General features: G+C 42.9%; 5 protein-coding genes across 16 annotated transcripts; 4 read left to right on the top strand and 1 right to left on the bottom strand.

The window, feature by feature from the left end:
* Positions 1 to 19668: 19668 nt before the first annotated feature.
* USP29 (ubiquitin specific peptidase 29) lies at positions 19669 to 22500 on the top strand. The gene has a single exon (XM_004439229.2). It carries the CDS (start codon positions 19669 to 19671, stop codon positions 22456 to 22458), a length of 2790 nt encoding a protein of 929 aa, XP_004439286.1. The 3' UTR covers positions 22459 to 22500.
* A 20539-nt stretch (positions 22501 to 43039) lies between these two features.
* DUXA (double homeobox A) lies at positions 43040 to 56078 on the bottom strand. The gene is made up of 5 exons (XM_004439230.1): positions 56054 to 56078; positions 47822 to 47976; positions 47223 to 47331; positions 46654 to 46799; positions 43040 to 43138 (listed from the first exon to the last, which is right to left on the bottom strand). Exons 1-5 carry the CDS (start codon positions 56076 to 56078, stop codon positions 43040 to 43042), a joined length of 534 nt encoding a protein of 177 aa, XP_004439287.1.
* Positions 56079 to 76268: 20190 nt separating this feature from the next.
* LOC101398897 (uncharacterized) lies at positions 76269 to 98171 on the top strand. Of its 6 annotated transcripts, XM_087421034.1 has the most exons (5): positions 76269 to 76672; positions 76770 to 76971; positions 78351 to 78477; positions 90035 to 90130; positions 94756 to 98171. In XM_087421034.1, the coding sequence occupies exons 2-5, from the start codon at positions 76873 to 76875 to the stop codon at positions 96390 to 96392; spliced, it is 1959 nt and encodes a 652-aa protein (XP_087277160.1). In that variant the 5' UTR covers positions 76269 to 76672; positions 76770 to 76872; the 3' UTR covers positions 96393 to 98171. The 6 variants fall into 6 exon arrangements, with proteins under 6 accessions (XP_087277160.1, XP_087277162.1, XP_004439163.2 ...); XM_087421036.1 differs by lacking the exon at positions 76770 to 76971 and having other exon boundaries at positions 78351 to 78440; XM_004439106.3 differs by lacking the exon at positions 76770 to 76971.
* A 10175-nt stretch (positions 98172 to 108346) lies between these two features.
* AURKC (aurora kinase C) lies at positions 108347 to 112574 on the top strand. 4 transcript variants are annotated; one of them, XM_087421064.1, is made up of 8 exons: positions 108347 to 108488; positions 109001 to 109124; positions 109424 to 109463; positions 109711 to 109902; positions 110260 to 110398; positions 111163 to 111311; positions 111908 to 112082; positions 112268 to 112574. In XM_087421064.1, exons 2-8 carry the CDS (start codon positions 109067 to 109069, stop codon positions 112436 to 112438), a joined length of 924 nt encoding a protein of 307 aa, XP_087277190.1. In that variant the 5' UTR covers positions 108347 to 108488; positions 109001 to 109066; the 3' UTR covers positions 112439 to 112574. The 4 variants fall into 4 exon arrangements, with proteins under 4 accessions (XP_087277190.1, XP_087277191.1, XP_087277189.1 ...); XM_087421065.1 differs by lacking the exon at positions 108347 to 108488 and adding an exon at positions 108689 to 108891; XM_087421063.1 differs by lacking the exon at positions 108347 to 108488 and having other exon boundaries at positions 108910 to 109124.
* Positions 112575 to 116541: 3967 nt separating this feature from the next.
* Positions 116542 to 142436, top strand: ZNF805 (zinc finger protein 805). 4 transcript variants are annotated; one of them, XM_004439105.3, is made up of 4 exons: positions 116544 to 116814; positions 118396 to 118522; positions 123568 to 123663; positions 132883 to 142378. In XM_004439105.3, exons 1-4 carry the CDS (start codon positions 116785 to 116787, stop codon positions 134511 to 134513), a joined length of 1884 nt encoding a protein of 627 aa, XP_004439162.1. In that variant the 5' UTR covers positions 116544 to 116784; the 3' UTR covers positions 134514 to 142378. The 4 variants fall into 4 exon arrangements, with proteins under 4 accessions (XP_087277173.1, XP_004439162.1, XP_087277174.1 ...); XM_087421048.1 differs by lacking the exon at positions 116544 to 116814 and adding an exon at positions 116931 to 117597 and having other exon boundaries at positions 132883 to 142436; XM_087421047.1 differs by lacking the exon at positions 123568 to 123663 and having other exon boundaries at positions 116542 to 116814; positions 132883 to 142434.
* Positions 142437 to 143744: the final 1308 nt, after the last annotated feature.

Raw genomic sequence — 143744 nt, 5'->3', positions numbered from 1 at the left:
ACGCTTCGCTGCTGGGGGCCCAGGTTCGGATCCCGGGCGCGCACGGACGCACCGCTTCTCCCACCATGCTGAGGCCGTGTCCCACATACAGCAACTAGAAGGATGTGCAACTATGACATACAACTATCTACTGGGGCTTTGGGGGAAAAAATAAGTAAATAAATAAAATTATTAAAAAAAAATAATAAGACAATGTATTCAACTATAGGTGTCTTCCTGGCGGTGTTTGGCTTGGGGCATTGACACTCCTTAGCATCCAACACTAACATCCTACAGATTTTCCCTATTTATCATATTTGTTGCCTGTCTCCCCATCAGAACGTAAACTCCTTGAGAAATTCTGCCTGGCACAGTGACTGGCAGAGTAATGGCTCAAGGAATACTTTTTGCACAAAATTATCAATGGAGGAATTGAAGCTCAGAGGCGGAAGTGCCCTTGGGCAAGGTCACACAGTCGTGGCCTGGTGAAGCGCTTGCTCCTGAGCCCTGCGCTGCACTGTGCTGGCGCCGTGCCCCACGGGCAGCGAGTGGAGTGTGCCTCCCTGACGCCTCCTTCTCTAAGTCCATGTGTCTCCCCTCTGGGAGGTATTTCCCTCTTTGAAAAAAAAAAAATGGATGGAAATGAATCTGGAGCCATGGCACTCTTCATTTTCAAGATCAGCAGGACTCTCTTTTCCCCGACTCAGGGAGTTTCAGACAATATCCTAGCAGCGCCATCTTTTGACAACTGACCTCAATCACTGGTGAACGTTTTGCGTCAATGTACAACGCCTTCATCGGAAGCGACTGAACCAAGGGGCGCGGACGGGGGAGTTAAGTTCTGGGGCTGCCCTTTCCCTCGGAAGTAGCTGAGAACATGTGAGCTCATCCTGCAGCTGAGCGGCACCTCCAACTACCCTTCTTCCCAACTCTCAGTCTTCTGGTTGGTTCAGGTTTGGATGGAGGTTTCTTGTCTCACCTGAGTGCTCCATCCCAGCCGGGACCTCCTCACTCCTTGCTCGTCTGTAGTTCTCTGGCCATCTCAGTCCCTCTCCTTCCTCGCCCTGGGCAGGGACTCTTCCCCATGAATTTAGCATCCCGTAGATCTGCCCTCTTTCCAAGTAAGTTTTTGGCACTTCCATCCTTTCAACAGGAATACATCGAAGATTTGCTCTGCTGCAAGACCCACTCTAGGTCGGGGAGACCCTGGGGAACAAGACAGGCTGTATCACTGCCCAGATGGAGCTCACACGATAGGGCAGGAAGACAGAGCATTGGCAGATGAACCAATTTTTTAAAATCATTTCAGATATGAACATGTGCTCTGAAGAAAATGAAGCAGGGTGATATTTTAAAGAGTGAATATGAAGACAAAAGATTTTGCTTCCTTAGTTTTAGGGGCCCAGGATTCTTTAGGGGCCCAGGTGAGGAAGATTGGCCCTGAGCTAACATCTGTGTTAATCATCCTCTACTTTGTATATGGGACACTGCCACAGCATGGCTGGATGAGTCCCTGGTTGAGCACCACTGCTCTGAATCAGTGACTCCAACTGGAGCGTGCCTCAGAAAGCCACTGCTTTCTGGGGGGGGGGGGGGGGGACAGAGTGCTGGGCCCCACTCTAGGGTTTCTGGTTTAGGAGGTCCAGAGAAGACCCTGCTCTAAATAATCATGTGGTGATGGATTGTAATTAGTATTTGGGTGGTGAACATGTTGTAATCTATGCAGAAGTAGAAGTATAACGGTGTATGCCTGAAATTTATACAATGTTATAAACCAATGTTACCGCAATAAAAGAAAAAAAAGATTTCTCTTTTCCTTCTTCTTTTTTTTTAAAATAAAGATTTGTTTTGGGTCGGCCCCATGGCTTAGCGGTTAAGTGCGCGCGCTCCGCTACTGGCGACTCGGGTTCAGATCCCGGGCTCGCACCGACGCACCGCTTCTCCGGCCATGCTGAGGCCACATCCCACATACAGCAACTAGAAGGATGTGCAGCTATGACACACAACTATCTACTGGGGCTTTGGGGGAAAAAAATAAATAAATAAAAATGAAAAAAAAATAAATAAATAAAATAAAAATTTCTTTTATTGTGCAGGGAAGTATTAAAGTCATCAACATATGGGGGTGAGTTAAGAGCCCATTGGGACGTTTGCATTTGTTAAGCCTTTAATGTATGTGCATTTGCGAGAGAACAATAACCTGCATTCCTGAAGACACAAATGCCTCCTTTGGTTACGTCATTATCTGGCCTTTACATGTGTGAGCCTGTGAATTTCCGTGGCAGTTGCTACGTGTCGCCACTAGGTGGTGGTGGAAGCCAAATAATAAAGTGGATTTTTCCATCCATCTCGCATAGAAATCAGACTCGGGTTTGGGCTTGCTTTTCCAACCCCGGTTCCTCTTCGGTGAAATCAAGAATTCCCACAAGTTAAATGTTCCAGTCCCACCATCACAAAATTTTCCATATTTTCCAACTCTGCCTAACAGCTTTTCTTTAAGTAGATTCATTTTACAAACAAATGCATCTTAAAAAGAAGTGGTACATCAATTTCAATGGAAAACTGGCAGCACCTGTGATAAATACAAGATAACAGGGAGAGAATGGAAGTAGGGAGCGGGAGAGAGTGGGGGAGCCCTCTGGTGTCTCTCTCTCTCTCTCTTTTTTTTTTTTTGCTGAGGAAGATTGGCCCTGGGCTAACATCCATGCCCATCTTCCTCTACTTTATATGGGAGGCCGGCACAGCATGGCTTGACAAGCGGTGTGTCAGTGTGCGCCCGGGATCCGAACCATCGAACTCTAGGCTGCCACAGCAGAGCTCTTCACGGCTTGAGCCACCCAGCCAGCTCCCTGTGGTGTCTCTTCTTATGAGGACACTAATCCTATCAGATCAGAGGCCTACCCTTATGACCTCATCTAACCTTAATCACTTCCATAAAGGCCCTATCTCCAAATACAGTCACTTTGGGGAGTGGGGTGTCAACATATGAATTTGGGGGGACCCAATTCAGTCCATAGCAAATACCAACATATTTGACTATTGATTTTTATTGTTACTTCTTAAAGAGTCCTCATTTTAAATATCCTTAAGAACTCTAGGGATTGACTATGGCTGTAAACAGTTCAAAAAAGTATGTGTGGGGGTGTAAGTGAACATAAGTGACGCCATCCTGTTACACTAAATGGCCGCAGCCCCTCCTCTGTGTGATAACTCACTGCTCTGCATGTACTCTAAAAAAATTCACATGCTCTCCTGATTTATGGCCTCCACTTACATAGGTACTCTCCTGTAGCTTGATAAATTAAAACTTCGTTCCATAAGTTTCTCTCCAGGAACAGGCTGACCACAGGTGGGAAACACATATATAAGGTATCCATCACAGCTGACAGAAGAATGGGACAATAAAAGACCCTGGATCCATCATGACTGAAGGAAACCCCCTCCTTACTGCCTATTTTCCCTATATAGCTACCTCAAGATTCTGTACTTTTTGAAGATTTTTTTTTTTTTTGGTGAGGTAAATTGTCCCTGAGCTAACATCTGTGCCCATCTTCCTCTGTTTTGTATGTGGGATGCCACCACAGCATGGCTTGATGAGCAGTGTGTAGGTCCGAGCCCGAGATCTGAGCCCGAGAACCCTGGGCCGCCCAAGCATAGCGTGAGATCTTAACCACTACACCCCCTGGCTGGCCCCAGAAGATGGTTTTTTGAGACATTAGTCTGCCATCTTCCCAATTATGCCGGCTAATTGATTTAAAACTTCCTTTCTTGATCCCTAACTTGTGATTAATTGGCTCCAATTGCGATGAGTAGAGCAAACCCATTGCTCAGTATCAGGGGGGTGGATAAACATTAGAAAGTTTGCATTCACTAGTAGTAAAAAAACTGAAACAAAATGTTTACTAGGTCATAACCCTCCCTTCCCAGCACACACAGCTTTTCACCATGAAGAGGAACACGAAGGATGAAGGACGACCTTTCAGGGCCCACCCAAGGGCAGGGAACTGTCCACACGAAAACACGGGTGGTGGGATGTGAAGCGTTATCTTTTTATGAGGGCAACTGCCAATATCTACAGAGAGTCTTCAAGTAAAGCATACTTTTACCTATCAAGTTACACTTCTAGGAATTTATACTTTAGAGAGTATGCAAAATGAACATACACAAATACTTATCATAGTACTATTTCTAAAGGTTAAAAAATCAGAAACAGTTTAACTATCCATTGTTAAGAAATTGGCTTAATAAATTATGCACAAAGTACAAGGGAATAATGTCTAATGATTACCAAGGATAAGGGAGAGAAGTATTTGTTGCTAGTTTCCCAATATACTAAAGGGAGCAAATCCTGTGTGCTCAAAATCATTTTAGTAAAAAAAAGAAAGAAATATTTATCTATCTCTGCAACTATCTATCTGTCTGTCTATCTATCTACCTACCTACCTACCTATAAAAAGATAGAGTTAAGAAAGGAAAGGAATGGATAAACTCATTAAGGGAGAGCCTGCGGAGAGGAAATCAGAGTTCTGGAAAGGTGGAGCCCCGGGGACTAACAGTGCTTACAGGGAGAAAAGACATGCATGAAGGAGATCAAGATGGAAAATCCAGAAAGGTCTGAGGATCAGATGAATAGGAAGAACTAGACAGGAGCAGTTTAAGGGAGAAGCAGTGGTCAGCACTATAAAATGTAGCAGAAATCCAATAAACTAAGGACTGAAAAGTGCCCTTCGATTTGGAAAAAGGGAGGAACGCTGCTGAGGTTTTGGGAACAGTTTCAGTGGAGAGATATTGGCAGGGGTCAATTGCAGTGGATTGTGGGAGGTGAGAAGGTAGAGACAGAATGAAAACAAGTCTTGTTTGGGAAGGAAAGAGAGCAAACTGGCAGAATGAGATGGGGCAGCCAGGTCTCAGGAAGTGGAGGAATAGAGAGACTTTTTGTTGTTGTTTGTTGTTGTAGATTCTTAAGCACAATTCCAGGCTGAGAGGGGAGAGGAGGCAGGAAAACAGTCAAAAGGAAGAGGAGATAATCAATGGAGGAAAGTTGTGGAGGCAGAGAGGATGACGGGTTGAAGACGGGAGTGAAGAGAAAATGGAGGAAGAAAGGGATGTGTGATTGGACAGAAAGAGGAACCTTCTGTCCTGTGAGACTGAAGTGAAGACAGAGTGGAAACCTGTACTCCATGTTTCCTCCAGAAATTGTCATCCTGAACTCTCTGTGACTGAATGTATGTCGAACATGTTGATTAGATAAACATTTACGGAGGGTAATGGAAAGGCTACACGGGGCCTCTCTCTGGTTTTGTCCCTTAATAAAACCCAATCATCCAAAGCTGGGTTTCCAAACTGCATAGTGTTGAAAACGTGCAATCACAGAACAGAGCTTTGACAATCTGCTCTCTGCCCCTAGGAAACGGCCACGCCAAGTGTGGCTCTGCTGAATTTTTTGGATGGCTTTTTTAGAAGACATTGTGCACAATATAGTTTATAAGAGGCTTGATTGAAGAAATTTCTTTCAGATCCAAGAAGCAAGGAAAACTTCACTGCTCCTCTGCTGCAAGTTTGTTCTTCTGTACAGGAAATGCAAAACAGAGCTGATGGTGTTTCCTCATTTGCTCAGCCACTAGGATAGGAGCCAAATTCAAAATCCACTATCACTAACTGTGTAGATCACTGCGGTCCATTCCTTTTCCCAGCTCTTCCTCTGGTCTCGATCTGTTGATCCATCTCCAGTTTCCTTTCTGCTGAGTTTGATGTAATTACACTTTCCCATTTCATTTGTGGACTCTTGAGCTCTCATCTGCACCAGCAAGTCTCAAGCCTTGGTCTTTCTTCTCAGAGACTTCTGTTAGGGGGGAAAAAAGCAAAACAGCAAAGACAGGAGATAATTTTGTGAAGGATTATCAACTCTATAAAATTCGGTAGAAAGATAGGCTACATTGATAGCTCTCCATGGGGGAGCACCACCCCCTAACGGTGTTTTGGAATGTGGCGTGTGCTTTTGTTGTTTGGGGGCCATGGTTGCTAGATTGCCTGCAATGAGCAACACAGTTCAATACAATGGAGAATTCTCATGTGGCCCGTACAAACTTTGACTGTCCTAGTGGACATTCATGTAGGTGAACACTATGGGTGAAAATCCTGTTGGTAATTAGCTGAGCCTGAACCCTAATTTTATGTATAAACACCAACCATTTTTTGCATGTTTTAATTTATGCTGAAACTTCTAAGAGATGTGATGACCAAGATATAAGGGGACTTTGTTGTAGCTGAGATTTTGCCCCGTGTGGAACATCATTTCAAAAACCATAACACCTCTGGCAACGCCACTCAGGTTATCTGAGTTGCCAGTACATACACTGCACCTGTGGCTGTGTCACCGTGAATCTACACATAGGCGCAGGTAACTTGGCTACTGATGTTTGTCTTCAAGCAAAGTCACGCCGGGACACTTACACATTGAATGACACATTATTTTTATTATAAATCACTTTCCTTTTATTTTTCGATTATATTATAGTCAGAACGTTATGTTGATGTTTTAATATTATCCATGTAGTATTAACTCTGAATTTCATCTCTGCATAGTACATGGAAAGGTACAAAATATCTGTTATAAAAAGTGGGTCTGGGTTTGATAAGATCAAGAACAACTTAGCCAGGAGAAAGAAAATGGTGACTTTCAAGTTAACATTTTGGTAGATGAAGGGAGATATGGGACTGAAGTCAATGACTAAGGAGAGAAAAGGAACCAAGGCATGGAACGTTAATGAACTTACAAGATATTATGATTGATAAAAATCATAAGAATAATGAGAAGTTTTCACATATTGAGGTATATGAGGAAGCCATTCTGGATTAAATCTGATCAGCCTGAAACTTGTTTTTCCCAGAGCAGCCTGACTTACGGCCCACTGAACATGCATTGTACGTCTGCTTCAAACATTTTCCCAAAGCAAAGAGTGCACTCTTTATTTATTTATTTATTTATTGTGAGGAAGATTAGCCCTGAGCTAACATCTGATGCCAATCTTCCTCTTTTTTTGCAGAGGAAGGTTGGCCCTGAGCTAACATCCATGCCCATCTTCCTCTACTTTAATGGGACGCCGCCACAGCATGGCTTGATAAGCGGTATGTCGGTGAGCGCCCGGGATCCGAACGTGCGAACCCAGGGCCATCAAAGCAGAGCTCGAGCACTTAACCACTGCGCCACAGGGCCGGCCCCTGCACTCTTTAAAGATAGGGATGAATGTCTCTCTTTCTCTGACACCAATACCAGTACTTCTTTGAAGATAAGCTTTTCTTCCCAGAGAACCAAGGTCAAGTTGACCTGCCGTGTGTGTGCTCAACTGCAGCAAAACATCTCCTTGTGACTTTGGGGGAAAAATTGTATTCCTGTCATGCTTGATGTACGTTCTTTGTTCTGAAATGGTATGTAACCATGCTGTAAACCATGCTTCTCCAGAGTGCTTTCTTCCCCAGGGAGGCTGAGGACTAGCACTCCGGGCCTGTCCTCAGCATTAGCTCATTAAATATCTTTCTTATCTATAGATTGGGTTTTTGATTATTTGTGTTGACATGATGAAAGGAAGGAGGGGGAAAGGAAGTACCTAGGAGAGGAGTATTAAAGAATACATTGAAATAAGGCAGATCTACACATATTGAGGTGGAAAAGAAAAAGAACCTTTGACCCTCTTTGACCATGGCAGAAATATGTTATTAGAGACTGAGAATTCTAATAAAGATTGGAGAGAAAACAAGGAAGTCCTTATAACAGAAGTCCTCAGCACTATGGACATTTTGGACTGGATAATTTTTCACTGTGGGGGCTGTCCTGTGCATTGTGGAATATTTAGCAATATGCCAGCCTCTACCTACTAAATGCCGGTAGCACCTACTCCCAGTCGTGAGAACCAAAGATGTCTCCACACATTGCCGAACATCCCCTGGAGCAAAACCACCCCCAAGTGAGAACCACTGCCTTGCAAAGGTTAGCCCTTCAGCCTTATCCAGGGCCACATTCCCTCCATCAATCTACTGTAGCCTCACAGGCCTCCCTGTGTTCTCATCTGAAGGTCTTTCCCTTACTGTTCTCTCTGTCTCCAACACTCTCCCCCAGGATCTTTGCCTGGCTCACCTCCTCACCACATCCAGGATTTTGCTCAGTGATGCCTTTGTTGGTTATTTTCTTGTGTAGAAACTCCTTCCTGCCTGGGCACTTTCATCCCCTTTATAGATCTTATCACTGAACATGAAATCGTGTGAAATATTGAGTTCCTTGATTACTGGGCTATGATGTACCTCTCCCACAAAATGTGAGCTCCCTGAGGGAAAGGAATTTGCTGTCTCATTCACCGCAGTATCCCTGATGCCTAGAACAGTGCCTGGTACATGGTGGATACCCAATAGCTGTTTTTCAAATGGATGAATGAAAGTTTCTCTCTAAGATAGGCTGGGTGAGATCCAGAGTTCATAGAAAACCTACTTAGAGGACATAAAAATATAAGTTAAAACTGTAAAGTTGATGGAATTATATGCAATTTATTTACATACATGTATATTGATCTTAATTTTAAGTTCAATTTTTATAAATAACATTTATCATTTGTAGTTTTATTTATTTTTTTAAAAGATTTTTATTTATTTTTTTCCCCCAAAGCCCCAGTAGATAGTTGTATGTCATAGTTGCACATCCTTCTAGTTGCTGTATGTGGGACGCAGCCTCAGCATGGCCGGAGAAGCGGTGCGTTGATGCGCGCCTGGGATCTGAACCCGGGCCGCCAGCAGCGGAGCGTGCGCACTTAACTACTAAGCCACGGGGCCGACCCATTATCATTTGTAGTTTTAAACTTTTATCAAAGTGTAAGTGAGCATAAGTGAGGCCATCTTATTACACTAAATGGCCCCAGCCTCTCCTCAGTGTGACTACTCGCTGCTCTGCGTGTATTCTAAAAAAACCCACATGCTCTCCTGATTTATGGCCTCCACTTATGTATGTACTCCCCAATAGCTTGATAAATTAAAACTTTGTTCTATGAATTTCTCTCCAGGAACAGGCTGACCACAGGTGGGAAACACACCTACAAGGTAGCCATCACAGCTGACAGAAGAATGGAACAATAAAAGACTCTGGAGTCCATCATGCTGGAAGGAACCCCCCTCCTTACTGCCCATTTTCCCTATGTAACTACCTAAAGATTCTGTAATTTTTGAAGATGGTTTTTTTGAGACATTAGTCTGCCATCTTCCCAATTGTGCTGGCTAATTGAATTAAAACTTCCTTTCTCAATCCCTAACTCATTATGATTACTTGGCTCAGATCATGGCAAGCAGAGCAAGCCCATTGCTCAGTATCAAAAGCATTTAAACCAGACTTGCTATCCATTATCTTCTCTGACAGAATTCACATCTGTGAGGACAAAGTTATTTGAATAATGACACCAAGATGTTCTATGCCTTTTTTACTTTCATTCTTAATTGTACTTTTACTTTCATTGACTTAATTGTACAGTGAGATTTCCAGTGGCTACACAATGTGTGATATCACAACAGATTGAATGCAGAATCAGATATAAGATTTCAGCTGTCTCCTATCAACTCAGACATTAAATAGATTTGCAAAAATGTAAAACAATGCCACACTTCTCATTAAAATAATTTTTAGTTTTAGAAAACATAATTATTTTCCAAAAAGTAATGTTACTTATGTTAACATAGAATGGATTTGTGATTGTCATTTTTCAAAGAATCCACATCTATTTTTAAACTCTGTCAGAAAGTTTAATATGGTAAACACAGATAGATATAATCCACATAAGCAAAGACTTTGGGAGTCCTCAACACTTTTTAAGACTGTAAAGGAGTACTGAGAACAAAACGTTTGAGAACCGCTGATTTAATTAATCAACTTATTTCATGTGGAATTCCCCTTGTGCCCATGCCTGAGACATTTGAATTCGCCTACACTCACCCCAGGTGTCATCAATCCATCACTATAAATACTTCCTATTTGCTGACTCTCACATTTGTATCTCCAGCCCCAAACTGCCCCTTTAACTTCATACTCAAAAACTGAATTGTCTCCTTCTCACTTCCTCTTAGAAGTCTAAGTATCTCGGGGCCGGCCCCGTGGCTTAGTGGTTAAGTGCTCTCGCTCCGCTACTGGCGGCCCGGGTTCAGATCCCGGGCGTGCACCAACGCACATCTTCTCTGGCCATGCTGAGGCCATGTCACACATACAGCAACTAGAAGGATGTGCAACTATGACATACAACTGTCTAGTGGGGCTTTGGGGAAAAAAAGGAGGAGGATTGGCAATAGATGTTAGCTCAGAGCCAGTCTTCCTCAGCAAAAAGAGAAGGATTAGCACGGATGTTAGCTCAGGGCTGATCTTCCTCACAAAAAAAATAAAACATAAAAAAGTAAAAAAATAGACATCATCTACAAGCACCCCCAAACCACAAATTAAAAAAAAAAAGTCTAAGTATCTCAGATTTAACATATCCCAAATCAGACTATTCATTCCTCCTCAAATCTGCTCCTCCCCAAAATGTCCCTATCTCAGTGGATGACACAAGTTTAAGTTAAAATCCTTGGCCTCATCTTTGATACCTCTCTCTCACACCCACATCCAATCCTTCAGCAAATATTGACACCTCCTCACATTTATCCCCAATCCCACATTTATCCCAAATCTGATTACTTCTCTCCAATCCACTGCTCTCACTCTGGTCCCAGCCACCATCTCTGGCTAGGCAACCACAGTTGCCTCCTCACTAGTCCCTAGGCTTCCATTCTGGATGCCCTCCTCAATCTCATCACCCCACAGCAGCCAGTGATCCTTTTAAACACAAGTAGGAGCTGGCGCCGTGGTGTAGTGGTTAAGTTTGGCACACTCCACTTTGGAGGCCTGGGTTCGCAGGTTCGAATCCTGGGCATGGACCTACACCACTCGTCAGTCATGTTGTGGCAGTGACCCACATACAAAATAGAGGAAGTTTGGCACGGATGTTAGCTCAGGGTTAATCTTCCTCAAGCAAAAAAAAAAGAGGAAGATTGGCAATAGATGTTAGTTCAGGGTGAATCTTCCTCAGCAAAAAAATACAAATAAACACAAGTAAAGCTATCTCATACCTCTGCTTAAAACCTTCCAAGTGCTTCCCACCAGCCTATAATAAAATATAGAACGCTTACATGTAAAGGTTCTACCTGATCCACTTTTGCCTAACTCTATGACCTCATCCCCTGATCCCCTCCCCCTCACTCACTATGCTCCAGCCACCCTGGACCTTTTCCGTTACTTGATCACATCAAGTTCTTTCCTGCCCCCACGACTTTGTCCTTACCGGTCCCTCTGATTAGAACATCTCCCTCTCATTTCTTCACATAGACTAGCTCCTTTTCATCTCTTGGGCCTCAGCTTTAAAGCAATTGCTTCCAAGGGGACTTGCCTGCCCAACCCAGCCAAACCTGCCCACCCTCCAGAACCATCCAGTACCTAATCTCATTTCATTTGCTTATAGCACATATCACACACTGAAATTCTTGTCCCATTGCCTCCACATTAACTCTTTCCCATTGGATTTTGAGCTCCAAGAGCAGAGAACACATCTGGCCTGTTCATCCTGGTATCCTCAGCTCAGAATATGTATACAATAAATACTTGTTGAAAAACTGAATAATAGATAGAAAAAACAAAACAGCAATAAACAAAGTAAAAAATAAAGTAAAATGGTGTGCATTGGATTCCCAGTTCCTCCACCTGAACAACTTTGAGCAGATTTCTTTCCCTCTCCGAAAAAAAAGGAATGAAAATACCAACCCAGCAGGTCTGTAGTATGGATTTTATGAAAAGCCTCATGAAATGGGCCCGGACCAGTGATGCAATTAAAAGTATCTCAAACGCAAAGAAGCTGACAGCTGTAATGAAGGGTCCAGAATCTGGGGCCAGACCACTTGAGTTTGAATTCTGACTCTACTACTTCCTAGCTTTACGAGTTTGGGCAAGTTCCTTTAGCTCTCTGTGCCTCAGTTTGTCCGCCTGTAAACATTGGTACTTATCATACACAGTTACCATGGGGATTAGATGCATTAGCACATGTGCACGTCTTAGAAAAACGACTGGCAACGGTAAACGGTCTAAAAGTGTTTGTTAATAAATGTGCTTTGGTCTTCCTCAATGGGCCTTTTAACTGGAGGATGACTAGTTATTAATAATTCCTGGCATCGGTTTTGGTGCCAGCCCACCTGTCCCATGCTCCACCTCGCTTAATTGAGTAGATGAGTAGGGTGAATCCAGCCTTGGGATGGTTTTCTCTGAACTCAAACTCCTGAATTTCTTCCCAATCCTCTCTGGGCCACCAACTTCCGCGTTCCCAGCCCCCGCCTGCCCCACCTGCGCGCATGCGTCGTAATCACACAGCAGCCGGAAAGCTCGGTAGAGCTAACTTCTAGCTGGACTAGACAAAAGCCCGCGCGCAGCACTACGCAGGCGCGGTGTGTGGAGCCCAGAGAAACTACATTCCCGGGAGGCTCCGGGGCAGCGGCACCGGAAGGGGCGGGGTCTGGGCCGTATTTCCCAGGGTCTGTAGGAAGCGGAAGTCTGGCTTTGGGGCGTGCCTTTATTTGCCCTGTGTGTAGAAAGAGACTTTTATCTCCATCTTGAGGAGTCAGTTATAAAAACGTCAAAATAAAAAAATGAAGTGAGATTTATAAAGAATTATTATAAATTAATGGGGGACAGGTTAATTCACCAGCAGATGCATAAGTGAAAGCACGAATGAGCAGCCAAAGAGAAAACAAAGAGAAAACACATATGGTCCAAAAATAGGGAGAGATGTTCAAACTCACTTGTACTACAAATGAGATATATTTCTGTTAACCTACTAACAAAGATGAAAATTATTTTAACACACAGCGGACATGGAAATATACACCCAAATATTGTCAACGTAGTGTAAAGTTTTACACACTTTCAAACACAAATTTGGAAGTAACCATCAATTTTAGTTGTTCATCCACTTAACCCCAGAGATCCATGTATGAGGGTGTATCCCTCCATGATGATATGCACTAAGATGTTCATGAAGTGTTTTGTTAAGTGATATTATTTAAAAATCCTCCTACTGAGGGGAAGGTTTGATAAAGAATGGCATATTTACATAGTCTTAAAGTATCTCCTCACAAATTACATATTAATTATCAAAGTAAAAATAGTAATTGTACAGCGGAAATAACAATTTCTCAACCAAGTGATCACAAGGTCCCTAATAAGGGACCAAATAACATCATGTGTGTCTGGATATGATATACTCAGAGGCACACAGAATCACTTCTGGGATATTCCAGCCAAATGTGTCTAACCTAAATCTAACCACGAGGAAACATCAGACAAACGCAAATTGAGGGCAGTCTATCAAATAACTGGCCTATACCCTTCAAAAATATCAGTGTCATGAAAGGTAAAGAAAGGCTATGGAAATGTTTCAAGTGAAAGGGTAATACAGAGACATAACTGGGTGCATTATATAATGATGGACTGGATCTTTTACGTGAAAAAGTTTACTCTAAAGGATATTATTGGGACAGTTGGCAAAATTGGAATATGGAGAGTGGATGAAATAATATTATATTAATTCTAAATTTTCTGAATTTGATAACTCTATTGTGGTTATGTAAGAGAATATCTACATTCTTAGGAAATATACACTGAAGAATTAAAGGGTAAAGGAACAAGCTACACTCATGTTTAGATTCAGGATGTATGTAAATAGAGAGGGATAAAGTAGACAGATGTGGCAAAATGTGCACAGCTAGTGAATTTTGGTGTAGGGTTGTGAGAATTCTTTTTACCAATCTTGCAATTCTTACGTACATTTGCAAAGATTTCAAAATAAAAGTTTAAAATTATATTATAAATTGAAATAAAGCAAAATCAGTCTACTAGCTAGCCTGTTTAGACAAAAAATATTTTTAGCTCTCATTCTATGAGATAATTCAATCAAGGAAGGCACACCCTAGAAAGGATGAGGGAAGTGGGCGGAGCCACCTAGGGCTGATATATAAAGGTCACTCAGACTCCACCTTCAGAACGCTAATACAGTCTTGCTCTGGACAGTTGTCCAAACCGTGAGTTTCCTTCAGTCCTGTTTGAAGTTTGCTTGTTTGGGTGTTGGGATGTGTGCGTGAGGGGTGGTATTTGGCTATATTTAATGCTCTAAATCTATTGTCAGATGTTGTCGTGAAGGGAGTCTCATCGTCCAATCTTTATGGAAATGAATTGTAGATTAAGAAAACATGATTAAGGGTTTTGATTTGGGGGTGGTTTTCTGTTCTCTGTGACATTGGATATTGGCATTTTCAGAATGGAGCATGCCTTCAAAATCCAAATGATGAAGGCTACCTGCATTTGATCTCACCTCAGGGAACAACTGATGACCTCGAATCCTGATGACTCCTTCTTTCATTGAATTTAAGGCCCAGTGAAGGTAAAGATCCCCTAAAGAGGCACTAAAGTAATTTCTCAGCACCAAAGTGACCAACAGGATGAAATGGGGCCAGGGGAGGGGGGCAGTGGCACACTCCAATGCCCTCTTTTCACACTCTAGGTATTATCTTAGGATCTCTCAGGAAATTGAAGACACCTTCAATTGGATGGGCAAACAGCAATTTTTCTGTTGGTATTGAGACTTTGATGCTTTTTCTGAAATCGGATTGTCAGAAGGGAGCAAGCATTCCTGACTGCCTGGAGAGAAATGGGCAAATGAGTAAGGAGAGGGAGTAAAATTAAGAGAGATGTTTTTTAATCTTTCTGAAACTTCTTTGTTTCTGTTTTGAGATGCATGTCTCTCTCTTCATGTTTTTTTTCTCTTTCTCTTCTCTTCTCTTCTCTCTCTTGGTAATTATCTGTACATCAGCTCACCATCTTACTCCATTCCCTATATATTTGACATTGCTGGTTGCATGCCTGGCATTTACTCCTCTCCCAGCCAATTCTTCCTTGACGCACCAACCCTTGTGAAATCCAGTCCCAGTACTGCAAGGAGTGCTGACTTATCCCCAGTTGCAGAATAAGGATGATCGACCTAAGTTCGTTCCAACTCTTGCTACAGTGGAATGTCATGTACTAATTGGCTAAATATTGTATTACTGTAGGAAAAATGGATAAAGACATAGATTTTGAGAACTCATGGTAAGATGATGTACTGGATAATTAGTGGGGCTTAGAACATAGACAGCATTAGGGTAAAGAAGAAAACGTAGGCATATAAAAGAGAAAAGTCAGATTGGGACAGGATTGTGAAATAATTGAGTGAACAAGCTAGGTTTAGTTCCAGTAGAACTACACAACTGCATTTTACAGATGGAAAGTTGTGTACATCTATGAATAAGCTCTCCAAATATAGACTTTGGGTTTTTTTTCTTTTCAGCAAGTAGAAACATGTTTAGAGAACTGATTTTAAGCTTCGTCTTCTCACTAACTACTAAACTCAGGTTTGATTGGTTAGTTGACTTCATCACGCCTAATCTATACTAAGATAAACAAAATTAAATGCCACAAAAAGAAAAACTCAGAACTTGATATAAAAGTTCTCCTTGGCTTACCTAAATTCAGTGGCATGACTGGGATAACATTAGTAAGTTTAATTCAATTTCTTCCCTTTCTCCTTTTAGCTTTGGCTTCATCGTTGAATAGAATCTGAATACGAGCTCTGAGGCAAAACCAGCAAGATCAATTGAAATAATACCATTCTGGATAGAGAGCTAAAGGTCACGTGGGCTTCTCTTAGGTCTGTTTCCTATCTCAGCCTCTTGGGTGTTGACTCCTCCTCCCAGGAAGTAGAAGATGCTCCCACACAGGGCTCCTGGGGTCAGAGGCATCCACATGGTCCCTGGAGCTATATCTAGCCCAGCCCTGCACCTTCTGAGGACGTCAGTGCTCACTTTCATGCCACCCAGCCCAATTATCTCTTTTCAAGCTCACTCTGCTAAGGACAGGTGTGGGGGCATGGGTTTTTCCAAATGGGAGAAGGAGGGATCCAAATTAAATTGGCAATATAAAAAAGTGCTCTGATATGCACATCAGCACCTTAATATCCATGTCCTTCTATTTACTCGATCAGTTCCTTCGCTAGAAATTGTAACCACGATCTTTGGAATTTCACACTTATTTGAATATTTTCATCTACAGATTTAAATAGAACCGTTACCTTGGTGTTGCCTCCTGAGAGGAACTTGCAAAACAAATTGAGTCTTCAGTATAGCCCAGGTAAGTAACAAGCATTTGGCCTGATACAGCTCCTAACTTTGGAGTCACTGGGGGAAGAGTTAACATTCACTAAGTACCTATTCTTGATGAGGCACTGTATTTGATTTTTTGTATGTGTTTTTGTCCTGTAACCCTCCAAGTAATTCCAAGAGATGGGTCTTTCTGTTGCTACCAATATGCCAATTTACATATGTAAAAAAAGTCTCACCAATTGATAACACAAACTCTGAGCAGGCACCAATTTATTCTATCCATTCCCCATGTCCCACTGCTTCCTATTCTGAATAAACCTCAGTGCCCCTTAAAGTTCTACCCATGGGGCCTCAGACGCAACTTAAATTCCCATACATTTAACCCAGTTTTCAGGCATGAGGTGCATGTACTTTTTTTCTTGTTCTTTTTTCCAGTTTTATTGAGATATAATTGACATATAACATTGTGTAAGTTTAAGGTGTACAACGTAGGGATTTTATAGACGTATAGATTGCAAAATGATTACCAAAATAAGGTTATTTAACACATCCATCACCTCACATAGTTACAATTTTTTGTGTGTGGTGAGAACTTTTAAAATCTACTATCTTTGCAACTTTCAAGTATGTAATACAGTATTGTTAACTGTAGCCACCATGCAGTACATTATATCCCCAGAATTTATTCATCTTATAACTGGAAGTTTGTGCCCTTTGAACAACATCTCCCCATTCCCCCCACCCCCTACCCCTGGCAACCATCAATCTGTTCTCTGTTTCTATGATTTTTCAGATTCCACATATAAGTGAAATCATACAGTATTTGTCTTTCTATGTCTGACATTTCACTTAGTATAATCTCCTAAATATTCATTCATGTTGTCACAAATGGCAGGATTTCCTTCTTTTTATGGCTGAATAATATTCCATTGTATATTTATACCACATTTTCTTTATCCATTTGTGAGTCCATGGACATAGGTTGTTTCCAAGTCTTGGCTATTGTAAATAATGCTGCAGTGAACATAAGGGTGTAGATATCTCTTTAAGAGAGTAATGATTTCTGTTCCTTTGGTTATATACCCAGAAGTGGAATTGCTGGATCATATCATTATTTGTTTTTTTTGCTATTGATTTGTATGATTTCCTTATATATTTTGGATATTAACTCCTTATCAGATATGTGGTTTGCAAATATTTTCTCCCATTCCATAGGTTGCTTTTTCATTTTTTTGATTGTTTCTTTTGCTGTGCAGAAACTTTTTAGTTTGATGTAGTCCCACTTGTTGATTTTTTTTTTTTTTTGGTGAGGAAGATCAGCCCTGAGCTAACATCCATGCCAATCCTCCTCTTTTTGCTGAGGAAGACTGGCCCTGGGCTAACATCTGTGCCCATCTTCCTCCACTTTATATGGGACGCCGCCACAGCATGGCCTGACAGGGTGTGCATTGGTGCGCGCTCGGGATCCGAACCTGGGCTGCCAGCAGCAGAGCGTGTGCACTTAGCCATTATGCCACAGGGCTGGCCCCTGGCCACTTGTTGATTTTTGCTTTTGTTGCCTGTGCTTTAGGTGTCGTAGCCATAAAATCATTGCCAAGATGAATGTCAAGGAACTTTTTCCTTACGTTTACTTCCAGGAGTATTATGGTTTCAGGTCGTACATTTATGTCTTAATCCATTTTGAGTTAATTTTTGTGAATGGTGTAGGGTAGGGGTCCAGTTTCATTCTTTTGCTTGTGAGTGTCCAGTTTTCCCAGCACTATTTTTTGGAGACTATCTTTTCTCCATTGAGTATTCTTGGCTCCCTTGTCAAATATTAATTGACCATATACACATGGGTTTATTTCTGGGTTCTCAATTCTGTTCCATTCATCTATGTGTCTGTTTTCATGCCAGTACCATGTTGTTTTGGTTATTATGGCTTTGTAATATAGTTTGAAATTGGAAGTGTGATTCCTTCAGCATTGTTCTTTCTCAGAATTACTTTAGCTATTCAGGGTCTTTGTGGTTCCATATGAATTTTAGGGTTTTTTTCTATTTCTGTAAGAAATGCCATTGGAATCTTGGTAGAGGTTGCATTGACTCTATAGATTACTTTGGGTAGTGTGGACATTTTAACAATATTAATTCTTCCAATCCCTGAACACAGGATATATTTCCATTTATTTGTTTCTTCTTATGTCTTATAGTTTTCACTGTACAGATCTTTCACCTTCTTGGTTAAATTTCTTCCTATTTTATTGTTTTGGATGCTATTGTAAATGGATTGCTTTCTTTATTTCTTTTTCAGATAATTCTTTGTTAGTTTATAGGAACACAACTGATTTTTGTATATTGATTTTGTATCCTGCAACTTCACTGAGTTTGTTTCTTAGTTCTAACAGTCTTTTGGTGAAGTCTTTAGAATTATCTGTATATAAGATCATGTCATCTGCAAACAGAAAATTTTACTTCTTCCTTTCTGATTTGGATGCTTTTTATTTCTTTTTCTTGCCTGATTGCTCTGGCTGGGACTTCCAGCACTGTGTTGAACAGGAATGGTGAGAGGGGGCATTCTTGTCTTTTTTCTCGTCTTAGAGGAAATGCTTTCAACTTTTCACCATTGAATATGATGTTGGCTGTGTGCTTGTCATATTTGGCCTTTATTCTGTCGAGATACATTCCTTCTATATCCAATTTGTTGAGAGGTTTTGTTTTGTTTTGTTTTGTTTTGTTTTGTGAGGAAGATCAGCCCTGAGCTAACATCCATGGTAATCCTCTTCTTTTTGCTGAGGAAGAACAGCTCTGAGCTAACATCTATTACCAATCCTCCTCCTTTTTTTTTCCCCAAAGCCCCAGTAGATAGTTGTATGTCATAGTTGCACATCCTTCTAGTTGCTGTATGTGGGACGAGGCCTCAGCATGGCCGGACAAGCAGTGTGTCGGTGCACGCCCGGGATCTGAACCCGGGCTGCCAGTAGCGGAGCGCGAGCACTTAACCGCTAAGCCACGGGGCCGGCCCTGTTGAGTGTTTTTATTATCAATGGATGTTGAATTTTGTCAACTGCTTTTTCTGCATCTATTGAGATGATCATGTGATTTTTGCCTTTCATTCTATTAATGCGATGTATCACATTTATTGATTTGCATATGTTGAACCATCCTTGCACCCCAGGGATGAATCTCACTTGATTATATATCCTCTATTTAAGCCATCCTTCATCTTCCTCCCCTCCTAACAGCTACCTTGAAAAAGGATGTGTTCTGAATTTACATCTTCTAGAGAATTGGCATAGCTTCAGAATATAAGTAGTTCCCCCAAAATGTCTTTTACCTAAGGCATAAGGAGAAGACTAAAAGAAAATTATTATTACATAAGGTTTTCCATATTGGTTTAATCCAATAAATTTTGGATTAAAGTGTATATGTGTGCTTTTTTATTTAGGTTACATGAGTTTGATTTGTAAAGAAAGGATGGCTCCTCTAAAGATACATGGTTTTATCCAAATTTGGAGCAAGAAGACTGGGGTAACTAAATCTAGAGAAGTATCCATCAAAACAGTGGAAGGAAAAAAGGAAACTAGCCTGGTGGTCATTTTCAACTCTGGAGAATTTATAAGGGTTTTTCAGCTAAGTAATAATATTACAAGTGTGGTCCTTAGACATGATGGAGAGAGACAAAGTTGCCTGAATTTAACTTTGAAAAATAATAGCTCCTTGTTTATTGACAAATTATCCTACAGAGATGCTGAGCAGTTGAAGATGTTCCTGGACAAAGTCCATCAAAACAAATTCCAATCACCTATGAAATATGATAATGATTGGGGTGTTTTTGACAGCAGGAATACACAGAAAGAAATTGACAAAACTCCATTTCACAAAGTTTGTGACAAGCCAAATTATGGATCATTTAATATAGAAAAAGGAAGTGAAACACCTTTCCCTCAGAAGGTGTCTTCATTAATGTTAAAATCACCAATGCTTGTCACAACAGGGCTATCAGGAAATCAAGGTGGAAAGTGGAAAAGAACGCTATCATATGGTCTAGAGATGAATGAGGGCCTCCAGGAAGAAAATAACCCCATGCTAAACAAGAAAATGAAGGCAGATTCCTTTAAGTATGTAAGCAGCAATGAGAAGAAACCATTGAATTTAAAAGATTTAAGAAGGAATAGAAATTCAAAATATGAACCTCCACGCTGGACCATCTCTCCTGAAAATCCTAGCCTAGATAAGCCTGTTCTTTCAGTCCAGCCTCTCTCTTCCAAAAGAAGTTTGGAATTTCCATCAGAACAAATATATAGTCAGAATGACCCAGGATGGAATGAACCCCAGGAGTCTCTTGGCTCTCACCCAGAACAACTATGGCAAGGCTTTCCCAATTTGGGAAACACCTGTTACATGAATGCAATTTTACAGTCCCTATTTGCGATTCCATCGTTTGCGGATGACTTACTCATGCAAGGTGTCCCGTGGAAGAAAATTCCATTCCGTGCTCTGGTTATGCTCTTCAGCCAGTTACTGGTATTAAAAGATGTTTGTAACATACGGACCAAGAAAGAGTTACTTGTAAATATTAAAAGTGCCATTTCAGTGGTTTCAGAGACATTCTCTGGCAACATGCAGAATGATGCTCATGAGTTTTTAGGTCACTGTTTAGATAGGCTGAAAGAGGACATGGAAAAATTAAACAGCACTTTGAGGACTGAGAGAGAACTTGGGGATGAAAATTCATCTCCGCACATGTATGCTGGTAATGCTGCCGCCAAAGTATTTGTTTGTCCTGTTGTTGCTAATTTTGAGTTTGAATTGCAGCGCTCCATTATTTGTAAAGGCTGTGGTTGGGTTGTTCTCAAGGCAGAACCAAGTAATTATCTCTCCATCAACCTTCCCCAAGAAACAAAACCACTTCCTTTCTCTATTCAAAATTCCTTTGATCTTTTCTTTAGAGCAGAAGAACTTGAGTATAACTGTGAGAGGTGCAGGCACACGAGTTCTGTTGCAATGCACAAATTCAGTAGGCTTCCCAGGGTCCTTATTGTTCATCTGAAACGATATAGCTTTAATGGTGTTTGGTTGCTAGTGAAGGATAACCATCGAGTCCATATTCCCAAGTATTTAAGCTTATCTTCTCATTGCAATGATAGCACCAAACCACCTCTTCTCTTGGGTAGAAATGCACCTACTGGGGACTCCAAAGTCCTGAAAATCTCGCAAGAGATGACTTCTGAGGTCATCAGCCCATCGACACCTTCAGTAAAGTTGATCCCAGAATCCAGTGATTCCCTGGCTTTACAAATTGGATCAGACAAGGATGCCGAACCACAAAATGATCAGAAAATCTGTGAAGAGTCAAGCCAAGAACAGCAGCAGACAGACCTGGAAAATGGTTCTAAACTGAATGTAATAGAGTCAGAACTGGTAAACTCAGGAGATAGGACAGTCAGTGAAAAGAAGCTGCCAGCAGCTGACTCGATGGATCAAGAAGATACTTCTCTTCCTATGATCTGTGAAGGTGGAGGTAAACCTACCAGCAGCCCACACACAGGTCTTGTAGAGAGTCATCTTCAAGAGGTACCTGACAATCCAGAACTTAAGAAATATGAGAAAACCAAAGCATTTATAGAGTTAGGCTTTGACAGTGTCACTGAGACTACTGAAGACTTTCATGAGGATAAAGAAAACAGGATTCCAGAAAGACCTCAAGGAATGGCTGAACAACTCCAGCAGCATGATGGGAAGAGAATCTATGAGGAATTCCTTCAGCAGGAACCGACTCCAAGCATTGGGAAGCCGAATGCCCAGGAACACACAGAGAAGGACCTCAATATTCATCAGAAGGCTAACCTGAATTCCCTTGGTGCACTGGGTTCTGACAAGAACCCTGGAAGCAAAGAAATTTTAGATACAGAGAACACAGAAGCTGAAGCCAGGGAACTGAAAAGAAATGCCAAGATGGGAGATCCTCTTCATGCCTACCGGCTCGTCAGTGTGGTCAGCCATCTTGGGCACTCCCCAAACTCAGGCCATTACATCAGCGATGTTTATGACTTTCAGAGGCAGGCCTGGTTCACATACAGTGATTTACGAGTGTCGCAAATCAAAGAGTCCGTGATGCAGAAGGCTAGGCTTTGCACTGGGTATATCTTCTTTTACATGCACAATGAGATCTTTGAGGCGCTATTAGGAAAGGCAAAGAATTCCCAGGTACTTAGAACAGAGGTAGGGATGCTCCCTTACTCAGGAGGAACAAGAGGAAGATGACTCCTTGCACAAATCTCTTGACTGCCTCACCCAGTCACACTACCTCCATGGAAGGAAAATTCTGAACCCTACCCTGAGATGGAGAGACAAGTAGCTCAAGAGGAAGCTCAAATAGAAACACCTATTGTGGGGAAATATGTCTTCTAACTCTGCAGCAGACACCTTGATCCCATAGCTCATGCTGATCCGGATCATTCTCTCCTACAAGATTAGAAAGGTGCTTTTCAGGTAGTAATGGAGTTGTTTTCGAAATGTTGTTCCTACACCAGCAGCTGCAGCAGCAGCCAGGGACTGATTAGAAATGCAACGTTTTGGGTCCCACTCCAGACCAACTGAGTCAGAAACTCTGGGGGCACGATCCAGCAGTTGATGGAGAGCCAATGCTCCAGAAAACTTGAGAACCATTACTTTAGTGTGAAGAGTATCTTGGTATATTTTGATACTGTATATACAAATTGCTTATGTTATGTAAAGGATTTGAATTACATTTTTTTTGTTCCTCAAATTCATGTATGCCTTTCTTTTGTAAACTTATTAAAATAAAAACTCAGCCATTTCATGTAGTATTGACTGGTTTCCACATGTGTTTGTGACTGGGTACTGGTAAAATCTGACATCTAGCAATCAACTGTATTTGAACATTCTTCCAGGAATTGCAGGGTATAATTGCCGGATGGCATGGGAAATGCAGTATATTCAAAAATGATATGACGGTGATTTTGAAAATTCCAAAACACTTTACAATGTTGCTTATGTTATTAATATAAATAAGAATAAACCCATCTTAGTAAATGCACATAACCTGGTGGCCAAGGCTTAAACAGCCTATAAAGTTCCCAGTGTCAATAGGCCGCATGAGTGGACATGTGAAAGTTGAGAGGATTTTGTGGGTGCAAAGAGATAAGAAAAGCCTGGTGATGTATAAAATATGGGGCAAAGTTAGGCAGAGTAGATGTGGGAAAGAAGAGAGAGCAAAGAGAAAAACAATCAGAACTGTATGTACGAGATTTTTTTTTAAGTGTTGTTTTTAGCATTAAGGGGAAAACAAGGAAAGTATAAAAAAGAAATAGAAATATATCTATAATTCCACTATTAGTATTTTGGTATATTTTCTTCCAATCCCACACAGATAATTATAATACATAAATTTGCTTATATATAATTTTCTGTCCAAAATAATATGTTTGTCAATGTGTTGCCTCACTTACTTTGCTCTCTCTCCTTCCTGTGTGTGTGTTTGACTTTCTTCGGCATTACCAAAGGGCAGGGAAAGGAATAAAAGCAGTAAACTCTAAAACTCAAGGCATTCTCACATGTCCCTAGAGGGAATGCCACCATTCCCAAGGTCAAAGTCCCTTCCATCCATAATGGCATCAATTGGGACTGGTGAAGCCAGGTGGATCCACACGTTAATTTATATGAACCAAGCCTGACTACAAGGAGTTTAAAGAAAATTACTGGTATTCCTGGGTACAAGAGATCTGTATACCCAAGAACTTCCTGGACACTCAGATTTAATTTAACCCTTTTACATGTAACTTAGATTCCTCCTCGCATGTCCTCATCCATTACCACACAAGCCCTCCTAGTCTCCTTCCCGTATCTTCCCTCTAAGTTCACGTACTTGTTCCTTTGCCTCTCATTACTTTTGCCTTCTTGTGGATTTTCTTTCTTTTCCCCATGCCATTGTTAAGCACAAAGAGAGGGCTCTGAGTCCAAGGAGAAAAGGGGTAGTGATAAGCAGTCCTCTTTTCCTGATCACACTTCAGTTGGGTTCTTTGCTAGTTCACTTGTATGGTCAGAACAGTGTTTCTCAACCTTGACACTATTGACATTTGAAGCTGGATGATCCTTTGTTGTGGGGGCTGCCCTGTGTACTGTAGGGTGTTTAGCAGCATCCCTGTCCTCTACCCACTAGATACCAGTATCATCTAGTACCGTCTCCAGACATTGCTGAATGCCCACTGGGGCCACAATCGCCCCTGATTGACAGCCTTATTCCTCATCACAGTATCCCACGCATCACTGTCTGTGACCAAAAGTTCTTTTTAAAGTAAAAGACAAGGCAGTGGATGTGCTTATTGGAATTACAGGCCTTATGTATGTTTAACCACCTAGAATTAAAGAATGGAGAGTGGCCTATTGGAGACTCAGTTATGGTGCCATTTGTGGGACAGCACTTCAAGAGGTTTGGACTCTGTCCTGCATGAACCTATCTAAGGTGTTGTTTCTACTCTAGCCAGATTACACTGGTCAAGGAACCAAGGGGTGGAGGACATTTTCCGTTATTCTGACCCATTTGCAAAATATTTATTTCCTGCTCCTGCAAATGAGGATGTTTTGGTATAAGGCTTAATACCCAAGAAAGGAAAACCTATGTAAGTGAGTATAAGTGTTGCATTAAATGGAAGTTGAGACTGCCTCCTGGTCAATTTGGCTTCTTTTATGGGCTGAATTGTGTCTCTCACAAATAAATTCATGTTGAAATCTTAACCCCCTGCACCTTAGAATGTGACTGTATTTGGAGACAGGGGTCTTTACAGAGGTAATTAGGTTTAAATGAGGTCGTTAGGGTGGGCCATAATCCAATATGGCTGGTTCTTTAAAAGAGGAAATTTGGACACAGATATGTATAAAGGGAAGACAATGTGAAGACACAGGGACAAGATGGATGGCCATCTACAGGCCAAGGAGAGGGGCCTGGAACAGATCCTTCCTTCATGGCCCTCAGAAGGAACCAACCCTGCTGACACCTTGATCTTGGTCTTGTAGCCTCAGAACTGTGAGACAATAAATTTCTGCTTTTTAAGCCACTCCACCTGTGGTACTTTGTTACAGCAGCCTTAGCAAACTGATACAGCCTCCTCATGCTGACGGATGTGCAGTAATACATTATTCTGTTGCTGTGATATAGGAGAGTATATGCCTAGAATTGGGGAAATTCTCTAGAGTGCCTCCTGCTGTTACCCAGTCCAGAGATTAAAAGTTCATGGAAGATAAGAGCAGCTCCATATAAGCAGGACTGCTAAGGTTCAGTCTCCTTAGGAACAAAGATTGGGATCGTCCCACCAGATAAAGACCACCTACCTTCTAGAAACACTGGCAGATGGCAAAGGGAGCATGCAATGGGCAGTTCAAGAAAGAAGTTATAGTGGTTACCAGAGGGGAAACAGGGAGAGAGGAGGGCGAAAGGGGTGACTGGGCATGTGTGTATGATGATGGATGGTAATTAGTCTTTGGGTGGTGAACATGGTGTAATCTACACAGAAATCGAAATTTAAAGATGTACACCTGAAATTTATTTAATGTTATAAACCAATGTTACCTCAATAAAAAAAAAGAAATAAGTTACGAAAACCAGCCATGACCTCACATCCATGGCAGAAAGGAGGACTCTAGTCAGCACTCACCACTTTTCCTGTGATATCCCTCTCTCACTCCATCCATTCATCTATCCAAATTTCACTTAATCCTTATCTCTTTCCCCTACCATTATGGTAGGGGAAATGGTAGGTACCGTATATAAGGTATTTTGTTGGTGTTTAAAATTTTATTTTATTCCCTGGGTTACAAAATATAGACAAGGGAGTGGCTGACCCATAGAAGGAATAATTCAGAGAGGAATGGCGTGACTGAGAAGACTTTTTATTTGCCCATTTGGGAAGAGGGTGGGTGTGTTTCTGTTGAGATGAGGGATGGTTGTATTATCTTAGCAGGAAGATGTTGTTTCTGCTGTCATTTGGAATTTGAAGTTTGGAAGAAGTCCATCTTCAAAGGGGTGGACTGTGGAGGAGAGTATGGGAGAGATTTGATCTAACACACACCCATTTTAATCCTCTTCTAGCTTACCTTCCTGAGTTGCAAAGACTGGATAGCTAAAAACGTTATTTTCCAGGCCACCTTGCATTCCAGGGTCTGCATGTGACCCTGGTTTTGCCAAGCAGACACGTATGTGTGAGACTTGGAAGGAGGAAGCTACTGCATGGCAGCAAGCAGCAAGAATGCATGCTTCCTGTGGACAGATTGGTCCCAGGAAATAAGAAGCTCACAATGGCTGGAGCCAATCATTCTGGGCTTTTTTCTCGCCCTCATCAAGTGAGATAAATTATCTCCACCTTCTCTTGGAAAACAAGTGAAGGGAGGGGACAGAGACTTTGTAGTTAGAAGGTATGTGTATTTGTCTGTCTTCCTGTCCCAACTTTGTAGACCCATCAGGTGTTATTTATTAGCATTTCTCCTGGGTTTCTATTTACTTAACAGAACATGTTCCCCAATAAAATATATAATCAACCCAGCACGTATTACTGATGTAACACTATGTTGTTACATTTTCTTACATTTATTATCCCCAATTAGTTAAAGTATTTACATTTTTAAAGGAATGGATACCACACTCATCATTATTCACAGGAATAAAACTCCATGAGGGTTTTTGGCACATTTGGTTTATTGCTACATCTCCAATGTTTAAGAGTTCCTAGTATGCAAAAGGCATTTATTTTTTTATTTTTTATTTTGTGTGTGTGTGTGAGGAAGATCAGCTCTCAGCTAACATCCATGCCAATCCTCCTCTTTTTTGTTTGCTGAGGAAGACTGGCCCCGAGCTAACATCCGTGCCCATTATCCTCCATTTTTTATGCGGGATGCCGCCACAGCATGGCCTGACACATGGTGCGAAGGCGCACACCCGGGATTAGAACCCGGGCCGCCAGCAGTGGAGCAAATCCACTTAACCACTACACCATGGGGCAGGCCCCACAAAAGGCATTTAATAAGTGTTTCTGAACAAATAAGCCAAATCATCGGTGACTTCACTGTCAATGTCCCTGATTCAGCTGAGTGGTATATATGTGTGGAGTTCCCGTGACGCTCCACAATTTATGGAGCACTTGGATCCTGCAATTCTCCTTGTAGTATTTTGCCTTGAAGTAAATAATTATGGAAGGGCAAAAAAAGAATAAGTATAAGACATCTCATTATCAGCTTATTTTCACATCAAACACCTGGAGGGAAACTACACGTGCAAAGATAAATGGTCACTTATGGAAATCATGGTGCAAGCTCATAACGTATACAAGATCTGGAATCATAATGTCAACCACATACAAATCGCTCCAGGAATCTGCCTTATGTGCTTCTGATAGGTCACGGAGTTTTCACAGGCATAGTTGTCTCTGATGCAAATTCCTTAAACTTGCCAGTGTGGGTGGGACAGAGAGCCACACTCTCTCAGAACCCACCTCAGCCCCGGGGCAAACACAAGAGGGAAATGTCCTGAGACGGCATCTTTCTGAAATGTCTGCCTCATCAGAGAAGGCATGGTCCCTATATTACCGATAGCTCTTCCAAGTCTTCCAAGCCACAAAATGTTCCCCCACATGCAAAAGCAATACACAGGAAGCAGACACTCAAGGCCACAATTCCCCACAAGACACTCGTTCATGAGGGCAGCAAGAATCCAGACAGGTGAAGCCTGGGTGACAGCAGCAAATGCCCTCTGCCTTGGGAGCTTCAATTTCTGAAGATGTCTTATTTGCATCTTTCACTTTTCTCTGAGAATTGAAAGGACAGAGTGTTGCAGAGAGTGGAGGATGACTTTGGGAGGAAACATTTGGGGGAAGAGATGGTTGATCCTGAGGCTCATCTGAGGAAATGAGACCTCCTGCTCATGATCGATCTGCTTGCTAGAATATCAGTTTCTCGCAGAAAAATAATAATATTTTTACATAAAGACATTTTAGGTACTAGTATATGTAAAAAAACAAAAACAAAAGCAAACAAGGTAGCCAGGCAGGGTTTCCTGTAGGAACGAAAGATTTCGTAACTCTTAATATTTAATAAGTGTGGTATTTACTGCCAGGTTAAGTACGTTTTCATTCATTCATTTATTTTTTAAAAAACAAAAGTGAAAAAGAAGACGAATTCATAATTTTAGGATACAGAGAGTAGATGTTAATTCATATAAACAAGGGTTTCTCAACCTTGGCCAGATTGGCATTTGGACTAGATGTATATAGCAGTTTTATTCATAATTGCAGAAACTTGGAAGCAACCAAGATGTCCTTCAGGGGGTGAATGGATAAATAAACTGTGGTACATCCAGACAATGGAATATTATTCAGTGATGAAAAGAAATGAGCTTATTATAATTATTGAAATCAAGAATTAATTTAACTTGAAGCTTTCTAGAGACCAAGGCAAAAAAAAAAAAAGAGCTATATAGCTCACGTCATTTGGTAGTAAGAAGCATACTCTTTAGTCAGGAGATAACTTTTTTCCCCTTGGCAATAAATTCAATGAGTTTGTAACAATATTTTAAAAGCACAGTTGTTAACATAATAAGCCATTTTGTAGGGGACTGAGCAACGTTATTCGTTTTTTATATTGTCTCTTAATAAATACTGATGCCATCATTTTGGGGAAAAAAAAGAAATGAGCTATCAAGTCATGAAAAGTCATGGAGAAAAATTAAATACCTGTTACTAAGTAAAAGAAGCCAATCTGAAAAGACTACATACTGTATAATTCCAACTCAATGACAATCTGGAAAAGGCAAAACTATGGAGACAATAAAAAGATTAGTTGCCAGGGAGTGGGAGGGAGAGATGAATAGGCAGAGCACAGGGGATCTTTAGGGCAGTGAAAATACCTGTATGATACTATAATGATGGCTACATGGCATTGCACATTTGTCCAAACCCATAGAATGTACAACACCAAGAGTAGACCTTTAGGTAAACTATGGGCTTTGGATGATAATGAAGGGTCAATGTATGTTGATAATGGGGGAGGCTGTGCACGGATGGGAGCAAGGGGTATATGGGAAACCTCTGTACCTTCCTCTCCACTTTATTGTAAACCTAAAATTGCTCTAAAAAATAAACTCTTTAAAAAAATCAATAGACCTTCCTACCCTCCAGAAATTTAAAAACACAATTTTTGAAAACAATCTTGGGTCAAAACGGAAATCAGTCACCTAAATGGAGAATAACTGGAAAGTAGAGGGCACAAAAACAGTGGGTTTTTTTTAAAGCTTTCACATACTGTTTCTCTGGAAACTACTGGAGCAGCTGACACACAAAATGAGGCAGTAAACCAACAGAGAGGGTTCCAGAAAACAGGGATCCAATATGGGGGACAGGCCAAGGGGAGATCGAAGACATCGGCTGTGTGCCAGCCTCGACAGCAAGTAGTCCACAGGGGCACAGAGGCTCCAGAAGGGATGTCTCCAGGAAGACACACAAAATTGACAGACTAAATGTTGAAGGGAGTGAGATCACTCTACATGGGTACAGATAGAATGTTAGTATTGTGGGAGATCAAGATTTGGCCACCCTGAAATCTATCTCTTTACCTTGGTTGTTTTCTCTTGGGACATTTGACCTCCCCCACTAACTGCCTAAAGAATTTGACATGGTGGCTTCTTCCAGGAACAGATCTATCATGATGGCTGTAAAGATAACGTAGGGTAAATGTTACAATAGGAAAGACACCAACAAGCCCCTCTTATCAGAAGTTCTGTCTCTCTGGCCACATTCTCTGGATGACCCTGCGAGGAGTTGCCAGACAATCATTTACATTTACAAAGGAAGTCTCCATTTGTAAAGGTATCTCCCTCTCTGTATTGGGAAGAGGGGAGATGAGCTCATTTCTAGAGACTTATCAATGTAGAAGGTGAGGCCTTGGGGCTGCATAATAAACCTTACTCTTGTTTACTGTGCTTTAGTGATAATCTCCTGTAACTGACTCCCCCAACCCCCAAAATCCTCCTTTGTCATTGGCTGAACATAGTATTTAAGACGAGAATTTCTGCTATTGTGTTGAGAAACGCAGTGTCCCTGCTTTCTCCCATGTATACATGTTATTAAACTTGGTATTATTTTCTCCTGCTAACCTGTCTTGTTATTTGGCCAGCCAGAAGAACCTTAAGGAAAAGGGCAGAGGGAGATTCTCCCTCTTCCCCCGACAGTTTTGGCGTAGTCGCCAGGAGCCACACTGGCTGGCAAGTTGCCTTCTCTGGCTGGAAGACCTGCCTTCTCCCTGGACTACTGCAGATGGTGAGATACGGGAACGCCTGACGAAAGCCGGCAAAAGGTAAGACTTCTTACCATGTCAGCCTCCCGGAATCTCTATCTGCGGAGTCCGGCGGAAGGAAGTGGTGAGAATTTTTCTCTTTCTAAATTTAGATTGGCAGGAGAAAATATTTGGGAAACTAGTTTCTTGTGCTTTTAGTGACTCTTGGTTTAAATTTGGTAGAGTACTCTTGGTTTTGATCTTGATCCCTTTTCCTCCCAGAGGTAGTCTCTGTTTTTCTCTTTTGTCTGTGTCTTTTGTCATAAGAAGGAAATACCATAGGGTAGGATGCAGGCATAGGCCCTATAAGCCTGCTGTCCGGGCCGGCCCCACAGACTGGTGAGTTTGCGGGTCTCACCAGACCGGCGTCTACAAACTTTGCTGTGGGTTATTATGCACATGAAGTGAAGGTCATTGCCAAGGGCATCTTGGAAGCCAAAAAGGCCGCAAATTTGGTGGACACGGGTCAAGCAGTTAAGAGCCATGAGGGCGCTCGCCACTTTCAGAAGACTCCCGTGACAGGATAAGTTGGGTCACGGAACGGGGTAGATGACACAGGTCCCCCGCCAACTGCAAGAAAATGTCCGTGCAACGACGAGGTACTCTGTAAAGCACACAGTCCCCAACCCCGTGGCACCTCCCTCTCTAGGTATTATTCTGGTTCCAAGAGACCTAAGGCGTGGCTAAAGCTGTCATTGTGCACATAAGAAAAAAAAAAAAATCGGATGAGGTTTTTCCTTCTGTCTTGTTCTGTGTCCTGAGAAAACTTGGCTTTGTGACCAGTGAGAATCTTCTCCTTGGTCTCCACCATACGGAAGGTGCATTTACTGGGGTGCACCTTGGTGGCCAGTCGAGTAGACTGGGGTTCCGAACTGTCTCTTTGTCCGGCTGTGCCAAGCTCTCAGGGGAGTTTGTCATAAAGGGCTCAGTCCATAAGGGCTTTTGTCGTCTTAACCTTCGTTGCTTGTTAGTGCTGGAAAAATTCCATTCCAGTATCGCCTGCCCGGTGTCACAGATTAGCGGGTCTGTGACTGGAGGCGTCCCACACTATTGTGGGAGACCGGAGACATCGTTTTCACTACACCATCCTTACCGCCTGTGCAACAAAGGTCTTTACTTTTTCTGAATATCTTTGGGAGTGAATTCTGTGGATCATGGGGGCTACATCATCTGCGCCCTCACCAGAGACGTCTCTTGCGTCCATGGTAGATTTATTCTAAGCGTGGAAAGTTACCTCCGGGTCTTTCCTTAAAAAGGCTTATTGGTTCGAGTCACTATTGGAATAAATATACAAATGAAGCTCCTACTCGTCAATGGCCAGACGACGGATCCTTTGAATTGGAAAAACTTCTAAATTGGGGGAAAAAAATTTTTTTCTGAGAGCTCTCACATAATTGTTTAATTGGTACCTAAGAAAAAAGACCAAAAAAAGGAAGGGAAAAATTTGAATAGCCTTAAGACCTTGACTCAGGTTACAATTAAATTGAGAACATGTTAAGTGTTGATAAGATTATAAAGGTTGGAATGTTTGAGCTAATTTTATATAAAGAGGTTACATCAACTTTGCCTGAGTATGTTTTAAAATGTCTGATTGGGAATGCTTCCCTTGTCCAAAATTAGAAGACTAAGACCTATTGATAAAAATCTTAATGATAACTATGTTTAAAGGTATAAGAGGTGATGAAATTTACATAAAATTTTGTAGAAAAAAAACTGATGTTGTTTCTATTACAGAACTGGTTAACAAAAATAGTAATTTAAATGATGGCTAATTTTATCTGAAGTCTTATGAAGTCTTATAGGCAATCTAAATAATTATTGGAAATAAGTAACTAAATAGTTGTGAAAAAGATAAATGTTGGGTGAACTTTAAACAATAATTATGTGTTATGGTGGTTACAGCTTCCAAACTCTTTTTGGTGACTTAAAACTTTAGAGTTTTGCTAAATTTTATGATAAAAATTCTCTGAGTATCATCATTTCCAAATAACATATTAGACATTGATTGCTAAATGTACGTTTGTCTACTTTTGGCTTTTCATTACAAGAAAACTAAAAGGTGTTTTGGGTCTATTGGTGAACATGTGTTTTATTAAAAGATTGTACTATAAAGTAACATATTTCTAGAAGTTATGAAGTGTTCATAAATTTTCCAATCCACAAAATGCTAATATAAAAAAAGTTTATAACTGCTTACTTAGTTTTTACTTAGAAGTCAAAGTCTATAAGGGTTAAAATTTCTAATTAATATATGTGATTGAAGCTACTAAAAATTAAAAAAAAATATGTCTGTGTACAAAGAAAATAAGATGTATAAAGAAGGAACAAAAAATAAAAATATTTTGTTTGATTGATTAAAAAGGATAAATTTGTCCTCAAGTACTAGAAGGGAAAAGAAAGACATGGGACAAATTCTGAATGTAAAAAAAAGAGTTATAGAAGGTTTGTAAAAGAAAAATTCTAGAAAAAGAGTTTTTACATGGTCAAGTTGGCTAAGATTGAAATGAATTTAATTAAGTAAATGAGTTTTAATAGCAGAAGTAAGCTGGTACAAAATTATAATTTGGTCTTATTTCTCTTAAAAGGATAATCTTGAACTTGATAAAGAGGTTATACAAGATTTTTCTTTACCTTTGGGTAAGTCTACCGAAAAGAAAAAAAAAAACTGTTAAAATAATTTCCTGTGTTCAAAAGACTGAGGTCTCTCTATTAAGGCTTTTTGGACTGTTAATGCTCTGTTTGCTTTGACTTTTTATATTTTTGACAAGCTCTCCAAAATTCATATCTTAAATAAAGTCTTTTTTTTTACTTTTTTTCTTTGAGAATTTTCAAAGGGCCCTGAAATTTCTCAAAGAAATTTGCTCTCTTCCTATAAGGAGGAAGATACTAAACTTATTAGGCTTATTCAGTATGTTAAATTACATAGAAAACATTGTGAGACAAGTGATGATAAGCCTGCTTAGGTGGTATTTTGTGGGTTAATGTTATTGATATAGGCGTTTTAAAATTATATAACATTACTGAAATGCTAATCTGTCCTGATTATCAGTCATAATTCTGGTTATTATTATTTTAAAGTGTTGTATGTCACAAAATTAACTAAATTTCTTTGTCTATTGCCATTTTGAGTTCTTGTTGTTTACAGACGTTTCTTTGCTGTAATGCTTTTGCAAAATGTTTCAACTTCAAAAAATTCATAGAAAGGACTCGGACATTTACACTGAAGTACAGGCTTCTGATAAACTTTCTGATCATAAAACTGAACTGGGTAAAAAAAAAAATTACAGAAATCCGATAGAGAAACTGATAAGTTCATGAAACTGCTAACAAAAAGATTGGGATCAAGAATGGATTACACAGGACTGAATAAACTGATTATAATTTTTATGGTTTTTCATTTGAAATATTGCTGAGTTTTTAATGTTTTGATTTTTCAGATTTAAAGAAAACATTTTCTTGTTTCTTCTGAGCTAGCTATGACTTATAACAATTTGGTAAATGATACTTTTGTAAGTAAAATTGAAATATTTATCTTTTTCCCTCTACCTGATCCCTCCAAGATTTAAAAACTCTTAGTAAGTGAATATTGTTGTTTTCATGGCAATATAATTATTTGCATAAGTTTAATAAGAATCTGTTCTCCTTGTAACAGGACACGATTGGAAACACTGGTTATATTACCAAGGTTATGACTGGAACATCATATTTGCGATATAACCATACAGCTTTTGAGAAATAAAGATTGGACTTTATAGAATAAAGTCACGTGGAAATATTGGCCTGATACCTTATGTTCCAAGCAACACTTACCAGGATAAGTAAAAAATGTCACTTATCTGGCAGGTACAAAGAACCTCGAAATATTTTAGGAAAACCTCAGAAGAGAGAAATTCACCCAAATCTGTAGGTATTACAGGCGAAGTCTGATGACAAAATCCTTGGCTTGGCTTTCCTGGCCTCGAGAGGCCTTTAAAGTTCAATGTGAGATTCCTTATAAAAAGTTCCAGCAAAGCAGATTTAAAAGAGCCTATGTGATCAACTGCTATTCTTGCTGTACTTATGTAAATAATTGGGCCAACTCTATTGGAACTAGACTTATTTTACAAACTAGTTAGTTTTAATTGGCTATCTTAATAAAAATGAGGGTGATTTTAAAGAGAAAAATTATATTTCAGTAAAAACTATAATATACATTTGCGGATATTAGATCCTAGTTTTGTTAATTGTCTTTTAAGCTTTTTGTTTTATATCTGTTGACTGGACTGGATCCTGATTTCTTCTAGTCTCCTGAAATATCTGGCTACAGATGTCCAAACTAACGTTTTTGATTTTTTCCATCATTTTCATTTAAAATCCCTAAAAACTGAACCTGCCCTTTTTCCTGAAGCCTTACAAACTAAAGCTGATAGACTTGATATAAACTTAAGAGATGACCTGATGACACCATCAGAGACATTTTAAACTACAAAAGATACTTTGACGCTGACATCTAGGAGTCATCCTAACTGGCTGTCCTCTGACCTCAGAAACTGGTTTACAATTTGCTCCAACCATTAACCTTGTTTTTCTTTTGTTTCCATAGAAATGCTTCTATTAAATACTTGATTGCTTGCTTCCGTAATATAGGCGTAACCTTGAGAGCCCACCTACATCACCACCTTCTAAAATAAACTTAATTGAACTGATCTATTATCAGGACTAAGAAATGTGTTCAGTGAGATAAAACAATCTACCAACTCAGCTTCTGTACTATGAAACTTCTTTAAGTTTCAAAAAGACTGTGAAACTTGTAGTTTCAAAGGCGGGACTGTGGGAGATCAAGATTTGGCCACCCTGAAATCTATCTCTTTACCTTGGTTGTTTTCTCTAGGGACATTTGACCTCCCCCACTAACTGCCTAAAAAATTTGACATGGTGGCTTCTTCCAGGAACAGATCTATCATGATGGCTGTAAAGATAACATAGGATAAATGTTACAATAAGAAAGACACCAACAAGCCCCTCTTATCAAAAGTTCTGTCTCTCTGGCCACATTCTCTGGATGACCCAGGGAAGAGTTGCCAGACAATCATTTACATTTACAAGGGAAGTCTCCATTTGTAAAGGTATCTCCCTCTCTGTATTGGGAAGAGGGGAGATGAGCTCATTTCTAGAGACTTATCAATGTAGAAGGTGAGGCCTTGGGGCTGCATAATAAACCTTACTCTTGTTTACTGTGCTTTAGTGATAATCTCCTGTAACTGACTCCCCCAACCCCCAAAATCCTCCTTTGTCATTGGCTGAACATAATATTTAAGATGAGAATTTCTGCTACTGTGTTGAGAAACACAGTGTCCCTGCTTTCTCCCATGTATACATGTTATTAAACTTGGTATTATTTTCTCCTGCTAACCTGTCTTGTTAATTATTTGGCCAGCCATAAAAACCTTAAGAGAAAGGGCAGAGGGAGATTCTCCCTCTTCCCCCGACAGTATATAACAGTGAGATGAATTGAGAAAAAAGGAACAGAAGTTCAACTCTACCTTGAAATGAGCCTCTGCCGAGACCGTGAGGCAAAGACAAACTCAGCTAAAACACAGGGAAGAAAGTTGAGAATGGAAAATAATAGGGTCAGAAAAGTAACCATCAGCCAGTGATGCTGAGGATTGGAAGCCATGGAAAGGATTTGGGGTGTCCTAAGAGAATCCCTTTCTACTATGGAAATTTAAAAATCCAACCTACAGATCTAAACACTTGACTTTCAAGGGAAAAAAAAAAAAAAAAAAAGAACGGCTTACCTCCAGAGGAATCTGGTATAAATTGGCAAGTTGATTCCCCACGCCTGTGGTCTCATCTTCTCCTTGTGTGGATTGGAAATGAAAAAACACATATACTGAAAGGTTAATTAACAATCAAAATAAATTTAATCAGTCCCCTACCCACACCATAATCCAGTCAGGAAACAACAAACAGCAGTCACATCCTATCAGAAGCAGTAAACCCCACCTAATCTAATCCTATCAGATTTCCTTAACCACGATTTCCGAAAAACCTAATGAACTCCCATAAAAATTGTGACTTTAGAAAAATTTTTAAAAATCTATCCCACCTGTCTCCAAAAGAAATTTTTAAAATCTCATGCAAGTAAAAAATCTTTCATCTTAAAAAAAAAAATCAGTCTTTATCCAAATGACTGAAGGCCCAATGAAATAAATGAAAACAGCAACAAGAAAATCTTACCTACAAGAGGTTGTATTTTTTAACCTCTTCAACACTACGTCGACTGTAAAGTAAAAACGAAAGTTAAAAATAACTTTTTATCTTCATCAACTTTCCTTGCTTCTGATTGAAAATAGCTTGCAGACTGACAATGCTTTACTTAAATTGCTTTAAGCAAGAAGAGCTGAAGAGAGCAGATGACAAGGCTGGCATGAAATTGGGCCCCACAGAGAAAGAGCAAGGAGCACCCTCTGCCCTTGGGGGAGTGGGCCTGTTCCCAGAGCAAGGGCTCATCAGCTGTCCTGATGTTACCGAACCAAGCGGGCTCTCGTCCTGGTGAGTTAAATAAGACTCTACCAGTGGAAGTTGTCTCACAAAGTAAAGTGTATTTGCAGCAAATAGGAGGCCATGAGGAATCATTTCCAAAGTCATGGCATCCCGGAACAAAGGGAAGGAGGAACTTTTATTTGGTTGGGGAATGAATATTCAAAAGAGAGAGGCAGGTACACTGCAGATTATGATAATGAGGCTTAATCTCCTCTTGAAGAGATCTTGGAATTGAAAATAAGGTAAAGTCATGGGCGAAGCTCCTGTAGAGAGGCTTCGTTAGCTTCAGGGTGGCTACGGGTTGTCTCCTTAACATAACAACAGTTAAATGCTTCCAAACCCACCCTTGAGTTCCTCGGGGCACTAGTCGGTGACACTGATACTCTCAAAATGAAACCTGTAGACCAGTTAGGTCCCACCCCTGTCTGGGTCTTGAATTTAAATACCTGTTTCATAACCTCTGCCTACAGACATAGCAGCTTTCCAAAACTGAGCGTCCAACTGAATTCTGAACGATGACACCAAACTTAATGAGATAGACTACAAGAGAGGTGATCTCCTCCCAAACATATCCGAAGATGGTTATTTTTTAAATGACCTGACTATAGAGGGGAGGGATGAATATGCAGAGCACAGAGGATTTTTAGGGCAGTGAAAATACTCCATATGATAGTATAATGATGGGTATGTGTCATTATACATTTGACCAAATCCATAGAATGTATAACACCAGGGGCGAACCCTAATGCAAACTATGGACTTTGTATGATAATGATGTCATTGCAGGTTCATCAATTCTAACAAATGTACTGCTTTGGTGGGGGGTGTTGATAATGGGGTAAGGAAATGCATATGTGGGGGCAGGGGATATACGAGAACTCTCTGTACCTTCCTCTCAATTTTATTGTGAACCTAAAACTTTTCTAAAAAAATAAAGCCCTAAAAAAATGATCTGATTCTACCAATCAGCTCCGATTTGGGGGTAGAATGAAAGGGACGATTTACATCATTCTTTTTTTCCCTAACCATGCCAAAGGCAAGGATTGCTATGGGAAAGGTGCTTTATCATCCTACAAAAGTACTAGGATGAAGGCCTAGTATTAGTATTAGTGGAGAGGGTTTCTTAAGATTCAATGGTTTGAAAAATAAATGGCAGTAGAGCCTGCGGAGATGTTCCAATCTGCGCTTTACAGTCTCGTCATCTAATTTGGCAGCATCACTCTTATCTCCACATAGTAAGAACAATAACTTCAGAGGAGTTTAAACAGTAAAAATGCTGATAGAATTGAGCTGGTCCCCAGCACATAGAAGCATCACATGCTGGTTTATTGTCTGTCTGGAAAGTCACTTAGATATACTTCTGCTAACTCCAGTGCACTCCCTAAAAAGTGATCATGGTGTCTCAAACTGTAGGTGCTGTCCCCAGAACTGGAATCCAGTAAAAGCATCTTTCTTAAATAAAAATAACTTGAAAAGTAATTACAACCTAACACTCTAAAAATATGATCAAGGCACCTCCCCATGCATCTCCTTACAATATTATGCTATGGCTTATGCCTTAGGTAAGCTTGTGGCCCTCAAATTGATACCCCTCTGGCACTGACCTCTCCTCTGAACTGAAGACTGAACTGAAGACTCCTCTGAAATCTCCACGACGCTGTGAGAAGCTGGGTGGTTAGTGGTCAAACCAGCAAACTCCAGAGCCGCACACCTGCTCCACTAGCTGTGGGACCACAGGCGAATGACAGTCACTCAGTTGCCTCATCTGTGAAAATCTCTATGAGGGGAGGAGAGGTTGTAGGATCAGATGGTTTAATATACATACAGAACTCAGAAGGGTGCCCGGCACAAAGTAATTGTCTATATTCAATATTATCTTTACCTTAAAAGCTGCTGCCCCATAGACAGATTCAGAGGTTTCACAGCAAAGGAGGTGGACGGGACATTCCACAGGCTTCAGGGTTCACCTGAACCCTGTAGTGTCCAAGCCCCGCTTCTCTTCCAGGAGCCTCCTAACACGAACTTGCGCTGTTTATTCTCCAAAATAATGCCCTTTTGAACATTAGGCAGATTATAAACCCTTCAATGGCTCAATGTTTTCCTTTTCTGTTAGAATTAAACTCAAATTCCCGAAAAGGGCTGCATACATAGGTCCTGCCTCTCCCGCCACCCCACCCCCACAGCGCTCAGCGGCACCTTCCTCACCAGCATCGTATCAGTCTCTCTTCTGGTCCTCGGATATTTTGCTCATTTCCCACATCAGGACTCTTGAACTTACTCCTTATCTGGAAACCTTTTCCTCCAGATCCTTACACAATTCATTCATTCTTCTCTTGTAACTGTTGGCTCAAAATATCGCCTCGGCAGAAATGTCTTGCTGACTCAATATTTTAGGGAGCCCTTGCCCCCAAACCACCTGTTACTTCTGTCTTCCTGAGTATTCATGCTTTTGCGTTAGTTTGTTCTTTTTCTAATTTCTGGGTTTAATTCTTAGACCACTGTTACTCTTATTTACGTTTCAAGTGTCTTAGTGCGATTATTTTAAGTTTCTTCATTTGGGCCATGTGCATTCTCTTAAAATGTATCCTTGTAATTTTGGTTCTGCTGTGATTAAGACATAGTTTTAAGTTATACTTTTTAACCTATTAATGCCATCAAATAGATACCAGTGTTTGAGGAGCACATTCATCATATTGGAAAGATGCTGCCAATGTCATCTTGAATGAAATGGTTCACAAAATGCTTCCTGGATCTGTGTTGTTCAACAGGGTAGCCACTAGCCACATGTGACTATATACATTTAAATGAAAATAAATTAAATTAAAAATTCAGTTCCTCTGTCACACTAGCCACATTTCTAGCGCTCAGTAGTCAACTGTGGCTTGTGGATACTATATTGGACAGCACCAATATAGAACATTTCCGTCAGCACAGAAATTTCTGTTGGATAGTACTGATCTAGAATATGATCTCATTTAAAAATAAAGTATATATGTCATATATGTCTTCATATGTGTGTATATATATTTATATATATAAATTTACAGGTTTTCCATCTATTATATAATAGATTAGATTATATAGGTCATATAATATTTATAATATGGATTTTTAAAATTTTTATAAAATGTAACTTTATTAATTGGATAAGAAATGTTAAAATATTAAATACTTTACCACATTCCTTGGAGAAATCCTTATTTGGCCACATTATTTACTTTTTAGAATATTCTGCTTCATAATATCCATTTATTTTTTAAATTCCTTACCATATAGTCTAGCAATTCCAATTCTGAGTGTATATATTTAAAAAATTGAAAACAATTTCTCAAACAGATATTTGTGCACCTGTGTTCATAGCAGCATTATTCACAATAGCCCAAAGATGAAAGCAACCCAGTGTCCATCGATAGATGAATGAATAATCAAATGTGAATATTTGAATATTCACAAGTGAATATTATTCAGCTTCTGCTGATGAGGCACCTCGTGTTGGTTTGTGCCTTTACTGATTAAGTGAATTTGGGCCACTCAATTAAGGTGGAGCTGACCAGCTTTCTCCACTGCAAAATTACCAATTTTCCTTTTGTAGTTAATAAATAATCTGTGGGGAGAGTCTTTGAAATGAGAGGTATATCTTATTCTTCATTACTTAAAGCTTTTAACATTATTTGGGTTCTGGACCCAATTTCAGTGTGAAGGGGCCAGCCCTGTGACGTAGTGGTTAAGTGCACACACTCCGCTGCTGGCGGCCCTGGTTCGGATCCTGGGTGCACACCCATGCACCGCTTGTCAGGCCATGCTGTGGCGGTGTCCTTTATAAAGTGGAGGAAGATGAGCACAGGGCCAGTCTTCCTCAGCAAAAAAGGAAGATTGTCATGGATGTTAGCTCAGGGCTGATCTTCCTCACACACACACAAAAAAATGTGTGAAGTGGGTGGTTTTCTCCCCACGCCACCAAACAACACTCAGTTCACCAGCTGGGTGTCCTACAATTCAACCTAACTCTGACACTATCCACCTGGAGATAGCATCAGATTCCACAGGTTAAGGGCTCAGTCCTAAGTCTGCCCTCCGCTTAAGATGCCAATCTCAATTCCAGGTTGTTACCTGTACTGCTGCCTGGCTATAAATCAGAGGTTTATACAACCTGCTCCTTGGGTTTGATTAATTTGCATATCCTAAAATGTCCTAGAGCAGCTCACAGAACTCGGGAAACCCATTTACTCGCTAGATTACTGATTTATTACAAAGGATATTAAAGGGTATGAATCCACAGCCAGATGAAGAAATACACAGGTCAAGGTATTGAAACCGAGGGCCCACTTGCTTTAACTAGACTCAGTTAGTTGTCTGTTTGCAAAAGTAGTTAGATAATGCATTACTCAACCCCACCCTATAGATAACATCTCTATGGGGTCACCATGGTAACAAGTGTTTAAGTTTTTCAGGAACTGAGAGTTGACTCCTTGTCCAGTTATGGCCAGTTAAGACCACCGACTCATCAAGTGGGCCAGCAAGAATACCCAATAGGTGACTCTTTGATGTCAGGGGGCTGAAAACTCCACCCTCAGATCATGCTAATGCCACCATTTTGTGAACATGTGTCCTATGAAGAGCCATGAAGCTTGACTCACTTGCACAGATCATCTATTACCTCACTTCTCCTCACCTCCAATCATCTACCTCCACACTTCAGACGACCCTGCCCCTTTAGCCCATAAATATCCCTAATCCCCATTTTCAGGGAGGCACATTGGAGACTTGTTCTCTCATCTCCTTGCTTGGCTGCCTCATGGATAAACCTTTTCTCTGCTGCAAAACTCGTCATTTTGGTGACTGGCCTGCTATGCAGCAGGCAAAACCAGCCTGGTTTGGTAACAGTATGTGGGAAGGAGTGCAGAGCTTCCATGCCCTCGCCATGTGCACCACTCTTCTCTCCTCAAACCTCCATGTGTTCACCAACCCAGAACCTCTCTGAAGCCCATCATACTGGGTTTTTATGGAAGCTTCATTACAAGGGCACAATTGAAATTCCAAGCGCTTTAGGAACTCAGTGCCAGAGATAGCAATGAAGACCAAATATATATTTATTATAAATCACAATATCACACATCCATTGATGATTTTTGCCTGAATCGGTCATTACTATGATAACTGAAAAATGGTATTAATAAGTTTATTTTCATTGTCCTTGAAATCTGCTGAAATCTGGAGCCAGGCTCAGTCAGTAGAGCCATGTGGTGCCTTGCATCTGTCTCTGCCTCCTGAAGTCCTGTTTACCATCTCTAGCTTCTGGAGAAGCTGAAGGTATGTTTAGAAGGGTATGTAACCAGGAAGAGTGAAATATTTGGAGCCTAGGCTGATGACATCAAATACTCTGAATTTGTCTCTCTGTCCACCTTGTTCTATCTCTGGAGAAATAAGACAGTCGATAGTGAGATTGGTGCCATTTTGTTTAGTTCCTATACCTAAGGAGAAAAGATAAGGGGAAAGAAAAATGGAAGAAGCCAGTTTATATACATAAACATGGGAGTCAACTCTATCCCACCTCTCCAGTCCAATATGGAACTTACTACCTCCTGGGAAAACCATGCATTAGCCAGCCCCTGGCAGAACACCTGAGGATTCATCCCTCCATTAACTCAAACATGCCTTCCACAAAAGTTTATTGATTGTTTACCAGGGGCTGAGAAGACCTGGGTGAACAAAATTCACATTCTAACGGGGTTTCTGGGTTCTGGCTGGAAAAGTAGGCAGTGGAATTCCTTGGGAGAAACAGATTTGGGAAGAGTCTTCAGGGACTGTGACCAATCTGGACTTCATGGAGCCAATAAGGCACTTGAGTAGGAATATCTTCCACCCATCCCTCCCAAGAGGAAGTTGGAGTTGACTCCACCATGTGGGTGGACTGGGCACTCAGGAGGCTCTGCCTGTGAGCCAAATTGGGAACAACAGGCTGATTACCTAAAACTCTCTCACCTCAGGGATCTTGTCCCTGGTCTTGTCTCTGTTCTAAGGCCTCATCAGGTTCTCTTTTTCTCTGGACATGGAATCTAGATCTTCGATTTTGAAACCAAATCTGAGTGAGTAAAACAAAGAGATTTGATTAAAACAACTGATATCATGTAAGCCTCACCCTTGCTTTTTTCATAAGGCAAAGGGGAGGGAGAGGTGGTTCATTTTAGGCCTAATTCCAAAATCATTATTGACATTCCATATGACATCTAGAGAAGTCTATCAGGTCTGAAGATAAAGCTCAAAATTCTGAACCTTGAACCCGGTACCTTTGTGATCTAGGGACGGGCTTCATGTCCTGAAAGTTGCCAGAATCCTCTCATTACAAGGGCTGATCTTTCCCTAAAGTGCCACTCCTATATATTGCAGCTCCTCTCTGCCTGGAATTCTCTTTCCATCTTTTTTTCTTCCTCTCAAGAATCCCTACTCTTCTCCCATGACTCCAGACAGAGTACTATCTGTCTAAAAGACATTTTTTTATCTCACAAGACAATTAATTGCTATCCCTTGCTTGTGCCCATAAATTATACACATATACGTATATTAGACATGTATATTACCTATACATGTAATCATAATATGATTTCCAATAATATAATTTTATGAACAGTCATCTATTTATATATTACCCACACACACACCCTCGTCTTCCACAGCTGCTACTTTTGTGTGTGTGTGTGAGGAAGATCAGCCCTGAGCTAACACCCATGCCCATCTTCCTCCACTTTATGTGGGACGCCACCACAGCACGGCCTGACAAGCGGTGCGTCAGTGCGCGCCCGGGATCCGAACCCGGGCCGCCAGCAGCGGAGCGCGCACTTCACCGCTACGCCACAGGGCCGGGTCCCTACAGCTACCACATTTGATTTTCACAGAAGCTGCAAGTAAAATAAGCACAGGTCTGGAGTCCAAAAGCCAGACTTTGGCAAAGTCATATAATATCACTGAGACTTTCACCTCCTTCCTAAAGGCAAATGCCACTCTCCAGACGAATGATTGATTGTTTTGGAAGAGCTGCACATATGTAGCCCTGGATATAGTTTCTACATCTGAACCAGAAATCTCTTTTTCCATCTGACCTGCTTATGGTATCTGTGAGCATTAGTCCCCTGTTCAGGAAGGCATTCAGAGATTTCTCATATTTATGCACCCACCAATATCTTGATTTCATAAGGAAAAAATATGTTCAGCTTTGAATTCTGAGGAGAAAACTAGCCCAAAGGATATGGGGTCAGCTACACTAGGACGTGACTGGGTTCTTGTTTGACCACTGACTTCTGTTTCTCTCTCTCCCAACTCATATTTCTCCTTCTTCCAGAATCACACCAAACAATTTACTCAAGAGTCAGTCTGCCATTTAAATCCATCTTCTCTGTAAAGTCTCCCAGCCTTCACTGTGGCACATTGTCTTCTACCCAACCCTCTCCCCAGAGCTTTGGAGTCTCATGGAAGCTGCCTCTTAAATATCTATTCTGAATGTCTCAGGCGGACATCTCCAACCCCGTGGAACTCCTTTCATTCTCCTGGAACCCAGTCCTCCTCATGTATAACACCAATGTCAGCCAGCCATCCAACTAAACCCAGCATATCTTCCTGGTAGTCTCGTCTCTCTCTCTCATCCCTGTCCTCCACCCCCATCCCTATATATACTATCAATCTATGTCCATGTTGTTTCTTAAACAGAACTCATTTCCAAGTCTCATCCTCCTCTTTATGACTTTTCACCCATTGCCTAACTTATTTCCTGTCTCCAGAACGGAACCTATTCTTCACTCTGAGGAAGAGCAGCTATTTTATTTTATTTTTTTTTTAATTTTTTATTTATTTATTTTTCCCCTAAAGCCCCAGGCGATAGTTGTATGTCATAGTTGCACATTCTTCTAGTTGCTGTATGTGGGACGCGGCCTCAGCATGGCTGGAGAAGCAGTGCGTCTGTGCGCGCCCGGGATCCGAACCCGGGCAGCCTGCATCGGAGCGCACGCACTTAACCGCTAAGCCACGGGGCCGGCCCAAGAGCAGCTATTTTAAAGCGCAACTATAGCATGTTCTCTCCTCTGCCTTAACCTTTTCAGCACGTCTCCACCACCCAAAGGAGAAAACATAAATTCCTCTAGCAAGCATTTGCCATGTGTCTAATCCACTTCAGCACCTCTGCTCACTGTTTGGCACACAGGTATTAATCAGATATGAGCCCCATCTCACAGCTCACAGGCTAATGGAAGATGGCGTATTCACAACCTGAACATAAGGTCTTCAATCAATTGGTCACAACTGCTCCAGGCGTGAGGCCTCCATCAGTATCCCTATGTTACCCTAGTTCTCCAGCCTATGGACAAATTTACAATTTTCTGTATCCATAGGACTGCTCTTAGGATGGCAGTCTGCCACAAATGCCGCCCTTAACGCCCTCTATTCCGGTCTTCCCCCAGGGAACTTCCATTTGTTTTGCAAGCCCCAGCTCAAGTTTTCCTCTGTGAAACTATTTCTGACCAGATACATCTGCTTCCCTGTTTACACCAAACACAACCATCCATTCACTCATCTTTGTCTAGGAGGTGACTGTTGTGTGACATATAATCACACTATAGAAATTGTTAGTTTTTCGCCCATCTCTCTTGTTATTTTCTGAGCTACTTCTGTTCCTCTCTGTGAATACATCCCTATGTAGTACAGTTCCTAGCACACAGTAGGTGCTTGGTATGAATGCAATATGAAAGAAGAAAGAGAAAGAGAAAGGAAGAGAGGAGAGGGAAAGGGAAAGGTGTGTCAGACCAGCTGATGTGTATTAATTTCCTAGTAACAGGAGGGAGCACTGGTTTAAACACACATACATGGGGGCCAGCCCGGTGGTGTAGTGGTTGAGTTTGCACATTCCGCTAGGTGGCCCCAGGTTCGCCAGTTCGGATCCTGGGCGCAGACCTACTCACTGCTCATCAAACCATCCTGTGGCAGCCTCCCATATAGGAGAGCTACAACTCTACAACTATGATACACAACTATGTACTGCGGCTTGGGGGAGAAAAAACAGGAAGATTGGCCACAGATGTTAGTGCAGGGCCAATCTTCCTCAAATAAATAAATAAATACACATACACACACAAACACACAAACACCACACCACTCTGACAGAATTACATTCCATTTTAGGATTCATCAGGATCCTATATTTCTCTAAGATAAATGTTAAATCTCTAAAGTGGACATAATAATTCCAGCCTCATGGGAGAATCAGAAAGGCTGAAGGACATGACAGTTATAAGGATGTTAGACAAAATGCCTGGCCATATTCAGTGTAAAGTGACATTCTTTCTTTCATTCATTCAACAGAGTTTTATTAAGTGTCATGTGTCAGGCACTGTTCAGAGCACAAGGAATATGACATCAATTATAACAGAAAGAACTGAAGGAGGTGTGAGAGAGCGGGCCACGTGGGTATCTGGGGGCAGAACCTACAGACGGAGAGAGAAGGCCCTGGAGTGGAATGTGCCTGGCCTGCTGATGAACAGCTCAAGACTGGCATGGCTTCCCTTCCCACACTTCTCCATCCCTAGAAGATGGAACAAATTCCTCATCACTTACTTGGACTCTCGACTCTGGAACTCCAATTTCTTTAGCAAGTTGCTCTCTGGAATCAATCCCAGGATATGGGTTTTTCATAAATGCCTCGATGAGGGTGTGTAACTGGGAGGAAGTGTAGCTGGTACGGCACCGTCTGTCTTCTCTACCTAGGACAGGTGTGAGACTGAGGGGTCAAGTACATTTCGGAGATCAGTTTACACATTCAAACAAGGAACCCAAACATGTCCCACAGTCTCCACCAAATTTGGAACCTGTTGCTTTTCCTTGAAAGGGCCTTGTCTCGGCCCATTCAAGGTGGAAGGTTCTAGAGGAGACACAGTATATGGCTGGGTTGCTGGACTCCCATGGAAATAGGGTAAGCAGGGGAAGGTCTCAGAAGGTCCACAGACCATGGGGGGAAGAATTTCCAAGGGCCATGTTGAACCCTTTGCCACCTGAAGACCCTGAACAGGAGCCCCTGAGAGAGAGAACATTCTTTTCCCACTCAGAGTAGTAGTTGGTTCCACGATAGAGGCTCTTGGGTACCCAAGAGGCTCTGCTGGGGAACAAGACTGGAGCAGGCTATTTACTTCGAATCTTTTCTTCAGGGTGATCTTCATCTTGGCTTGATTTTAAGTCCTCCTCAGGTTCTGATCTTTTCTGGAATCGGTGCCTAGCTCTTCGATTCTGAAACCAAATCTAAGCGAAGAAAAGAAAATGAGGGAATTAAATATGTTAACGTCATCTCAGCCTCGTCACTGCCTTTCTCCAAAGGGAGTGATTCTTATTAGGCCGAAGCTCAGGTTTATTACACATATCTGTCACATTCAACTAAGTCTTAGGCCAAGTCTTGGCATTTAGCACCTTTATAATCTGGTCCCAACATGACTTTCTATAACAATTTTTTTAAGTTAATAAATAGATGCTGCAAATTATGCATTTGAGAAGCAGCTCAAGCATTTCCTCTTCTCTGAAAGTGTATCTACACGCTTCCTCCTCATTCCTTTGAGCTCTTTCATCCTCAGTGGCCACATTTGTGAAATGTGACTAAGAGGAACGTCCTCATGAGTTCACTCTGAGCGTCAGGATACTCCACACAAAGCCCTTAGCACACTGGTGCATAATATGTGCTCAATTAATGGTTTCCCTTTCTAATTCTAGTCTTGGAGATATAGACTTTGTAAATTACCTGGATTCTAGACTCTTCAGTGTTGATTTCTGAAGCAAGTCTTTTTTTGGTAGCGTAACCTGGGTAAGGTTTTTGGTTGAATGCGTTGACGAGGATTTTCAATTGATCTTCCGTGAATTTGGCACGGCTGCGTCTACGATTTGTCGCTGTGGTCTCTGTGGAGAGATTAGGAGAGAGGAAGCATTTAACAGGCCAGTTTATACGTTCAAACTTCAGATTCAAGCTTGTCTCTCATTCCTTTTGCTTGTTTGGAATCCGCCAGAACCCACCAGGAAAGAGCTCTCCTACAATTACGAAGCCCTTAAACACACAAGGGTGATTCTTCATCTTCTCCAGCTGATCTGAATGCCGTGACTGGGGCGTCAAGAGCTTCTGTTTTCAAAGACCATGAACAAATGATGTGTTCTGCTCATTCAGATCAAGAACAATACAAGGGCCGGCCCCGTGGCTTAGCGGTTAAGTGCGCACACTCCGCTACTGGCGGCCCAGGTTCCGATCCCGGGCACCCACGGACACACTGCTTGTGGGACCATGCTGAGGCCGTGTCCCGCATACAGCAACTAGAAGGATGTGCACCTATGACATACAACTATCTACTGGGGCTTTGGGGAGAAAAAGGGAAACAAAGGAGGAGGATTGGCAGTAGATGTTAGCTCAAGGCCGGTCTTCCTCAACAAAAAGAGGAGGATTGGCATGGCTGTTAGCTCAGGGCTGATCTTCCTCACAAAAAAAAAAAAAAGAAAAGAAAAAAGAAATGAAGAGCATGTGCTACAGGGACGAGTAAGCCTCTCTTAGTTTTTCTGGTTAAAATTCCTAGGAAGATATTGATTCATTTTGGGGTCCATTGCCCTCAGTAGCAGATAAACGGGATCAGTTTCCAAAATATTTTTTAAAACACTATGAGGAGAATAAAAACAAATGAAAAAGAAATTGCATACTTTCAGTAGAATCTTCAAGTAGGGAATAAATACTACCTTACATGATTTTAGATATGGGACACCTCCTTGAAATAGCCAAATCTGGAAAGTCTGGGCATTTGTTTTGCAAAGTACGATTTTGAAACAGAATTAGACTCAGTGACCTGAGATAAGAAGTTACCGGGGATGCTGGAGGTTCAGTTGGAAGCACAACAGCTGTATTCATAGGAAGAGGAGACTTGGACACGCTGAGTTGCACTGATTTGCACCTCACAGGAAAGAACAAATTGAATCCTACTTCTTTTCTATCTCTGGTACAGTTGTGCAATATTTCTGAGGTCACTCTCTGAAAAGTCAAAACTCCATATTTTGGAGGATCCAGTAAACTCCAAGCGTGGCTACCCATTACACTCCTTCAGCAAAATAAAGAATTCAGGGGCCGGCTCCGTGGTGTAGTGGTTAAGTGCGCGTGCGCTCCACTGCTGGCGGCCTGGGTTCGGATCCTGTGCACACACCGATGCACTGCTTGTCAGGCCATGCTGTGGCGGTGTCCCATATAAAGTGGAGGAAGATGGGCACGGACGTTAGCCCAGGGCCAGTCTTCCTCAGCAAAAAGAGGAGGATTGGCATGGATGTTAGCTCAGAGCTGATCTGCCTCACAAAATAATAAATAAATAAAGAATTCATTTGGATTCCCAGACCATGAGGATGCTTTTTTGTTTGTCCCTCCTGAAAGCCTAAATCTGCAATTGCATCCCAGTCCACTACCCACTGGTCTATTGTGCTTCAATAGAAAGGGGAAGATTAACTTTAACATCACCCATAATTCCTCTCGAATCTTACCGTGTCGATCAGGTTCTTGCCTCTATCTTTGACCTCATCACATATAATGACCCACTTGGCTTTACATCCTGGAATAAGCGTGTAGTCCAGCCACCACACCTAACTTCTCTCTGTCCCCCAACCAGGCCGACTACTTCCTACTCCGGAGCTTGGTACTTGTCCCTCTCTTCCTGCAATGCTCTTCCCATGATGATGGACTAGCTCGCTCCTTTACGTGACTCAGGTCTCAGCTTGAGCACTGTCTTCTCAGAGTCTGGTCCGGGGAGACCCTGACCCTCCAGTCTAAGGTCACCCACACCCCATGCCACACTCTCACTTCACCCTGTCTTATTTCCTTTGCTGGTCTTATGTCCGTCTGAAATCATCTTCCATGCGTTTACTTGTCTCTGCGTTTTCCCCCTCTGGAATGAAGCTCCACAAGACATTCTTGTTTGTCTTGTTCACTCTGGAATTCCTAGTGAATATAATTGGGACTAGCTACATGATTTGTGGGGTCCAGTGCAAATGTTCCAATAAATTATCTTCCAATAAAAATGCTGAGCCCCTTTTTCAAAAAATTTGTTAAAAATTTCATGATAGCAATAGTAGAGCATTAAACCAAGCCCAGGGCCCCTCTAAGCCCAGGGCCCTGTACACTTGTGGATGACACAATATCTACTCACAAACAGTTGTTAGTTATTGAATAAACCTCTGGCAAAAAAATGATGAAAAAAAAACCCCAAAACACTGCGCAGTAACTTCACCCACACCAAACCAATCAAAATATTTATTCAGAAACTAAGAGAAATGATGGCTTGGAGAGAAGTTCCAAATAGTCTGTGATGGAATTTGTTTTCTGATGGAATTTTTCTAATGGCAAAGTGATTTGCTCTGGGGTTGGCCTTAGGTTAAAAACCCTTGTAGGAACCCGCTGGTCTTATACCTTCACTTACATTATTCTCAGCTCACAGGTCCTTGACTGGATCCACTCTTAGCAGGAAAATTCCTACAGAGTAAAAAAGCTTAAAGGGAACCCTAAGCCCTGAAGTAGATATACAATGACTTTTAACTAACCCAGACCAACTCCCTAGGGCATGGGGGAGGGGATAAGAAAATTAGGGCTTCCTGAGACACTGGTAGGTTGAGGCTGGGCAAAGAGGAGGAGGAGATGAATAAGAACTAAAGAAAGATGAAAGATAAGAAAGGAAAGAAGCAAAGAGATCAAAACTGAGAAAGATCTCTGTCTTCAACCCAGGAGCCATGTTTTAGCCCAATAAGTTACAGCCTCCTGAGAGCAGCGTCAAAATCCAGTTCATGTCCGACTCCAGGGCACAGGGTTTGGCACAGCTTGGTAATTCCCCTCCTAAATCTATACCCTAGATGAACTGACCCATGTGCATGTGGGTAATGCAAACGGATCTTCACTGCCATACGGTTGGTGGTAGTGAACATTTTAAATGTCCCCCACCAGGGAACTGCAATTTCCAAACAAAAATACCAACAAGATCTTTAAAGTAAACATTATTTTAGAATGTTTTTAGATTTACAGAAGTTACAAAGATAGTATGGGGACTTCCCATATATTCCACACTCCTATTTTCCTCTATTATTAACATCTTATATTAGTATGGTACATTTGTCACAACTAATGAATCAATATTGGTACATTATTAGTAACTAAAGTCCATACTTTATTCAGATTTTTATTTAGTTTTTATCTGATACCCTTTTTCTGTTCTAGGGTCCTATCCAGGGTACCATATTACATTTGGTCATCATGTCTCCTTAGGCTCCTTTTGGCTCTGACAGTTTCTCAGACCTTCTTTGTCTTTTAAGACCTTGAGAGTTTTGAGGAGGGCTGGGCAGGGATTTTGTAGAACTTCATTGGGTTTTATCCGATGTTTTTCTCATGATTAGACTACGGGTATGTTTTTGGACTCGCTTCTCCGATACTAGTTTGAGGGAAACCTAAAATGTACAGAGAGAAAAAAAGCCCACAAAGTAGATCAGATATTTTGTTAAAGAAGGATCAGGATGATAGATTTACTCACCCAGATAAAACAATAGAATATTAAAAAAAATTTTTCCTGTCTTACTGATGCAGAAACAGACAAATGGAACTCAACAGAAAGCCAAGAAACAGGCCTTGTTTATGTGAGAATTGGGATAGCAAAAGCCTCCAAAATCAGTGAGAAACGCTAGTCTTGGGCAAAGAAAATGGATTACTATATGAAGAAAAATGAAGTTGGGTCACACAATGTACAGTACATAAAATAAATGCCAAACAAACTAAAAACATGTGAAAGGTAAAAATAAATGAAAGATAATGTACAAGAAAACCTATGTCACACCGAGATAGAAAAGGGTTACTTAAATAAGATACGAAAAGCCACAATGGGAAAAATTGCTGGAACTAAAGACATCATAATCAAAACCTTCTGCTCAAAAGCTAGAAAATCAGATAAAAGTCAGATGCTTGCAATGATGGGGGTGGGGTGGGAAGATCAGAACCTTTTCAAAGAGCTGGTTGGAGTGTAATTTATTGTAGATAATCTGTAGGACAATCAGGCTATGCTTGTTAAAATTAAGTATCATAAGTAAGTGCAACACTGCAGTCCATTTCTCGGCCAGATCTCCATGATATACTGTTCAGAATGCTGTTTGTAGTAACAGTGGAAGCAACCTCAAGGGCCATCGCTAGAGAATGGCTAAGTAAAATGTGGCATATGCCCGTGATGGAATTTTAGCATAAGACCAAAATAATGAGGAAAAAATGACAGAGAAGCAAGACAGATAGGTCTCAAAAATACAGTATTAAGTCAAGAAAGGAAGACGTAGAATGAGGTATATACAGGGCAATATTATTTCTGTAAATTAAAAATGCATATACCTACTCAGTGTACACATAAAAATTAATCAAACTATACACTTAAGATTTATGTTTTACTGTATGTAGTTATACTTCAATGAAAAATTAGAGAAAAACAAGTCTTCAGTAAAGATCAATTAATCTAAATAAAATACATTACACAAAACAATGCTGTGTATTTATCAAAGATACTCATATATCTAAATAGACACATACCCTAAAGGCCACGTAATACCCTAGAATGGACGGGTGCTTGTAGACAAGGTGGGGAAGGAATAGGAGTGGTTAAGGAAATGATGTTGATAGAGATAAAACCCAAGGAAAAGAGAGGCCTTGTTCAGATCTATACCAGAACGTCAAACTTGAGGAACATAATTAACTCAACTTTGTGACTGAGGACTGGATCACAAAAAGAAAAGAACCTTGAAAATTGTTTCACAATTTTTTTGGTCTAGAAAATACCCCAGAACACTCATTCTCAATCATTTTGGCCTCAAAACCCACTTACACACTTAAAATTTAATGAATACCTAAAGAGTTTTTGTTTTATCTTATTAAAAATTACAGTGAGGGGCCAGCCTGGTGGGGTAGGGGTTAAGATCATGCACTCTGCTTCCCTGGCCGGGGGTTCCTAGGTTTGCATCCCGGGCGCAGACCTATTCACAGCTCATCAAGCCATGCTGAGGCGGTGTCCCACATAGAAGAACTAGAAGGACATAGAACTAGGATATACAACTATGTACTGGGGCTTCAGGGAGAAAAAAGGAAAAAAAAAAAAAAGAGGAAGATTGGCAACAGATGTTAGCTCAGGGCCAATCTTAAAAAAAAATTAGGGCCAGCCCTGTGGCGCAGCAGTTAAGTGTGCATGCTCTGCTGCCCACGGCCAGGGTTCGGATCCCAGGCTTGCACTGATGCACCACTTGTCAGGCCATGCTGTGGTAGTGTCCCATATAAAGTAGAGGAAGATGGGCATGGACGTTAGCCCAGGGCCAGTCTTCCTCAGCGAAAAAAAAAAAAAAAAGAGGAGGATTGGCATGGATGTTAGCTCAGGGCTGATTTTCCTCACACACAAGAAAAATTAAAGTGAGAACATCTATTAATCGATTTTAAATTTTTTTTTTAATTTTTTTATTTGTTTATTTTTCCCCCAAAGCCCCAGTAGATAGTTGTATGTCATAGTTGCACATCCTTCTAGTTGCTGTATGTGGGACACGGCCTCAGCATGGCCAGAGAAGCGGTGCGTCGGTGCGCGCCCGGGATCCAAACCCGGGCCGCCAGCAGCGGAGCACGCGCACTTAACCGCTAAGCCACAGGCCGGCCCTATTAATCAATTTTAAAATGTTGATAAGCCCATTACATTCTAACAACGATCACGTATTTCTATAAAAAATTACTACTTTCTGAAATAAGAACGATCACTGAGAGAAGAGGCATGTTTTACATTTATGAAAATCTATTTGATGTGTAGCTTAATAGAAGGGAGCTGGATTCCTATATCTGCTCCTGCATTTGAGTTATTGCAATATGTTCTTTTTTTTTGTGAGGAAGATCGGCCCTAGGCTAACATCCATGCCAATCCTCCTCTTTTTGCTGAGGAAGATTGGCCCTCGGCTAACATCTGTGCCCATCTTCCTCTACTTTATATGGGACACCGCCACAGCATGGCTTGACAAGCGGTGCGTTGGTGATCCGAACCTGTGAACACTCAGGCCACTGAAGCGGAGCGGAGCACGAGCACTTAACCATCACGCCACCGGGCTGGCCCCTACGTTCTTTTCGTTGAAGACTTTTGAGCAATTCCAGTCTCAGAGAGCTAGGCAGTTGGAAAGAATTCTGTTTTAATAGCCTTTCAGATACCAGTAGCTATTCTCCTTTGAAAACACTCTAAAACAAGCTCCTCGAACTTTCTTAAATGTTACTTGCCATATGGAGTCTGAAACCATTTTAGTGAACTTTTTCATGCTGTGTTACATTAAATGCCTTTGTTTGTCTTGCATTTTGAATGGATCTTTTATCCATGCATGATTTTGTAGCCTTATGTATTGATGATTTAAAATAATGGTTTACTGAATTCTGCGAATTTTCCAAAAACTGACATTTTATTATACAGTTTCAAGAAATCACATCCATTAAATTTACTGCGACTTTCATCAGAAAAGTTTTTGAAGTATTAGGGTATTGTCAAGCTCACGGTGGAGGGTCCAAGTTTTCCAAATTTCTAATTTTCCTACGAAAGCTTGAATTTTTCTACCTTTCTTCACCTGACAAACATCTACCCACAGGTAAGTCCTGGTAAGACGAACCAGAATATTTTTCTCTAATTCTAATTGTTCAAAAAAATATTTCTAGAGTATCTATTAAAGCCAGACTCTATTCTAGGCACTGTGAACAAAATCGACAGGATATCCTTGATCTCATGGGAAGCCAGGAGATAAAAAAGCAAACAAGTGAAATATACAGTACGTCAGATGGTGAATATTTCCGTGGCAAAAAGGAAAGAAGAAGGGAAAGTGGAGAATGCACAGGGTGAAGTCACAATTTCAGATGAAGTTGTTAGGAAGACCTCACTGAGAAAATGACCTGAGCAAAGACGTGAAGCAGATCAGAGAGGAAGCAATGTTGACATTCGGGAGAGAAAGGTTACAGGAACCGGGGATAGCAGATGGGAGCCTGCCTGGCCTACTCAAGATCTAACAAAAACGCTACAAAGTCTGGAGAAGAGGGAGCAAAGCAGAAGCAGATGGGGTCCTAGACCTCAGGGCCGGGAGATTATATAGGGCCTGGCAGGGCCATGTGCCTTTTACTCTGAGTACTGTGGGCAATCACTGAGGGGTTTTGAGTAGATAAAAGACGTGATCTAACCGACACTTTACTGACATCACACGGCTAGTGTTCAGAACAGACTGAATCAGGACCCGGGTTAAGCAGACAGATCAATTACTAGGACTTGACAATAGTCGAGAGAGGCAAAGGTGGGGATAGACCAAGAAATGGTCAGATTCCTAAGATATTCGGAAGTTCAAGACAACAGAATTGCCAGCCTGATTAGAGGTGGGTTATGAGAGAAAGACTGGGGTCAAGGGTGTTTCCTAGATGTTTGGCATAAGCAACAGGCAAATGTGAGCGAGGGAAAGCAGGGGAGGAAGAGTTTGGGTGTGAACACTGGAACGTGCTGGGTTGGAGACAAGCAGGCAGTTGGATGGACAGATCTGAGACTCAGGAGAAAAGCTCAGTCTGGAGAGAGAAATCTAGAAGCTGCTTTGATTCCAAGCACATTGTGGTCTCCGAACTCTTGGATGCCTCCCACCCTTTCTTTTAGCGCATCTCTCTCCCTCTCCTTCCCATCTGCTCTTTTCTCCCATCTTCCTTCTCAAAGCAAGAATTTGTCTTGTTTAGTTCTTGAATGTCTGCATCTTTCTGAAATTCCCAAGGCTCAAATGCACAGAAAACAGCATATTTTCATATCACATGAGAGAAATTGGCTTTCCTGAACCCTAGTGCAGTTATTGAAACGTTTGGAAACTGGAACTCCCAAAACTTCTGACGAGCACACTAGGTTTCCAGCCCAATTTCCTCCCCAAACCGGTGAAACTAAACCCGAAGTCGGGTGGGTCGGGCACTTACTGTTAGGAGAGACGTCTTGGGCCATGTCGGAAGAGAGTCCTGAGGTCTGAGCATTCGACCGGGAGACAAACAACCGGCCAGCAGGCTGCTTTTATGTGATCAGCTCGATGGCCCCTCCCATTTATTTAATCACTACTGATGATTTTAATGTTTCACTTCTACTAATTACATCAATTCTTAGAAACAAAGACCCTCTTAATCCAGGAAGGACTAGATAGGACTTTTTTTGGTCCGTTAGTAGAGATTTAATAATTTATACCAACCTCTACAACTAAACCATCACAGGAGCATTTTTGAGTACTATTGCACTTACACATCTTTTTTTCAGTGTTTATTATATACATATGTATTCTTTGTTAAATTGCCTTTTCACGCTCTTCACTTATCTTTCGAGGTGGTGGCCTTTTCTAATTAAATTAAAAGGGTTTTTAAAATTTGTATCAAGATTAGGGTGAGGCAAGTGAGGCTCTCACCCGGAAGCAATATTTCAGGGGGTGCCAAAAATTCTGTGATCAAGGTTAATATTTGAACGCAATACTTAAAAAAACAAAAATTAATTGCAAAAAGTTTATGTTTACAAAATATAAAAATCGTAGGGGCCAGCCTGGTGGCGCAAGCAGTTAAGTGCGTGTGCTCCGCTTTGGCCGCCCGGGGTTCAAAGGTTCAGATCCCAGGCACGCACTGACGCATCGCTTGGTAAGCCATGCTGTGGCGGCATCCCATATAAAGTAGAGGAAGCAGGGCACGGATGTTAGCTCAGGGCCACTCTTCCTCAAGAAAAAAGGGGAGGATTGGCGTTGGATGTTAGCTCAGGGTTAGTCCTCCTCACACACACACAAAAAAAATAGTAAATAACAACAGGATCCTACCCTGCACCAGCAGGAGTTATGCACGTGAGGGCGCAGGTGCAATGAATAAAAGGATCTCTCCCTTGCAATTCCTTCTCAAGGTCATTGATCAGTCTTGAGGGAAGTTGACAAGTTCTTTTAATTTTTTATAGCTGTAATCCACAGTACTCCAGGATAAAAGGGCAAGTTTTGTTTTATTACACAAACATGTTTGTGTGATTTAAAAAATAGTTTTAAGAGCAATTAGGTAAGTAATACAAATTTTATTTATCGATATATTTGACTTTTAACAAATAAAATTTGATCAAATAGCAAACATTTTCTGAAAAAAAATTTTTAGCCAGAAAATTAACATACTTACCAGGAAACTTTTACATTTTATGCATTTATTTTATTTTATTTTTCTTTTTTTTATAATTTTATTTATTTATTTTTTCCCCAAAGCCCCAGTAGATAGTTGTATGTCATAGTTGCACATCCTTCTAGTTGCTATATGTGGCACTCGGCCTCAGTATGGCCAGAGAAGCGGTGCATCGGTGCGCGCCCGGGATCTGAACCTGGGCCGCCAGTAGCGGAGTGCGAGCACTTAACCGCTAAGCCATGGGGCCGGCCCTTATTCATTTAAAACAGCGATAAATTATATGTTATTCACTTTTATATATGAAATTTTTTTCCACCATTTATTTCCACCAAATTTGTCTAGAAACCTAGAGCACAATTCTCTGCTATTTGTATTTACTAATATTTCTATTTTTGATACACATTTTTATGTACATCTATTTGGGTGTTAAATATCATAATTTGGATGATTTATGTTGATGAATATAAATTAAATATTTGTATATTATATTTACTCCCATTAAATATTGTATTTATTTTAAAATACATATTTTAAATTTAGGCTAAAAATTTAAAAAAAAAAAATATATATATATATGCCATCTAAAAAGCCCAACTAGTGCAATGATCAAAAAAAGAAGAAAAGTGCCTGTGGAAGTGGATCGAAATTATATGGAGCAGTTATAAGGTTGACTAGAAAAACAGTATTCTAGCTACTAAAATGATCAACTATCCAACAATGACATTGTTAAAGCAGATTGTCGTCAAATTCAGAGTTAACTAAAGATCACTTTTCCCTTTTTCCCTCCTTCCTCCCTCCCCCCTCCTTCCCTCTCTCCCTCCTTTATCCGTCCCCCTCCCTCCTTCATCCCTTCCTTCCTCCCTCCCTCAGCCTTTCCTCCCTCCCCACCTCTTCCCTCCTTCATCCCTTCCTTTCTCCCTCTCTTCTCCCTCCCTTTTTCATCCCTCACTCCTCCCTCCTTCCCTCCCTCCCTTCTCTCTCTCCCTGCTTCATCCCTCCTCCCTCCCTCCTGCATCCCTCACTGCTCCCTCCTTCCCTTCCTCTATCCCTCCCTCCTCCCCCCTTCCCTCCCTCCTTCCCTCCCTCCTTCCCTCCCTCCTTCCCTCCCTCCTTCCCTCCCCCCCTTCACTAAACTTTCTTGAGTGTCCATCCTGTGCCAGGCCCTGGGCTTTAAAGACTCTTCTTCTCCTGTGGGGAAAATAATGAAGAAAGGGAAATGCTAAACTTTCAGAAACTATTGAACATGAGGATGAGTAAGAAAGTAAGAAGATACTGTTTGAGATAAATTTAATAATCCTCCATTCGAGCTTCCAATTCCCAATAAAATCTAAATGATTTTAACAGAAATGGGTCTGACCCAGGACAAGATGCATATTTGGAGAAATCTACTTTACATGATGGTCAGCAATGTTCAAAAGACCAGTGTTTTTCAAAAATGTTCTAATGACAAGCGGCTTCATCATGACTGGCTCATTTATTTCAAAGAATCCTTGTCTTTATTTTGTTTTCCATTTGCAGCTCAAATGCATCATTTCTAGGGAATGAGATTATAAGTACTTCCCCCCACACTTTGTTTTTGAACTCTGGTTTAGTTTAATTTTTTGATTTTTCTACAGCAATATATATCACCTGTGTCAATAAAAGTAAACAGTATTGGGAATACACAAAATCTCCTACAAGGGGTCTGCCCTGTGGTATAGTGGTTAAGTTTTCCTGCTCCACTTCAGTAGCCTGGGGTTGGCGGGTTCAGATCCTGGGCCTGGACCTACACACAGCTCGTCAAGCCATGCTGTGGCAGCGTCTCACATACAAAGTAGAGGAAGATTGGCAACAGATGTTAGCTCAGAGCCAATCTTCCTTACAACAAAAAAAAATCCCCTACAAATAGTTAAGAATATGACATACAATCAAATAGAAAAATAGGCAAAATAGATGAATAGTCATTCATTCATACACTTTGCATATATTTATTATTTCATCAGATGATGAAGTAAAAATCAGATTTAAGAGTAAAATGTATATATATTTGGAGTAAAAACTTAAGAAAAAATGGGCCAGCCCGGTGGCACAGCAGGAGTGCACACGCTCCGCTTAGGTGGTCCAAGTGTTCGCTGGTTCGGATCCGGGGCGCACACCGACGCACCACTCATCAAGCCATACTGCAGCAGTGTCCCATATAAAGTAGAGGAAGATGGGCACGGATGCTAGCCCAGGGCCAGTCTTCCTCGGCAAAAAGAGGAGGATTGGCATCGGATGTTATCTCAGGGCTGGTCTCCCTCACAAAAAAAAAAAAAAGAGAGAAAATAGGCAAAATTGAGCAGAGTCATCATCTGATGAGACTCAATAAATAGATATATAGCCTACCCGGTGTCAAAGATAAACAAAGCTGGACGTTAGTTATAGCGGTGAAAACAGACTTTGTTCGCTAACTACAGACAGCAGGGGAAAGAGCTGAGCTCTGTTCCAAGTTGCACAGAGCTGACTGGGCATTTTAAAGGGAGGAGAAGTGAGGAGGAGCAAGCAGGACTCAAGCAGAGCAGAGAAGTGAACAATCACCAAGGTGGCCAGTGTAGACGTGATCAGGCGAGCTTTCTGCTGGCTAGCAGTTCTCAAAATCAGGATTCCATCCTCCCACAGAGACTGGGAGACAGAGGCCCTATCCTTCCTGAAGATGACATTTCAAAAGAATGGCTTTCAGATCCTTGAGAAAGACACTCCTGAGTTTCAGGGGATACATAAACATCTCAAAGGGACTGAGGAAAGATGCAGAATCAGAAGCCCTTTTAAGTAAATGCTCTGAGAAAGGGAGGTCAGGGGCCTATCTCAGGTGTTGGCTAGTAAACTCTCTAGGCAGGCATTTTCGTGGCCTTAAGTCGCTAGAGGCCATGTGAGAGTTTGCTCAGGTCTCTCAGTGCAGGGGTTTGGACAGAGTCATATGCCTAGAGTTCTGCAATTCTTAGTTCCTCGTTTTGTTCAAGAGAAAGAGCAGGGGGCTGGCCCCATGGCTTAGCGGTTAAGTGCACGCGCTCCGATGCTGGTGGCCCGGGTTTGGATCCTGGGCGCGCGCTGATGCACCGCTTGTCAGGCCATGCGGTGGCGTCCCACATAAAGTGGAGGAAGATAGGCATGGATGTTAGCTCAGGGCTGATCTTCCTCACAAAAAAAAGAGAGAGAGAGCAGATGTCTTTCTCATAGAACAACTGTCATTTGTCACACCAAGGTCCTCGAGATGGGTCCAGTTGTTGCTTCCGACCTCTGTGAGATTCAGGAGGAGTCAAGGCGGTAGGTGAGATGACCAAGGAGGCCCAGTGCTTTCGGCAGCAGCAGCACAATTGTCCCATAAGGGGGATGACACACTTAAGAGACGAAAACATGACCATTAGAACCAAAATAAAGAAGCTGAGTCCTTTATAGAATCCCCTAAACCTTCTAGTAAGCAGAGGAAACCACTAATAAGAGAGTCAAGCCAATCTTTTTCTGCAGGGCTGTAAGCTAATAGCTGCTTCTCAGGCATGAGCCACTGTTATGAATATTTTTTGATAAATTTCCTCTTGACCGTCATTTACAAATATGCAGCATGGAGGACCCACTAATGCATGAACACCTACTTGAGATGCCTGTAAGTAGTCAGAAGCTAGTCTGGGACATCCATCTTGTCCTGCCCTTGGACATTGATGCTCCTGGTTCTTCAGACTCAAACTGGGACTTACACCATTGACTCTGCTGGCTCTCAGGCCTTCAGGTTTGGACTAGAACCTCAACACCAGTTTTCCTGGGTCTCCAGCTTGCAGACTATAGATCAGGGGACTTCTCAGCCTCCATAATAACATGAGCCAATCTTTCATAATAAATCTCGTTCTATGCATCTATGAAGAACTCTGATTAATACAGATTGGGGCACCAAGATTGGTTCTAGAAGAACAGAATTTTGAGTTTTCTGAATTGGTTCTGGGGTTCCTGGAGTTGGCTCTCTAAGCTGATTAGATTTAAAGACGTTAATGACTCTATTCCCAGTGGTAAAGAGAGCACTGATAGTCTATGGCATGAACTGTTTATGGAGATATCTTGTAAGTGGACATAAGTGAGGCCATCTCGTTACACTAAATAACACTTTCTTAGTTGAAATCTTTCTAGCCTGTGATTGTTATAAATTGCCGCATGCTCTAATGATTTTCTGGCCTTGATCTTGTGCACCTACTCCTGCTGAGGTACTCTGATAGCTTTGTTCTTAACAATTTTAATGAATTTTCCCAGGGAATAAGAAGGCCTCCAGGAAGAAAGAGCACCTGTAGAATATTCATCATCATCAACAGAAGAAAAAACAATGAGAGATCCTGGAGTCTATCATGTACATTTCTGAACCCCCTCCTTATTGCCCATTTTTCCTATATAACTACCTCAAAATTCTGTAATCCTTGAAGATGGGTTTTTGAGAAGTTAGTCACCTGTCTTCCAATTTGCCGGCTAATCTAATCAAATTTGTTTCTAATCTCTAATCACAATTTCTAATTGTAATTAATTGGCTCAGATCACAGCAAGCCGAGCAAACCCATTGCTCCATATCAGATACTCTTTTTTTTTTTTTAATAATTTTATTTATTTATTTTTTCCCCCAAAGCCCCAGTAGATAGTTGTATGTCATAGTTGCACATCCTTCTAGTTGCTGTATGTGGGACTTGGACTCAGCATGGCCGGAGAAGCAGTGCATCGGTGCACGCCCGGGATCCGAACCTGGGCCACCAGCACGCGCTGAGCACGCGCACTTAACCGTTAAGCCACGGGCCGGCCCCCATATCAGATACTCTTAATCAGCTCCTTATAAGAGGCAAGGAGCTAAGTGATTCTGTATATGATACTTTCAAACTGTTTCAGAGAGCTAAGGAATACACTGATGTTGGCTGGTTGCTCCTAATGCTGCTGGACAAAGTGGGAGACCCTTATCTCCTGTAGACACAGGGCAGAAATTGCTGAAAATCAAATGCAGAACCTCATCCCGTGATTGGCTGAATTACAATGCAAGTTGAACTCCCAGCCTCACAGGGTGTCTACTGTTAAAGTGACTGCATTGAGTGAGAAAGAATGGGATCCTGTAATTTGAGATGAGGATGTGTGGGAAGACCTTGATGAAAATGGGGACATTGAGACTCTAAGTTCTGAACAGTCTTCTTTGCCAGCATAAAGGTCTCTCCTCCTCTAGTGGAAGGGCCTCCCATGCCCAGTGGTGTCCACCTTTCCACCTCTGATGGAATTAACTCTGCATTGCCTAAGGAAACATTAACGGCCTCCCCTGAGGCAGTTGTCATGCAAGACAATGCTGATTCTCCTCAGGACCCACCCCACTACCCCTCTTTGCTTTTAGACCTATAACTAGACTCAAGTCTCAGCAGGCCCCTAAAGTTGAGGTACAAAGTGTGACCCATGAGGAGGTGCACTACATTCCAGAAAAGCTACTTGAGTTTTCTAATTTATACAAGCAGAAATCTGGGGAACATGTGAGGGAATGGATCTAGGGTGTGGGATAATGGAAAGAACATAAAGTTGGATCAGATCAAATCTATTGATATGGGCTCACAAAGCAGGGATTCTGCACCTAATGGTGCAGCTCAGGAGGTTAGACAGGGCTCTAATAGTTTGGTTGGTTGACCGAACCATGGACCAAAAGATGGCCCACCATGAGTGAATTGGAAATGCCCAAACTCCCATGGTTTAATGTGTTAAAAAGAAACAACAAGCCCAAAATGGAGTCACTTGTGTTAAGCCCCACCAAGATTTGAGACCTCACCTAATTGCAGTCTCAGCCTCTCTCAGGAGTAGAATTTTAAACCAATCAGTTTGGAATTTCCTGATCAACACTAATCTGGATGATAACACACCCTGCTCTTCCCCCTAAGGGAAGATGACTTTGCCTGAAATAATCCTTTTGTTTCCTTGTCCCACCCTCTGTGCATATAAGAGCCTTCATATTATATAGCTCCTCAAAGCTCCCTTTTATTTACTAGATGAGATGCTGCTCAATTCATGAATCCTTTAATAAAGCTAATTAGATCTTCAAATTTACTCAGCTGAATTTTGTTTTTTAACAAATATAGAGGAGGGGATTCAAAAGATTAGGAAGATTTGAATATCAGAGTGGATTTCTCATTTAAGACCTATTCACCTATACTAGGAGGGCCCATACGACATGCCTTTTACCAGTACTGTAAGGAATAAATTTGTGAGGATGAGCTCCATGAGACTGCTCTTCTCTGTAGGCCAGACCATACAGTGGGCACTGCAGCCACTCAACTGGAAAATCTAAATGCAGTGGGAGTAATTGGATCCTGGAGTGGCAGGGGCCAAATGGTGGCACTCAACTGCCAAAGGCAAGATGGCCGTGGTTCCCGTAATGGACAGCAGATTCAAAGTAGCAATCAGAATAGTCTGAGGTGTGCGGAGTTAGGCATTGGCTAGTTAATCATAGTGTTCCTAGAAGTAAACACTATGAGAAGCCTACTAAATTTTTACTAAATTTTTACTTGATCTGTATAAGCAGAAAAGTTCTAGGTCAAGTGAACGAAATCTAACTCAAATCATAAAAACAGAGAGTCACGGCCCCCTCAATCAATTCCCAGACTTGAGCCAGTTTACAGGTTCAGCACGCCTTGAATGAAGGGGAGGCTGGGTCCCCTTGAGGAGGACCCCAGTACACTACAGAAAATTTATACTGTTAGTCTCTCTCCCAGCCTTGCCCAAAGGGACCTTTTACCAGGATAATTGTATATTGTGGAAAAAGGATATAATCAGACCTTTTAGGGACTACTGGACACTGGCTCTGAACTGACACTAATTCCAGGAGACCCAAAATGTCACTAGTCCACCAGTCAGAGTAGGAGCTTATGGAAGTCAGGTGATCGATGGAGTTTTAGCTCAGGTCCATCTTACAGTGAGTCCAGTGGGTCCCCAAACCCATCTTCTGGTTATTTCCACAGTTCCAGAATGCATAATTGGAATAGACACACTGTACTGAGCAGCTGGCAGAATCCCCACATTGGTTCCCTGATCTTTGGAGTGAGGGCTTTTATGGTGGGAAAGGCCAAGTGAAGCCATTAGAACTGCCTCTGCCTAGGAAAATCATAAATCAAAGCAATACCACATTCTTGGAGAGACTGCAGAGATTAGTGCCACCATCAAAGACTTTAGAAATTTTTTTTTTGAGCTAACATCTGTGCCAATCTTCCTCTACTTTGTATGTGGGATGCCACCACAGCATGGCTTTATGAGCGGTGTGTAGGTCTGCACCCAGGATCCAAACCTCTGAACCCTGGGCCACCCAAGCAGAGCACATGAACGTAACAACTATGCCACCAGGCTGGCCATGATCAAGGACTTCAAAGATGCAGAGGTGATGACTCCCACTACATCCCTATTCAACTACCCTATTTGGCCTGTGAAGAAGACAGATGGATCTAGGAGAATGCCAGTGGATTATCAGAAGCTTCACCAGGTGATGACTCCAATTACAGCTGCTGTACCAGATGTGGTTTCATTGGTTGAGCAAATTTACACATACCCTGGCACCTAGTATGCAGCTATTGATCTAGCAAATGCTTTTTCTCCATCCCTGTCCATAATGCCCACCAAAAACAGTGCTTTCAGCTGACAAGGCCAGCAACACACCTTCACATCCTACCTCAGGGGTGTATTCACTCTCTAGCTTATGTCATACTTTAGTTCACAGCGATTTTGCTCACCTTTCTGTTCCACAAGATGTCACACTGGTCAATACACTGATGACATTATGCTGATTGGACATAGTCAATGAGAAGTAGCAACTACTCTAGATATTTTGGTAAGACATTCGCATATCAGAGGGTGGGAAATAAATCCAGTTAAAATTCAGGGGCCTTCTACTTCAGGGAAATTTCTAAAGGTCCAGTGGTGTGTGTCATGGCAAGATATCCCTTTTAAGGCATTGAATCTGGCCGCTCCTACAATCAATTAAGAGGCAGCAGGGGGCCAGTGCGGTGGTGCAGCGGTTAAGTGCTCGAGCTCCACTGCAGTGGCCCAGGGTTCGCAGGTTCGGATCCTGGGCGTGCACCAATGCACCTCTTGTTAAGCCATGCTGTGGCGGCGTCCTGTATAAAGTAGAGGAAGATGGGCATGGATGTTAGCCCAGGGCCAATCTTCCTCAAGAAAAAAGGGGAGGATTGGCATCGGATGTTAGCTCAGGGCTAGTCCTCCTCACAAAAAAAAAAGAGGCAGCATATTCATTTGGATGTGTCGCTCCTGCTCATTTATGGAGTGACCTGAAAAGCTGCTAGTTTTGAGTAGGGCCCAGGACAAGGGAAGGCTCTGCAGCAGGTCCAGGCTGCTGTGCAAGCTGCTCTTCTAATTGGGCCATGTGATTCAGTAGATCCAATGGTGCTTAAAGTGTCAGTGGCAGATAGAGCTGCTGTTTGGAGCCTTTGACAGGCCCCTATAGATGAATCACAGCACAGGCTTAGTGACCCAGCCCTAAGCTACTAGAAGCTGTGTTAGAGTTTGATCAAGTATCTTAGTACATGGGGCCGGCCCTGTGGCTTAGCGGTTGGGTGCGTGCGCTTCGCTGCTGGCGGCCCAGGTTCGGATCCCGGGCGCACACCGACACACCGCTACTCTGGCCATGCTGAGGCCGCGTCCCACATACAGCAACTAGAAGGCTGTGCAACTATGACATACAACTATCTACTGGGGCTTTGGGGGAAAAAAAAATAAAAAAATAAAACATAAAAAAGTATCTTAGTACAGAGGCTTGGACGGAAGTCATTGTATGCTGAGTTCTGCAGTTTCCATCAGATATGTATATGTAGTTTGCTAAGCTATTTTTTTATGTACCAATATATTGAACACCCTTCTTATCAATAAATACGTATTTCTACAATATTAATAGCTCTCTTACAAAACTACAGCAATAGTTCACAACATATCACATAGAAATCTCACCCATTCACGTCAGAAAAGAAATTTCAAAATCTTTGGAATTTAAAGATAAAAATTAAATACTTTAGAGGCCAGCGCAGTGGCATACTGGTTGAGTTCGAGTGCTCCACTGCAGTGGCCCAGAGTTCACAGGTTCAGATTCTGGCCGCGGACCTAGACACCACTTGTGAAGCCATGCTGTGGCAGCATCCCACATACAAAATAGGGGGAGACTGGCACAGATGTTAGCTCAGGGACAATCTTCCGCAAGCAAAAAGAGGAAGATTGGCAACAGATGTTAGCTCAGGGCCAATCTTCCTCAAATTAAATAAATACTTTAAAAATATGGAAAAATATTTGCAACACTGGGTAGGCAATATAGTATAGTTGTTACAAATATTGGCCCTGGAGCAGACACACGGCTTTGAATACCAGTTCTTACTTAAGTTCTGTATGACTTTGGAAAAACTACTTAACCCTTCTGATAGTCTTTGAAAGAGCGTCACTGATTAAATGGTCAATTTGAATATATTTTTTGGAACACTTTAATTTACAAAAGCATCACCATGAAATATAGAGTTTTCACCATCACAAGTTCTGTTTAAATTCTCCCAATTTTTTAAACCTTTATTTGAGTTGCAAATGTTCAATCAGTTGTATTACTGCCAAAGAATATACATGGAAAACAAAATCAAGATAAGGATTCTTTGGAGTAAATGAGCCAGTCATGACCAAGCAACTTGTCATCGGAACGTTTTTTTATTTTTTTCCCCCAAAGCCCCAGTAGATAGTTGTATGTCATAGTTGCACAGGCTTCTAGTTGCTGTACGCGGGACGCAGCCTCAGCATGGCCGGAGAAGCGGTGCATTGGTGCGCGCCCAGGATCCAAACCTGGGCCACCAGCGGCAGAGCACGCGCACCCAACCGCTAAGCCACAGGCCGGCCCAGGAACATTTTTCTTTTTAAACAGCCTTTTGAAAATTGTTGGCCATCATGAAAAAGATTCCCTAAAATTTTCATCATTGGAAATCTCTGAGCTTGTGGTGACTACATTACATTTCAAAAGAGAGGAAACACAATTAGAAAAGATGGAGAGATTCTCAACCTCATCAGTATCTGGGAAATGAAATCAAGACCACCATGCAATTCCACTTACTGATTTCGTTGGCAAAATATGAGAAGTTTGGCAATTCCAAGTATTGGAGAAGATGTGAATTAATGACATCTCTTGTCTTTTCTGAAAATTTTGGAAAACAACTTGGCATTATTTTTAAAAACTGAAAATTTGCATACTTGCCCATGATGCAGCAATTCTCATCCTGATTATACACTGAAGGGAAACTTTTCCATATGTTCACAGCAGCACTGTTGTTTTTGTGTGTGTGTGTGTGAGGAAGATCAGCCCTGAGCTAACATCCATGCCAATCCTCCTCTTTTTGCTGAGGAAGACTGGCCCTGAGCTAACATCCGTGCCCATCTTCCTCCACTTTATATGGGACACCACCACAGCATGGCCTGACAAGCGGTGCCTCAGTGCACGCCCAGGATCCAAACCCGGGCTGCCAGCAGTGGAGTGCATGCACTTAACCGCTATGCCACAGGGCCAGCCGCAGCAGCACTGTTGTTAACAGCAAAAAAAAATCCTAGAAACAATTCAAGTGCCCATTGAGAGTGGACTGGTCACAATGCATTGTGATATATTCATAGGACAGAAAATTATATAGCTGTTTAAACAAATAGGTGAGTGAGAATAACATAATGTTGAGTCAAAAAGCAAGTCCAGACAATGACATATTGTAAGATATCCCATTTTTATACAGATTGGGAAGGAAGAAATAAAACTATCTTTACTCTTAGATGACATGATCGTCTATGTAGAAAATGCAAAAGCATCTACCAAAAAACTCTTGGAACTAATAAGCAATTATAGCATGATTGGAGGATGCAAGGTTAATGTGCAAAAGTCGATTGCTTTCCTATATAGAAGCAAGGGACAAGTGGAATTTAAAATTAAAAACATGATACCATTTACATCAGCACCCCCCCAAAAATGAAATACTTAGGTACAAACCTAACAAAATATGTGTAAGGTCTATATGAAGAAAACTACAAAACTCTGATGAAAGATAAATAGAAAGCCCTAAAGAACTAAATGAAACTGTAAAAGAGAGGAAGTAGTCCATATTCATGGATAGGAATACTCAATATTGTCAAGCTGTCATTTCCTCCCAACTTGATCTATAAATTCAATGCTATTTCAATCAGCAAGTTATTTTGTGGATATAGACAAAGTGATTCCAAGTTTACATGGAGAGGCAAGAGATCCAGAACAGCCAAACAAAGAGAAGAACAAAGTTGGAAGACTGGCCCTATCCAATTTCTTTTTTGTGTGTGTGTGTGAGGAAGATCAGCCCTGAGCTAACATCCATGCCAATCCTCCTCTTTTTTTTTTGCTGAGGAAGACCGGCTCTGAGCTAACATCTATTGCCAATCCTCCTCCCTTTTTTTTCCCCCCCAAAGCCCCAGTAGATAGTTGTATGTCATAGTTGCACATCCTTCTAGTTGCTGTATGTGGGACGCGGCCTCAGCATGGCTGGAGAAGTGGTGCGTGGGTGCATGCCCGGGATCCGGGTCTGGGCTGCCAGTAGTGGAGCACGAGCACTTAACCGCTAAGCCACGGGGCCGGCCCTGGCCCTATCCAATTTCAAGACTTACTATAAAGGTATAGTAATCAAGACACTGTGATATTGGTGAAAGAACAGACAAATAGATCAATGGAACAGAACCAAGAGCCCAGAAATAGAACTATATATAGTCAACTGATCTTTGACAAAGCAGCAAAGGCAATACAACGGAGCAAAGATAGCCTCTTCAACAAATGGTGCTGGAACAACTGGACATCCACATGCAAAGAATGAATCTAGACATAGACCTTTCACAAAAATTAACTCAAAATGGACCATAGACCTAAACGTAAAATGCGAAACTATAAAACTCCTAGAAGACAAGGTAGGAGAAAATCTAGATGACCACTGGGTGCGGTGATGGCTTTTTAGATACACCACCAAAGGCACAACCCATGAACAAAATAATTAATAAGCTGGACTTCATTAAAATTAAAAACTTTAGCTCTGTGAAAGACAATGTCAAGAGAATTTTAGAAGGTGAGCCACAGATTGAGAGAAAATATTTGCAAAAGACACAATTTGATAAAGGATTGTTATCCCAAAATACAAAGAACTCTTAAACTTAACAATAAAAAAATAAAAAATCTAATTAAAAAATGAGCAAAAGACCTGAACAGACACCTCATCAAAGAAGATATGCAGATGGCATGTAAGCATAGGAAAGATGTTCAACATCATATTTCATTAGGGAATTGCAAATTAAAACAACAATGAGTTACCACAACACCTATTAGAATGGCTAAAATCCAAAACACTGACAACGCCAAATGCTGTGAAGATGAGAAGCAACAGGAACTCTCATTCATGGCAGATGGGAATGCAAAATGGTACAGCCACTTTGGAAGACAGTTTGGTAGTTTCTTACAAAACAATATATATCTTACCATATGAACTAGCAATCACACTCTTTGGTATTTACCCAAATGAATTGAAAACTTATGTTTACACAAAAACTTGTACATGGATTTTTTTTTATAGAAGCTTCATTCATAATTGTCGAAACTTGGAAGCAACTAAGATGTTCTTTGGTTTCTTTATCCATTCAGCAGGCAAATAGATAAATAAATTGTGGTACTTCCAGACTATTTCAATGAAATATTCAGCATTAAAAAGAAATGAGCTGGGCCGGCCCCGTGTCTTAGTGGTTAAGTGCGCGTGCTCCGCTGCTGGCGGCCCAGGTTCGGATCCCAGGCGCGCACCAAGGCACCGCTTGTCCGGCCATGCTGAGGCCGCGTCCCACATACAGCAACTAGAAGGATGTGCAGCTATGACATACAACTATCAACTGGGGCTTTGGGGGAAAAAATTAATTAATTAATTAAAAAAAAGAAATGAGCTATCAAGCCATAAAAAGACAGGGAGGAAACTTAAATGCATGTTACTATTGAAAGAAGCCAATCTGAAAAGGCTGCATACTGTGTGATTACAACTCTATGACATTCTGGAAAAGGCAAAACTAAGGAGACAGTAAAAAGATCAGTGGCGGGGCCAGGCCTGTGGCGTAGTGGTTCTCACGCTCCACTTCAGCAGTCCGGGGTATGCAGGTTCAGATCCTGGGTGCGGACCTATGCACCGCTCATCAAGCCATGCTGAGGCAGAGTCCCACATAGAGCAACTAGAAGGATGTACAACTATTTACTGGAGCTTTGGGGAGAAAAGGAAAAAAGGAGGAAGATTGGCAACAGATGTTAGCTCACAGCCAATCTTCCTCAAAAGAAACAAAAAAAGATCAGTGGTTGCCAGGGGTTGTGGGAAGAGAGGGATAAACAGGCAGAACACAGAGGATTTTCAGGGAAGTGAAAATACTCTATATGATACTATAATGATGAATATATGTCATTATACATTTGTACAACACCGAGAGTGAACCCTAATGTAAACTACTGGCTTTGGGTGGTAGTGATGTGTTACTGTAGGTTCACCACTGTGGTGTGGGCATGATAGTGGGGAAGCTGTGCACGTGTGAGAACAGGGGGTATATGTGAACATTCTGTACTTTCCATTCTATTTTGCTACGAACTAAAATTGCTCTAAAATATAAAGTTGGTTAATTAAAATAAGAAAAAGGAATTGAAGGCCCAGAGAAAAGAGAGAGCACGGCAGATTGTAGAACCCAAAAGACGTTTGCTGTTCACTTAAATGAACAATAATTCTCACGCTCTTTGTTTACCTGAGCAATCTGCAGAGTCATTTTTTGTATTGGTTATGTACAAGTTGGAATGCCATGGATGTACTTGTGGCTAACGAAGAAATTTTACTAGGGCTTTCTACCTTTGAGAAAAGAAAAACAATTAAATATTATTAGCTAGCCATGCATATTAAGGAGGAAAATCAATCAGAACAACAGAACTTTCAGAGGTCAGGGGTTATTTTTCCAGTTCGTAGTCTGCACAACTTCTAAGCATTTGCTTCGGCAAAGTCTGATAACTCTAACTACGTCTGCTGTTCTTGCAGCTGGAAGAAAACAGGGAAGATTTTCTGCTTCTTGCCTTGCAGACTCCTTTTTCAGAAGTTTCCAGGGCCTGTACCTTTTAAGAACAGTGTGGACTGTTCTGGTACTGGTATGGAAATATCTTTAGGATATAGTGTTAAGTAAAAACACATAAAAGTCCAAGACTGAATATGTTATGCTACCTTTTGGCTAATAAAGGGGGAAAAATCTAATGTACATTTGTCTTCACTGAAAGAACAGCTACTCAATTTGGTTACTTGCAAGTCAGGGACTAGATAGGAATAAAGCTTTTCACTGCTTATCTTATATCATTTTGTTTTTGTGCCATATGCACTCATTTCCTATGAAAATTTTTTTTTAATTTGAAAAATCAATTGCATTGCTTTAAAAAATACACATAAATTTTCAAGATTGTGAGCTAAGCTTCCATTATATCTTACTGAAATGTCTATAATGTGTCTTCTTTGTGCTAGACATTGTTTTAAAATTTTGGGATTCAGCAGTGAACAAAACAAAGATCCTTTCCCTCATGAGCAACATCTAGAGGGGGAGACAGGAAACGAACAATAGTTATAATAAACAGGTAAAATGTATATCAGAAGTTAATCAGTGTTATGACAAAGAAAATGAGAAGAGGAGGGTAAGGTGGATGTGGGTGCCAGAGTTGGGGGTGCTGGTCTGTAATTTTTTTTAGGGGGATTAGGGAAGAGCTAATGGAGAAAGTGACATACAACCAAAGTCAATAAGAGGGCACAGAGGCCGGGCCCGTGGCTTAGCAGTTAAGTGCGCGCTCTCTGCTCCTGGTGGCCCGGGTTCGGATCCCGGGCGCGCACCAACGCACCGCTTCTCCTGCCATGCTGAGGCCGTGTCCCACATACAGCAACTAGAAGGATGTGCAACTATGACATACAACTATCTACTGGGGCTTTGTGGGGGGGAGGAGGAGCTTCGCAATAGATGTTAGCTCAGAGCCGGTCTTCCTCAGCAAAAAGAGGAGGATTGCATGGATGTTAGCTCAGGGCTGATCTTCCTCACACACAAAAAATAATAATAAGGGGGTACAGGAGTGAGCCATGTGGAGATGGGAGAGAAGGGGGATTGGTCTGGCATAGGTTTTAAAAGAAGTGTGTATCCAGGGGCTGGCCCGGTGGTGCAAGCGGTTAAATGCACACTCTCCACTTTGGCGGCCCGGGGTTCGCAGGTTCGGATCCCAGGTGCACACCGATGCACTGCTTGTCAAGCCATGCTGTGGCGGCGTCCCATATAAAGTGGAAGAAGATGGGCATGGATGTTAGCCCAGGGCCAGTCTTCCTCAGCAAAAAAAAACGAGGATTGGCATCGGATGTTAGCTCAGGGCTGATCTTCCTCACACACACACAAAAAAGTGCATATCCAGTCAGTGCATGCACCAGTAAGCTAATGTGGAGTAAAGCAGAAAGTGTAACAGGCTGTGAGGACTTTGGCTTTGACTCTGAGAGGATGGGGCCACTGCATTTAGGGTTTTGTGTAGAGGAAGACATACTCCAAACTTAAGTTGTGTATTACTTTTCTATTGCTGTGTAAAAATTATCATAAATGTAATGGCTTAAAACAATACACACCGATATTTCACATTTTCAGTGGGTCAGGAGTTTGGTCGTAGCTTAACTGAGCTGTCTGCTTCAAGGTCTTACAAAGCTGTGCTCAAGTTGTCCCCACAGAGACTCAACTGAGAAACAGTACACTCTGAAACTCATTCAGGTTATTGCTAGAATTTATTTTCTTATTCTCAGTTTCTTGCTGTGTGTCTGTGAAGGTCACCCTCAGCTCCTAGAAACTGCCTGCAGTTTCTTATTATATGCGCCTACCCACATGGCTGCTTGGGAGAGAGAGGATCCAGCAAGATGGGCCTTACCATCTTATGTAACATAATCATGTACACAAAATCACATACATTTCATCACCTTTCGCATATTCTTTATGTCTAGGAGTAAGTTACAGGTCTGGCCCACAATCAAGGAGAGAGGTCATACAAGGGCTAGAACACCAAGAGGGAGGTGGGAGGATTATGAGGCCCACAGTGGTCATCCTAGAGTTTCTCTGCTACACAGACGCTCACTCAGGTTACTGCAAGAAGAGACTTGAGTGGGGTGAGGATGGAAGCAGAGAGCACACTTAGGAAGCTGTTGTAGGAATTCAGAAGAGAGATTTTGTGGCTCAGATCAGAACGAGGTGGAGAAAACCTCTTTTCTTCTGTCTCTTTCTTTCTCTCTCTCTATACATATAACTTTTCATTTGTAAGTAATTTCAAAATTATAGAAAATTTTCAAAAATAGCACAAACTCTATATATTTGTCACACATATTTATCAATTAACATTGTGTCACATTTGCTTTATCATTCTCCTTTTTTTGGTGAGGAAGATTGGCTCTGAGCTAACATCTGTTGCCAACCCTCCTCTTTTTTTTTTTTTTGTGATGAAGACTAGCCCTGAGCTAACGTCTATCGCCAATCCTCTTCTTTTTGCTGAGGAAGACTGGCCCTGGGCTAACATCAGTGCCCATTTTCCTCTACTTTATATGGGACACCGCCACAGCATGGCTTGACAAGCAGTGCGTCGGTGCGCGCCCGGGATCCAGGCCGGTGAACCCTGGGCTGCTAAAGCAGAGTGTGCGAACTTAACCACTATACCACCGGGCTGGCCCCTATCATTCTCATTCTTTCTCTGCCTCCCATTATCCATCAATTTATATTTCTCTGAACCATTGAGAGCTTCATACTTCATGTCTTTCTTCCTAAATATTTGTTTGTATTTTCTGAGAACAGTCATTATCTAACACAACCAGTGGACAGTTTCCACTATCAGAGAATTTAACGTTAGATCAATAGACCTATATGGATCATATGATGTTCATCGTATGTAATCCATCATACGTAATATGATCTATCATAACAATGGATCAATACCAGATTTGGTCTGATTAGGCAGAAGTTTATCTTTTTACTGTCTTTATTTGGAGATTAAGTATGGTTTAAGGAGCTGTGTTTGGGTGCCAAGTTGACAAGGGGTGGAAATAATGGCTAGTTTTATGTGTAAACTTGGCCAGGCTATACTACCCAGTTATTGGATCAAACACTAATCCAGGTGTTGCTGTGGAGGTATTTTGCAGATGTGCTTAACATCTACAATCAGTTGACTTTTTTTTTTTTTTTGTGAGGAGATCAGCCCTGTGCTAACATCTGCCAACCCTCCTCTTTTTTTGCTGAGGAAGACTGGCCCTGGGCTAACATCTGTGCCCATCTTCCTCTACTTTATATGGGACGCCGCCACAGCATGGCTTGCCAAGCAGTGCGTTGGTGCGCACCCAGGGTCCAAACCAGCGAACCCCGGGCTGCCACAGCGGATCGCGCGCATTTAACCGCTTGCACCACGGGGCCGGCCCCAATCAGTTGACTTTAAGCAAAGGATTTTATTTTGTTAATATGAGTGGGACTTACCCAGTCAGTTGAAAGGCCTTAAGAGGAAAAGTGAGGGTTTCCTGAGGAAGAAATTCAGCCTCAAGACTGCAGCATTAGCTCTGGCTCCAGAGTTTCCAGCCTGCCCTCTACCTATGGAGTTTGGACTTGCCAGGCCCCACAATTGCATAAGCCAATTCCTTCAAATAACTCTCTCACATACATATTACGCACACATATATATGCACATACATATATGTACATACACACAAATAAAATGTGAATATCCTACAGGTTATCTGCAGAGCTCTGACTGATACACTTCTCATTCCTTGACCTAATTAACGTCCTGTCACTATACTTCTCTCTCATCTTAAAAAAATTAAATCTCTTAAGGGCACTTTCTGCACTCCGATTTCATTTCTCAATCCCACATGCGTCCTCAAATCATGACAGGCGCCATTTTCTTCTCTCAGCTCCACAGTTATGAAAAAAAGTTACCAATGGTGACTTCTAAGCCTGGTTAATACACCTCTGGGTGGTCGTTAGAACCCCTAACGTGATTGTGTTGGTTTCTTGTCATCAACAACCCAATGAAGTCGGGTTGGTCCAGGGTTCATGCTCCGTCCATTCTCTTCTCCAGATTACACTCCTTCCCTTGTGATCTCACCTAGCATCATGACTTGAAATAACAATATACGCTAACTCCCAAATTTATATATACAGGCTGGAACTCTCTCCCAGTGTTCAGTAATAGGTTGAAACGCCTACGTCACACACGCTTTGTGATCTCACAGACATTTCAAAGTGGCCATGCTCGAAACTGGAGTTTTGAGTTTTCCCCCAAGCTTCCTCCACTTGTGGCCTCCCCACCTCAAGGGACAGCAAATCCATTCTTCGGGGGATCTGGGCCAACTACGTGACTCAGAAGTTCACGCATCATATGAAGGAGGCTCCGGGTCAAAGAAGGCCCAGGAGAGCGCGGTCAGTGAGGCGCTACGCACCAAGCGGTCTTCCGGCATCCTACTCGGGAAGACTTTTAAGCTACTTTTTGTCTATCCCCCAGTAGAGTAGGAGGTGACCGGAAGGCGAAGTCACCAGGTGAGCCGCGAGCCGAGGGCCCGGTTCCGCCCTTTGCACTGGCCCTGACCCTGGGCGAACGACCCTGCATTCCGAGCCTCAATTTCCCAGGCACAGAAAGCACGCGTTCCCCCACCCCTTGTTCCTTCTGAGTTGCGCCCTCCGTAAGGGGGCGGGGCCGGGCGGCTCTCGGTTCCCAGCGCGCCGCCTGCGCGGAGGAAGATAGTGAGTATAGTGGCTATAAGAAGATAGTGGGTATAAGAAGATAGTGGGTATAGTGAGGAAACTACACTACCCAGAAGGCTGTGCATTGTGCGCCTGAGGGGGGTGCTAGCCAATTACGGCCTGGGACAGGGGCGTTTCCCGCGGCCCACGTACGTGGGCGGGACTTCCGGGTTTCCCAGGGAGGACGCCATTTGCCTCTCTGGTTCGGTCGCGGGCGGGCTTGGGTTGATGAGGGCCGGTTTAGCTCGGGTTCTCGAGCCTTTCGTCACGACCGAGCTGGGCAGGAGGATAGGAATCACCGTCGCGTCTTTGTTCGGGCCGCGACTCCGTATACCGGGCGTGTCCCCTGCTCGCTCGCCGGGCCGCAGCCTCTCGGGCCCGCTGCAGCCGCGCTCCCTCCCCGCCGTCGCCAAGGGCGGCGCCCTGGGTCTCGGTCGCCTTTTCTAGAAGGACTCGGCGGCGCGGAGTGCGACAGTCCGCCGAAGTCCCCGGGCGAGGCTGTGGGGGTCAGCAGGTCACCCGGTGTTCGCTCCCCCAGCGTCGCTCGACTCTCGGGGTCCCACGATGGCGGCGGCGTCCTCCGCTCAGACACAGGTAAGTGGACGGCGACTTCGGAATTCTTTTCTGCGAGGGCGGGGACGGTTCCTGAAGGGGCCGGGAGCCAAGCCGTCCACCGGGTTTATCTTCGCAGTTGTCGTGTTTCGGCACGCAGAGCTGGTTTACCGCAGAATTGATCCCCAGTCCTGAACGGTGTTGGGCTCTGACAGATGCTTCCTAGGTTGTGGAACGACTGAATGATGCTTCCTCCAGGGGCTCCTATCATACTTGGAGTAAATCCCAACTCCCACCATGTTCTGCAAGGATCTACGCTGGCCCACCTGTTCTTCCAACAGGTGCCCGTGGGTATTGGGGGAAGGGGAGACAGGGCTTTCCAGGCAGAGAGCAGTGTATGGACAAAGGCACGGTGTATTGGTGATTTAAGGAGGCCCAAAAGGGCCTGTGAGGTTGCGGTGGTTCTCCCCAGCTGTTGAGACACGTCTTGGGAAGGCGAGATTGTGTGGCCTTTGTAGGATGTTCCACCCGCCCTCAGCCAGGACAGAGGTTGTGGTCTGTCGAGGCTCTTATTCTCATGGCCAAAGCTTGTGTTGTCTTTGGTCATTTGTGCTTTCTGGTCCTGAAGTATCCTGGTCTCAGAGATAAGTGCTGTCAGAACTCAGGAAGGAAAAAAAGGCTAATGGTTCACTGGGGAATCTCCCTGGGAGTCTGGGAGACCAAGGGGACCAGGGGGTGTGGGGAGCTGGTCCAGGCCCTGCCATTACCCGGGTAGGTGCCACCCTTTCAGGTGCCTCTCCTGTGAGTTCAGTGGTGAGGGCTCTGCGTTTCTGTCCCTGTTCACAGAAGTATTTTCAGGGGTGACAGTAATGGATTGAACAGCGAGAGTTGGTGTAAATGCTTCACAACCTCATTACTATGTATTCACGTTGATAATGGAGGAGTGTTGGCTTACTCTGTTAGACCCTGTGCTAGAGTAACCTGTGTTAATATATTGCTCCTGGTTTGTGAGACTGGAGACACCGTGAAGGGGTGGAGGTCCAGTAGTCTCAGGACTTGGCATGGAGGTGATGAGATGTTGACCTCAGGGGCTGTGGGAGAATTAACGAAAACCTGAAAGCACTCCAGGTATTTGTCTAAATTTCACAACTGTTACTGGTGAAGTGGGAGCTGTTATTGTATTGATCCAGAAATCCAGACTCAGAGAAATGAAGTGATGTCTCCAAGGTAGCAGAGCTGACAAGTGTCGGGGTTTCCAGATTTTGGATGCCAGCTACAGGAGGTTGAGTTAAGGACTGAGGACTGTTAGTTGCTTTAACCGGAATGTGAAGCCCTCGGCGAGAGGCAGGCGTCTAGCAGGACCAGTGAGGCTGGGGTATTGCTTCATTTACAATCATTGATAATATTATCATTATTTTCTTATTCTTCTGTTGTCCCAGAGCACTTACAATCTGCGTGTCACAGTCTACATGTCATTTCCATTGTTTTCTGTCATTTTCCGATGCCTTCTGCATGGGAAGCTTCTCTGTCTTATACTATTGTGTTATGTCCAAAGCATTGACCACCTCCCCCTTGAGCCCAGCACAGAGTTCAGCTCTCAGGAGGTACTCAGTGATTAGGACCTTGATCTCTCTGCACCTTTACCAGTAATGTAGAGAGGAGCTCTGATCCTGTCCAACACCCCTAAGGCTAATGCTGCTGCCTCTATTTGACTTTCCAGGTGTCTGTGACCTTCGATGATGTGGCCGTGATTTTCACCCAGGAGGAATGGGGGCAGCTAGACCTGGCCCAGAGGACCCTGTACCAGGAGGTGATGCTAGAAAACTGTGGGCTCCTGGTGTCTCTGGGTAAGGCACCCCCACTCCACCACTGGGGGGACTTGCCACTTCCTTCATTCCAACCTCTGGCTCCGTCTCAGCTGGTCAAGAAGACCTCAGGAGCCCTCTCTCCCTCCTCCCACAGCTTCAGTCATTTTCTAGACTCACCTCTTCCTGCCTGGTCTCCCTGTGTCTCTTTGGGCAAGAAACAGTTCCCCTTTGGCTCCTAGAAAGTGATGTAAGGAACCGAAAGGCAGGATTTCCGGTTGGGCCCTTTGAGTGACTGACATGAGAACTGGGAACCACCATGATTATGCCCTGGCTTCTGAGTTTCTTGTCCTGGCTTCTCTCTCTGGGTCTGCTCATGTCGCTGTCATTTCAGAATGGCTTTTTCTCCTCAGCGAGTTTGTGACAGGACTGGCCACCTCAGTCCCGGCCCTCTGTGGCCCCCAGGTTCCTTGTCTCTACTTCCTTGCATGTTTATATTGTTTCTCTTTCCTTCTCTGCTGCTGGGCTCTCTGGGGTGTCCCTGAGGCAGGAATGGCCACCCGAGCCCATACTTCCCTGAACCTCTCTCCCCAGTGCCCAGCACAGACTGGCCTCTGTCTGAGGTTCTTATTTCACATTCCAGAGAGGGACCTGACTGAGCCTGGTTGGCTCAGGTGTCCCCTACAGCCCAGTTCACAGGGCCGTGAGTGCTGGGATGTTCTCCAGGAAGAGGGTGAGTCAGGCAGGCCCCAGGAGGCCTTTGCCTTCAGTGCCAGCAGGTATTGTTGGCACATAACCGAGTGTGATCTCGGTTATGGGTTATGGGGCTTCTTTATTCTCTTGTGCCTTCACGATCATATCTGGTTTCCTAAGTCCAGGAGCGAGATCCTCTGCTAGTACAAGAGAAAAATTAGAGAAGTGCTTCTCAATACTCGGTGGTTTCACCCCCCGGGAGACATTTGGTAATGTCTGCAGCCGCTTTTGATTGTCACTCCTGGGTGGGGGCAGTACGGGCATCTGGTTGGTAGAGTCCAGAGATGATGCTAAACATCCTACAGTGGACAAGACAGCTCGCTTCAACAAAGAATTTTCTAGCCCACAATGTCAGAGTGCCATTGTTGAGAAACACCAGCCTAGATGTTTTTCAGCTTGAGGATAATCACTATAGACCACTCAATTTGAGGAAAAGGAGGGCTGTATGTCCAGGGGTCAGAGTAAGACATACCTATTTTAGAGAGCTGGAGTTATGTTGTGTGTCAGTGAAAATAGAGAAAGCAGAATTAGAAAAGTTTGATAGGTTAAATTTTGTAAGGAAACTTCTTAAAATAAAAAGTTCAGCATCTGGTCCTGATGGCTCTTCACTCCTCTTCACTTGCTCTCCCCGAGCTCTCTCTTCTCCCGCCGTGCTTGTCTTCCTGCTGTTTCCCCAGCACGTTTGCACGTGCGCTTGCTGTTCTGTCTGCCTGGTGAGTTTCTTTGGCACTTCAGCCTTTCATACAGCCATCCCTGCTCAGCATAGTCACCACCTCACTCGGCTGTGTCCTGACCGCCAAATCTCATGGAGGGTCTCCCCATCCTGCTCACTTTCTTTCACATTCCTGTTTAAAACCTTCTCGTCCAGTGCTTCTCAGGAGTGATGTTGCTGCCCAGAAGAAATTCAGCAATGTCTGGAGATATTTTTGCTTGTTACACCTGTGATGTGGATGCTACTGACATCTGGTGTGAGACCTGGGATGCCACTAAACACCCTTATAATGCACAAGACAGCTTCCTTTCTGCCCTCCAGACAAAGAATTATCTCGACCTAAATAATCATGCCAGGTTGAGAAACCCTGTTTCAGAGAGTGCCGAGACTCTTCAACAGCTGGCACTGAGAGAGACACTGAGGAAGCCATTCCTTTATTTCTTCTCTTTCTGCTTCCTGTTGTTGTTGATGGAAAGTCTGGGTTCAGGACACCCCTTCTTCACTCCCCTACCCCCTCCAACTATTGCTACTTTCCCCTTTTCAAGAGAGAGAGTTGCCTCAGGCTCACAGCCCTGAGCAGGCAGCACGAGCCTGCTGGGCCTTAACAACCTCACTTTGATTGCAGGGCTGCATTTTCAGGGTGACCTGCCATCAATGCAGGGGACTCAGTTTCCCATTTAGCAGAGTGACACAAGATTCTCTTTTTTTGTTTGTGGGAGGAAGATCAGCCCTGAGCTAACATCCGTGCCAGTCCTCCTTTTTTTGCTGAGGAAGACTGGCCCTGGGCTAACATCTGTGCCCATCTTCCTCCACTTTATATGGGATGTGGCCACAGCATGGCCTGACAAGCGGTGCATTGGTGCGCGCCGGGGATCCGAACCCGGGCCACCAGCAGTGGAGCGCACGCACTTAACCACTATGCCCCGGGGCCGGCCCCCGCAAGATTCCTTTTTTGAAGAGATCTAAGAAAAATAAAAAGTGGGTCACTTTTAAGAAAAGTAGTTACTACTGCTGTTTGAGCACTGACCACATGTCAGGAGTGTTCAGACATTGTTCATGCTCCACTCATGTAATTCTCACAGCATTCTCACTATATCAGTTTGTACCTGTGGGATTTCACTTTATGGAGGTGACTTAGTAACCGACAATGTGGAGGGGTAATGCCAGGGAAAGAACAACTTACTACGGCTCTCTCGGGAGAAGGGACACACTGTGTCTCCCAGGGTCACATAGGGAAGCACCAGCGTTGGCCAGGAGGAAAACGAGGATTGAGGGGAAAGAAAGCATGACCCAGAACATTTATGGGGGTTTCTGTGGGAAAGGCACGGTAGGGCAGGGGACAGCTTAGAACTGACTCCTTTGAATATCTCTGGTAGTCTTTGGGGTACTAGGGGCCGTCCCTGGTTGTCTGGAACCTGGATTTGGGTTGATTTAGGGCCAGGAAATATTGGCTTGGTATGTGAGTTAGATGAGGTGGGTGGAGTGTGGCTTTGGATTGTTGGTTTGCATGTGAAAGGTGTGCTCCAAGAGAAATTGTTATTCTAGGGATTAGCTAGCCCTGGGAGGGGTAAGGCCCACTGCCTGTCAACACATTGTAAAATAACAAATTTTTTAAAGGAATGGTTAAATAATTGGTCCTTCGATGTTTTGATATCATGTTAAGGAAACTTCAGAGTGATGATAGTGGAGATTTTTAGAAAGTACTGCATAAGTTGCCCTAAAGAGTATAGAAAATATTTCATTATGAGAGTGGAAAGGAGGAACACAACAAGTAGAGACACAGAAAGTCCCTGCAGGCCAGGCCCATAACTAAGTTTTCTGTTTATATAGCGTTAGCCAAGAAAATCAATCTGAAATTGTTGAGGATGTCACACATCTGAGTGGCGTTGTAAAGTGCGCTAAAAGTATGAATTTTATATATACGTATATATATGTACACACACACGTGCACGTGTGGTATTTATGTGTAAAAGTAAAAAACTTCTTTTTCTCTACTCATGACATCGAATGTATGGGTTTTCCACACCAAGCAGTTCTGACACTACCTGGAGTTAGCACAGACCCCACAAGACAGCCCTTCCACCTCCCACCCACCCATTTCAGATGCCAGTCACAAGTCCAGGTTGTCACCTGTCCTGACTAACCAGCTATAAATCAGAGGTTCCCATGACCCCTTCCTCAGGTTCAGTAGTTTGCTAGAGCGACCCACTGAGCTCAGCAAAGTGCCTTACTTGTTATCTGTTTATATAAAGGATACAAATCAGAAACAGCTACATGGAAGAGATGCATAGGGCAGGGTCTGCAGGCCGGGGCGCTGAGCTTCCGTCCCTTCTCCAGGCTTGCCACCCTCCCGGCACCTTGATGTGGTCACCAACCTGGAAGATCTCTGAACCACTTGAGTTAGGGTTTTTAAGGAAGCTTCCTTAGGTGGGTGTGATTGATGAAATCACTGGCCATTGGTGATTGAACTCAACCTCCAGCTCCTCTCCTGTCCACAGAGGTCAGGGGGTGAGGCTGAAGTTCCAACTCTCCAGTCAGGTAGTTGGTTCCCCTGGTGACCAGCCCCTCCTCCTTAGGGGCCTTCCAAAAGTCAACTCATTAACATTAACTCAGATGTGGTGGAAAGAAACTTGTTAGAAATAACAAAAGATGCTCCTTTCACCTTTGTCTCTTCTGAGGACAAAAACCAAATATAACAAAAGATGCGGGCCGTGGTGTAGCAGTTAAGTGTGCCACGCTCCGCTGCTGGCAGCCCGGGTTTGGATGCCCGGGTTTGGAAGCCCGGGTGCGCACTGACGCACCACTTGTCAGGCCGTGCTGTAGTGGCCTCCCACGTAAAGTGGAGGAAGATGGGCACAGATGTTAGCCCAGGGCCAGTCTTCCTCAGCAAAAAGGGGAGGATTGGCATGGATGTTAGCTCAGGGCTGATCTTCCTCACACACACACACACAAAAAGATGCTTCTGTTGCTTAGGAATTTTGAAGGGTTTTAGGTGCTATGTGCCAGGAATGGGGACAAAGACCAAGTGTATATTTCTTGTTATATCACGGTGTGTAACCAAGGGAAGGAGGTCATGGTGAGAGCTGGGGTGATAGTAGGAGAAGGCTTGGGAAAGTGGGTGCCCCTCTCTCCAGGAATTTAAGGGATTGATTGATATGAGGCAGGTGCCTCCTCGGGAAAGCAGTAATCTCCATTAATTTTTAAAATGTCACAGCAGCAACCTCTGTCAGATTTTCCTTTGACAGAAGGCAAGAAATACACCAGGATCATGGGCTAAGAAAGTAGCAGCAAGCTCAGGAATGTAATAGAATTCCTAATATCAAAAGGAGAAAGCAGAAGGTCCCAGGTCTAATTGCTGTCCCAGGAGAGGTGGTCCTTCGACCGTGGTGTGAAGGTTTTAGTGTCCCCGGTGACGTCAGCTTCATCGTTGAGGTCTTGTTCTGGGACGATGTTGCCTGGATATGGGACTGGGGTACCTCTCCAAGTGGGTACCCACTCGAGTTGATGTGGGCCTCAGCCTTTGCCATGTTAGGTTGAGACAGTGGCTTACTTGTAGGGTTTGGGCCTCCGAGCTGTAAGCCAACGAAAGAACCCGGACCAGTAGTAATAAAACCAGCAGTTATCAGAATGGTGTGCGGCTGCACATCAAGGTTTGGTTTTTTTGTGGGGTTCTTTTCTTTGTTTTTTAAGTTCAGGCTCAGATAGGTTACATATCAGATGAGCAGCTGCCTGGCCTGTGGGACAATCCATGGTTAATAGGTCCTAGGAGAGTATGCTCCCTCAATCTGGCCTCCAGCATTCCTGGGATGGTGACAAACTTGAAATTGTGTAACTGTAGGGGGAGGCGTTTTGAAGGGCCTCATATAGAATGGGTTTTTGGATACGTGGAGGTGAGGCCCATTCGCCTTCAAGTATAGGGAAGGGCAGTGGGAACCTGAAGGCTCCCAGAAGGTTAGAGTGAGTGTGAGATTAAGTAGGCCAAGGGCCTCAGACCAGAAAGATTGAGGCTGGGGGCAAGATAGAGACCGTCTAGGGGTTTGTTTGTCAGGCTGGAATTTGGAAGCTGGAGGAGAGCATTATGTCTTTTCGATAAACCAGCTGTTTGGGGCCTGTGAGGGCCAGGAAAGCTCTGTTGAATGCTTCTTTCAGGAGCCCAGCATTGTGTAACTTGAGAAGTGAAATGTGTGTCTTTGTTATTATCAGTTAAGTCTGTAACTCCGAAGGGAATAAGGAGTGCCCTGACAAGGCCTTGTATGTGTAGAGACTTGTGATTTTGACTTATTTTGGGGTAACTGTGAGTCAAGAGATTCCCAGAGTTCTTTACCCTGAAGGGGACAGTTTTTAGGCAGTGACCCATGCGTTTATGATGAACGTGAAGATGGGGCCATTTGTTGGTCAGGGCACCTGGTGCTAAGATGACCCTCGGAAGTTTGGCCAAGTGTTGTTTCTTTCTTTTTTTTTTTTTTTAAATATAATTTTATTTATTTATTTATTTTCCCCCCAAAGCCCCAGTAGATAGTTGTATGTCATAGCTGCACATCCTTCTAGTTGCTGTACGTGGGACACGGCCTCAGCATGGCCGGAGAAGCGGTGCGTCGGTGGGCGCCCGGGATCCGAACCCGGGCCGCCAGTAGCGGAGCGCATGCACCCAACCGCTAAGCCACGGGGCTGGCCCTGAGTATTGTTTCTTAAGCCCCATTTTTTATTTAGGACATCATGCCTAAGGGATGGAAAGTAGTAACATTCCACTGAGCTCCATCACGTATGGTGGTTAGCAGTGTCTTTCTTATAGTCCACGAACTCCCATTATTATTCACTAAGTTAATCCCAAGGGCTCCCTGGGTAGCCAAGGGGTCTGGGGGAGAGGTGACCTCCAGCACCCTGGCATCTGGCAGAGGACTGAGTAGAGGGGAGGCCATCCCTCCTGCAGATGGAATACACGCGAGGGCCCAGGTTGGGTTCTGTCCTGTGTTGGGGCTCTGGTAGCTGTGTGAGCCTGTGATGTGCTGTTTCCATGACCCACCTGGGTGTGGGGGTCACAGCGCAGGGTCTGTGAGAGCCTCTATTTCCAGGAGAGCCTAGTGTGTAGTTAGTCCTTGTCGTTTTAGTAGTGTATAGTACGAGGCTGAGGGGGACAGTTTCTTCTGTCAGAAGCCCTGGGGCAATTTAGGGCCATCATAGGGACTCGGAGACTGCAGGAAGAGAGGTGGTCAGTGCCTTTTCAGTGAAGGAGTCTCCGAGGGCACTAATGGGAGTGAATGTTCAACGTATTTTGAATAGATCTTAGAGCCTTTGTTGGAGGGATCCCCATTGAAGGTGGGCTGATTTGTAAGTATCAGTATCAGTGAGATTAAGTGAAATTTATAAATGAGGAATATGTTGCCACCAGGCCCAAAATAATACTAAATAGCATTATTGTCTAAAACTAGTCCCCAAAAGGACTAAAAGATGTTGGACTTACATATCCATAATGAGTATGTCAAATGAGTCTCCTTGGACAAGGCTCTCTCGTCAGTGTCAAGTCACCTCTGTGCTCCTGGAGAAAGGTGGGCGCAGTTGAGATCTTGTGTGCAGAGACTGTGTGTGATGGCAGAGCTACTGAGCTAGCCCACAGGTAGCCTGGAAAAGGGGTCCTGTTTCCCTTCCCACGGGAAGGAGACTGGCTGAGAGGCTGTTGAAATAGGCCCCGGACAGAACATATTACCCAAGTCTATAAGCACAAAATAATTACTGGTTGTCGACTGGATAACATTAGTAATTTTAATGATATTGGATATTGGGTATGTGGACTGTATTAGTCAGCTCAGGCTGCGTTTACTGTGTGGCTTAAACAACAGAAGTTTATTGTCACACGGTTCTGGAGGCTGAAAGTCCCAGATCCAGGTGCCAGCAGATCAGTTTCCGATGAAGATCTCTTCCTGGCCACCTTCTTTCTGTGTCCTCACCTGGCCTTTTCTCTGGCTGAGCGAGGCTTTCTGTTCTATAAAGACACCAGAGCTGCCACATTAGGGCCCCACCCCCTGACCTCATTTAACCTTAATTACCTCCTTAAAGGCCCTATCCCCAAATATCACATTGGGGGTTAGGGCTTAACATAGGAAATTTAGGAGTCACAGTTCAGTCCATAACAGGGAGCATAATGGACGAGACCACAGTGGTAAGGTTGTGGTAACCTACCAGGAGGTGCCCTTTATCTTTCCGAGGTTTAAGAACAGGCACAATAGGGCTGTAAATGGAGAAGCAGCAGTGATAGTCACCCCTTTATTAATTACGTTTTATACAGTAAATTTTACTTTCCAAAGGCCCTTTTTCAACTTATGTTGAGCCTGTTAGCTATTTTAACTGGGGTCTATAGGGTCCCATTTTATCCAGCCAATTTGTAAGTGCCAAAAATTTATTTAATAGTGTATTGTGTCAGAGCATCTATGCCCAGTAGGGGGCAGTGGGTACTATGACTATGGGAAATTTAGGCAAGGCTACAGTTAGAATGAGGCATACCTATTTTTCCTATTTTATATTTAGTAACTTTTATTTATTTATTTATTTATCGTGAGGAAGATCAGCCCTGAGCTAACATCATGCCAATCCTCCTCTTTTTGCAGAGGAAGACTGGCCCTGGGCTAACATCTGTGCCCATCTTCCTCCACTTTATATGGGACGCCGCCACAACATGGCTTGACAAGCGGTGCATTGGTGCGTGCCCAGGATCCGAACCTGGGCCGCTGGCAGCGGAGCGTGCACACTTAACCGCTACACCACGGGGCCGGCCCCCTGTATTTAGTAACTTTAAAAAAAAAATTATTTTATTGAGGTCATATTGGCTTATAACATTGTGTAAATTTCAGGTGTACGTTATTGTATTTCAGTTTCTGTATAGGCTGCATCATGTTCACCATCAATGGTCTAGTTTTTATTTGTCACCATACATATGTGCCCCTGTATATTTAGTTACTTTTTAAGATTGGGGAGTACAATGTTTAAATTTAGTGGAATTCCCACGTATAGCTGTATTTTGAGCCCCAGTATTAAGTTCATGAAGTTTGTCAGTTGGTGCATTTTAGCAAATTCTGAAGTTAATTTAGAACCTATATTGTAGAGGCACAAAACCAATCAGTTCCTTGTTTTGTGTTTGTAATACCAAATTTCTTAGTATATAAATTTTATTGTATTTATGCTATATACTCAATTATTATCTAATTTGTTATGTAAATTATGTGAATTTTTGGTATATAAATTTTGGATTTCTGGCTGGGTCCAATTATAGACAGTATTTTAATTTAGTTACATGTTGTATATTATTTGGATTCCTTGTATTTTTCCCCCTGTATCTAGGAGTTTGTTTTTTGTTACTGTTTTTAAATCAATAGTCTAGAACGAGTATTCTGTTTGCTAGACCTGGCATTTGCTGGGTACATAAGCTTTAAAGACCCCTCCCTTTTTTTTTTTTTCCTATTGGGCTTTGGCCTCCTGAAGCCTTGGTTTTTAGTTTGTCTCTTGCTGATGAGAGGAAGGTGGGAGGGGCCTGGTCGGGCAGCAGCCTCCCTGGGATTAGTACCCCCCGTTTTTCTTTTTTTTGTTCCCTTTCCAAACAAAATCTTTTTTTTCTTCCTCTTCTGTTCGGTCACCTCTTTTTCTCTAACCATTTTTCTTTCTTTTATTTAGGTTATTTACCTGATAAGCTCCTGGCAGTCCCAAGTGGCCTGTGCTGAGTGGCGGCCTCCCTTTCTGGGGTGTCCCAAACAACCGCACAGGGGCCGGGGCTTACATCTGGGAGAGCAGTGGTTGTGTGACTGACTGTGTGAAGGTTTGGTTTGAAGGAGGAGACTCTTAGAATGCTGATAGGCAGCAGCACTCAGAAGCACCCAGACACATTGGCCAGAGGATGTACAATCTCAAATGAATTGAGAAACCACCTCAGTTTCTCAATGGGAAGCAGGAACAAGATACTCCATTGTAGTTGAACCACCAGTCTCCAAGGGTGGGATCCCTTGTACCCTGCTGGGTCGGGGGACAGACTGCCTCAGCAGTAAGGCAGCAACAATAACAAGACTGGCCCTTGAAGTAGTTTAAGCCTCGTCTGTGCCATGGCATCTGTGAGGAGGGCGCCCCACGCCACATCGCCGGTGCATCCCTGTATTGCACCAGGGACCTGTGCCTAGACCCTTCACCAGGGAGGCCCTCTTGAAAGGACAGGCCGATGCCATCAGTCTTCTATAGATGGGAGGGAGAGTAACTCATTGAGCAGCCACCACTGACTTCAGGGTTGTTGGCACACTTCCATTCCCAGCACACTCTCTGGGGGGACCTTAGCTTGTACAACAGCCAGTTATCCTAGATGCCCTGAGGTCACTAGCCCAGAAACTTGGTCTCTTGACCACAGAAAATCAGACTGATGGGATCATCTCTTCCAGATAAGGTACCAAGTGGGGAATGACAGCCCTTGAAGACTTAGATGATCACACTTTTAGACTACAAAAGGGACCCGAGGAGCACTCCTTCAATACTTTACTTAGGATCGGAAAAAAGACTTAGATCAATGAAGACACATATTTTGTCTTATATTATTCCATTGATTTATTCAATTTTAAATGACGTGCATTTAAATAGCTTGGCATGTTCCTTGGGATATGGTTACACCATATAAATATTAGTTTTTGACTTACTATTAGCATTAAAAATTCCACAGCAATGTGGCAGATTGATTAAATACCTGGATTCAGGAGCCACAGTTTAGTGAAGTCTTCTTAGGCAGTGACATTTGAGCTGAGACCCAAAGAGTTCAAGTTAGCTAGACGGAGCAAGGTGGGGAGAGAACAGTGTTCCAGGTAGAATGGCCAACATGTGCAAAGGCCCTGAGGTCACAGGGGGAATGACACCTGACAGAGCTGAGGGAAGGTCTCATTCACCTTTCTCCTGCCCCATCACTGAGTCCTGTGCTGGGCATGTAGCAGACATGAGTGTGTGTTTACTAAGTGACAACTAATGAATCCTGGGCTGCGGTTCAGGATCTGACAGAGGAGCCTTCTGTGGGACCTGGTGTCTCTCTCAATGACTTCTCTATAGACACCTTGTGTCTTTTTTCCCCCTACATCCATGTTTGGCTGCGTGTGACGGAGCAGCTCAGTCTTCATCCTGAAGGAAATTTGTTGTCTCACCTAAGAAGTTTAGACGTGGAGCTGGCTTCCGGGTTGGTGGGTACCAACCCAGTTCCCTGTTTCTTTGCTTCCTCTCCTTGGTCTAGGTCCTTAGGCAGATTCCTGCACAAAAGCCCCAGGATGCTACAAGACAATGGGAGCGGCAGATCCCTCATTCAGCCATTCTGGAATAAAGCTTTCTCCTCACAGAGTGGCTGGTGTGGGTCACCTGCCTGCCTCAAACTATTGGTGATTGAGGAATGCCACTGGCAAGTTGGTGGAGACAAGGCTATTTCAACCCTTCCTTGATGCCAGAATCGTCTGGGGAGGTTCTTAAATCTGCTAACATCCAGGCCTCACCTGCAGAGATTGCTTTCAGTTGAATGTGAGCCAGACATCCCAGGAGGTTTTCATGCACAGGTGGTTGAGACCCACTTAACTTGAATTAGTAAGAAAATATCTTCCAGGGCCGGCCCCGTGGCTTAGCGGTTAAGTGCACGCGCTCCGCTGCTGGCGGCCCGGGTTCGGATCCCGGGCGCGCACTGACGCACTGCTTCTCCGGCCATGCTGAGGCCACGTCCCACATACAGCAACTAGAAGGATGTGCAACTACGACATACAACTATCTACTGGGGCTTTGGGGAAAAAGAAAGAAAGAAATAAAATCTTAAAAAAAAAAAAAAAAAAGAAAATATCTTCTGGAAGGGGGATCATATTCCTTGGCTTCCGTGACTACAACTCAATACACTGGGAATCTGTGATGAAAGTCAGAGGGCGTAGGTGCTGTCTACACAGCCAGCGTTACTGTCTAAAGTCTTTGGATCCCAGTGATGGTGTTTGTGCCCTTAGTTTCTGGGTCACAGGTCAGTATTTTGTTTGTGTGGATGGGAGCAGCTCTATTCCGAGGTCTGGTCCACATCCTGAAGTCCCAGACTAGGTTGAGAAGTTTTATTTCATTTCAAAAAAGCCCTGTGTGTCCTCTTTGCTTCTCCATGAACAGGGTGTCCTGTTCCCAGACCTGAGCTGATCTACCAGCTGGAGCACGGGCAAGAGCTGTGGACGGTGAAGAAAGACCTCTCCCAAAGCACCTGTGCAGGTAGGAGCCCGGGTGTGGGCAGCTGGGAGAGCCTGCAGGCTGGAGACCTGGGGAGACCACTGGCCGTGGTTCCCTGGGGAAGCTTCTTGTCGTGGCCTCTGGTGGTTTGGACGCCATGGAGCCCTTTGGCCCATGGGCCTTCTGTCCTCCCAGAGAGCAGAGGTGTGAGCTAAGATCTGTGTTGGGCCCCAACTGCTTGGGCTGAAAGCCTGGCTTGCCGATCACCTGCTCTGTGGCTCTAGCAAAGTTGCAGGATCTCATCGTGTGTTTGTGTATAAGTTCGGCTAAGTTAAAGCTAGCTACCGTATCAGACATACTCCAGGATCTCGGTGCTCAGCGTGTGGAAGCTGGTTTCCTCACTCACACCAAGGTGCATGTGGGTCAGCAGGCAGGGACCCAGGTCCGTTGTGTGTTAACATGTGGCTGTAAGGTTGTCCTGACACCCTCCAGCTGGCAGAGGAGACTGGAGAGGGGCAGGGGAGATGTCACACCCACTCCCACAGACACCAGGTCCCCTCACATCCCACTGACAGGAACTAGGCATCTGGCCTCACTTGGGTGCCTGGGGCTGGGAAAGGAGGCCGAGCTGTGTGTCCAAGGAGAGGAGCAAAGAGTTGGGTGAGTGTGGTCTGCTACTCTCACTCTGTTCCGGAAAATGCTAGTAATAGTAGCTTCTATGTCACTGGGTGGTTGGGGATGTAATCACGTAGTGCATTAATGCAGAAAACTGCCTAGCACAGCCTCTGAGCCATCATGACAGTAAGCTGTTGGTGTCATTCCTGTCACATTGGTCAGAATAAAGAAGGTGTCTCACATGTCCCTCTGCACTCTGAGGAAAGGGCCTTTCTTCCTCTCCTGGTCCCTCTCTCCAGCTACACTCTGCCTACCCCCTTCCCACCTTCTCCATCCACCCCTCCTCTGAGCGTCAGTCAGAATCTCAGAAGCACTCCCTTGTTCCCTGTCTTTCTGTCCCTCCTCATTGGTAAGACCTCAAGGTGACATTTGACCACCTCTGCCCCACACCTGGACTGCTGAGGGCATTGGGGCTGCTGTGTGTGGTGATTGGTGCCACCACAGAGTCATGTTCTCTCCCCTCTATTGGTGCCTTGGGTTGCTTTGTCCATTCTCTCCACAGCCCCTCAGAATCTGTTCTAGGCCTTCTGCCCTCTCCTCAATCCCACATCTCTACTTGAAAATCTCAAAGGCACCCAAAGTCAACCTGCCTGGCAAGGACCCCCTATGTTGTTCACTCCTCCCACCTCCCAAGTCTGAGTGATTGGTTAGACGCAGGTTGGAAGACTAGATACAGCCTCAGAGAATTCCTCATACCTCCACCTCCACCACTCCCCATATCCTACCATCCAGACAGTTACCACTTCCCACAGATGTCTCAGCATTTGGCCAAGGATCTGTCAGCAAGTTTTCATGTTGAAGGTAAAGTCTGTCTCCTTCTACTGCGTGATTTAGACTGTCATGTCTGTGGTGTCTCCTTTGACCCAGCAGGACAGGTTTTGGTGCTGGCCATGGCCAAGGCTTGAGCTAGAGTCTAGACCACACCTTTTCAGGGAAATTCTTTCTTCAGTTGTATTCTGCTTGTTTTGTAACTTGATCCTTTCTCTACTCAACATAAAAATATTCTGAAAGTCCTTACAGTTGAAGAAAATAAATAAAAAATGCACCTGTCTCACATTGTATTCATCCGCTCTCTGGGGCATTTAGTTCCTTACATCTTTTCAATCACAAACACTGCTGCCAAGAACATTCATGTCTGTTGGTCATCTTGCACATGACTAGGGGTGTCTGATGTTCCTCCCAGTGAAATGGATTATAGGCTATGCAAATTTTCAAGTTTACACAATAACTGCGATTGTTGTCTAAAGAGGCTGCACCAACTTACTCTTCCACCTGGACAGAAAGGAGGTTCCATGGATCAGATCCTGTCCACTAGTTGATATTCTGAGGCTCCTTAATTTTTGCTTATCAAATGGACACACAGTTGTATCTGATTTGGTCTTGATTTGCATTTCTCTCATTGTTAAGCTCCAGCACCTTACCGTATGATTTTAGGTCAGTCTGTATTTTCTTCTTTGAAATGTCATTTTATGATGAATGCTTATTTTTCTGTTGACTTGTTTGCCTTTTGATTTGTAGGGTTTCTTTGTACATTCCTGATACTTTTGTCAGTGATAGATGTTGCAAATATAATTTTCTACTATTTAATTATCTTTTTACTCTTTAAAGTAAATTTTGTTGAGTAGAGAGGTTCTTATTTTAGTGTAGTGTAATTTATGACATTTCTAAATTACTAATGATTTTGTGTCTTGCATAAAAATCTTGCTTTACCCCCAATATCAAAAAGATATTCTTGTTTATTTTATTCTAAAAGTTTTAAAACTTGCCATTTGACATTTGACTCTTCAGTTGGAGGTGGAGGTCAAGTAGAGTGTGAGATGGGAATGCAGTGTATTCATTCCCAGCGTGTCACCAATTTTTCTAGCTCCATTCACTGCACATGCTCTCCTTTTACCACTGAGCCACTCTGCCTCCTCCGCCATCTACCAAGACTCCATATGTGTGTGAGCGTATCTCCTGAGCTCTCTCGGTTCTGTTTCCATTGCCTGTTTGTCTTCTCTGTGCTGGTACTACAGTGTCTTAAATCTGTAAGCCCATGATACTATTATCTGGTTAGTTAGGTACCCTTCTCTGTATTCTTGCCTCTTTGGCCTTTAATACAAACCTTACAGTCAGACTACCAAGTTCCACTATAACCCAACTGGCACTTTACAGGGAATTGTATTGAATTTATATATTCATTTGGGTGGACTTACTGGTTTTATATTATTTAATTATTCACTGCTATACCTCTTTAATGTCTTCAAGTAAAGTGCTATCATTGTTTCCATCTAGATTGTGTGTATTTTGCTAGCCTTTTCACCAAACTGTTCCTCAAGCATACCAGACTCAATATGTCCAGCCCAGTCCTGCTCACCTCCTGCCTTATGAGCCCTGTCCTGGGAGTCCTCACTGTCACCCAAGTCAGAACCCTGGGGATCACCTTCCCCTCTGTTCCCACCTGCCCCTGGATTCTCATCAGCACTGTGCTCGCATGTTCTGCAGTGCCGTGTACATTCTGTCTTCTGAGGCTACAGTGCCCCTCCCACCTTCTCTTTGTGGCAACTCTTATGGTGCCAGTAGGACTCACATCATGGGCTCCTCCTATTGGAAAACTCCCCTGATCTCTTCCCGCACAGAATTAGCCAAACTCAGAGTTAAGGACACAGAACTCTAAGGCTGCCAAGTCTGCCCAGGTCTTCTGACACCAGCCAGAAGTTCAGGGATTTCCCAAAACCACTATCAGGTTCGATGATTTGCTAGACAGACTCACAAAACTCCCTAAAACCTTCTATACTCACTGTCATATTTATTATAGATAAAGGATACAAATCAGAAGAGATGCAGAATGTGGGGCTGGAAGTGTTCCAAACATGAAGCTCCCGCGTCCTCAGCAGCTCATTACGTCCTGGTGTTGATGTATGGCAGGATGTGCGTGGAGTTTTGCCAAGGCAGGAAACTCTCCAGAGCCTGCGTATCCAGAGTTTTATTGAGCCTTCATTACCTGAGTACGATTGATTGAGTCTTTACCAGTGGGACTCAGTCTCCAGTCCTCCTTCCCTTTCCAGAGGTCCAGCTGATACCTCATGACTCAAAGCCCCACCTTTCTCATTGCGTGGTCAGTCTTTCTGATGCAGCCAGACCTTACCCTGAGTCATCTCCTTAGCATAAACTACCTAGGGGCCTACCATGAATAACAGGCATTCCTGTCACTCTGGAGATACCCAGAATTTAGAGGTTACTTATTTGGAGTTGGTACAAAGACCAAACTTCTCCTTGGGGGAAGTTAATTTCGCATTACACACTTCATGGCTTCTCTCAGGGCTGTGTTAGATGCCCTTTCCCAGTGTTCTTTTTTTTTTTTTTTTTTTTGTGAGGAAGATCAGCCCTAAGCTAACATCCATGCTAATCCTCTTCTTTTTGCTGAGGAAGACCAGCCCTGAGCTAACATCTATTGCCAATCCTCCTCCTTTTTTTTCCGCTTTTTCTCCCCAAAGCCCCAGTAGATAGTTGTATGTCATAGTTGCACATCCTCCTAGTTGCTGTATGTGGGACGTGGCCTCAGCATGGCCGGAGAACTGGTGTGTCGGTGCGCGCTTGGGATCCGAACCCGGGCTGCCAGTAGCAGAGCGCAAGCACTTAACTTCTAAGCCATGGGGCCGGCCCCTCCCAGTGTTCTTGTAGCAGCGTGGGATGTCTTCGCTCAGAGGACACTCAAAACACAGCATCATTATTACTCTGTCCAGCCACGTCCAATCTGGAATTGTGGTGGTACCTTCACTTCAGATCCTCCATCTCCTCTTCCAGCCTCTCCCCCCGCGTCTCCCTTTCAAGGTCTCAACAGTCCAAAGACCAGGAAAGAAAGAAATTGCTATCCTGGGATTTAGAGGTAGCAAAACATAGCAGACACAGAGGCAATATTTTCATCTTCATTTTTTTCACTGAAATGCTGATTTTGTTTCTTCTATGTTGGCATTACTAACAGGCCCTGTTGTATACTGGCTTTCTTTCAGGTGACGAAGGAAAACCCAAGACCACAGAACCTACCACTTGTGAGCCAGCCCAGTCTGAGGGAGTCTCTCTCCAGGAACAGCTAACACAAGGAGCCCCAGGGGACTCCCAGGTGTGCCGAACCAAGGATCAGGAGGGGCCATTGGAAATGCAAGAAGGAGACTTGAGACCAGGGATAGACCCCTGGAGGGAGAAGCTCCCTGGGAAAATGAGCGCTGAACGTGATGGTTTAGGGACAGCTGATGGTGTATGTTCATGGATTGTACAGGAGTCTGTCCCTCTGGGAGCTGCTGTTCTTGACCATGACTCATGTGGATCAGGTGAAGATCCCATCATTCGGGAAGAGGAAAATATCTTTAAATGCAATGAATGTGGGAAAGTTTTTAACAAGAAACACCTCCTTGCTGGACATGAGAAGATTCACTCTGGAGTGAAGCCGTATGAATGCACCGAGTGTGGGAAAACATTTATTAAGAGCACACACCTCCTTCAGCACCACATGATCCACACTGGGGAGAGGCCCTATGAGTGCATGGAGTGTGGGAAGGCCTTCAACCGAAAGTCATATCTTACACAACACCAGCGGATTCACAGTGGAGAGAAGCCTTATAAGTGCAATGAATGTGGAAAGGCCTTCACCCATCGCTCCAATTTTGTCTTGCATAAGAGGAGACACACTGGAGAAAAATCTTTTGTGTGCAAAGAATGTGGGCAAGTCTTTCGACATAGGCCAGGATTCCTTCGACATCACATCATCCATGGTGGCGAGAATCCCTATGAATGCTTCGAGTGTGGCAAGGTCTTCAAACACAAGTCATACCTCATGTGGCACCAGCAGACTCACACTGGGGAGAAGCCCTATGAGTGCAGTGAATGTGGGAAAGCCTTCTGTGAGAGCGCAGCCCTCATTCACCACTACGTCATCCACACTGGAGAGAAGCCCTTTGAGTGCCTTGAGTGTGGGAAGGCCTTCAACCACAGGTCATACCTCAAGAGGCACCAGCGAATTCACACTGGGGAGAAGCCTTTTGTGTGCACTGAATGTGGAAGGGCCTTTACCCACTGTTCCACTTTTATCTTGCATAAAAGGGCCCACACTGGAGAGAAACCTTTTGAGTGCAAAGAATGTGGGAAAGCCTTTAGTACTAGGAAAGACCTCATTCGGCACTTCAGCATCCACACCGGAGAGAAGCCCTTTGAGTGCATGGAGTGTGGAAAGGCGTTTAACCGTCGGTCAGGCCTCACGAGGCACCAGCGGATTCATAGTGGAGAGAAGCCTTATGAATGCATGGAGTGCGGGAAATCCTTTTGCTGGAGCACAAACCTGATTCGACACGCCATTATCCACACTGGAGAGAAGCCCTATAAGTGCAGTGAATGTGGAAAGGCCTTCAGTCGCAGCTCATCTCTCACTCAGCATCAAAGGATTCATTCTGGGAGAAACCCTGTCAGGGTAACAGAAGTGGGAAGACCGTTCACAAGTGTACCAACCTCAGTCACCCTCCGAGAACTCCTTTTGGGGAAAGACTTTTTGAATGTAAACACCGAGGAAAGTCTTTTGCCAGAGAAAACATCTACCACAGCATCTGATCATACATACCAAAACCAAAGAGAAACCCCACAAGTATCTTCACTGTGAGAAAATCTTTTGTTGCAGATCATTACTTGTCATGTAAAGACGTGTTTTAGAAATTGACCCAGCCTCTAGAGCCTTATCCTGTATCTCAGAATTCATCCATGAGGGAGAGACCAGTGCTTATTGTACACCAAGGATAACCTTCAGCTACATCTTTCTCCTTAGTTTACACTGCAGTGTTATCTCAGGAAGTCTTTTTACAAGGAGGAGTGGACTTAGAAAAGAAAATGAAATGCAAACACACTTTGTTTGAGACTTCTCTATCAAGTCTACAGCACTTTGTCATGGATTCCTTAGTTCACTTGGGGCAAGGGGAATGTTTCAGAAGCAAATGGCCTTGACCCTTTATGTGTCTTGTATGTACATTCATTGCTGTCCAGTGTCAGGAGAGTTAGAGAGTTAAGGGAAGATATTTTAAGGAGATAAGGATACACGAATGAGTGGCACATTTTATTGCACCAATTAAGACTATTTAAGGCTTTGATTTTTAAAAGACAAACCATTCTTTGTGTGGTTTTAGACACTTAACACTCCAACTTTTTGTTCGCAGTCTATTGTTTAATTTCTGCAGCTACATGGTAAATCTGAAAATTGAGTAAAATGATTCCTCTTTATTTTTATTTAAAATTGATTTAGCTTTCCTAGTTCCTTTGACTTTCCATATAAATCTTAGGATAAGTTTGTCTATTTTTACAGAAAATCTTGGTCTCATTTTTATAGAAATTGATTTAAATCTGTAGATCAATTTGTTGAGAATCATCATGAACATAGTACATGATATACTGCATTTATTTAAGTAATTCTTGATTTATCACCATTTTATAATTTTCAACAGAGAGGTTCTGTACGCTTTTGTTAGGGTTTGTATCTAGGTTTTTGGAGGGTTTTTTTTTTTTTTTTTTGAGTTATAATAAATGGCATTGATTTTTTTTTTTTTTAAGATTTTATTTATTTTATTTTTTCCCCCCAAAGCCCCAGTGGATAGTTGTATGTCGTAGCTGCACATCCTTCTAGTTGCTGTATGCGGGACTCGGCCTCAGGATGAACGGAGAAGTGGTGCCTCGATGCGCACCCGGGATCCGAACCCGGGCCACCAGCATCGCAGCGTGCGCACTTAACCACCAAGCCACAGGGCCGGCCCAATGGCATTGATTTTTAAATTTTAATTTTCCACAGGATCTTTGATAGTATACAGAAATATAATTGCTTTTTGGATGTTGTTTTGGTATCCTGCAACCTTGCTGAACTCACTCATTAGCCATTTCTTTGGATAGAATCCGTGGGTTTTTTTAATAGAAATGTCACCTGCAAAAGGAGACTCTTATATTTCTTCCTTCCCGGTCTATATATTTACTATTTCCTTTTCTTGTCTTACTGCACTAGCTAGGACTTCCACTATGATGTTGATTAGGAGTAGTAAGAAGTAAGGAGTAGTCACATCTTTGACTGATGCCTGATATTAGGGGGGAAATGTTCCATTTTTCATCATTAAGTATGATGATAGTTGTAAGTTTTTTCCATAGAGTTTTCTTACGAAGTTTAGAAAGTTTCTCTCTTTTCCTAATTTGCTGAGATTTTTTGTTATTATGAATAAGTATTGGGTTTTGTCAAGTGCTTTACATTAACTGATACAATTATCTGATTTTTCTTCCACAGCCTGTTGATATGTATTTCATTGATTGAGTTTTGAATATTGAACCAGCCTCGCATTCTTGGAACAAACCCCACTTGGTTGTGGAGTATAATTTTTATGTACCATATTAAAAGCATTCCATTTGATTATTTTTTGTCGAGGATGTTTTCTTCTAATTTCTTGAGTGATAATCATGTGTAGTTCTCATTCTTTTTTGTTTGTTTTTTTAAATGACTGTCGTTGTTGGTTTTTGGTGTCTAGGTGATAGTGACTTCCCAAGTTAAATTGGGAGGTATTGGTCCTTTCTATTTTTTTTTTTTTTTTGGAAGACTATAATTGGTGTTATTTTGTTATTTTAATGTTTGGTAGTATTCTCCAGTGAGCCATTTGGGCCTGGAGATTTTTCTTTTGGATCCTTTTTAATTACATATTATTTTATTTGAGAAGTATAGAACTGTTGAGAGTATTTCATATTGGATAAATCAGATAGTTTGTCCTTTTCAAGGAATTTCATCTAAACATTCCATTTTGTAGACTTATTTGAAGTATTCCCTTATCTTTTTAATAGCAGCTGGATCTATAATTAGGTCCCATTATATTCCTGATTTTGGAAATGTGTCAGCTCTCTTTGTATCTTTGTCAGTCTTCTTAGATAGTTATCAATTTTATTGATCATTTTGAAGAACCAGTACTTTATATCATTGATTTTTCACTAGTATCTGTTTTTTGTTTTTTTTTGTTTTTTTTTTTTTTGTGAGGAAGATCAGCCCTGAGCTAACATCCGTGCTAATCCTCCTCTTTTTGCTGAGGAAGACTGGCTTTGAGCTAACTATTGTCAGTCCTCCTCCTTTTTTCTCCCCAAAGCCTCAGTAGATAGTTGTATGTCATAGCTGCACATCCTTCTAGTTGCTGTATGTGGGACGCGGCCTCAGCATGGCCGGACAAGCGGTGCGTTGGTCCGTGCCCAGGAGCTGAACCCCGGCCGCCAGTAGCGGAGCGTGCACACTTAACTGCTAAGCCACGGGCCCGGCCCACTAGTATCTGTTTTTAATTTCACTGATTTTTGTTCTGATCTTTATTATATTCTTTCTTCTACTTTGTTTTGGTTGTATTTTGCTATTTGTATTTTTTGAGGTGGGTGTTGAGATTATTGATTTGAAACTTTGTTTCCTAATAATAGCGTTAAGTTCTATAAATTTCCTTCACAGCACTCTTCTAGCTTTGTCCCACAAGTTTTAATATGTTTTAATTACAATTTATTCATTTCTACAGATATTTCTTGATTCTTTTAGAGACTTCCTCTGTAACCCATGGATTATTCAGAAGTATATTATTTCATTTCCTAATGTTTGGAGTATTTCATGCTATCTTTTTGTTTTTGATCCAGTTTCTTTCACGTTTGGTCTGACTGCTTAAATTTGTTGAAGTTTGTTTCATGACCCAGGATATGGTTTATCTTGAATGTTCTGTATGGCTGCTTGAAAAGAATGTGTCTTCTGCTGTCATTGGGTGGAGTTTCTGTAAATATCTGCACGATCCTATTGGTTGGTGGTATCATTCAGATTTTCTATATCTGTGGCTGATTTTCTGGCTCATACTTCTATCAGTAGCTGAGAGGGGGGTGTTGAAGCCCTGCAGTGTAATGGTGGAATTGTCCTCCTTTAAATTCTAGCAGTTTGTGCTTCATGTTATTTCAAAGCTCTGTTAATTTGGTGCATACAGATTTAGGATTGCTATGTCATGTTGGTGTATTGACCCTTTTATCTTTATGTAATGTCTCTTTTTACCTCTGTTCATTTTCTTGCCTTTGAAGCATACTTTATCTGATATTAATATAGTCACTACTGCCTTTTTTGATTAATGTTTGCATGGTTTATATTTTTCCATAATTTTATTTTCAACCTTATCTATATTATTATATTTGAAGTACATTTCTTATAACAGCACATGGTCAGGTCATGCTTTTTTATCCATTCTGCCACTTTCTGTCTTTTAATTGATAGATCATTTAAATTTAAAGTAATTATTGATATGTTAGGGCTTAAGTTAGTCTACGATTTTATGCTTTGACTTTTGTTGTGTTCCCTGTATATTGTTCCTCTATTTTCTGGTTGTTTTTGTTATTTGGGTGGTTGGGGTTTTTTTGTTTTGTTATTGGTTGGTTTGGTTTGGTGTTTTTTTTTATTTGGTTTTTTGGGGGATGTTTTTGCCTTCCTGTAGATTACTTACATTTTTTTTTTAGAATTCCATTTGACAGATCTATAATGTATTTTGAATTTATGTCTAATTTTTTAATCGGTTACTCTAGGTATTGTATTGTACATACGTAACTTATCACAGTCTAATGTTATCAGCAATTTAGCACTTTGATGTGTAGAAACCTTAATTCCATTAGGTACCTTTACATTCCCCATTCTTAATATAATTGTTCTAAGTATTTCCTCTTCATACACTGAGCACTATATTGAATATTGTTATAATTTTGCCTTAACTAACACATGTTTTTTACAAAACTTACTGTTCATTTTACTCAAGTAGATGAAGCCATGATCATTTATCTGCAAATCACTTATCTCATTTGATAATACATCTTGGCCATCCCCTTAGGTTGAGGGAGATAAACCAAACTCTCTTCAATGGCTGCATAACCTGTTGTAACTGTGTAGAAAATACAGATAATCTCTGGGTTTGAGGTGGTGGGGAGAGAGAGAAGGGCGAAGGTAGGCATTTGGTTTTCAGCATTGTGTGTGAGGTGCCTGAAGAACATCTCAGTGAATCCCACTATCTTCTGCCGTGTTGCCCAAGCCAGACACCTCACAGCCATTTTTCTTTCATCATCCCAGCATCCGGCCACTCTCCCATTCTGTTCATTTTACCTTTTTATTTTCCTTAGTAGACACTCAATGTATGTGTATTTTAGTGAATGGGTACACACAGTAGGGTATTTTTATTACAATGTTTGGGTCCCTCACAGAATGTTTACACAAAGCTGTGTATAGTTGGCACAGTATATGACATATTCTCAAAGAAAATCTACATGGGCTTTTATGGCCAGATCTATAAGACTTAAGTTATAAGGAATGATTGTGTCAGAGGTCCTCAAGACCACCCCAGGTTTGATGATTTGCTAGGAAGACTCAAAGGACTCAGCATATTGTCCTACTCATCAACTATGATTTATTACAGGGAAAGGAATCAAAGCAAACTCAGCGAAGGGAAAAGGCACAAGGACTGAAGACCAGAGGAAACCAGGGACAGTCTTCAACAGTCCTGTGTCAGGGAAGTCACATGGGACATGCTTAATTTAAGCTCCTTCATGCAGTTATGACAGTGGATTGAAATGTCTACCAGCGAGGCTCATTAGAGGCTCAGTGCCCAGGGGTTTTTTATGGCACTCTTTCTAGCACATACTAAGTTTCAGACCTCCAGAAGGATAGCAGGTGTTCAGCATAAGCCACATTGTTTACACAGAAAACTTGGGCACGCTGAGCCACTCCTCATTTCTGGGAATGGTGGGAAACCTCTCAAAATCTAAGGTCCCAAATCCTAGCCCAGCGTGGACTTTGCAAGCTCAAAACAATAGCAGTCTCAGGCCTGTTGTGATATTTCTACATAATGACTGAAATGGTACTAAAATGCTATTAATTCTGATTTTTGTAACATTAGCAAAAAAAAGTTTCCTACAGCAAAATATGAGTCATAGCTTTGAAGTGAAGGCTTATATAAGCGTAACGTTTGTAACCAAAAAAAATCACCAAGTCACAGTAGAACTTCTTACAAACTAGCAAGATTTAATGTAGTGATGGCAAAGTATGGAGGAAGTCTGGTGAGAAAGGACCTTGTCTCTTCCTAATACTGATATACATGTGTATGTGTATGTGTGTGTGTATACACCACTTAGGGCCATATATATGAATATAAACATATATAGCTATTATATATGTAATGTATTTTTTATATGTGCATGTCTGTATGTGCATATATATATATATAAAATATATATATGGCTTCAAGTGCTGTGACTGGGGAATATAGCCATTGTTTGCCTTTATCTATAAAGATGTAAAGGCCAGGTCAATGCTGTGTGTTTCTATAGCACATAGGTCAACAATTGCTCATCTCCTTGTTCCTGGTGGTGTTGCTCTTGGCCTCTGGCTTCAACAAAGAGAGAACTAAAGAATATGTGCATCATTCATTGCGCATAACTTGAGACTAAAGAGTGTGTTGTTGCAGGCTTAGTCTTGTTTTCGGATCTGTGTGTAAGTTTCACTTGGAGGGGCGGGAGCAGGTGGCCCAAGCTGGGAGGGCCTCTACAGACACCTGATGCTGGAGACCTATGGGAATCCGGTCTCGGTGTATGTACATCTCCCCTTTGTCCTCACACTCCAGCCCACAGGTGGCCTTTCCTGTCTCAGCTGTGGGAAGCTGGGTGCCTCTGGAATGCTCAATGATGTCATCCTTGAGTTTCTTGGGTTAAACATTTGTAATCTGTTGGCTCACATGTGTGTTACATGTCTCAGAATTAAATGGTCTAAGCTAAATTGTAAATGGGCAACTTACTTTGCCTCCCTCAGAGCAGTGTCAGGAGGCTGATCCCTGTAGTCTGACTTCCTGTTGCTACTTCCTGACCATGTTCTTACCTGCTGGGTGATTTAAATTCTTGTCCACTTTGCTTCCCTTTATTTTCGATATCCATGTTTTTATTCTGAAGTTTTGACATCTGGGACCTTGCTGATCCTGCAGAAACTGCTGCTCCCAGGGTTACCTAATTCCTAGAGGTAGCAGAGGACTCCCTGTGAGCAGCAGGACTTGCACATGCAAACCAACTAATCCAAAGCCCCTTGCCCTCACCTGATGCTTTTATCAAGTTCTCACACAGCAAGACCCTTCACTGATCACCCAGTACTGTCTACCATGCAGCTAGATGCAGTGCCTACACCCTGGAGCCCACTGAAGTTATTCAAACTAATCCTAAACCTGCTACCTCACCTTGCCCATTCCTTCCAGGGAAAATGACAGTGTAGGCTTTGCCCGCCCTCCCCCTCGCTCCTTCTGCCTCTTGGCCCCACCCTGGTGCTGGCCCTCATGGCCTTGTGGAGCACGGCATACCCTCACAGGAACTAGATCTCTTCAATGACACTCATCTCATCTGTTGGCCTCATATCAGAATAATAAAACCTACATTTTAAAACAGTACACCTGAAAGCATTAATGAGATGGTAAATATTAAGAATTTAGCAAAGCAAGTCAGCCATTTCCACGTCATTTCCAAACAATAGGATGTTAGTGCACCCAGCCAGATGTGATCCTTAAGTTGGAACGAGGTGGGGAGCTGTGGACAGAGGAGGGAGCAAGTAGAAAGGCATTCAAGGGACCGTGGTCTTGGTAAGATCCCAGTTATCTCCCATCCTATTTTAGAAAGATTCTTCCAGATGCCCTTCTCAAAGCCCCACACTTGTGACAATGACCAAGCACAAGTAACTGGGGGCCTCAAATTCATTCGTGACAACTTCAGATATTCTTATATCCTTTGTCCAACTTTTTGTAGTCTGAAGAAACGCCTTTGTGTGTGCTGTCTCCATTTGTTTTCTGATCGTTTCACAGGCATCCTCGTCACTCCTTCCTCATCCCTTATGGCATTTATAGCTGTGTCATCTTTCCTCATCTCTGCTTACTACTATTGCACTTTCTGGTTGCTTTCCATGTCCCTGCTTTCAGGTGTAAGTTCTCACACACATTGGAAATGCTTCCTTCTCACTTTGTCTCTCCTTGAACCCTGGAATCACACTTAAGCAATCATCACCTTTTGACGTTTGCCTTACATGTCATTTTAGCACCTGTAAGCCTGTTTTTCATCTGCATGTTCTTTTGCCCCTCACGCTTTCTGACTTGTCCTCCTGCATTGGCCTGAGTGTCACACATCACCTCTGTGATCTTTCCTACCTCTCCACTTCTCCAACTTGGACTTCTTTGTCTTTTCCTCCCTTTCCATTTAACTGAGGAGCCCCTTGGGGCAGTTTTCCTCTCCGTGCAATATTTCCACTTCACCTTTACTTTCCACTTCCCAAACCTCCCTGCCTTGTGAACCTCCTTGCTACAATGCCACCCTCTTCACCACTCTGGCCTAGGTCAGCAGTGACTACCATGTTTATAAATTTTCAGCCCTTGTCTTCTGCTTGAGACTGAACTTGTTCCTATTGATCACTTCATTTATTTTTATTTTTATTTTTGGTGAGGAAGATTGGCCCTGAGCTAATATCCGTGCCCATCTTTCTCTATTTTTTGTATGTGGGATGCTGCGACAGCATGGCTTGATGAGCAGTGTGTAGGTCTGCGACTGGGATCTGAACCTGCGAGCCCTGGGCCACCGAAGCAGAGTGCATGAACTTAACTGCTGTGCCAACAGGCCAGCCCCTGATCACTTCATTCTGTTTTTGTGTGTGTGTGAGGAAGATCAGCCCTGAGATAACATCCATGCCAATCCTCCTCTTTTTTTGCTGAGGAAGACTGGCCCTGGGCTAACATCTGTGCCCATCTTCCTCCACTTTATATGGGACGCTACCACAGCATGGCCTGACAAGCGGTGCATTGGTGCGCGCCCGGGATCTGAACCCGGGCCACCAGCAGCTGAGTATGCACACTTAACAGCTATGCCACTGGGCGGGGCCGCCCCCCCGCCCCCCCACACACACTTTATTCTTGAAATACACTTTTTTTCCTTGCTTCTGTAACATCATTCTCCTGGTTTTCTCCCTCCCTGTCTTTTTCCTTCCTTGCTGACTCATCCACTTTAGCCACTCATGCAGTGTTGAAATATCTAAAGACTTTGCCCCAGGCCACTTTGTCTCACAAGGTCTCTCCCAAGGTCTCATGCCCCGGACTTCAGTTATCTTATTTAATTTGAAGACAAATTTATTTCCCCAATCCTGACTTCTCCTTGAAGCTCTGGACCTGAATTCCTAATTGTCTTCTTGCTGTCCCCACTTGGATGTTTCAGAGGGACCTTGGTCTCCACATGATTTAATAAGATTCAAAAACTGCTTCTCCCCAATTTTGATCCACTTTTAGTCTTCCCTCAGTACCCCCTGCACTATGTAGTTACCCAGGACATAGATCCCTGACTCAGCATCATTACCGCCCTGTCCGCACACCCATGTTCAAAGAGAGTTGCCACTTTTACCCCTTAAATGCCACTCAAGTCTGTCCACCTCTCTCATCCACCACCTCCCTAGTCCATCCAACCACCTCAACTTCCGCTTCACCTTACTAATGCAGTCTGCTTGTACCTACATTTCCTTTCTAATCCATTCTCCACACTGAAGTCAGAGATGCAGCTCAGATTTGATCAAGTACTACTCACCACCACACACACACCCCCCATTCCCTAAAGTGTTTCATGACTTCCTTTAACTCCTGGGATAAACACAAATCCTTAACGTGGCCCATCCAGGGGGCCTTACCTGGTGTGGGACACACCTGTTACTGCTTTTTCTCCTGCACAACTCTCAGCTCTCTTCTCTTTTCAGTTCCTGTTTCCATTTCCTGTCCTTTTCCCTTCTGCTGTAGGGCTCTTCCCCACTGACTCTGGCCAGTGAGTGAGTGCCTTTCCCTCCCGTCTCATCTCAAATAGCACCACCGGGAAGCCTTTACCACAACACCCATCCAGGTCATGACCTTGCTTTTTCAGAACTACATATGTATATATACAGTTCTTTGTTCCCCAAGACAATCTTCAGGTGTGATGGTTTGCTAGGAGTCACTAGACTCAGAAAGTGGTTAAACTCATGGATCCGGTTTATTACAGCAAAAGGACAAAGATCTAGATCACCAAGGAGAAAAGGCACGTGCGGGAAAGTCCGGGAGAACCAAGCACAAGCTTTCAGGTGTCCTTCCCAGGGCAGTCGCACGGGGACCCAATTCTTTCAGCAAAGATGTGACGACACGTTCAAGTGTCACCAACCACGGAAGCTCACCCAAGCTTCAGTGTTCAGGGTTTTCACTGAGGCATGTGGTACCTACGTGACTGACCATGGATGCTCATGTGGGGGCCTGGGCCCTCAGGTGTAGAAAACCCACCATCCAGTACGAGTTACATTGTTACCATAAGTTATCTGGTCAAACTGATACAGCGGGACCCATGGCCTCAGGCATAAAAATCACTCTTACCAGCCAGATATTCCAAGGACTCAAGTGGTCTTCCTGGAGCTGGTCAAGGGCAAGTCCTTTCTTTGGAATGTGTAGCATTTGAGCAACCAAAGACTGTTCATTTAACACTTTCCTACACAGTCCACCCGACTGGCCCTTGGCCTAGGCTCTGTGACAGCAAAACAACCATATTTGCCTGAGCATCTCCATGTAGTAAAGCATTTCTGTAACATACACCATCGTGTCATCAGGAATATGGCTAACATTTGAAGGAGGGAGTGTGTGGAGTATGGACAGATTTAAAGAAACAACCAGTCCATCCTATAAAGCCATTACATTTATATCCATGTTTTTGTACTAATTTGATTACTTGTCCTCTTTGATCAACTGTTTTTGGTACTTTGTGATAAACCACCTGCCCTGTCACTACACTGGTTTAAGTCATCACCCTCCCCCGTCTGGAAAGCAGTGAGAACCTCCTAAAATCTCCTTCCTCCTCTCATGCTCCTTCCTTGGTCTCATTTCCACACAGCACCCAGAGTGATCCTTTTAAAACATAACTCAGATGACATCACTCTGCTCAAAACCCCGTGATGGCTATCCATTTCACAGTATATTAACTATATTTTCTTGATACTCTGAATTTGAGGCCTTGCTCACTGGAGAGAGAGACTGCCCCTTCCAGGGCTAGCCAGTTCTTAGAGATAATGAACTACTTGTAGGGGCCATGCCTTTTGTATGCAAATGAAACAATCCAAAGCCTCTAATTGGAACCACCTCCTCTTTCTGGCCCTTACACTTCAGGAGACAATATTCTTCTGTCCTGATCATCCCAGGGCCTGGTACCAGGCAGACAGGGACAGCCCCTATGCCCCAAAGCCTGCCAACAGTACTCAAATCAGCCCATCCTAAACTGTTTGCTCTGCCTTTCCTGTGGAAAACACAAAGGCTCTGGAAGGCTCTGGACAGTGCTTTCTCCTCCACTTCTGCTTCCTCACCCACCCTGGTCTTCCCCACGTGGCCCTGCGTGATGTGCTCTGCCTCCTGTTTCTACGGATCTGTGAGTATAGACTTCTTCCTTCTTCCTATCACTTCCAGGTCTGTGCCTCTTACCATACCAAGTTGAACAATTCCTGGGCACATTTTAGAACACACAGGAAACCTTACAACCTCCTTACAGTGCTCTATAAGGCTCTACACAATTTGTCTCCATTTCTCTCTGACTCATCTCCTCCCACTGTGACCCCTGGAGATGCAGCTCTAGCCACATTGGCATTCTTGCTTTTCCTCAAACCCCCCAGTGCTCTCCCAACCTAGGAATGTCTTTCTCAGAGACCTAGGAGCCATCTGTTTGAAATGAAGACATCAAAAGAGAGCATCCCTATCTCCCCGTTCCTGGGGATGGGGAGGGAGGACGGGGGGGGGGGGGGGGGGGGGGGGGGGATAGGTGCCTAATTTCGGTAGGCACCTTGCTCCAAGTTGCAAAACTACCTTCTGTTGAAAAGAAATGAGAAATTTGTTTTCCCTTATGGAAAGCTAATGTAAGGTAGATAGTCACCCCAATTCCTAGGTAAATTTAGGATGAACTATGTGTAACAAATGGTGCTATCATGTTTTCTTACTTGAAGACTAATTACTTTTAAAACATGTCATGGGTTGTGTCTGCTTGGCTATATGAAAGGGTGAGATTTCTTTCTGTCTTTACAATCTTACCAATTGTCTGCAATGTGCATCACATTCTGGTTTAATGCTTATTCAATAATAAACTGTTTTATTTCTCTACTATCTTTGTGGAGAGATTTTCTGGGTTGGGAGGAGATTTTTTTCTCTTTGAATTATATTTCCCCAACAATTTATCCCGTTACCTGTCTACAAGAATTCAATTTCAAATGCTTTTGAAACTTCTGTATATGCCAACCAAATAAATACGTAGGCTGATTTTACTATTTGAGCACCCCAAATGCAAACTGATTACAGGGTCCAACAAACACATGGTACGTGGAAGGCGATGGGTGAGTGCAGCTGTGCGTCACTGCGTCACGCCAAACGGGCGGGCAGTTTTGGGCTGGGGGCGGCTCCCAGAGGGGTGCGGGTGGATGGGGGAGGGCACGAGCTGCGGGATATGGGGGGACACAGACACATTTCGTGGAGCCGCACTGCGCTGACCCTCAGGTATGTGCATGAATGAAGAGGCCCCTGGGCAGTGGCCTGCTTTGGACACGACTTTTCGAGCCGGGGCCAGTTCTGGCGTTTGCGAGCTACACGAGGCCGACCTCAGCAGCCTCCTGCGGTGGACTGCTATTCCTTAACACGTGCGTCAGGTCAGTTCGTTACTGCATTCGCTCACTCGCGGATTTCCGTCTTTGCTCGTTCCTTCCGGCCTCTGCGCACTTACCTCCCCCTCCTTCTCTGGCGTTCCCTCCGCTCCCGCGTTTCCAGCATGCAACCGGGCGCGACCCCCGCCCCACGTCCCGCCTTCTGCCGGTCTCCGCGCCCTGCCGTCTCATTGGCCCAACGCCCTCGGCCCACCCATCCCCGACGGAAGTTCCCATTTCGGTCTCTTCCATTGGGCATGCTGCCTACGGCCTGAGAAATTTCAACCAATGGGAATCAGTCAGGAACTACCCGCTCAGCCAATGGGGCCAGGGCGCGTACTATAAAGGGCCTGGCCCGCGGTACCGCGCATTAGCTGCGACAAGGTGGCTCCGGGTTGGCTCGTCGCAGGTGAGCCTCCAGGCAGTGAGTGTCGGGTCCCTGCCTACCGCCGCCGCGGGAGCACGTCGGGACTGGAAGACCCTCAGCCTGAATGTTACCTCCTCCCACCTCTTTTCAGGATCACCCGGACCCGGGCATCCAGTTCCACGGGGCTCAGGAAGGCGTCGTCGCTCCACCATCTCTTATGAGTCTTCCCAGAGCTGTGATGAAGTTGGGCGATGTTCAGTCCGCAGGTGAAACGGGTAAGAATCAGGACCAGAGAGGGAGGGGCGGGAAGAAAGGCCTGTTGTCAGGTGTTGGGGTTGGGGGTGCAGAAAACAAAGTGTTGACATCGCTTTTTTTGTGTGTGTGAGGAAGATCAGCTCTGAGCTAACAGCTGTGCCCATCTTCCTCTGCTTTATGTGGGAGGCCGCCACAGCATGGCCTGACAAGCCGTACATCCGTGCGCGCCGGGGAGCCGAACCCGACCACCAGCAGTAGAGCGCGCGCACTTAACCGGTACGCCATGGGGCCGGCCCCTGACATCGCTTTTTTATTTCAGGAGCTGCAGCGGGCCAAACTCAGCCCAGCTTCCCTACCGTGTGAGTGCCTTTGGTTTTGTATCTGGAAGCGGAAGGGAAGTGGGGCCAAGGAATGAAGAGCAAGCTGCACGTGTGAAGTGTTGGCTCATGGGACTGAGAGCTGTTGACCAAACACCCTGGCTGGGCCCTTGAGAAGGGAAAGGGGCAGAGGGAGGGTCAAGTGATAGAGGAAGGTGAGCATTCGGAGTCCCTGACTCTCCCTCCCCCCACCTCCCAAACTGAGGCCCACTTCCTCCTCTCCTGTCAGGCGGCACTTCACAATTGATGACTTTGAAATTGGGCGTCCCCTGGGCAAGGGAAAATTTGGGAATGTGTACCTGGCTCGGCTCAAGGAAAGCCATTTCATCGTGGCCCTGAAAGTGCTCTTTAAGTCCCAGATAGAGAAGGAAGGACTGGAACACCAGCTGCGCAGAGAAATCGAAATCCAGGCACATCTACAGTAAGGACAGTCTGCATGAGATTCCGGCACTGGTTCCTTACACTTGTGCTGTTTCCTCTGTCATCTCTGACATCTGAACCCAGCACTTCCCCCAATACTACCCCCAAATAGGCCCTTTGCTTCCGCCTTGAAGATTTTTCTCTGCCATTCATTCCAGTTACAGTATGTAAAGTTGCCTCTCTGTCACACAACTGAACCCTGATGCCTGTTCCCTCTTCTCCCCTCACACACTCCCAAATCGGGCTGTTTTTATACTAGTCTCAGCACGATTTGCCCCTTGTGTAACCAATCACTTGTAATAGCATCATGAGTTGGACCTCAGGGAGGAGTCTGACCCTTCCTTCATCCCTCCCCCAGGCACCCAAATATCCTACGCCTGTACAACTACTTCCATGATGCACGCCGGGTGTACCTGATTCTGGAATATGCTCCAAGGGGTGAGCTCTACAAGGAGCTGCAAAAGAGCCACACTTTAGATGAACAGCGTACAGCCACGGTGAGGTGGGGGAATGGGGGCTCTGGAGTCCATGAGTTTACTGTGGGCTGGTGGGAGTCACTGCTTGTGACTGTCATTAGTGTCCAGATTGGGTTTTTCTTTAGTTTATTTCTGAATTTTATTCTTTAAATTTTATATGACACATACATCCTACAACTTCATGTTTGGATATCCTACTACACCCAGAATATTAATAAGTAGTATATATAAGTTTGGATTCTTTGGTTGTAAGCAACAGAACCCAACTCCACTACCTTATGCAAAGAAACAAATTGAAAGGCTATGAGGGAGTTCACTGAATAAATGAGTGGAACTGGCCCAGAAATAGGAAGCATGAGATTTCTAGAGGGCTCCAGACAGGGAACCAGAGCAATGATCATCCCAGCAGGAACGGTTGGGTCAGCTCGCTGTCAGAATGAATGAATCTTCCAATTTTCCTCCTATCTTAGTATCATTTCCTCAGGCCTCAAGTCTTGTGGGAGATCATGTGATTGGCTCAGCGTAGGTCCTATCTCCGGCTACTTGCTGTGCTAGGGCAAAAGAGAGGCTCTTCCATCTTAGCATCCATCTTATAAGACCACATAAAATAGTGGAGAGGAAATTCTTCCCCACCAATAATTGTGGTGCTATTAAGGAGGTAATGGAGTTGGTAACCAGGAAGTAAAAGATTCCACCACAATTATAAAATTCATGAAGAGTATTTTACCTCATAGGGAAATTGTGGCAGACTCCATTTCCAGACTGCTTTTTCTTTGCTCACACAGATAATGGAGGAGTTGGCAGATGCTCTGACCTACTGCCATGAGAAGAAGGTGATTCACAGGGATATTAAGCCAGAGAACCTGCTGCTGGGGTTCAGAGGTGAGGTGAAGATTGCAGACTTTGGCTGGTCTGTGCACACCCCCTCTCTGAGGTAGGTCAGGTGGTGGTGGGATGGGCCCTGGGTGCCAGTTAGGAATGATCCAATTCAATTTATTCCACATGTAAGACCCAGATACAAACCTGGGTTTGTGTTTGAATACTGCCTTTTTCAAATGCATATGTTAAATATGTATTTGTAGTTTGGAAGAATGTGGTTCAACCATATCTTTTATTTTTTGATCTCTGTTAACATATAACTTTATCAACAAGTTTCCATGTAAATTAAGGACCATTGCTGTGTAATTCCAGGAATTTTATTCTATGAATAAACCATAATTAGTTTACTTGGTCCCTCTCGATGGACCATCAGTTCCAAATCTTTCTTGATGCCCAGAATATTCTTGTGAAAACATCCTGGATTATGAGCTAAATAATTGTATGAATAATTCCAAAATAGAGAATCGGTGGGCCCAGTACTTGCCATCTCTGCACTTTGATCCATATTAAAACTTCGTGTTTCCAAACTCCTGTGCTCAGGAGCAGACTGCTCAGGACTTCCTAGGATCTCCCATCTCACTGGAAGCTGGGGAAGGAGGGGTCCCCTTGTTCTGGGCCTCTGCGCAGTGCTCCCTCTTTGCCCTCCTCTAGGAGAAAGACAATGTGTGGGACTCTGGACTATTTGCCCCCAGAAATGATTGAGGGGAGAACATACAATGAGAAGGTGGATCTGTGGTGCATTGGGGTGCTCTGCTACGAGCTGCTGGTGGGCAATCCGCCCTTTGAGAGCAACTCCCACAATGAGACCTACAGACGCATCCTCAAGGTGGGATGGCCACACTCGGCATTCGTGGGGAAGCAAGTCAGTGGTGCTGGTGGGCCTGTGGAGCCGGGGGCACACACACAGGTTGTCTACTAAGATCCAGAACATTGCCTTGATGGGACTCAAGGAACAGACAGAACACGGACCAGAGAAATTAACCGTACTTCTCTCTTCTCTGGCCTTATCAGGTAGACGTAAGGTTTCCCCCATCAATACCTTTGGGGGCCAAGGACTTGATCTCCAAGCTTCTCAGATACCAGCCCTTGGAGCGGCTGCCCTTGGACCAGATCATGGAGCACCCCTGGGTCCGTGCCCACTCTCGAAGGGTGCTGCCTCCATCTGCTCAGATGGCTTCCTGAGCCCTGTCTGCCCCTCCTCCTTTGTGTTTGTTCCGGGAGTACTCTTGGCTCTGCTATCTCACCTGTCGTTTGTTTCTTCTCTTTTAAGATGCAAGATGTTAATTAATAAAAGCTGAATCATTTTGTACCAGGTCTTTATAGTTGTGAGTTGGTGTCTGATTGGGTAGAATTGTTACTTCTCGTAGAAACTCTTTCCCATGAGAGCAACCCAAGATGGTGCCCCTCCCTGGCCCCCAGAGATGGTGACATAACCACTCTCCTTGAAAACCAGTTACTACTTTCTGCAGATAACCTCCCCGGAGGTACATAACCTACCACCTATCACAGCGGCTCCTAGACTCAACTTACTATTCCCCACGTATTCAGGAGTATGCCATCTGCAAACAGGACTCTGATCAACCCAGAGGTCTGCTCTTTATACTGACATCCAACATGCTGCTGTCTTCGAGATAAAATATTTCCCAGCACTTCCATGCCACCCAATTCTCAAATGAATTCACTAGCAGCTCCATGGTATGTCACATTCTGATTGCATCAGAATAAATCATCCCTAATAATATATATATATATTTTTATGTGTGTGAGGAAGATTAGCCCTGAGCTAACATCCATGCTAATCCTCTTCTTTTTGCTGAGGAAGACCAGCTCTGAGCTAACATCTATTGCCAATCCTCCTTTTTTCCCCAAAGCCCCAGTAGATAGTTGTATGTCATAGGTGCACATCCTTCTAGTTGCTGTATGTGGGACGCGGCCTCAGCATGGCGGGAGAAGCGGTGCATCGGTGCGCACCTGGGATCCGAACCTGGGCCACCAGTAGCGGAGCGCGTGCACTTAACTGCTAAGCCACAGGGCGGGCCCAAATCATCCCTAATAATAAATGTAACATCACCTCTTCTGAAATCACATCCTCCGCCTATAGCAATTTCCTTCTGTCACAGTTCCGTGTGGCAGCTGCCCTCTTCATCCATAGGAAGCTGACTGCACCAGAGTAAACATCTAGACTCCTCAGTGGGGAGCTCAAACATGTTTTCTGCTCATTTCAGGCATCGTATTCACCTCTATGTCCCCTGACTAAAACCACTTCATATGGAGTTTGCCTTGCTAATGCTACTCCCACCACCATATTCTACATTCTCCTCAATGTGAAATGTCCAGCAGATGCAGGACCACGTCCCTATTATGAACAGACTTGCTAATTATATATAAACAATTCAGCCAGTTCACTCTCATATGAACAGTTTCCACTAGTGCAGATCCATAATTTAAATGCTCCAAGACATCGGCTCATGGTTTTTCACCTGCATCTTCAGTGCTCACATCTCTGCTTTCTAGCTTCCTCCTCTCTATCAGTTTTCTTAATACTTCAGTGAAACACCTGGAAATTCCTAATAAGTTAAGTGGCTCATACACATAAAGTGTGCAATATTACTCATTTCTGATGCTGGAAAAACTTGTATCACAGGGCACATTTGGGCAGGTAGGAAAGGATAGAAAAATTAACCAGGGCCTCAACATTGACTACCAGATGACATGTTTAAATAATGAAAACTCTCTGACATGCTTTACAGTAGGGATTTCGAAGTTTCTCCAATAGCTACATAGCTTTCCTACCTGCACTGATTCCAGACATTCTGCCTCCCATGATACAGAGAATATAAAAATCTTAACTTTAATATCTGTTTTACATCATAACCCAAAACCATTTAATTTAACCATAAGAGTCACATGGCTAGTCCTCCTCACAAAAAAAAAAAAAAAAAAAGAAGTCAGTGGGCTTAGCGGTTAAGTGCTCGCGCTCCGCTGCTGGTGGCCCGGGTTCAGATCCTGGGCGCGCACCAACGCACCGCTTCTCTGGCCATGCTGAGGCCATGTCCCACATACAGCAACTAGAAGGATGTGCAGCTATGACATACAACTATCTACTGGGGCTTTGGGGGAAAAAATAAATAAATAAAATTAAAAAAATAATTTTAACCATAAGAGTCAGCCACATGTGAAAAAGAGAATTATGTGTCTCTCAGTTTGGGCAAATTACTATTGCCAATGATGGATAACATTGTTCCTTGTGTGCTAATTAAGTACATTTTTCCATGACCTCCTTTTATAAATAGCATCTTCTAGGAAATTAACTTCACCTTACTCTTTGACTCAATTAAAATCCTGTCACTGTGCTTTTCTCTAATTTTAAAATTAAAAATCTTGGGGCCAGCCCCATGGCTTAGTGGTTAAGTGCATGCGCTCTGCTACTGGCGGCCTGGGTTCGGGTCCTGAGCACGCACCCACGCACCGCTTGTCTGGCCATGCTGAGGTGGCATCCCACATACAGCAACTAGAAGGATGTGCAACTATGACATACAACTATCTACTGGGGCTTTGGGGTGAAAAATGGGAGGAAAAAAAAAAGAGGAAGATTGGCAATAGATGTTAGCTGAGGGCCAGTGTTGCTCAGCAAAAAAAGAGGATTGGCATGGATGTTAGCTCAGGGCTGATCTTCCTCTCACACACACAAAAAATTAAATTAAAAATCTTGAGGGCATTTTCTGCACACCATGTTTCCATTTTCATAATTGTATGTATTGTCAACTCATTAGAAGGTGGACTTTACTTTTTCACCTTCACAGTCATAAGAAGAAAACAAAAGGAGTCATTAATGCTGACTTCTAAGACTGTGCACAATATACAGTAGTCCTCCCTTATCCAGGGTTTAGCTTCTGTGGTTTCAGTTACTCGAGGTCAACCTTGGTCGGGAAATATTAAATGGAAAATTCCAGAAATAACCAATTCATAAGTTTTAAATTGTGAGCTGTTCCAAGTAGTGTGATGAAATCTCGCACCGTCTTGCTTCAGCCTACCCAGGGCGTGAATCATCCCTTTGTCTAGTGTATCTGATATATAGCCTACTGGCCCATTAATCACTTAGTAGCCATCTGGGTTATCGGATTGACTGTCTCAGTATCCCAGTGCTTGTGTTCAAATAACCTTTTTTACCTAGTAATGGCCTCAAAGTGGAAGAGTGGTGATGCCAGCAATTTGGATATGCCAAAGAGAAGCCATAAAGCGCTTCCTTTAAGTGAAAAGAACATAGTATATATAAGGTTCCGCACTATCCGGGGTTTCAAGCATCCACTGGGGGTCTGGGAAGTATCCCCCATGGATAACGGAATACTTCTGTAATTCTAGAAGGAATGTTAGAATTCCTAACATGACTTTGTTGGTTTCTTGTGTGCAAGGAGTTAATGTTGGGTTGACTTAGGGTTCACCCCTGTCCATTTCTTTCTCCATCTCCCATCATTCTTTTGTTGGCATCACCCAGTATCATGACTTGGAATAACGGTGAATGCTAACACCACCCAAATTCATATATGCAGGCCCGAACCCTCTCCCATTGTTCACACATAGGTTGAAGTGCACAGGTGAGACACTTTGTGGTCTTACAGACATTTCAAACTGACCATGCCCAAACTGGAGTCCTGGCTTCCTCCAAGCCACCCCTACTTGTACCCTCCCCACTTCAGGGAATGGAGGTGGCTCTGGGTCAAAGAAGGCCCAAGAGAGACTCTGTGCGCGCACACCGTGTTGGAGGGAAACTTCCGACGTCCTCCTTCTGCGGTTATTCTGACCGCTCATTTATCCGTATCCCTTACAAGACGATCCGGGGAAGAGATAATGCGCAAGGGGAAGTCCGGAGCCGAGCCGCGGGCGGGTTCCACGCCTCTGCACTTGCCGTGACCCCGGGCGGAGGTCCCCGCCTCCTGAGCCTCGGTTTCCCGGGGCATAGAATGCACGGTGTCGTCCCTGCCTCTGTTCCCCCGAATTGTGCCCACTGTGAAGAGGCGGGTCTGACACGGACCCCTGAAGCTGGTAAGTCCTTTACAGCGAGGAAGACCGGCTCCTGGACGTGCTCCTCTGCTCGTTGTTTGTAGAGAAAGACTACATTACCCAGAAGCCTGTGCACCGTGCGTCTGCGGCGGGCCCTGGGCCAATGACGGCCCAGGACCTGGGCGTTTCCTGCGGTCTGCTGTCGGAGTTGGGGGGTGGGGCGGGACATGCGGCCCTTTGGTGGCCTACGTCATTTGTGTGCGACGGTTCCGTCCACGCCAGCTGTGGGGCGGGGGTCACTATTCTGTGGCGGCTTCCAGTGCGGCTCTTCGAAAGTGAGCGGAAAGGTGGCTAGGACTCACCTCTGCGCCTTTGAACAAGCCGTGAGCCTACCCGTGAGCGGGGAGGGCGACAGTCAGCCGAGGTCACCCGGCGCAGGGCAGGGGAGGGGTGGCGATCGGCTGAGCCCGCGGGACCCGCTTCTGTCGCCGCCTCTCCGGGCCCCGCTCTCTCCACAGGGTCCCGTGATGGCGGCGGCGTGGAGGGACCCGGCGCGGGTGAGTGGACGATGTTTTCGGCGTTGCTGCTTCTCTGCTAGTTAGGGGAGTGCTCCTGGGCGGGGTGGGAGTCAGGAAAGGCCCTGGATTTCTCTTTGCGTTTGTATTTGTGTTTGACAAGTGGAGCTGGCTTGTCACTTTATCTCCAGTCTTGGAACATGAGAGACTTAATATACGGATGGACACTAGGCAGACTACGTATAAATACAGAATTTTGACCCAGAACCTGCAACAACCTGCCCAGGAAACCAACCCCTCGGCTACACCAGGGCTAAACCAACCCCTCGGCCAGGACTTGATTAATAACTGACTCTTTCCCTAATTTTTTCCCCACTTCCAAGTTAAGACCAACCAGAGAAAGCCATGTGTGCACCCCTAACCATTCTTATGGGATGCTGTATGATTGCATGTCAGAGAGTTTTCATTATTTAAACATATACCATCTGGTTTTCAATGTTGAGGCCCTCGTTGATTTTTCTATTCTTACCTATCTGCCTAAAATGTGCCCAGTGATATCAGGTTATCTAGCACCAGAAATGAGTAATATTGCAGAGTTCCTATGTATGAACCAGTTAATTTATTTGGAATTTCCAGGTGTTTAATAGAAATATTAACTCAAGAAAACTGATAGAGAGGACGAAGCTAGAAAGCACAGAGATGTGAGCAGTGAAGATACAAGTGAAAAACCATGAGCCAATGTCTTGGAAGATTTTAATTATGGATCTGCACTAGTGGAAGCTGTTTATATGAGAGTGGAGTGGCTGAACTGTTTATGTTTAATTAGTAAGTCTGGTCATAATAGAGATGTGGTCCTGCATCTGCTGGACATTTCACATTGAGGAGAATGTGTAGAATATGGTGGCGGGAGTAACGTTAGCAAGGCAAACTCCATATGAAGTGTTTTTAGTCAGGAGACACTGCTGAAAACGATGACTTAAGAAATGGGGATTTTGGGGCCAGCCCCGGTGGCCTAGGGGTTAAGTTCAGCATGCTCTGCTTCGGCGGCCTGGGTTTGGTTCCTGGACGCAGACCTACACCACTCGTCAGTGGCCATACTGTGGTGGCAGCTCACATACAAAAAGAGGAAGATTGGCAATGGATGTTAGCTCAGGGTGAATCTTCCTCGGCAAAAGATAAAAAATAATAAGAAAAAGAACTGGTGACTTTTAGTACTTTAAGACTTGATGTGAAGCCCTCAGCATGGGGCAGGCAGCTTGTAGGACCAGTGAGGCTCGGGTACTGCTGCTGTTTCCATCATTGATATTATTATCATTATTTCCTCATTCCTCTGACGTCCTGGAGCACTTACAGTCTGCATCCCACAGTCTACATGTCATTCCCATTGTCTTCTGTCATTTTCCAGCAGCTTCTGCATAGGAAGCTTCTCTCTCTTACACTATTGTGTTATGTCCAAAGCATTGACAGCCTCCCGCTTGAGCCCAGCACAGAGCTTGGCCCTCAGGAGGTGCTCGGTGATTAGGGCCTTGATCTCTCTGCACCTTTGCCAGTGATACAGAGATGAGCTCTGATCCTGCTCAACACCCCCAAGGCTAATGCTACTGCCTCTATTTGACTTTCCAGGTGTCTGTGACCTTCGATGATGTGGCCGTGACTTTCACCCAGGAGGAGTGGGGGCAGCTAGACCTGGCCCAGAGGACCCTGTACCAGGAGGTGATGCTAGAAAACTGTGGGCTCCTGGTGTCTCTGGGTAAGGCACCCCCACTCCACCACTGGGGGGACTTGCCACTTCCTTCATTCCAACCTCTGGCTCCGTCTCAGCTGGTCAAGAAGACCTCAGGAGCCCTCTCTCCCTCCTCCCACAGCTTCAGTCATTTTCTAGACTCAGCTCTTCCTGCCTGGTCTCCCTGTGTCTCTTTGGGCAAGAAACAGTTCCCCTTTGGCTCCTAGAAAGTGATGTAAGGAACCTAAAGGCAGGATTTCCGGTTGGGCCCTTTGAGTGACTGACATGGGAACTGGGAACCACCACGATTATGCCCTGGCTTCTGAGTCTCTTGTCCTGGCTTCTCTCTTTGGGTCTGCTCATGTCGCTGTCATTTCAGAATGGCTTTTTCTCCTCAGTGAGTTTGTGACAGGACTGGCCACCTCAGTCCCGGCCCTCTGTGGCCCCCAGGTTCCTTGTCTCTACTTCCTTGCATGTTTATATTGTTTCTCTTTCCTTCTCTGCTGCTGGGCTCTCTGGGGCATCCCTGAGGCAGGAATGGCCACCCGAGCCCATACTTCCCTGAACCTCTCTCCCCAGTGCCCAGCACAGACTGGCCTCTGTCTGAGGTTCTTATTTCACGTTCCAGAGAGGGACCTGACTGAGCCTGGTTGGCTCAGGTGTCCCCTACAGCCCAGTTCACAGGGCCGTGAGTGCTGGGATGTTCTCCAGGAAGAGGGTGAGTCAGGCAGGCCCCAGGAGGCCTTTGCCTTCAGTGTCAGCAGGTATTGTTCTAAACAGCGTGATCTCGGTTATGGGTTATGGGGCTTCACGATCATATCTGGTTTCCTAAGTCCAGCACCAAGATCCTCTGCTAGCACAAGAGAGAAAAGTTAGAGAAGTGCTTCTCAACACTTGGAGGTTTCACCTCCCAGGAGACATTTGGTAATGTCTGCAGCCACTTTTGATTGTCACTCCTGGGTGGGGGTGGTACTGGCATCTAGTAGGTCAGGTCCAGAGATGATGCTCATCATCCTACGATAGACAAGACAGCTCCCTCAATGATGAATTATCCAGCCCATGTGTGAAGAGTGCCAAGGTTGGGAAACACCAGCTTAGATGTTTGTCAGCGTAAGGCTAATCACCATAGACCACTCAGTTTGAGGGAAAGGAGGGCTGTATGTCCAGGGCTTAGGGTAAGGCATGCCTATTTTAGAGAACTGGAATTATGATCTGTGTCTATGAGAAGAGATTAAACAAAATTAGGAAAAGTTCAATGTATTTAGATACTTGTAACAAAATTTTTTCAAATACAGTCATGTGCAGCATAACAATGTTTCAGTCAACAACAGACTGCATATATGATGGTGGTCCTATAAGATTAGTACCCTGTAGCCTAGGTGTGTAGAAGGCTCTACCATCTAGGTTTGTGTAAGTACTGTAGGGGAGGCAGAAGTTTTCCTCTACCCTTCTAGGTCCTTCTGGCTGCTCTAAGAATTAAATTGACATGAGACAGATTTACAGGAGAAAATCAAACAAAACTTTAATGACATGTATACATGGGAGAAACCCAGGAAAACCAAGTAACTTGCCAAAATGTCTGAAGCTCTCTCTTTAAATACCATCTTCAGCTAAAGACAAAAGATGTTGGGGGCAGGGAAGGCAAGGACTTCAAACAGAAGGAAGGCAATTCACAGGTAGGTGATCAGGAGCAAAAGTTTGGAAAACAGGGTTTTTTTGGGCCACACAGAAACAGAAAAACACAGAAGGGAGCCCAAAAAACAGGCTTTTCTAGGTTCCTGCCTGTCTGCCACCTAGTTCATGTTATGCTGAGGTGATAGCTTGCTTCTTGAGACAGGTTTTTGTTTTGTTTTGTTTTGTTTTGTTTTATTGATGTCTTAATAGTTTATAAGATTATTGTGAAATTTTGGTTGTGCATTTTTGTTTGTCAATCACCATATACATGTCTCTCTTCATCCCTTGTGCCCACCTCCCACCCCCGTTGCCCTTGGTAACCACAGTACAGTTTTCTCTGTCCATCTGTTGGTTTATATTCCACACATGAGTGAGATCATAGAGTGTGTGTCTTTCTCTTTCTGGCTTATTTCGCTTAACATAATACCCTCCAGGTCCATCCATGTTGTTGCAAATGGGACAATTTTGTCTTTTTTTATGGCTGAGTAGTATTCCATTGTATATATACCACATCTTCTTGATCCAATCATCAGTCCAGGGACACTTGGGTTGCTTCCACTTCTTGGCTATAGTGAGTAATGCTGCAGTGAACATAGGGGTGCATAAGCCTCTGTAGATTGTTGATTTCAGGTTTGTTGGATAGATACCCAGTAGTGGGATAGCTGGATCAAAGGTATTTCTGTTTTTAATTTTTTGAGGAATCTCCATACTGTTTTCCATAGAGGCTGCACCAGTTTGCATTCCCACCAGCTGTGTATGAGGGTTCCTGTTTCTCCATATCCTCTCCAACATTTGTTATTTTTTGTCAAGACAGGTTTTTTTATCTGAATTCTTTTAGGCAGTTAAGGGGAAGGTAACAAGAAAAGCTTTTGGAGTCTTTTGTTTCTTAAAAATAATCCACCTAAAATAATCCTCATGTTAAAGAGAGACATTTTGGGGTGGCAGATTTTGTTCCTCTTCAATACACTCTATGATATTTGCACAAGGATGAAATCGCCTAACAACGTATTTCTCAGAACTCATACCTGTCGTTAAGTGACACATGACTGTAAAAAGTCAACGTGTAGCCCTGCTGAGCTCATCCCTCACCTTCACATGCTCTCCTCCAGTTCTCTCTGCTCTGCTCATGCTGGGCTTCTTGCCGCATCCCACCCCTGCACATACCTGCCTCTGCCTCTCTTCTTGTCGTTCTCTCTGCCAGGTGAGTGTTCTTGGGCATTTCAACTTTTCACATGGTCGCCCCTTCTCAGCATAGTCACCGCCTCCTCACCAGCTGTTTCCTGACCACAAAATCTCATGGAGGCCCCTCCCCTATCACACTCGCTTTCTCCCATCACCCTGTTTATATACTTCCATGCCAGTGGCTCTCATCCAAGGATGATGTTGTCCCCTAGGGACACTTAGCAATGTCTGGAGACATTTTTAGTTGTCACGGCTGGGATGGAGATGCTACAGGCATCTGGTGGATGGAGATCTGGAATGCTGCTAAACATCCGTATATGCACAGGACACACACACTCCTTCCCCTTGTCCCTAACAGAGAATTTTCTGGACCTAAATGTCAGTCGTGCAGAGGTTGAGAAACCCTGTTTCAGAGGGCGCACGGACACTTCATCAGGAGCATTGAGAGACACCCTGAGGAAGCCATTCCTTTATTTCATCTCTTTCCTGCCTCCTGATTGTTGTTGAGGAAAAATCTGGCTTCAGTGCTGAATCTTAACAGCCCACTCCCCAGTGTGGCTACTTTCCATTTTCCAATAGAGGGAGCACACAGCCCCGAGCAGGCAGCGTGAGCCCACTGGGCCTTAACAACATCACTTTGATAGCATGGCTGTATTTTCAGGGTGACCTGCCATCAGTGCAGGGGACTCAGTTTCCCATTTACCAGAGTGATGCAGGATTCCCTTTTTGAAGGAATCTAAGGAGAATAAAAAGTGGGTCACTTTTAAGAAAAGTGATTATTAATAGTCACCAGCTTGCTCAGGTCCTTGGAGCACTGGATGCTCGTCAGGCCTGTTCCAGGCACTGTTCCTCCTCTGCCCCTATAATTCTCAAGGCGTCCCCGTCCTCAGCAAAGTCAGGAAAACTCGGCTACTGCGGTGCGTCCATCATGCAGCTTTACCTACTCAGTGTAGGACTACACCTTCATTTTATGAAGGTGTCCTCTCTATTTTTTCTGTAGTAAAAATCCTTTTTTTGTGAAATGTTGATGACAATAGACAATATTTGATGTGTCTGTAAATGTCCATATTGACCATATCACTGTGTAAGAGTCTCAATTTTATTATTTTTTAGTAGTTTGTGAAATACTGAGGTCTGGAGTCACTGAGTCTGCCCCTCCCCCAGCCCCTGTTCCCTGAGGATGAATCTTGGTGCTCATATCACGGCCTTGCCACCACCCTCCACCTGGTCTCAGGCTGCTGGCCCCACACAAGGGTGTTCACTGTTCCCTCCGCAGTGTAGTGTTTGGGAGACCAGGGTCCGGAGCCAGACCCCTCGTGTTCACTTCTAGCTCGGCCCCTTAAAAATTGCGTGGCCCTGGACAAGTTACTGAACCTGTCTGCGCCTCAGTGAGCTCCTTGGTAAAATGTGGTAGTGTAGTATCTACTGCCTGGACTGTAGCCAGGGTAAATGGGAGCTTAGGAAAAGAACTCAGAACAGTGCCTAGTGTGACTAGGGTAGCAGCTGAGAAGCCCCCTGCCTCCACTACTGCTGTTGTTACTCTCGTGAGGGTTCTCATCATGCTCATGCCTGGACACAGCACCTTCTGGAGCAGAGCTGTGTGGCTTTGTGGTAAAACAGCATAGAGAACAGAGATGGCTAGACATGCGCTTCCATATTGGCTCAGCCATTCACCAGTTCTGCACTCTTTGGTAAATCACCTTATCTGCCTGAGCCGTGGTTTCTTCATCTGTAAAATGGTGCTGATCACAATGCTTACTTGCTGGGGATGCTATGAGGGAATCCTAAGATAAAATTGTCATTTTGCTTGTGGTCTATAGGAAGAACAATACAAAACTTTGCTTAGGATCTAAAAAAAGACCTAGATCAATGAAGACACATAACCTTGTTTTGAATGAAAAGAATCAGTATTTTAAATATGTCAGTTAAGTTACTCCATAAATTTATTTCAATTTGAAATGACATAATGCATTTATGTTACTTGATACAGTCTTTTGAATATGATTATACTCTCTCTATGTATTAGTTTTTGACTTAGTATTAGGAATAAAAACTCCATGGCAGTATGGTTTCCAGGTTGCATGTCACCATTTTGTGTGGATGGGAGCAGCTCTATTCCGAGGTCTGGTCCACATCCTGAAGTCCCAGACTAGATTGAGAGGTTTTGTTTCATTTCACAAAAGCCCTGTGTGTCCTCTTTCCTTATCCATGAGCAGGGTGTCCTGTTCCCAGACCTGAGCTGATCTACCAGCTGGAGCACGGGCAGGAGCTGTGGACAGTGAAGAAAGACCTCTCCCAAAGCACCTGTGCAGGTAGGAGCCCAGGTGTGGGCAGCTGGGAGAGCCTGCAGGCTGGAGACCTGGGGAGACCACTGGCCGTGGTTCCCTGGGGAAGCTTCTTGTCGTGGCCTCTGGTGGTTTGGACGCCATGGAGCCCTTTGGCCCAGGGGCCCTCTGTCCTCCCAGAGAGCAGAGGTGTGAGCTAAGATCTGTGTTGGGCCCCAACTGCTTGGGCTGAAAGCCTGGCTTGCCGATCACCTGCTCTGTGGCTCTAGCAAAGTTGCAGGATCTCATCGTGTGTTTGTGTATGAGTTCGGCTAAGTTAAAGCTAGCTACCGTATCAGACATACTCCAGGATCTCGGTGCTCAGCGTGTGGAAGCTGGTTTCCTCACTCACACCAAGGTGCATGTGGGTCAGCAGGCAGGGACCCAGGTCCGTTGTGTGGTTAACGTGTGGCTTTAAGGTTGTCCTGACACCCTCCAGCTGGCAGAGGAGACTGGAGAGGGGAAGGGAAGATGTCACACCCACTCCCACAGACACCAGGTCCCCTCACATCCCACTGACAGGAACTAGGCATCTGGCCTCACTTGGGTGCCTGGGGCTGGGAAAGGAGGACGAGCTGTGTGTCCAAGGAGAGGAACAAAGGGTTGGGTGAGTGTGGTCTGCTACTCTCACTCTGTTCCGGAAAATGCTAGTAATAGTAGCTTCTGTGTCATTGGGTTGTTGGCATAGCCTCTGAGCCATCGTGACAGTAAGCTGTTGGTGTCATTCCTGTCACATTGGTCAGAATAAAGAAGGTGTCTCACGTGTCCCTCTGCACTGTGAGGAAAGGGCCTTTCTTCCTCTCCTGGTCCCTCTCTCCAGCTACACTCTGCCTACCCTCTTCCCACTTTCTCCATCCACCCCTCCTCTGAGCGTCAGTCAGAATCTCAGAAGCACTCCCTTGTTCCCTGTCTTCCTGTCCCTCCCGACTGGTAAAACCTCAAGGTGACATTTGACCTTATCTGCCCCACATCTGAACTGCTGAGGGTGCTGGGGCCATTGTGTGTAGTGACTCGTGCCACCGCAGAGTCATGCTCTCTCCTCTCTGTTGGTGCCTTGGGCTGCTTTGTCCATTCTCTCCACAGCCCCTCAGAGTCTGTCCCAGGCCTTCTGCCCTCTCCTCAGTCCCACATCTCCGCTTGAATATCTCAAAGGCACCCAAAGTCAACCTGCCTGGCAAGGACCCCCTATGTTGTTCACTCCTCCCACCTCCCAAGTCTGAGTGAATGGTTTGCCATACAAGCAGGTTAGAGACTAGATACAGCCTCAGAGAATTCCTCACACCTCCCCCTCCACCACTCTCTGCCTCTGGCCATTCCCAAATCCTGTCCGTTTTACATCATGTAGGTCTCCTAAATCCATCACTTCTGCCACCTCCGTGAGATCTGTTCCCACACTCTCAGTCCAAGCTCTCATCATCTTTTCCCTGGAGGTACCAATAGTCTCCTAACTGGTCTCTGCATCTGCTCTGTGCCTCTGGTCAGCTCTCTGTGCTGCACGAGCCAGTCCAGGTGCTCAGACTTCGTTCCAGATGATTACTGCTTCTTCAGCTACGGGTGTCTCGGCATATGGCCACTAATGTGTCAGCAAGTTTTCTTGTTGAAACTGAAGCCTACCTCCTTCTACTGCTTGAATCTCAACCCTTCTACGCTCATAGAATCTCATGTCTGTAGCTTCTCTTTTCACCTAGTGGAAGAGGTCTTGCCCTTGGCCACGGCCAATTCTGTCACCAGAATCTACAAAACACCTTTTCATGGAAATACTTTCTTCACTTATATTCCGCTTGTTTTATAACTTCATCCTTTCTCTACTCAACATAAAATATGCTCAAGTTCCTTACAGTTGAAGAAAATAAATAAAAAATGCTCCTGCTCCCGTCTCACATTGTATTCATCTGCTCTCTGGGGCGTTTAATTGTTCACATCTTTTCACTCACACAAACAGTGCTGCCAAGAAGATTCATGTGTATTGGTCATCTTGCACGTGACTAGGGATGTCTTTTGATGTTTCTCTGGGTGAAGTTGTTGGATTATAGGCTATGCAAATTTTCAAGTTAACAAGATAATTCCCATTGTTTTCTAAAGGAACTGTACCAATTTACACTTCTACCAGGAAAGAGTGGAGGTTCCTTTGACCCGTACCTTGCCCAATACTCAATACTATGAGACTTCAGTTTTTGACAGTCAAGTGGACACAAAATCATACCTCATATGGTCTTGATTTGCTTTTCCTTTATTGCTAGGAGCTTTAGCATCTTATCATATGATTTTGGGCCAGTCTGTGTTTTGTTCTTTGAAATGTTGTTTTGTGATAAATACCTATTTTTCTTGTTTGCATTTTCTTTTTGATTTGTAGGGATTTTTGATTCTTTTTGATTTCTTTTTTCTTTGTACATTCCTCATATTATCTTTTTTGAGTGTGTGTAGTAAAAATACACATAACATAAAATTTATCTTAGCCATTTTTTTTTTTTTTGTGAGGAAGATCAGCCCTGAGCTAACATCTGTTGCCAATCCTCCTCTTTTTGCTGAGAAAGACTGGCCCTGGGCTAACATCTGTGCCCATCTTCCTCTACTTTACATGGCATGCCGCCACAGCATGGCTTGACAAGCGGTGCGTCTGTGTGCCCCCGGTATCCGAACCTGCTGCAAACCCCACCGAAGTGGAGCGTGTGCACTTAACCGCTGCCCCACAGGGCCAGCCCCCATCTTAGCCATTTTTAAGTGTACAATTGAGTGGTATTAAATACATTCATGTCGTGCAGCCATCACCACCATTCAGCTCCATAACTGAAACTCTATACCCATTACACAATGACCCCCCCCATTTATTTACCAAGCCCCCGCCCCTGGCAACCACAATTCTGCTTTCTGTGTCTGATTTTGACTACTATAAGTACCTCATATAAGTGAAATCATACAGTATTTGTGTGTGTGTGACTGGCTTATTTCGTTTAGCATAATGTCCTCAAGGTTCATCCATGTTGTGTAGGATGTGTCAAAATTTCCCTCCTTTTTAAGGGTCAATAATATTCCATTTTATATATATAGCACCACGTTTTGCTTATCCATTTATCCCTCGATGGACATTTGGGTTGCTTCCATGTTTTAGCTATTTTGAATAATGCTGCTGTGAATATGGGAGTACAAATATCTCTTTGAGGCCTTGATTTTAGTTCTTTTGGGCATATATCCAGAAATGCAATTGCTGGATCATATAGTAATTCCATTTTTAATTTTTTGAGGAACTGCTGTACTGTTTTCCACAGATACTATACCATTTTACATTCCTGCCAACAGTGTACAAGAGTTCCAATTTCTCCACATGCTCACCAACTTTTGTTATTTTCTGTTTTGTGTGTGTGTGTGTGTGTGTGTGAGGAAGATTGGCCCTGAGCTAACATCTGTGCCAATCTTCCTATATTTTTATGTGGGCTGCCGCCACAGCATGGCTAGATGAGCGGTATGTAGGTCCGCACCTAGGATCCGAACCTGAGAACCCCAGGCCGGAGAAGCAGAGTGTGTGAACTTAACCACTATGCCACCGGGCCAGCCCCTTCTGTTTTTTTTGTTTTGTTTTTTTTTTTGAGGAAGATCAGCCCTGAGCTAACATCCATGCCAATCCTCCTCTTTTTGCTGAGGAAGACCAGCTCTGAGCTAACATCTATTGCCAATCCTCCTCCTTTTTTTTTCCCCCAAAGCCCCAGTAGATAGTTGTATGTCATAGTTGCACATCCTTCTAGTTGCTGTATGTGGGACGCGGCCTCAACATGGCCGGAGAAGTGGGTTGTCGGTGCGTGCCCGGGATCCAAACCCGGGTCGCCAGTAGCGGAGTGCGCACACTTAACCTCTAAGCCGTGGGGCCGGACCTCACTGTAGTTTTGAATTGCATTTCCCTCATGATTAGTGATGTTGAAGTTCTTTTCTTGTGCTTATTGGCCATTTGTGTATCTTCTTTGGAGAAGTGTCTCCTTTGCCCCTTTTTGAATTGGATTGTTTGGTTTTTTGTTATCGAGTTTTAGTTCTCTATATATCCTGGATATTAATCCCTTATCAGATGTATGATTCGCAGATATTTTCTCCCATTCTTTGGTTTACCTTTCTACTCTGTTGATAGTTTCTTTTTTTTTATTTATTTATTTATTTATTTATTTATTTTTCCCCCAAAGCCCCAGTACATAGTTGTATGTCATAGCTGCACATCCTTTTAGTTGCTGTATGTGGGACGCGGCCTCAGCATGGCCAGAGAAGCAGTGTGTCGGTGCGCGCCCGGGATCCGAACCTGGGCCGCCAGCAGCGGAGCGCACGCACTTAACCGCTAAGCCACGGGGCCAGCCCTGTTGATAGTTTCTTGATTCACAAAGGTTTTGAATTTTCATGAACTCTGATTTGTCTATTTTTTCTTTTGTTGCCTGTGCCTTTGGTGTCATATCCAAGACATCATTGCCAAATCCAATGCCATGCCTGTTGTCTTCTAAGAATTTGAAAGTTTTAAATCTTACATTTAAGTCTTTGATCCATTTTGAGTTAATTTTTGTATATGATGTTAGATAAGGTCCCAGTTTCATTCTTTTGCTTGAAGGTATGCAGTATTCCCGGCACCATTTGTTGAAAAGACTTCTTTCCCCCGTTTAATGGTCTTGGCACCCTTGTCAAAAATCATTTGATGATATATGTGAGAATTTATTTCTGGGCACTTGATTCTATTCCCTTGGTCTATTTGTCTATCTGTATGCCAGTACCACACTGTTTTGATTACTGTAGGTTTGAGGTAGTTTTGAAATCAGGAATTTTGAGTCCTCCAGCTTTGTTCTTCTTCTTCAAGATTGTTTTAATTTTTCAGGGTCCCTTGAGATTATATGGATTTTAGGATGGATTTTTCTATTTTTGCAAAAATTGTCATTGGGATTTTGATAGACATTGCATTGAATCTGTAGATCACTTTGGGTAGTCTCAGTATCTTAACTATGTTAAGTCTTCTAGTCCATGAACATGTTATGTGTTTCCATTTATTTACATATTCTTTAATTTCTTTGAGCAATATTTTGTAGTTTTCATTGTACAAGTCTTTCACTTCATTGTTTAAATTAATTCCTAATCATTTTATTCTTTTTGATGCTATTGTAATTGGAACTATTTTCGTAATTTCCTTTTCAGATTGTTCATTGTTATGTATAGAAATCATGCAGCTGACTTTTGTGTGTTGACTTTGTATCCTGTTACTTTGAATTCATTTATTAGTTCTCACAATTATTTTGTGGCATCTTTTGGGTTTTCTATGTATAAGATCATATCATCTGCAAAGATAATTTTACTTCTTCCTTTCCAATTTGGATGCCTTTTATTTCTCTTTTTTTGCCTGATTGCTCTGGCTAGAACTTGCAGTATTATGTTGAATAGAAGTGGCAAAAACAGACATCCTTGCCTTGTTCCTGATCTTAGAAGAAAAGTTTTCATTCTTTCACCATTAAGTATGATGTTTACTGTGGGTTTTTCATATATGGCTTTTATTATGTTGAGGTAGTTTCCTTCTATTCTTAGTTTGTTGAGTGTGTTTATCATGAAAGCATGTTGAATTTTTTCAAAAGCTTTTACTGCATCAATTGAGATGATCATGTGGTTTTTTCCTTCCTTCTGTTAATATGGTGTATTACATTGATCAATTTTCATGTTGAACCATCCTTGCATTGCAGGAATAAACCCCACTTGATCATGGTGTATGATCTTTTTAATGTGCTGCTGAATTTGATTTGCTAGTATTTCGTTGAGGATTTCTGCATCAGTGTTCATAAGGGATATTGGTCTGTAGTTTTCTTTTCTTGTAGTGTCTTTGGGTTTGGTATCAGGGTAATACTGGCCTCAGAATTAATTAAGAATTGTTTCTTCCTCTTCAGTTTTTTGGAAGAGTTTGACAAGGACTGGTATTAGTTCTTTTAAAATATTTGGTAGACTTCACCAATGAAGCATCAGGTCCAGGGTTTTTCTTTTTTGGGATGTTTTTGATTACTGATTTACTCTCCTTCCTAGGTATAGATCTATTCAGATTTTTATTTCTTCATGATTTAGTCTTGATAGATTTTTTGTTTCTTGGAATTTGTCGGATTCATCTAGGTTATCCAATTTGTTGGTGTACAGTTGTTCATAGTACTTCTTTATACTCTTTATGTGTTTCTGTGGAATTGACAGTAATGTCCACACTTCTATTCCTGATTTTAGTACTTTGAGTCTCTTTTGTTCTTAGTTCTTCTAGCTAAAAGTTTGTCAATTTTGTTGATCTTTTCAGAGAACCAACTTTTTGTTGCGGTGATTGTCTCTGTTTTTCTCTTCTCTATTTCATTCATTTCTACTCTAATCTTTATTATTTCCTTCCTTCTGCTGGCTTTTGGTTTAGTTTGTTCTTCTTTTCTTACTTCCTTAAGTTGTCAAGTTAGGTTGTTGATTCGAGATCTTTTTTGCTTTTTAATGTAATCATTTAGAGCTATAAATTTCCCTCTTAACACTGCTTTCACTGCACCCCATAAATTTTGGTATGTTAAGTTTTCATTTCACTAAAACAAATTATACTTTGTATGATATCTTTTTTAAAATCTGTCAAAACTTGATGGCTTAACATATAGTCTATCCTGGAAAATATCCCATGTACACTTGAGAAGAATGTGTATACTATTGTTGGGTAGAATGTTCTGTATGTGTCTGTTAGATCTAGTCAGTTCATTATGTTGGTTAAGTCCTCTATTTCATTACTTATCTTTTGTCTGGTTGTTCTATTCATTATTGAGAATGGGATATTGAAGTTTCTGTCTGTTATTGTAGAGCTGTCTCTTTCTTGCTTCCATTCTGTCAATTTTTGCTTCATATATTTTGATAGTCTGTCGTCAAATATGTAAGTGTTTACAACTGTTATGTCTTCTTGCTGTATTATACCTTTTATTATTGTCTCTCATAATCTTTTTTAATTTAAAGTCTATTTTGTCTGATATTAATAGAGCCACCTCTGCTCTTTTTTAGTTAGTATATACATGGAATATCTTTTTCTATCTAATTTTCAAGCTATTTGTGTCTTTGGATCTAAAGTGAGTCTCTTGTACAAAGCATGTAATTGTATCACATGTTTTTATCAATTCTGCCAATCTGTTTCATCCATTTACATTTAAAGTAATTACTGATATGGAGAGACTTCTGTCATTTTGATATTTGTTTTCTATAAGCATTATAGCTTTTTTTGTCCCTCATTTCCTACATTACTGTCTTCTCTTGTGTTTAGTTGACTTTTTTAGTAAAACATTTAAATTTCTTTTTCATATCCTTTTTCTTGTACTCTATGGCTAATTTCTTTGTGGTTACCATGGGGATTATGTTTAAAATCTTAAAAGTTACAACACTAATTTGAATTTATACTAGCCTAACTTTAATAACATAAAAAAATATTCCTTTAAACCTTCATCCTACCCCTTTCGGTTGTTCATATCACAAAATTACATCTTTATATATTGTATACCCAAAAACTTGAACTAATAACTGTCTTAAATACATTAGTATCTTAAATTATGTAGGAAACTACATGTGGAGTTATAATCCAAAGTTACAATAATACTACCTTTTAGACTAATAATTTTTTTAAAAAATCATCTCTTAAATCATGTAGAAAACAAAAAGTGGAGTTATAAGCCATTGTTACAATAATACTAGCTTTTATAATTGACCGTGTATTTACCTTTATTGAGATATTTATTTCTTCATATGGTGTTGAATTACTTTTTAGTGTCCTTTTATTTCAACCTGCAGGACTTGAGAATTTCTTGCAAGGCAGGTTTAGTGGTAACAAACTGCCTCAGCTTTTATATATGTCTTAATTTCTCCCTCAGTCTTGAAGAACAGTTTTGCCAGATATAGGATTCTTGGTTGACAGTTTTTTTCTCTTACACTTGAATATGTTGACCCACTGCCTTCTGGCCTCTCAAGTTTCTGATGAGAAATCTGCTGATAATCTTATTGAGGATCCCTTGTATGTGACAATTTGCTTTACTCTTGCTATCAAGATACTCTCCTTATCTTTGGCTTTCAAAAGTTTGGTTATAATTTTTCTTGATATGAGTCTATTTGAGTTCCTCTTGGAGTTTATTGAACTTCTTCGATGTCTTTCATCAAATTTGGGAAGTTTTCAGCCTTTTCTTCAAATATTCTCTCTGATCCTTTCTTTCTTCTCTTTTTGGGGTTCCCACAATGAGTTTATTGGTTTGCTTGATGGTGTATTACAGTTCCCTTAGGCTCTGTTCACTTTTCTTCAATCTTTTTTTTCTTCTGTTCCTCAGACTTGATAATTTCCATTATCCTATTGTCAAGCTTGCTGATTCATCTTCCTGCTCAAATCTTCCTTTGAATCCCTCTAGTTTATTTTTCCTAAGTTATTGTACTTTTCTGCTCCAGATTTTCTTTTTGATTTCTTTTTGGGTTTTCTAGCTCTTCATTGATATTTCCACTTTGTTTATACATAGTTTTTGTGACTTTCTCCATATCTTCGTTTAGCTCTGAGCTTCTTTAAGATGGTTGTTGTTAAGTCTTTCTCTACTAGATCTGTATCAGGTGTTTTTCAGTTTTTGGAGGGGTTCCACACATGAGTTACCATGTCCTTAGGGACTAAGTACCTTCCTGGTTTTGATGTATGGTAATATATGCACAAAGTATTGCCAACTTAGCAATTTCACCTGACTTCAGGGTCCAGAGTTTTATTGAGTCTCATTATATATGTACAATTCAATCATTTCCTACATGATTAAGTCTCCTGCCCTCCTTCCATCTCTTTTCAGAGCCCTAATTTTTATCTTATGGCTCAAAACCCCAACCCTCTAATCCCATGGTTGATCTTTCTAGTGTGGCCAGGCCATGCCCTGAGTCATCTCTTCAGCATAAACTATTGAGGGGCCCAAATGAGTTACATATTTGCATAAATATCCAATCTGGAATTGACTGTGTTTCCTCGCCAGCACTCTGTCTCCTAACCCAGCCTTTCCTCCTAGCTCTCAGTTTCAAGGTGTCAACAATCCAAAGACCAGGAAAGAAGGAAATTGCTATCCTGGGATTCAGAGGTAGCAAAACATAGCAGACAGAGAGGCAATATTTTCATCTTCATTTTTTTCACTGAGATGCTGATTTTGTTTCTTCTATGTTGGCATTACTAATAGGCCCTGTTGTGTATTGGATTTCTTTCAGGTGATGAAGGGAACCCCAAGACCACAGGACCTACCACTTGTGAGCCAGCCCAGTCTGAGGGAGCCTCTCTCCAGGAACAGCTACCACAGGGAGCCCCAGGGGACTCCCAGGTGGGCCAAACCAAGGATCAGGATGGGCCATCGAAAATGCAGGAAGGACACTTGAGACCAGAGATAGACCCCCAGAGGGAGAAGCTGCCTGGGAACGTGAGCCCTGAACATGATGGTTTAGGGACAGCTGATGGTGTATGTTCATGGATTGTACAGGAGCCAGTCCCTCTGGGAGGTGCTGTTCTTAACCATGACTCATGTGGATCAGGTAAAGATCCCATCATTCAGGAAGAGGAAAATATCTTTAAATGCAATGAATGCGGAAAAGTTTTTAACAAGAAACGCCTACTTGCTCGACATGAGAGGATTCACTCTGGAGTAAAGCCCTATGAGTGCACAGAGTGTGGGAAAACATTTAGTAAGAGCACTTACCTACTGCAACACCACATGGTCCACACTGGGGAGAAGCCCTATAAGTGCATGGAATGTGGAAAGGCCTTTAACCGCAAGTCACACCTTACACAACACCAGCGGATTCACAGTGGAGAGAAGCCTTATAAATGCAATGAATGTGGAAAGGCCTTCACCCATCGCTCCACTTTTGTCTTGCATAACAGGAGCCACACAGGAGAAAAGCCCTTTGTGTGCAAAGAATGTGGAAAAGCCTTCCGAGATAGGCCAGGTTTCATTCGACACTACATCATCCACAGTGGTGAGAATCCCTATGAATGCTTTGAATGTGGCAAGGTCTTCAAACACAGGTCATACCTCATGTGGCACCAGCAGACTCACACTGGGGAGAAGCCCTATGAGTGCAGTGAGTGTGGGAAAGCCTTCTGTGAGAGCGCAGCCCTCATTCACCACTACGTCATCCACACTGGGGAAAAGCCCTTTGAGTGCCTTGAGTGTGGGAAGGCCTTCAACCACAGGTCATACCTCAAGAGGCACCAGCGAATTCACACTGGGGAGAAGCCTTATGTGTGCAGTGAATGTGGGAAGGCCTTTACCCACTGCTCTACTTTTATTTTGCATAAAAGGGCCCACACTGGAGAGAAACCTTTTGAGTGCAAAGAATGTGGGAAAGCCTTTAGCAATCGGGCAGACCTCATTCGACACTTTAGCATCCACACTGGAGAGAAGCCCTATGAGTGCATGGAGTGTGGGAAGGCCTTTAACCGTCGGTCAGGCCTCACGAGGCACCAGCGGATTCACAGTGGAGAGAAGCCCTATGAATGCCTCGAGTGCGGGAAGACCTTCTGCTGGAGCACAAACCTGATTCGACACTCCATTATCCACACTGGAGAGAAGCCGTATGAGTGCAGTGAGTGTGGAAAGGCCTTCAGTCGCAGCTCATCTCTCACTCAGCATCAGAGGGTTCATTCTGGGAGAAACCCTGTCAGTGTAACAGAAGTGGGAAGACCCTTCACAGGCGGGCAATCCTCGGTCCACCTCCAAGAACTCCTATTGGGGAAAAACTTTTTGAATGTAACCACTGAGGAAAATCTTTTGCCAGAGGAAACATCTTACTCAGAATCTGATCATTCGTACCAAAGAGAAACCCCTCAGTTTTCTTCTCTGTGAGAAAACCTTCTATTGGAGGATATCAGTTGTCATCTAAAAAGTCATATTGGAAATTGACCCAGCCTAAAGCCTTATTCTCCATCTGAGAATTCATCCAGAAGAGAGACCCAGATGTTACTATGCACTTAGGAAATCCTTCAGCTACATCGTTCTCCTTAGTTTACACTGCAGTGTTATCTCAGGAATTCTTTTTTAAAAAAGAAGGGAGAGACTTAGAAGAGAAAATGAACTGCAAATACAGTTTCTTTCAGACTTCATTGCCAAGCCTATGGCAATCTGTCATGGATTCCTTAGTTTACCTGTAGGAGGAGAGTTTTGTTTCAGAGGTAAAGGACCTAGACTCTTTATGTGTTATGTATATACATTAATTGCTGTCCAGTGTCAGGACAGGTCTGGAAACTTTCACCGAACGTCTTCTTTCTTCTAAAACATTGTCTCTACTCTTAAGGAGCTTAATTTGTGTGAGAAGTATGAAGGCTTGAGCCGTCAAATATTTCCTTTATATTTGAGGAGATAAAAATACACATATGAATGGGCAAATTTTATTGTACCAGTTAAAACTGTTTAAGGCTTTGATTTTTAAAAAACAAACATTTTCTCCATGTGGTTTTAAAGACCTAATACTCAGACTTTTTCTTGATCTCGTTGTATTAGTTTATTTGATTGCCATAGCTATGTGGTAAATCTTTTAATTGGATAAAGCGATTCCTCTCTCTTTAATCTTCCTATTTAAAATTGATGTAGCACTCCTAGTTACTTTGAATTTCCATATAAAGTTTGAGTAAGCTTGTCTATTTTTAGAAAAAAATCTTTATCAAATTTTGATAGAAATTGAGTTAAATTCATAGATCAATTCTTTGAGAATTGGCATCTTTACTGTGTTGAGTCTTCCAATTCATGAACTTGGTATGTCTCAACATTTATTTAAGTATTACTTGATTTATTTCATTACTGTTTTATAAATTTCAATAATAGGTCCTGTACAATTTTTGTAAGATTTATATCTAGGTTTTTTTTTGAGTGATTATAAATGGCATTGATTTTTAAAATTTAAGTTTTCACACAACTCTTTCATAGTATACAGAAATATAATTATTTTTTGGATGTTATTTTGGTGTCTTGCAACCTTGCTGAACTGTAGCCTTTTTTTTTTTTTGATAGAATGCTTGGGATTTTCTACACAGAAATATCATCTGCAAATAGAGATAGTTTTATTTCTTTCTTTCCATCCATATACTGTTTTTTTTCTTGTCTTACTGCACTGGCTGGGATTTCCAATATTCTGTTCAATAGTAGTAGTGAGAAAGGATATGCTTGCATGGTTCCTGATATTAGGAGGAAAACATTCAGTTTTTCATTGTTAAGTATGATGTTAGTTGTAAGGTTTTCTTCATAGAGGTTTCTTATTAAGAAAGTTTCCCTCTATTCCTAATTTGCTGAGATTTTTTTTGTTATTGTGAATGGGTGTTGAATTTTGTCAAATGCATTTTCTCTTTCAGTTGATGTGATCATGTTTTTTCTTTCGTAGCCTGTTTATATGATGTGTTACATTTATTTGAATTGTAATGTTGAACTAGTTTTGTCTCCTTGAAATAAGCCCCACTTGGTCATGGAGTATAATTATTTTTATATATTATATTACAGTATCCAGTATGCTAGTATTCTGTTGAGGAAGTTTTTCTCTATTTCATGAGTGATAATGATACACATTTTTCTTTCTTACTTTTGTTCATTCTTTTTTTTGTAATGTCATTGTCTAGTTTGGTGTCTAAATGATACTAGCCTCCCAACATATGTTGGGAGGTGTTTTTTCTTCTATTATTTGGAAGACAGTGTGTAGAATTGGTTTTATTTGTTTTAATGTTTGGTAACATTCTCCAGTGAACCATTTAGGCCTGGAGATTTTTCTTTTGAATGCTTTTTATTATGTATTTATTTTATTTAATATGTATAAAACTATTCCGAGTATCTGTTTCCTATCTGATGAATTTTCATAGTTTATTCTTTTGTGGGAATTGTTCCATTTCATCTAAATTTTCGTATTTGTTTTAAGTATTCCTTTATTGTCCTTTCATACTTATATCCCCTGTTTTATTCCTGATTTTGGAAATGTGTCCTCTCTTTTTTATTTTTGTCAGTCTTTTGAGACATTTATCAATTTTATTTATTATTTTAAAGAACCAGCACTTTATATTGTTTTTTTCTCTGTTATCTTTCTGTTCCTAATTTCACTGATTTCTGTTGTGATCTTTTTTTTTTTTTTAATCCTTCCACCATGCTATGTTCTCTTTTTATTTTTAATTTTTTCTTTTTTTGAGGAAGATTGGCCGGGAGCTAACATCTGTTGGCAACCTTGCCTCTTTTTTCAGTTTTTCTCCCCAAAGCCCCAGTAGATAATTGTATGTCATAGTTGTACATGCTTCTAGTTGCTTTATGTGGGACTCCACCTCAGCATGGCTTAATGAGTGGTGCATAGGTCTGCCCCCAGGATCCAAACTGGCAAATCCCAGGCCGCGAAGCAGAGCGTGCAAACTCAACCGCTATGCCACCGGCCCGGCCCCTGTTCTGATCTTTCTTATATTCTTTGTTCTACTTGTTTTGGTTGTATTTCACTCTGTAGTTTCTTGAGATAGTTGCTTAGATTATTGATTTGAGGTTTTTTATTTTTCTAGTTTAAGCATTAAGTTCTATAAATTTTCCTCACGGCACTGTTTTAGCTTCATCTCACAAGTTTTAATACCTTTTAATTATATTTGATTCAGTTCTAAATATTTTTTTATTTGAGACTTCCTCTCTAACCCATGGATTATTTAGGATTGTGTGTTTTAATTTCCTACTGTTTAGAGTATCTCATTCTCTCTCTTTGTTATTGATTTCCAGTTTGTTTTACGTTTGATCCAGCTATTTAAATTTGTTGAGATTTGTTTTATGACCTAGGATATGGTCTACCTTGATGAATGTTCTGTAAGCCTGCTTGAAAAGAATGTGTATTCTACTGTCATTGGGTGGTGTTTGTATAAATGTCTACTTGATCGTGTTGGTTGGTGATGTTATTCAGATTTTGTATATCCTTGCTGATTTTCTGGCTAGTATTTCTGTCAATAGCTGAGAGAGAGGGTGTTGAAGTCCTGCCTATAATTCTGGAATTATCTGTTCCTCCTTTAAGCTCTATCAGTTTGTGTTTCATGTATTTCAAAGCTCTGTTGTTTGGTGCCTAGACATTTAGGATTGCTATGTCACCTTGGTGTGTTGACCCTTTTATCTTTATGTAATATCCCTTTTTGCCCCTGTAAATTTTCTTTTCTTTGAGGTATACTTTATCTGATATTAATATAGTCACTACTGCATTTCTCGTTAATGTTTGCATGGTTTATATTTTCCCATAATTTTATTTTCAACCTTATTTATATTGTTGCATTTGAAGTAAGTTTCCGTGAATAGCATATATTCAGGTCATGTTTGCTTTTTATTAACTTTACCAATTTCTGTTTTTCAATTGGTATATTTAGACCATTTACACTTAATTTTTGATATGTTAGGGCTTAAGTCTGCCATTTTGTGATTTTTGTGTTTGTTCCCTGTTTATCGTTCCTCTTATTGTTATTTTTTTACCTTCCTGTGGGTTACTTTAAGTTTTATAATTCCATTTGATATGTGTATGATGTTTTTGAGTATATTTCTTTGTAGTTTAGTGGTTACTCTAGGTATTGTGTTGTACACACATAACTTATCACAGCATACGGTATCAACATTTTAGCACTTTGACATGTAGAAACTACTTCTTTTGGCTCCCTTTACATTCCCCAGTCTTAAGTATTTCCTCTTCATACACGAGCACCATATTGGATGATATCCTCATTTTTGCTTCAACTGTCAAACGTTTTTTACAAATGTCATGAGAAGAATAGTTTACCCCTACTTTTACCCATTCCATTGTTCTTTCTTCCTTGTTGAAATCCCAAGATTTCTTCTGTTAACATTTCCTTTCTTTTTTGTGAACTCCTATAGTCTTTCTTCTAGGGTAGGTCTTCTGAGCAGCTATTTTTGTTTTCCTTCATCTAAAAATGGCTTTATGTCCCTTCATTCCTGAAAGATATTTTTGTGGGACGTAGGATTTGGGGTCAGCAGTTTTTTCTTTTAGTACTTGAAAAGCATGTCATTTCCTTCTGTCCTTTTTGGTTTCAGATGGGAAATCTACTGCATTTGACCCATTGTTCTCCTATCGGTAATGCATCCTTTCTGGCAAGCTGCTTTCAAAGTGTTTTTTCTTTGTATATAGAGTTCAGAAGTTTGATTATGATGTAACCTGGCGTGAATTTTGGGGGTTTGTCCTGTTTAGTGTTTGCTCAGCTTTTTGAATCTGTTAGTATGTGCCCATTGCCAAATTTGGGAAATTTTGAGTTATTAGTTCTTCAAATATTTTTTCAGCCCCACACTTTCTCCTCCCTTTCAGGGACTCCAATAACATGAATGGTAGATCTTTTGTTGTTGTTCCACAGGTCCCTCAGGCTCACATCTTTTTCCCCCCCAAGTCTATTTTCTTTCTGTTGCTCAGATTGATTAATTTCCATTGATCTTTCTTTGAGCTCACTGATTCTTTTCTCTCTCATATTTAATCTAGTATTGAGCTCACCCACTGAGTTTCCCTTTTGGTTTTTGAATTTTTAAATTATTTAATTTCCATTTGGTTTTTTTATACATCTTCTATTTCTTTGCCTAGTTTATAATTCCAAAAAGGACTCTGAAAAAACAAACAAAACTGTGTAGTCCAAAGTCATGGCTCTCTGGTGGTTTATCTTGATGTTGAAATAGAAATCCTAAACTATCTGGAGGAATGGAAGGCCTGCAGTCTTCTATGTTGGTATCCATAAATATTTCTACTAACAAATCTAATAACTGAGGATGATCCACAGATTGTTCAGTTATGTTCTCCAGGAAATATTTGTGTGTACAATTCCCCAGCTCTTTAAACCCTGTAATAGCCTCAGAGGAGAAGGGGTCACTCCTCTTCCAGGATCACTCTTCCTGTTTGTGGTTTAACAGATTTTCCCCACTCTTCAATTCTCTAGGACCTCTTTCTTTTACACTTCTACTGCTAGGTCTTTAACATTTTCGTTTTAAGCTCCTTCTATCCTCATAATCTATACCTGTGTTCATGTCTCTAGTCTCACCCCCAGTCACTTTCTGCCCCACAAGCCCATTGAGCTCTATCTTTCTCCTTTCTCTCACAGACACACCCTGTCTAACTGTTCTGTCCACCATCTGTCCCCACCCCCTCACTCCCTCTCACCCCACTGACAACTAAAGAATGGCCTCTACCACTATCACCTGACTTAAGCTGGTCTCACAAAGTTCCCTTTTGCGCCCCCACCTGTCTTCCCAAATCTGTTATTGGACCTTTTTACTGCTGCCCACATCTCTGACTTGAAGATCCTGTCCTGGTTTCTTTTTCCTGCCTTTCTCCTAAAGAGAGCCTGTGTCTTCCTTCCATCTATTAAACAATTCTGCTTCCCAGGATCCATCCTTGGTCATTGCTTTCTCACTTGTGATATATGGCATGAGTGAGTTAATTCCCTCTCAAGGCATTTTACTCTCAGTGATCTACAGAGTTCCCCAAATCCATGTCTCCAGGTTGAGTGTTTCTCATGTCTGTTACCCACTTGTCATCCTTCCACACCTTCTCTGTATTCATATTCACTGAGTTTATGCACATGTCACGTGGCCATGGCCATTGCCACGAGGATGCACCCATAATAATCATAAGAGCAAGCAAGCATATATAGTATTACTATGTATCAGCCATTGTTTTGAATATTTTACACACATCAACTCTTAACCTTTGCAGCAAATTTTTGTGGTAGGTAATGTTATCTCCATTTTACAGATCAGAAAACTGAGGCACAGAAAGGTTAGGGAATTTTCCAAGGAATAAGGAAGTGTGAGATTAGAGATTGGAGGCCAGTTAGGCTGGCTTCAGAATCTATGCCCTTATCAGTTTCCTATATTGGTTCTCATAGGATGAGTCTTTGTTTTTCTGGTCACCATTCATTTTTACTAAAATGGATCAAATAATGCTCGTTTAGCTATAACCCCTCTTTCTCATTTGACAATATATCTTGGCCATCCCCTTAGGTTGAGTGAGATAAACCAAACTCTCTTTAATGGCTGCATAACCTGTTGTAACTGTGTAGAAAATACAGATAATCTCTGGGTTTGAGGTGGTGGGGAGAGAGAGAAGTGCCAAGGTTGGCATTTGGTTCTTGGCATTGTGTGAGGTGCCTGAAGAACATCTCAGTGAATCCCACTATCTTCTGCCGTGTTGCCCAAGCCAGACACCTCACAGCCATTTTTCTTTCATCATCCCTGCATCTAGCCGCTGTCTGATCTGTTCATTTTACTTTTTTATTTTCCTTAGTAGACATTCAGTGTATGTGTGTTTTAGTGAATGGCTACACACAGCAGGGTATTTTTATTACAATGTTTGGGTCCTCAGAGTGTTTACACAAAGCTGTGAATATAGTTGGCACAGTATATGACATATGTTGACTTCGAAGAGACTCTACATGGGCTTTTATGGTCAGATCTATAAGACTTTAAAAGTCATAATGAATGATTGTGTGGGAGGTCCTCAAGACCACCCCAAGTTTGATGATTTACTAGGAAGACTCAAAGGACTCAGCATATTATCATACTCAATGACTATGACTTATTACAGCAAAAAGAACAGAGAGCAAACTCAGCCAAGGGAAAAGGCACAAAGACTGAAGTCCAGAGGAAACCACAGACATGTTTCAGGAGTCCTGAGTGTTTAATTTAAGCTCCATCAGTGAGTTATGACAGCATATCTGAAATGTCTACTAGGGAAGCTCATTAGAAACTCAGTGCCCAGAGTTTTTATTGGGCTCTCTTTGTCTAGAACATAACCAAAATTCTACATCTCCGGAATGATAGCAGGTCACCAGCATAAGCCACATTGTTTACACAAACAATAGGCACACTGAGCCGTTCATCATTTCTGGGTATGATGGAAACCTCCCAAAATGCAAGCTTCCCAACTCCAGCCAAGTGCAAACTTTGAAGCTCAAAGGATGGCAGTCTAAGGCTTGCTACCTTAACTCTTCTTCACAGTGAGTTAAATGGTACTAAACTGTTGAGTAAGTTCAAATATGTTTAACAAATACTAAACAAATACAGTTTGCTACAACAAAAAATGTCATAGCTTTGAGGTAAAGGCTTATATATATATAAACAATTGTAAAACAATCGGTTAAATCACAGACAGGATTTAATTTAGTAATGACAAGTACAGAGAATATCTGATGAGAAAGGATGTTCCCTCTCTCAATATCTATATAGATATGTCTTCAAGTGATTTGACTTGCAAATATTCCCTTTGTTTGCCTTTATTTCTATAAAGATGTAATGGCCAGGTGAATGCTGTGTATTTCCATTGCACATATGTCAATAATTTCTCATCTACTGTTTGTTCCCACTATTGAAACTTGTAGCCTTTGGCTTCAACAAAAAGAGAATTAAAGAATATGGAATCATAATAATACCTGCATCTTTAAACTTGCGTAACTTGAGACTAAAGAGTGTGTTGTTGCAGGCTTAGTCTCATTTTCAGATCTGTGTGTGAGTGTCACTTGGAGGCGGGGGAGCAGGTGGCCCCAGCCGGGAGGGCCTCTACAGTGTCGTGATGCTAGAGACCTATGTTTGCTAGGGTTCACTAGACTCAGAAAGCAGTTAAACTCATGGATCTGGTTTATTACAGCAAAAGGACACAGATCAAGATCACCAAGGAGAACAGGCACATGGAGGAGAGTCCGGGAGAACCAAGCACAAGCTTTCAGGTGTCCCTCTCAGGGCAGTTGCATGGGGACCCGATTCTGTCAGCAAAGATGTGACATGTTCAAGTGTTGCCAACCAGGGAAGCTCACCCAAGCTTCAGTGTTCAGGGTTTCCATTGAGGCATGCGGTACCTATGTGACTGACCATGGATGCTCATTGGTGGGAGACGGAGGCGGGGGAGGGGGGAGCTGGGCATACAAATGTGGGCATACAAAACCCACCATTCACTACGAGTCACATTGTTAGCATAAGTTATCTGGTCAAACTGATACAGTGGGACCCAAGGCCTCAGGCATAAAACTCATGCTTATTAGCAACATATTCCAAGGACTTGTTACCGCCCAAGGGGGCGTCTTCTGCTCTCCGCAAGACATGCCAATAGGCAAGAGGCAAGGTGGTAGGAAAAAAAGGACTTTTTATTACAGCTTGCTAGCAAGGGGGAAGATGGCCAACTCATGTCTGAAAGAACCATCTTAAGGGGCACAAAATCTTAACAGCAGTTATGTAGGCCGGTGGGTTATAGTGGAGGGGGTTAGGAATGTTGACCCTCAGGTGTTACAGACTGGGAGTCGCCATACCAGATCTTTCCGTTTTCATTGATGATGGCTATCAGCATAGATTCTCTGTTTGGGGGTCATCACATTCCTAAGGAACTAAAAAGAACAAAGTTATCATCTTATCTCAGCTGGGAGCTACATGCACAAGCAGGGGTCCTAAAATGTACAGAGCAGTTAGATCTCCTGGAGGGTGCATATCCAGCTGGGTTAGTTTGTCAGAGGTCATTCAAAGTTACAATAGGGCTTCTTTTCTACAATGGCTTTCCTCATGTCAGCCTTGTTTTGAGCTGGTATCGGACTCAGGTGGTCTTCCTGGAGCTGGTCAAGGGCAAGTCCTTTCTTTGGAATGTGTAGCATTTGAGCAACCAAAGACTGTTCATTTAACACTTTCCTACACAGTCCACCCGACTGGCCCTTGGCCTAGGCTCTGTGACAGCAAAACAACCATATTTGCCTGAGCATCTCCATGTAGTAAAGCATTTCTGTAACATACACCATCGTGTCATCAGGAATATGGCTAACATTTGAAGGAGGGAGTGTGTGGAGTATGGACAGATTTAAAGAAACAACCAGTCCATCCTATAAAGCCATTACATTTATATCCATGTTTTTGTACTAATTTGATTACTTGTCCTCTTTGATCAACTGTTTTTGGTACTTTGTGATAAACCACCTGCCCTGTCACTACACTGGTTTAAGTTATCACCCTCCCCCATCAGGAAAGCAGTGAGAACTTCCCAAGATCTCCTTCCTCCTCTCATGCTCCTTCCTTGGTCTCATTTCCACACAGCACCCAGAGTGATCCTTTTAAAACATAAATCAG

Source organism: Ceratotherium simum, chromosome 33 (assembly GCF_057802395.1).
Source record: "Ceratotherium simum simum isolate JZ-2026a chromosome 33, ASM5780239v1, whole genome shotgun sequence".
In the NCBI taxonomy this organism is placed as follows: domain Eukaryota; kingdom Metazoa; phylum Chordata; class Mammalia; order Perissodactyla; family Rhinocerotidae; genus Ceratotherium; species Ceratotherium simum.
Note: the sequence above shows the minus strand (reverse complement) of the source record. Positions and strands in the feature narration are given on the sequence as shown.

Coding starts and splice junctions, on each gene's coding strand:
- DUXA (XM_004439230.1), bottom strand. CDS start 56,078: ATGGCCCAAGACGTCTCTCCTAACA. Junction 47,977..56,053: donor CCAAGACGTCTCTCCTAACA/GTAAGTGCCCGA, acceptor ATCTCTCCACAG/AGACCACAGCGACAAATCGT. Junction 47,332..47,821: donor CTGAAGAGTCTAGAATCCAG/GTAATTTACAAA, acceptor TTCTTCGCTTAG/ATTTGGTTTCAGAATCGAAG.
- USP29 (XM_004439229.2), top strand. CDS start 19,669: ATGGCTCCTCTAAAGATACATGGTTTTATCCAAATTTGGAGCAAGAAG.
- AURKC (XM_087421063.1), top strand. CDS start 108,974: ATGTTACCTCCTCCCACCTCTTTTCAGGATCACCCGGACCCGGGCATC. Junction 109,903..110,259: donor GAAATCCAGGCACATCTACA/GTAAGGACAGTC, acceptor TCCCTCCCCCAG/GCACCCAAATATCCTACGCC. Junction 111,312..111,907: donor GTGCACACCCCCTCTCTGAG/GTAGGTCAGGTG, acceptor GCCCTCCTCTAG/GAGAAAGACAATGTGTGGGA.
- LOC101398897 (XM_087421033.1), top strand. CDS start 89,636: ATGTGCAACTACGACATACAACTATCTACTGGGGCTTTGGGGAAAAAG. Junction 89,898..90,034: donor CCTTAGTTTCTGGGTCACAG/GTCAGTATTTTG, acceptor CTCCATGAACAG/GGTGTCCTGTTCCCAGACCT. Junction 90,131..94,755: donor CTCCCAAAGCACCTGTGCAG/GTAGGAGCCCGG, acceptor GCTTTCTTTCAG/GTGACGAAGGAAAACCCAAG.
- ZNF805 (XM_004439105.3), top strand. CDS start 116,785: ATGGCGGCGGCGTGGAGGGACCCGGCGCGG. Junction 118,523..123,567: donor TGGGCTCCTGGTGTCTCTGG/GTAAGGCACCCC, acceptor ATCCATGAGCAG/GGTGTCCTGTTCCCAGACCT. Junction 123,664..132,882: donor CTCCCAAAGCACCTGTGCAG/GTAGGAGCCCAG, acceptor GATTTCTTTCAG/GTGATGAAGGGAACCCCAAG.